Raw genomic sequence first — 144,179 nt, forward strand, 5'->3', positions numbered from 1 at the left:
TCTGAGTGTTAAAATGGCAATTGGGTACAATGAGGACTAATGAAGAGACTTGTTCAGCAACGCCAGTGATGCTGCTGGGGAAGGAGATGAGGGCTTGTATGTAACCCTGATAAGGAACATGTTGGCCACCGGCACCTTCTATCTGGAATAGAGTCTGAATGGGCTGGATGGGGAGGAAAGATAAGTTGTTCAAGTAGAATGTTTCTGAAACAGTTGTTACTTGGGAACCGGTGTCAAGGATTGACTCACATTCAATTCCTCAATGGAGACAGATGCAGTACAGCGTGGGCCTACGAGTCCAAGGGGAAGGGATTGGCTATTTTGGCATCTTTGTTTGTATCTATCTTTCCCTGTCTGGGTTCTATTCATTATACCATTAATGGGTTTGGGACTCATATGTTGGCACTTAGCGTCCCGGAACAGGAGCTGCTACTAGTTTAAAGGCATGGAGGTGACCGTATGCTTATTCCTGTGAGCTTCACGTTTTTGTCTCAGCTCTGTGTTCTTTTGATGGGAACAAGAACGGGGTTGGGGGCACTGACACAGTGGGCAACAATGTGACCATCTTCACCACATTTAAAGCAGAACCATGGCTTAGGATAAACGAGGCGTGTAATTTCGAGGTGTGGAGGCATTTGTGACCAAGCAGCTGGTTTCAATTTGAGTTCTGTTTGGCTGTGGCTCTTTCTTGATGGACAGGGTTGCAATGTGTTTCTTTAATTCAGCTACTTCATCACAGAGTTTTTGTGTGTCATCATTTTTGCTTTCGACTGGGGCTTCAATTCCATAAACAGCATGGGCATGCACTGAAGCTCTTGAGCTCCCTAGATGTTTCTTCATCCTATCTAGTTTAGCTGAATGACGGTCTTCTTCTGTTCTAAGCCGATGAAGCAATTCAGGAAATGAGGGTGGGCTATTTTTCTTGTTCTAATTGGAGACCTAAAATCAACGAGTGGTCCCAGCATCCTCTGCAGAACTGTCTAAAGTGTTTTTCTGAATCTACAAGTGGGGCTCCCCCTCTAGAGATGACTTAAGTGAGGAGGGTCTGAAGTCTGAACAAATAATCAGATGGCTTCTCTCCAGAATTCTGGTTTGCACTCAAGAATGCAGCAAAAAGCTCTTCTCCATCTTCCACGACTCCAAAAGCTGATTCAAGATGGTTTACATACGCAACAGGGTTTGCATTAATACCAAGTGGTTTCACCATGTCAGCAGCTGGACCAACCAAGCTCTCTATTATCTTTCTATTTTTTTGTGAATCAGTGACATGGGTGTCACTTAGAAGCAGTTCAACTTGAGTTCTCCAAGCTTCATAATCTACTTCCCCATTTGGTTTTGGAAGCCTACCTGAGAAGGTTCGAATTTTTTGGGCTACTGTATGGATGTGCTGACTCGTTCTTAATAACGTGTTCCACTACAACTCTCTGAATGCTTGGGGGATTAATGATGTTTTCTTCAAGGCTTATAGAATTACGCACAGATGAGTGTGTGGTTGGAGCACAGTGAATGTCGGACATAGACTGGCGTCTGTTACATTCTTGCTAGTCATGCTAGACGTGTGCTCAACATCAATGCTAGTGTTCTGCATAGGGCTGTATCCTATGTGAGTTCCTGTGTGAGTTTTCTGTGATGCTGTAGATCGAACGCGCCTCAGTTCATTCTCTAGGATCGTGATAGCCTGATGTGGCACTACCACCAATAGCTGAGTTCTTCAAGATATTGCTGGGCTAAGTCTTTGCCTATTTCCTCTTGACATATTTCTCTAATTGTTCTGATGTTCCATAGAGTAGTTGGATCGCTGGGACTAGGTATATTGCCAAGGGTATCTGGGTTGATCATGGTGATTGACTTTTCACACATGAATTATATTAGTACTCTACCATTAGGTTTATTAGGGTCATCAGGAACTCTGATGCATTTTGAAATCTCACCATTTTGTTCAAAAAAACTTTATCATTTCGTTAGAGATTATTTCATTGATGCCTTCAACTAATAAACAGTTTTGTCCGTGGACTTTATACTGATTGCAAAGATCCATATTGACCGTGTTATTTAAAAAAAAAAAAAAAATATATAATTAAAAAATATTTTTATAGAGAGGTGTGGTCAGTGGGATAGTATATGGTCTGATATCTAGGTTCAGTGGAGATTGGTGTAGGTTTTTTCTAGACCAGATTCTAGTACTCACTCACTTTTTGTTCTATTTAATATCTAAGTCTAATTGTATTTTCCTTTTTAAAATACTATTAATATATTAACCTAACCTTATACTATATTACCTAATATCTTGTCTTATATTTATTATCCAATATTATTATATACTATAAATTAAACCAAAATAAAACCCAACCCAAAACGAAATGTGAGTGCACTCAAGAAAATAATAAAAGAAAAGAAAATAAATGAAAAGGGGAAATGGTTCAGTCCAACTTGTGCAAAGTGCAATGTCTAGATCCTACCACAATCACAAGGGTAAGGGGATGTGTAGCCTAACAGGCAGTCCAAAAGGAAGGGGCAAGTTGATGTAGATGGTGACGATGGTGAATCCAAATCCAGGACGATGAGGGAAATCCAGAAGGTATCCAAGAGTTCCAGGGCAAGGCAACGGGGTTTGTTCGGGGTACAACAAAAATCAGTCAGGATTCCAGTACAATACAAAATACAAGGGAAAAGTCTTCTTTCTTCTTTTCTTTTCAAAGGGTGATCATCAAAGCTTCGTGCGGGGGAAAGAGGATCTTTATATTGTTTTCCAATTTTCGTTTTTAAGTATCCAAGTGTCCAAGTGCCCGTAGTTCCAAGTATCTATTATGATTTCGAAGTCGTCCGTATTTTAAATCTTCTCAATCTTTCTCTCAGTCTCTCATCAGACGTAGTGCTACTTCTTCTTCATTTACTGATTGACGGTTTTCTGTTGTTTTTTAACATTTGTCTCGTGTTGTTGTTTTTAACATTTGTCTCATGCACGCATCTAGGGGCTACCAGGGAATTATTGTGCATCATGATGGGAAGTGGCAATTCATTGGGTTACACAAGCATGGGAACACTGATAGCTACGATAGTGTTTAAACTGAAAGTGACTAAGTAGTATCAAAAAAGGAACTGTACACTACATTATACACAAATGGAAACCAATTTCTACAATCTGCAGTTGTGGGCACTTTCCAAATGCCTGGCTAGATAATGATTAGTTACATTACACACAATAGATAGTTGGTCGGCTAAATACAACGACCATAACCATAACCCCTCCGCTCACCCTGTATCCTGACTGAGGTGGGGAGTATGTACAGGGGATCCCCACCACCCCTGGTGTCCTGATCGTAGAGGTGTTGGCGCAGCACACTGGAGACCATCTCCTGGCTCAGGGTGTAGCGCTGCAGCTGGTCAGAGTCCAGAGGCATGTGGAAGGCCAAGCAGAAGTCAACGATCACGCTGCCATTCCTGTAGGGAGGACGGGCCGAGTGAGTCAGCAACACAACATGGCCTTGGGAGATGTGGAGGGGCACAGAAAGGGAACTGTTCCGAAAGATTTAAAGTTTGTCATGTTTGAGTATGTGTGTGTGTGTGTGCGTGTGTGTGTGTGTGTGTGTGTGTGTGTGTGTGTGTGTGTGAGAGTGTGAGAGAATACAGTGTGTGTGAGAGAGTGGATGAGTATGTGTGTGTGAGAGAGAGAGAGTAGTGTGTGTGAGAGAGTGGAGTTTGTGTGTGTGTAAAAAATTGTGTTTGTGTGTGGTGAGTGTATGGTGAGTGTTCAGAGATGTAGAAATAAGTATGTCTGTGTCTGTGTGTGTCTGTAGCTGCTTTCAGACATGTCCTTCGCAATATATGCAGAGCTTTGTCAAACGGAGGTGAGACCCTTCGGGTGATTCAGATATGATGCTAGCATGCTGACATTATGCTGTCATATGTGTGAACGACACCATACGCACATTAACAGAATCTCCGTGTGGTTGAACAGGTTGAACGTGGTTGAACATGCACATGACACAAGCTCATTTACACACTGTCCATCGGAAATACTAGAAGGGGAATAGTGTAATAGCCAGCTAAGTTCGCAATTCCAAATGGCCGGTTATGTTGTTCATATATACGGCCCAACCGCTTGACATCCGCAGAACATGCGGACTTACACATAGGTCTGAAAGCAGCTTGTGTGTCTGTGTGTCTGTGTGAATGTATAAGTCATTCACCTTAATGTTTTGATCCTTGCGTGTCTGAAGTATCGCAAGGGCATCGGAGGAGTGGTAAAAAGCATTTATCTAAAAAAAAGACACAATGAGAAAACAAAGTGACAGAGAGCTGATAAGTAGTTTCAAAAGGAAGACCTTTTACAATAGAAGCCTTGTCTCTGGCGTGTCTTATGGGCTACTAATGGAATTCCCCAGAACAGATCCACATGTGAGAACAAATACACACAGAGACGTGTAACACTCACACACTGAGGTTAAGTGTCAGACTCTTTACTGGAAACTCTTGACTTTGCACAGGCTCATGTGAGAACTGTCCACATCTCAGTCTGACACTTACTTCTCCTTCCCTGTTATTTTAGCTTCTGCCAAGCTTCTGTATGCAATTAATTTTAAGAAATCTTCAGCGATCTTAATTTAGATTAGACAGACATCTGGAGATTTCCATAAATCAGACCTACTGTATATAGCTTATTCATTTCTATCTTTAGTCACTCTGTCTACTGATGGACTAAAAACAGCTAACAGCTTTAGGTTGAACTTTAAACAGCTCACTGCAAGTCATAGTATAAACAATGAACCTGCCTGGCTGACCAACATATAAAGGAGTGCAGGGACCACATTTATTGGACATGTTGTTAGCACGAATTGGCTTCCTTCTGAAACTCCTGGCAAAAAATGTGACCAGACAGCTGATACCTTGTCTTGCAATTGTGTGGCAAGGTCATGCAGGGCAGTGGTGTTCCTGGAGAAGGTCTGGTTGACACTCAAATTTCCGTTGAAGATTCGCGGCACCACAAAAGAGCTGACATCATACTTCTCATCTAGATCCTTGTAAAGCACTGATGAGACACACAGACGACAAAAAAAAAACCTTATACACGGTAAAAGCCAATCACAGTCTCAAGACGCATTCTTCAACAACTATGCATTACACTTTCCCTTTCACAATCAGTTCCATATTAAGTCATGAAGGTCTGAAGTCATTTGGCCTATGATGCTAACCATTTTACCATGAAACCTATTCAACCTTTAGACACATCTATATAAACTCTCCATAACATTAGGCATCTCATTATGGTACTATGACTTATTCATAGATAATCATTCTTCCACCAATAAATATCAGGTTGATCTCAGAATGGTTGCCGAGCAACAGCAAGACACAGCAACTCTAACTTTTGTATCAATTTGTGGCCGCACTATAATATAGAACGAAATGTGGTCAATCTGAAGGGTTGTGTTGGGTTTTACAATGGCACTGAATGCAATTTATCCAATCATAATGAAGGACCGGAACTATCTGTTTTAGAAATTTCATTATAACCCTGAAGCCTGCAAAATAACACAATGCCCATGTATGGCAGTGGCTTCCCCTGATGCCTACACTCAGATTATAATTTATCTAGTCATAATGATTCACTCCCTGACATGCTAAAATGCTGATTATTTTTAATGGATCATTATGAATTTAAAAACCTTATTTCATATCCAGATCAAAGAGGTCCTCCTGTTACATACTGTATATTATATTACAGCCACACAAAACCAGTGAATTGCCATTTTTAAATAAATTTTAAGAACCCCGTACCTATGTTGAGCCCGATGGAGAGGATTATCACAAGGACAATGACAAGCAGGAGTATGATGAGGACTAGCCACAATTTGAGCCCGCACACCGGATTATTCAGCTCCTTCTTTACTCGCTTCACAGCAGACTGAGCCTGGAGAACACAAACAATCACCATGAATGAATCAACCGGTCCTCACAGCCCCTGCAGAGAGCAGTGGAGAAGGAGACCAGGCCCAGGCGCAAATGCACCACAAAAATGCTTAATTTTTTCCTTGAAAGTAATTCAAAGTAATATTCTCATGTACTGTATAGCTGCATGCCTTTGGTATTTAACAGAGTAAAGCAAATAATGTTTTGTTCATTTTACATGGATGTTCCAAAATGGCCCAGACAGATGTGTTGGTATCCCTAAAAAAGCTGATAATGACTATTGCCAATCTATTGGTATCTGCGTTTGTAACAGCCAATAAATATTTTCAAATTAAGTAAAGGGCAACCAACTAGTGATCCTTAGCATCCTAGTGATCCGAGCATTGGTTCAATGGGGGAGGCGAATTTGATAGTTGGTGTATTTGTGAAATATAAACACAGTTATACCGAGTAACTTCACAACTGCATTACAATTTTCTTTCTGACATGTAGCTAAGGTAGTTCTCTGTGGTCGCACATAAGGGGCTTACAGATAGCAGGTGGTGGCATGCACTGCACTCGCTGCTAGGTTGCACTGGGTTGAGTAAATGGGTCAAAGATTTGTGTTGTGCTTGCTGTTGGGCTCATTTCAAAATAGCAACACATTTGTTTAGCTACACAAAACATGGTTGTAGCTAAAAAATGTGGAATGTGCAAGAGTGGCAGAGCAGCTAAATGAAAAGATGAGTAATAGGAGTAATGGGAGCATATAACCACCCCAACTTCGGGGTGTCCTATTTTTGGTCAGCGTTGCCTCATTTCAGAATCTGGTTGGTGGTTACCCTTATTCAATGTATTTTTGCACAGAACCACTTGACAAGCGGAAAAAACTGGCGTCCCTTATATCCTCTAGCTGGGTTGCAGTTGCAGTGTAGTTTGAGCCACATCTGAGGCACGGATATGATGGAGGCAGTGTGGCTGCTTTAACCTGCCGGTTACATGGGCTGAATGAAGATGACGACCCCCCCCGAATAGGAATAGGCTTATGACCAAAAATTGGGTTCTTTCTTTCATTTCAGCCATGACGGTACAGTAGCTCAACCAGATGCATGACTGAGTCTGTAGCCATGCAGATACTTTAACAAAGGCATGAAGAAGAACTATGAAGTCAAACATGCATGCTTCACATGCAGGTAAATCAGAGCTGAGAACTACTACCACAGCACTCCAATAATTACTTGTTGGCAGGCCAGTTGGTTAGTGTGATTGCAAAACATAAAGCATGACCTAACCCTGACCCTGTGTGGTGGGTCATAGGGGGTCATTTACAAGAACGGCCATGAGGCAACACTGTCTGGATGATCGAATGATACAGTTGTGAAACTGCATATGAATTCACTCACCTGACACCCATGAAGAGAATAAATACCACACCCAGTACCACAACAGCATGCAGAGGCCACATGGAAACATTCGACAGGTGAGGTGACACATCCAAGAATTTACGACGTAGCCTGTAAGTGCCCATATACTGTATACTCCTTTGTAGTTATGATGGGAGTTTCAGAGTACAGGCATGATTGGATCATCTGCAATAAATGCTTAATAATAAATAAACTAGTTAATAATTTGCCAATGTTTAAACACAGGGGACCTTCTGTGTATACTACACAGAGGATTGTTTTCATTACACGCTCACTTGAGTTTGAGCTTTGTTTGAATGCTGCGCTTGAGCAGCAGTTATTTGCATGCAAAGTCAGATCTCTGCTAGTGGGCTCTCCACAGGACCACACAGCTCCATGCCTCTTTACTTATTCTATAATACTTTAAATATTCTCTTTCTCTCCCCCTCTCTCTGTCTGTCTCTCTCTCTCTGTCTGTCTGTCTGTCTGTCTCTCTCTCTCTCTATATGTCTCTCTCTCTCTCTCTGTCTCTCTCTCCAAAGCAATCCCCGGCCTGATATGAGTGATCATATACTGTGTGAATCAACCCTTTATGAGCACTTAAAGCGCTATGCTGTTTAGATGGCTGATGCAGATAGCATACAGTATAATGACTGGGTGGCCATGGTGATACTCCTAGGTGAGGCATGGCTGTATTTACCTTTGTAACCTCCGGAACTGCAACACGGACAGAGTTGTCCTCCACTGGACTAGCTCCATCCACATTGTTGCCCTCGTCCTCCTACAGAGAGAGAGAGAGAGAGAGAGAGAGAGAGAGAGAGGAGGGGGTCACTACAGATGTGTTCATAGATCTACAGTTTCAGGCTGAGAGCACCAGCTTCAGTTTCAGGAGGGAGGGACAAGTTAGGAGGGACAATGAGGTGTTTAAGCTGCTCCGAATAGAGTGTCCTATTATGTACAAAACACAAAGCTGTTTTCCAGCACCACGCCGTGGTGGCAACCCCAAAGGGCACTAGCATTCTTCCTAAACCAGACTGAGCCTTCAAGCAGACCGTTTTCATACATTTATCAACATCTGGACACGGAATGGGGACAAAATAGTTCAGAGGATTAAACTCAGCTTTCAGTGCAACAGCAACAAAAACAAAACAAAATTGCAAAACAGAAACTGGTCATGTAAATACCCGGCTGTAGACTGTACAGCATTTTGCATTTCAGTCTTGCCGTTTCTTTTCAGATGGTAAAATCTCTCGAACCAGGGTGGCATAACCTGTTTGGAACAGGATCGAGCAAGATGTTGCACTCCTTTTGATTTCTCAAAACATACACATTAAACCCACTGGCCTGATTCCCATCTACATTCCAGGCTTACTGCTCCAAGAGAAAATATGCTGTTTCCTGAGCCATTTGGTTTCAGCATTCTCTAAGACAGTCTCTGCTAACCGAAGATTATAATGCATCTGTCAAATGTTTCATTTTTTAACTCTGTCTGTAAGGGACTCACTAATATGACAACAGATCCAGCACCATTTGCATGTAAACGTTTGTTACAACCTCCGTGGCAAACACCACTGATAAGGAAACTCTGCTGGGTTTGTAAGTTACAGCCTTAAAACAAGTCCAAGAGTTGACCATTAACCAAATTTTAAGAAACATGTGACTGCACAAAGGTTTTCCTGTCTGGCAGCAACAAGAAGCGGTTACATACAGTATTGCGTGCAGCTAGGAAGTACTTCTTTCTGTTTCTGCAGAGAGAAATACACACGAAAGGCAAAAGCTTGCGACATTGGGGGGGGCAGAGGTCATGACTGCTTACCCTCCTTCATCCAAAGAAAGTCATAGACAGGTTTGACACGCCAATCCAGAAAAACGCAGCCACTGGAAAGCTGGAGTTGGTTGGTGCTTGTTGGAGTTTGCTGGGACAGTGTCAACTGACAGATGACTAAGTTGAGTAATTGAATAGAAATGGAAGAGTCAAGCTGGAAGGCTGTTCCTTGTGTTTATGTCTCTGAGGAAAAGTGGACATCTGTAATGGTTTCCTGTCACTTGGCCCAGTCTAGTAAAATCCAGTACAAGTGAACCGTGCCCAGTGTGAGTATGCCCTAAGACTCTAAAATAAATGGAGGAAGCTGATGTTCATTCAACTCACATTTTTTCTATACTACAGCAAACATATCCACAAGCCTACTGTTATTAGGCTGTTAGACAAATACTGCAACCTATTCAACTAATGTTGTACCCTTCACATCATTACTCTATTCTTCATTGCCATCAGTTTATGGACCCTTTCAAGAGAGTTCCATTATCAGCATCATAGTTGGCCCCACAAGACCTCCTTTTTAACATTCCATATGTTATCTTAATGCAGAGGAAGTAGGTTGGGGCCCAAATAGAACGTTCAAGCATTGTTTTTGTTTTTATTGCTGAAAGGGTCTATACATTTGTTTAAGGAAGCATATAATGATCCACTTAGAATGTCCAGTGCTAGCTATTTGTTTGTGATTAGTAATGTTCCCATCCTTCATGCAGTGCTAAGGAATTTTATGTACAGATGTATGCACCAATTAAAGAATACAATTATAATATAACTATAACATAACCTACTCCCTTCATTGGAACACACACAATGAGTTTCAATTACTGTGGAAAGTCATTTGTTTGTCTGTGCATGTCTGTATGTATTCTTTATGCAATATGTTGTATGAGTTTATATCTGGACTTTGAGTCCGTAAATGAAGTATAATCCACTTGTGGTGCAGACTTACCTCTATATCAAGCAGAGAGCTTGTCTCTGATACTGCAGCAGGTGTGTTTGGAAGGAAGCCTCCATTCCCTGATGCTACCTGGAATGTCCAATGATTTCACTTATATCAATTAATAGCGTATAGTACATGGGGAAAGAAATAGATAACACACGGTAGAAAAATGGTTTCTAACCAAATGGCTGTGCAAAGTCTTCTTGCTCCAGTTTAATTAATTAAAAGCTATTGTAGGCCTACTACACTGTGATCCAGTATGTAATCGCTCGTAGGCTACAATGGACTGCTGATTATTTCAAGATGTCACTGAGTTTCATGCCATTTACAGAACTCTGTATTACTTTTGTATTAGGCTACTTTACCGACCTAGGCTATCTCCATTTCGACATGGACCATTGATAACAAGATACTATGCTTTGGAAACAAACGTTTTCAATGACAATGGCTTCACACATTAGATTACAAGGAGCGAATATAACTGTCCTCAGAATTAAGATATAGGAAATAATAGCAAAGACCTACGGACGTTGCACGCGCAATAAAATAATCTAACTTAAACCGAACGACCCTGGTTAAGAAACGGAAAAAAAGGACAGGGCTTAATCATTTAGTTGTTTTAAAGAACAAATTGAGACTTGAGCCCTACAAACCTGTATCTTGTCAACTGTTTCAGCGGAGATATTATTGTTTTCCAAGGGTCGTAATTCCATTGAGTCGCCCATATTTCCTAATGTAGCCGACATCCAGCCAGGGAACACACCTTTCCCCCACACTCACACACCCGGAACTACAAAAGCGTGAATGCCAAAGTTAACACCTGAGATGCAACGAAACTTTATCCATCGTCCAAGTTTCAGTCAACGCTGTAAAGCGAGTTGCAACATTTATTTTTTGTAGTAGCCTGATGTGTTTTTATTATGGGCATCATCCCTTGATTTTCGACCATCTATGTTAGCTTCACTCGAAGAGCTTAGGCCTACAGGTAAAATGACGTGGGAAGTTCTTCTTGGCCGCGTAGAAGACGCCATCAGGGAAACTGCAATTCCTTCGGACAAGTGCAGTCTATGACGCATCGCTCTGTCGGAGGAAGTGGGCCAGCCTGCACGCTTTTACATTTCTTACACATTGTAGTCTAGCAGCCTAGACCACACTGAAATTAAGCTACTAATAAACACAACTATATTTAAAGGGATAACAACCTTCCTCTCGAGATCATTGGCGAACTGCCCAGGTGACTGATATGTTCCCAGTTAGTAGGCCTATGCAAAACACACTCCCGTCGATAACATAAAGTCTCTGAGGAACTGTGGTGAAAGCTGAAAAGGTCGTTTACCTCATTTTGTAAACTTCAGTTTCACTTCTAACTCCCACAATTCAAACTTTGAACTTAGACTAGTCTACTCTAGTTTGCTAGTTTGTGGATTCTAAATGCCTTGAAATTGATTGAGCAGTCACAATCAGCCTGATATGGACAAACAATTCAACAATGTAAATGTCCTTGACTGCACATTGAGTTTTAACGTTTTATGTCTTTAAATGTGTCATTGATTGTTGTTGAAAAAATCGTGAATTTCACACATCATAAAGAACTAGTGTGCTGTTTATAGACTTCAGTTCTGTCATCTGCAAACTTGACAAACTGGGACTCAGTACCTATCTGCAACTGGCTACTGGACTTCCTCTGGACAAGTAGTAAACAATACCTTTGAGCACAGGGGCCCCCAAGGCTGCGTGCTCAGGCTCTTCACCCTCTGACGCATGACTGCAAACCTACAGCAACAATCAAAATTTGCTTTCGTGGGTCTCATCACCAAGGCGACGACGAGACTCAATACAGGTTGGAGGTGGTGCAGGGACAACAACCTCCTGCTGAACGTCAGCAAGACCAAAGAGATTGTTTGTTGACTTCCGGAGGTCACACCCAACACCTTGACCATCGACGGTGCTGTGGTGGAGAGAGCGAGCAGCACCAAATTTTGCACAACTGGACCCAACACTTTGGCGAAGAGAGGCTCAGCGCCGCCTGTACTTCCTCTTTCCACCAGCCATCATGACCACATTCTACCGAGGCACCATTGAGCATCCTCTCCAGCTGTATTGTTGCACTGAATACAACAGGAAAAATGGTCGCTGGAAGGATCATTGGTGCTTCACTTTGAAGGACACACACCACCACCTCACCCGCAAGGCGACCAAAAGTGCAGTGATGCAAGTCACCCCGCTCACAATCAAACAGCCTGCGCTCCCCACTACCAGACTAGCTTCATACACCAAAAGGATGCCTGAACTCTCCTCCCTCCTCTCCCCCTCTCCACCCTCAGCTACATAACATCCTGGACGTTGGACCCACAAGGCCTCTCCACTTGCACACTTGGAACAGCCTTGATTGTTGTTGTCCTGAAAACACAACACTTCTGCTAACTCTTGCCACTATGCCACTTTCTTTATTACTTAGGTCCAAACAGAACTGCCTCTTTTGGCCTGAAAGTATTTTATTGAATGCACAATTTCAACCAAATTTTGCTGCTCTTATTTTTCATTAAACATTTCTTATTTCCTTTTTTTGTTTACTTGAATGTTATGTTTGTCTGTGGACTTAAATTGGTAAAATATGTCTTGTCTTCACCGTGGGATAGTGAGAAACGTAATTTCGATCTCTTTGTATGTCTGGAACATGTGAAGAAATTGACAATAAACTATGAACTAGTGCAGTGCCCGTTCAAACATGCCATTAGAAACCCGTAGGCAATTAGCCTACATGCCCGCAGGTATACCTGCTTTAAAAATAGAATGATAAGGAAAACATCATTCCAGCTGAGCATTCAGTAATGAATACTGTATATTATATATTAGGCCATAATTAATATGAAGTAGGCCTAAGCAGAATTAAGGCATGCATGTGACATGGGGGCGGTTAGCACTCTGGACTTGTAACCGGAGGGTTGCCGCACTTAACCACTGCTCCCCGAGCGCCGCTGTTGTAGCAGGCAGCTCACTGTGTGTTTACTGTGTGAGTTTCACTAGTTCACGGATTGGGTTAAATGTAGATACCAACTTCCCTCACGGGATCAAAAGAGTATGTTTCTGGGTAATTTAGACCGTCCAACATTGTCAAAACTATCTAATTAATGTAATTTAATATAATTTATATTTAATCTATTGGCAAAAATAAGCATGAGGTGATGACATTTGTTGCCGTGATGACAAATCACTGATCGTAATCTATTGCAATTAATTAAATAATTAAATTAAATAAATGAATAATTTAGAAACCCAAGTTGAACTGACTTTGTGCAAAAAAAAAAAAAAAAATACAATAAAAAGAGTACTTTAAATGTATCTACAAAAATGTCATCACCAACACAGTCATCATTATCACTACATTTCATGTGCTGGTAATGACTGTGTTGGTGATGACATTTATACCGGAAAAACTACCCTGCAGCAAAAATGATCACCATGCAAGTGTAGCTAGCTTTCTACATGTAATGTACACCATTTAAACTATTAAAGTCATTTTAAAATTTCAGGAATATTCAAAAATACAGAAATACAATGCGTATGGTAATGACACATAATAAGTGTACATGCCCAAAATGAGGGATAAAGAGTAGATTTTCTTATGTTTCTGGACATTAAGGCATCAATCTTTCTGCTTGACCCCCATGTATTCCACTGTGATATTAGGTGACCATGGTTACCAAATATTTTTTTGATGAAAAAACAGTAGCAAAGTGCCTCTATGTAGAGTGTGCTGGTAATGACGGCTAAACCATGGGACAGGTAAACATTAAGCAAAATAAAGCAGGAAATGGATATGCATAATGTGTGCATGCAGTTCATTAGTTCAGATAACTTTTAATTCATATGCATGATTTTTGTAATTCATTTTTGATAAATAATGTTTGAGATATGGCACAATATGTGAAAACTCTGGTTGTGGACAACACTAAAACACTGATATTGTACCATAAAACAGCAATAAAATGTGTCTAAATCATGAGTAGGAGCAACCATTAAAAAAGTATAGGCTTGTTTTTCTTTATGCTAATTAGTGATGCTAAACAGTGTTTTTAATAGAATTACACCCTGTGGACAGAAATAGGCCCAAATTCTGGGAGATTCTACAGATCAGAATGACTTACAGGTGTTGCACCGAATTCTGTGACCTGTCGAAGATGCTCTTAAGGGGAGCTGTCCACTTTAATAGTTCTGAAATATTCTCTATTTTGATGGTAATGTCAGGTGACTGCAGGGCTACTGTTTTAACTTGCGATCTAGGCCTAGCCTACACATTAATTCACATCAATACGAACATAGAAAAACGTTGACATCTGCATGTAAGTATTGGCAGTATAGGCTATATACCACACAGCGACATAAATAATAGTAATTATATAAGATTAGATTGTTGCACCGTTTTTATGTTCGTTGGAAGATATGTGAACATATTAAGCTTAGGCTATGCCTACTCGATACATCAGTCATGCCTGTTCTTTGCTACTTGTGAGAGTCCTACTGCGAGTGCTGCCTGTGCAAGTGTTTCGGGGTGTCACTGAAGAAGACGTTTGAAGAGGGGAAGAGGTCGAGGAAGAAAAAAAGTGAAATCGCTTATTACATAGGCATAGGAAATTGCAAATATTTATATTTTTGTGTAATTGTTCAATATTTAGTGTAGTCATTCCAAATCAGAACCCCTGAAGTAGGCTACAAAGCCTATGATGCTTTCGGGGAACAGGGCCCAGGAATGCAGACTGAGTACAGACAGATAAATTATTATCCCTTTGTTTGGCCTATATGTCATTGTTTAATTATTCCACAAATTTGAAATATATTTCATTATCAATTATCAACCTACAATAGGTTACCAAGTGATTAAGTGTACCTCTCATATAGGCTACTAATAATATTAACTAATAGATAAAGACTCACAAAAAGTAGCCTACTATTTCTGTTATCTATTTATCCATTGATTACTGTTAAGTCAATTATTAACTCTATAATTCATGTTTTGCTTTCTTTTGTAGGCTAATTATTTCTTTTTAAGGTCTAGATCTATCTACAGTAGCCTATGTTATATGTCAATGAAGTAATTCAGACCATTTTAAAAAGAGAGGACTATTTATTTTTTTCTGAAAAGTCGTCTCAGCAGAAGCCTGAAGGGGAAGCATCCGGAGCCAGAGGACTCCTCCCGAGGAGCTGGTTGCTCCAGCACCGCCTTTCGAGCGGTCCGATTCGCGCTGGCGAGCCTTCTCCAGTAGTTTCTCCTCTGTGTGGTTTTGGGGCTGTTCTGGGCGATGTTGGCGATGAGCGCCTGGTCGCCGCTGTTCAGGACCAAAGGCAGAGTCTGGGTCCTGCAGGCAGCGTTCTGAACACCGGGTACTGGGATCAGTAGTCCCTGGGTGCGCTCGGCAAGGGCAGTAGCGGTCTCAACGAGCACGTTCTCAATGGGCTCACTGGAGGTCAGGTCCTGTCCTACTGATTTTTCTTTAACTGGAATCTGAAGGTTTGGGTCAAAGTCATCCAGCACCTCCCTCTCCACATCCACCAGGACAATGTCATCCTGGACGACTGCCTGAGATGCCACCACAGGGAGTGGGGTAGGAAGTTCAGCAACAAGGGGTAGTCTGACCTGCTCAGCCTCCTCTGGAGTGACATCCTCAACCATAAGGCTATCGTCCAGAATAACGTTGCCCAGGGGAAAGATGGGGGTCACCTTACCAGGGTTGGGTTTAGAGAGGGGACTGGATGGATAAGACTCCTGGACCTCCACCCAACAAAGTCGTGGGCTGGGTGACTTACACTCAGGAAGTGGCGATGTATCACATCTGCTGCAATCCATGGTTTACTGTGAAGTGTCTCCTGCAAATAGTAGGCTAATAAAAGTGACAAAATGATACCTTGCAGCTCCACATGACGTAATTGACCAAACCCGACGTCACAAATGACCCTTTCAACAATAAAAACCAAAAACAATGCTTGAACGTTCTATTTGGGCCCCAATCTACTTCCTCTGCATTAAGATAACATATGGAATGTTAAAAAGGAAGTCTTGTGGGGCCAACTATGATGCTGATAATGGAACTCTCTTGAAAGGGTCTATAGGCGGAGCGGTCTAGAATCTTTGGTAAAAACTATGGAAATATAAATATGAAAATATGAAAAGTTTCATATTTAAACATAAAAATGGTAATATAACTCATAATATAATAAAACAATTGTAACAGAGAAATATGAACGTCTGTTGAATATTATGGCAGAATTAGTTGGCGAATTAACCCATGCTGTTAAATAATATGGAGGAATTATTTGCCAATTTCACCCATATTTAAGGCTATGTAAAGAGAAATACCATCAAAGGTGCAAACATACAGTATAACCTAAACTTTTGCTTCTGGTTACGTATGAGACTAAGCACACAGCCCAAGTATGATTAACAGGGTAACATATTAATTGACAATAGGCCTATCCAATGCAAGGTCACAGAATTCAGTGCAACACCTGTTAGCCTAACAGCTGTTTTGGGTTAAAGCTATATGTTTATTGTTAAGCTTGTTGAATAACTTCCTGATACTAAAGACAAACCATTCTGTAGAATGATGCATCATAGTTTAAAATGCTGCATGGTAGCCTCTGGTAGCCTAGGATATAGCCAAGGCCTATAAGTGACATCACGCTCTGTCTGCCACTCGTTGTCTGTAGGGGAGCGTACCTTTGTTCCCCGGGTCCTATGTTCCCAGGGATGGATAACTGCACGGGCCTACCGGGCCCAGGCCCAGGGGCCCAAGGGGTCAGGGGGCCCTGAAGCCAGGTCAGACATGATAATCATCCAAATATCTTGCATCTTGACCTGTGCTGTGCCTTGATTCAGTGCTACCAAAAGTCCGCTTATCCTCTCTGCCTCTGTGCTGCTGTGTGATAGGGGGAGTGGCTACGGCAGAGCAGAGTACCGCTACTTCTTGTACCGATATATTTAATGATATCTTTTGCATTACCTCTCCAAACAACGTCAAACTTGGCACTGCACTTACTCATGCCAGTAGCAAGACACCTGCAAAGTTTGAAATCGAACAGACGAACAGTTCAACAGATATGTGATTAACAGACACACAGGCCTACACAGACAGACGTTCCTGCAATTTATAGATTGACAGATGTGAGATTTTTCATCCATCCAGATAGAACACTATTTCAGGCTTGCGCCAGTGTTTCGTTCTTCTTCCAGTTTGATGCCTGTTGCTATTCCAAAGTCTTTCATTCCAGAAGTATCATTGAGTTATGTAAAATATAAATCAAGCTCTTTATTTGATTAGATATTTACAATACAAGGTCATAGAGTAATCTACAGTAGCAGTTGAAAATGCTTTGATGTCCTTAAATCACAGGGAAAGCCCCTTTCCCCTGAAAGTAGCTGCAAACAGTGTAAAGAAAACATCGTCCACAGTGGACAGTATTTTAAGGAATCCTGCCGAGGGACATAGGGATAGGAAGAAATAGGGATTCGTGTGCATGATTTCTTTCATTTGTGTGCACAATTTGTTTTCCACCCTTCATTTTCAACAATCCTCCTAGGCATCCAGTAAAATGCAATCCATGTCCAGTGGCCAGTGGTCTGCCATCCTGTACTGGGCTGGGAAGAAATAACAAATTGTAAAAGAAACATTGTATGAATCCTAATTTGGTGGGCATAGATTAAAGAAACCATGTGCACAAAGTCCTATTTCATGGGCACAGATACTGGGACATGGAGACATGGGTCCTATGATAAGGTCCTATTTCATTCACACAGTATAATGCGTACAATTTTTTGCCCACGTCCCCTACACGGTTCCATAGTACTTTCTTGTAACATATTTTCCGTTCAAGTCACAGACAACCAGAAGCCCATATACACTTTCTGTCAATGATATATTAAGTTTCCATACAAACCCTCTTTGTAACAGGTAGAGACCAAATACCCCCTCATCTTACACCTTACCCCCCAACCCCTTTCAAAAAAAGGCATTTAAAATGTAAATTAAGCCATTTTGCAAAAACAAGACTGGTGGTCCTTATTATTATCAAACAAATTCAATGATAAAGAGATACACGTAGAATGGTTTTGCTCATAATATTAATTTTGACTGAGTTGCCCAGATTTTCTCTCTCAGGCGCCAGACCTGCATGAAGGGAACAATGTTCCCAGTGGCCACAGGTGTGTACACCAGAGGCATCCGCTCACCTCCCTAGCAATATCTAAAGGGCAGTACAAGAACACAAGGTGGCAGTCCAACACAAAGGGGTAAACAGAACAAGAACAAAGAAAACAACCATCAGTTTTCCGGTCTGACCGAGACCAACTCATGTCTTCTTCCATTTGTGTTTGTGGTGACGCATCCCCCCTCAGTTATTGACACAAGATTGTCATGGCATTTTTTTTTCTTTGGTTTTCTTTTGCTTCATACTTGATGCATGGCGAGTTTTTTGGCTTGCATGTGTCTGCCTCAGTCTCCAGTGTTTTTGGTTCTAGTTCTGCAGGGGAAACAAATAACACATAAATCATCCGATCATATACCATAACCTAATAGACCTCGCCTACAAAAAGTACCCAAAGCTGCCATCTTTGCCCATATAAGGAGATCTGGGTGTTAATCGAAGCTTACTACTACCTATGGCATGTTGCGCTTCAAGTTAGCTCTGGGGTAGCAAAAATCAAAGTTCGCCATCTTAACGTACCGAAGATTACAGTACCCGCTCGATGGCACACGACAAAAGAGTGTAGAGCAAAACGTCTGCATTGCAGACTTCATCCCCGCAAGAGTTTAACAGGTGTGGTCATTCAAAACCCCCATGTTATTTTCCCATAGGAAAAAGGATACGGAAATGGGCAAAGCAAAATTGGATTGTGCCTTACGTGACCTGAAATAAACTCTTTGAGGATATGGGGTGGTTATGTTTGGACAACTTACTGTACAGCTCTCACTTAGAAAGTAACTACAAAAACATTTACTGTTTTACTAGGGGGAAATATTCTTTAAAAATAGAATTTAAGAAAAAGACTTTCCCACTCCCTCTCCCAGCAGTGCTGCCCAGTACCTTTCCACTGCCGTCCCCTCCCTCGGGAGACGAGCCCTCCTCTATCGTCCGAGCTGCTCCCTCCTCCACCTGGGGGCTCTCCTCCATCACCACCTCCTCAGGGTCCAGCTCCTGCTGCTGCTGCTGCTCCTCAGCCTGCACCTCCACACCTGTCTCCACAGGGGCCTTCTTGTCAGTGTCCTGCCCACCAGACGCGGCCTTCTCCTGGGCCTCGGCAGAATCCTTTCCTCCTTCGCCATCTTCCTCCGAGGTTTCCTTCACGATGGAGGGTTGTGGGGAGGAGCGGCCCTCGGCGGGCGTGTCGAACACGTCGGCGTCGTCTCCATTGGGCTCGCCGGTGGGGGAGAAGTCCTCGCTGGCCGACTTGCGGTGCTGGCGGGTGGGTGGCCGTCGCTTGAAGGAGAGACGGGCCCGACACTGTAGAGTGGGAAGGAATGGGACAATTTAATTGTGTGTGTGTGTGTGTGTGTGTGTGTGTGTGTGTGTGTGTATAAAGGGTGTGTGGCGTAATCCACTATTTACTACTTTTTTCAATACAACCCTGCACACCACACAGATTACCATTCCATTCTATTTTTGTCAGCGCCACTCAATAATCCACTGTTTATGGAAAGATTGTCAAATTTTGGCTTGGTGTGTGTGGGCAAGTGACAGATAGTGTCTATGCACGCAAGTCAGAGCCAATATATGGTGAGCTTAAGTCTGTGTGTTAAAGTGTATTTGTGTCAGAGTGTCTTTGAAGCATGTGCAATGCTGTAACAAATAAGGAAAAACACATTGTGTTTGTGTGTGTGGGTGTATATGTGGTAGGAGTTGAGTGTGAGAGACAAGGGATATGTAGGCCTTCAGGTGTTCATCTCAGGGATAATGTCTGAATAGTGCTCTATCCTCCAAATTTGTAAAGTAGGTGATGGTACAATCAAGACAATACCTTGCTGTGGTCTTGTCATTCATTTTTTTACTGACAAACACTTTCCCTGTACGTTGTTAATACCACTTTAATGCCTCTTCTGCAGAACTGAACAGAATACTTTAAACAATGCTCAGCGTAACAAATCCGTTACTTACAAAACTGCGCTTGGCTGACCATCCTAAATAGCTTACAGTGATCAGAGCTTGGGTAAATTGAGGTGACAGTGAAGCAAGCTTTTCCACGCTAAAGTGGCTTCAAAAAGGATGAGAGTGCTTGCAAACACCAAACACAAGTTGCCTGCGAGCCTCCATTTCACATAATCAGATCGGCATTAACCCGCCACCCCCCTGATTCTGCTCAAGGCATTAGTTCCTGCGTACGATATGTGGACACAGTGCAACATGCTGTCATCTCTAAAGCATGATGTTGGGGGCAATCTACGGCTACTCCGCCGGCGGCAGCTTCGCTGTTTATTGGGGGGCCGTGGAGCAGGGAGAGCAAACAGATGGAAGTGGACTGTGGGCCGCATCGGAGCCAGATGGGGGCCAGATCCGTAACAGGAGCCGTTTAGTCTCTCTGGGCCTTTGGAGCAGCAGGGTATGAGGTGGAAACAGGTTAAGTGGATTACAGCTCCAATCCCCTGGTTGCTACTGTGCTCAGGCGCACTGCAGGGGGCAGGGGGGGCAGTGGGGTCAGCTTAATGAGGACCCTGTTTAAGTCCCCGGACATAGGACACCCACTGCACAGCACGTGTCTCAGGGTGTGTGGTAACGTGGAACGGGCCAATGGGGTTGGGAATGTGGTGTTGTTTTGACGTCAGTAGTCACTTCAGGAAAGACCCTGACTCTAAGCATTTAAGCTGTAAACTGTTATGGTCTATGCACGGATAATTACATAATGGCTAATACCAAACCTGAATGAATAGAATTCAATTAGTCATTGTCATCTAATGAGCTATGCATCTCCAGGGATGATCATGGATTATGAAGATGCAGGAGTAGATCCCCTGTGTGGATACACAATATATCTAAGCATTTTCACATTGAAATCAATACTAATTAGAGCTGCAAATAAAACTATCAGTATCTGTCCTCCGAATGCAGCATGGATCCCAATTCCGGAGGCCTATGCAAAGATTGGTTATACAAGAAACATGTATCTAACTAAATAACTATAACAAACACTTATAGCACTCATAACACTTACATACAGTAATATCTTTGGTTATATTGAACCAAAGGTAAGTGCTACCTATAACAATCTCCAAAAATGTTTTGCCCTTTTCAATTCTTTTTTTTATGATATAAGCCTACATCATTAAATCGGCAGTATTTGGTGTGCAAGTTCATCCTGGTCTGGCCGCAGTACTTCAAGTTGGAACTACCGCATCCGCCCAGCCTTGGTTTAGGGCGCGACACCCAATTGACATTGTCATTGAGTGCACATTTGTGTTTCTGTGTGTGTGTGTGTGTGTATCTACAGGCATTAACCTTGTTGATGCTGGGCAGGGGCGTGCCCTCGGCTGGCTGCTCGAAGCTGATGGGCACCTCTTCCTCGCTGGCGTGCCGCTGCGGTGGCGGCGGCAGCCGCAGCGTGGGGCTAAGGGGCAGGGGGCTGCACGGCGACGTGGGACCGGCGGGGGTGAATGGTGTGGCCTGGAGCTTCACATCTGGACTCAAGGCAGTGGGGGACAGGGCCAGGTTCGCCTGCACAGGAAGAGGGGAGGGGAGAAAGGACAGAGAAGGTCAGGAGAGAGGCCATCTTGGTTTTCATGGACAACAGGTTACACAGTAGGAGCGTACAGTCTGGACCCAGAGCTACGGGAAACAGAGAAAGAGATGGAGTCTGGACATTTACATCTACTCATTTAGCAGACACTTAATTCAGCAGCCCAGCGCCTTAACACTGCTCGTGGCACCAGATAGGCTACTGGACACCAGATCCTGCTCCCGAAAACATTAAATGCTTTACTACCGAGCGTGTGCTATATCTGGTGTGCAGACTCTATCCTTCTTTATTGACGTTCTCCTGTGTCCAGCACCTAGAGTGTAGCCGTGTTGGATGTGCCTGCTCTTTGTTGACTTTTTCCCTTTTGCCTCCGGAGAGCAACAAAAGAGGACAGAGGTATGAGGCAGGTGTTGGTAGGGGTCAAGGACAGTTCAAGGCAGCAAGAAGGCATGTTTATGTATTGTTTTAACACACGTAGGCAAGTAGAGAGTGCAGAAGTCAGGGCCGTGGAGGAGAGCCAGCTTTGCGCGTGAGAGAGGGAGTGACTGAGAGGAGAATAGGAGGAAAAGGGAGTAAGACAATAGGCAGTAAAAGTCTTCTGACATCTGGATGGGTGAGTATTAGCACGGTTGGGGAGCAACGTGGGAAGTCTTATGTGTTTAGCTTGTTTATATTACAACAATCCATCCGTGGGATGGGATGCAAGATATGCTGGAATTTTCACGGCTTATCACAAGTTGTTCAGCCTCCTTTATAGGCAGCATTTCTTAGCAATAACACAGTGCAAATACTGTATATGGCAATGAATACACACACATTTCACATTTTACAAAAAGGCAAAAGCAAAACTGAAGATGAAGATAAATAGGCAATGCAATAGTCAACAACATGTTTTCTGTTGGATTTTTCACTGGAGTGAACACAGAATACCAATGATGTGTTGGCATTCATGGACAAGTAGGGGAAAGGCACTCTCATTTGGTCACGCTAGCAAAAGAAGCGAAACATTGCTCCAAATCAAGAGACGTGAGGAACAATAATAACAGATGTGAAGAACAATAGTGAGTCATCACCCTGATCTCTCGCGCTATTTAATCCTAATTGACATTGAGCTCACATAGGTATGGCATCTCTCTCCTTTCCCTGCGCACATGCAAAGGCTGCATGCAGGTCGTTGTGTACAAGCTGTGTTCAATCAGATTAGGTAGTGGCCTGCTTTTCTTTCCTTAATATCAGCTGCGCCACCAGCACTGACCCAGGCTCTCCTACGCTCTCACCTGCAGCAGTCACCAGCAGGACACACAAACAATAACAAAGCACAGGACGTGTCTGGCGAGTGGCGAGTGGCACACAAATGCATACATTTGGAGTTATTAGGTTCTTCAGCGCTTCAATCTTAAGTAGTAGAGAAGGCTTGTGCCTTTGTTGAACAATAACACGCAAATGTGTTTTCTGCTTGACACAGTATTATGTTTTGGCTCTATTCTGCACAGATACACATTGAACTCCACCACCCAATCATTAAAATCCCAGATCACACAGAATCTATCTACCCAAGCTAGCAGGCCTATTAGCATGAGGCTCCCACCACAGTGGCTAACATCCAGAGCCAAATCCAGTCCTACATGTCAGGGTGTGTCAGCCCTGCTCAGGCCTGGAGCGAGACGCTGATGGTGTGGAGGAGAGGAAAGGAGAGGAGAGGTGAGGCCCCTACCTGTACAGGTGAGAAGAAGAAGACAGAGAAGCGGCAGCCCTTCTGTCCCATAGCTGAGTAGTGTGTGCCCTGTGTGCCACTACTGCACTGCCCAGAGAGACTCCGAGCTGTTTCCTCACAGCTCGCACTCTCACTCAGGGCTTTGTCCGTTATCCCATTAGCTTGTGAATCTGAGCCCCAGCTTAAGGATATTCAGGGATGGGAAGGGGGAGCAACCCCACCCTTCTCTTTTCCTCTTCCTCTTTCTCTCTTTTCTCTCTCTCTCTCTCTCCCTCTCTCAGTATCTGTCACACATACCTGTATGACACATATCATTGTAGTACAAGCAGAAGTCCACTAGATGGCAGCATATCATCTGAAGGGGAAAAAAAACTAACACCCTACATAAATTCAGCCGCACAGCCTTGGGAGTTGTGGTCAGGGTGTGTTTTTACAGAAGTGAAACATTATGTGCGCCTAGGAAGACTAGAACAAACCATATTTTGTTGTAGAATGTGTGTGACAACCATATAAAAATGTTCCACTCAAACAAATGATATATGTGCCAGTGGTCACACACAGTACCACACATAACAAACCAGACACAGATACTGAGTATACTCTAATAGCACTGACAGTGCCCCTAACCCCTCCACTCCAGTCCTTTCAGTTGGTCTGATCTGTGCAATGGGTGGAGGACACCACCAGACTTCCTGTTTCCACAGCACCACAAGAGACATCTCTGTCAGTCACAGTTACATTTGCTCCATTAGCTGTTTGTGGTCTGAGGTGATCCACCCAAGCATTGCTTGTATGTGATTCAACTCGCATCATACACTGGGTCTTTTTTGATCTCTCCTTGAGTATGACTAGTGTGTGATGGGGTATGTTCAAGGTGGCACTGAAGAGGTCAATACAAAAGGCTTGTAAGATAATGTGCATTTAGCTAGCAGGATGGAAAGTTGTTACCTGGATTTTCTCAAACAGGGGGGAGATCTTCAACTTTCCCTTTGGGGTGGGTGAGAGAATCGCAGGTCTCTAGGGAGCAATAAAACAGAAGCAGTAATATTGTGTTGTGCTTATATTTCATAATAATGATTTCATTTGCATAATAAGAAGTTGCACAGGGGCAGTATGTGAATGACCGACTCTGTCCTAATCATCTCTTGGGCAAATGTCCATTGTGGCTGTCTTAAAGCAACACCAAAGACCTTTCCCTCTGTTGCATGCATGCTATTTGTTTATCCAGCACCGGCTTTGCAAATAACGATGTCCATAGACAAGGTAGAATATGTTGCACGATTTATGAAAGTACGATGTATTGCGACATCAGATGCAAGTCAAATTTGTAGTTTCTTATGTCTCATTCCATCGAACTACAGATCCGCTACCCGATCTGGCAAACTTACATAATGCGGTTATAGCCGATAGAGGGCTGTGAAGCGAATGCAGAAGTGCCGTTCACCCTGTTACAAGTTGATGAACCACTGAAACGATTTTGGAAAAACTCTTTGGTGTTGCTTTAAATGCTGCAGGTTTCACATTCAGCTCAAATCAGGCTGACCACAGAGCATCTATGCATGACAGTAATGAGTTGTTGTTGTGAGAGACACGTCTCACCTCTGGTTCGCCGTCACCATCTTTCTTATGGAAGTTCAAGGAGCACGGGGGCATTTTCCTGATAGGCCGTTTCTGAAACACATCAGAGACAGATGGACATGTCTGAGGACGCTTCCTCAAAGCCTCACACCCGAAATGACCACAATCTGACCACCACAATTATTATTCTTCCTCCGTATACACCCGTACTTTCCAGCATCCCATCTGGTCATGAATAAGGCCACTGGTAGCCTTTTTGTTTTGTTTTATTAGGTATAATATTGTAAATGAAGATTTCAGATGCAAAACCTTCTAAATCCATCTGACCACTTTTCTTTTAAATGAGCATTTTTTATCAGGCATTTTAGAACATCAGCATTTTGATTAACGTATATACTATGTGTGGAGAGCATTCACTCACCATCATTACCTCATTTTTGATGGAGGTGGCGTTTAGATGCTTTTGCATCTAAACTCTTCAAATATGGCACCATACATAAAGCATAAAGCTGATGTGAGCGTTCTGCAGTGACATGTGACACTTCTACAGTGCCAGCACAGATGCTCACCATGTCTGCCGCACATGCTATTCCAAATATGGGCATTTTCTAATCTACAGATCAGCACAGGCCTAAAAAACTCGACTGAGTATGAAGAAAAACTGAAAGAGGAGGGGAGGAGGGAGAGGGCCAGGCATCTGTCCATTGCCATGTCATCTCTCCATGTATCTTATACCTCGTCATTCGCTGTAGGCATTGGCAGAGGGTGACCCTTGAACCGCCCAGCCAGCTCTGCCACCGATGGCTTGACTGTGCATTCCTCCTGCAAATTAAAAAAAAAAAGAAATTGAGTATGGAAGATAGAAATAGAGAAAAAAAGAAAGCATTACAGTTCTCAGACAATGACACAACACATTATGTCAAATGAACAATGACATGAGCACAGTCAATGAGCCTGCAAGCTGCCAATTGGTGATAGCACATCTGAGATGATTGACAGCAAAACAGCACTCTGGCGTAGTGTTTTCAGAATCCTCATCTCAACGTCTTTGCAATCCCATTACACACACTGTAAAGACTTGGGCACACAGCCAAGCTCTAAGCATCTTTGCCCCTGTTTGAATGGGCTTCACAGTTCATGAATAATGAACTATCTCCTTTCAGCCTCTTTTGTTTCAGAGAGAGCTTAACTCCTCGGGCTGTGTGTGTTTCTCTTGGATGAAGCTGGTGCTGAGTCCAACATTACTGTGGCTACTCTAGCGTTGGTCCACAATAGTTGGACTATGCCTGGGGAGTGGCATGCGATCCCTCACAAATCCTGAAATAACCCTGGACCACCCTGGACCACCAACCGTGCGAAAGTATATAAACAGGACTAGGAGTAAGAGAACATAGATTTATACAGAGAAACCTGCCCAACACACACACACACACCTACAATCCCTTCCCTCCCACACAAATGCACTTCTAAATATACACTCTGAGCTATGGCTGCATCATATTTTACCACCATGTTGCATTGAAAGCTGTTATGCAATGAAGCACTTCCTCATGTGGCCAGCATTCGTTTTTAACAGTGTTTCCTAACTTTTCACAACAACAGGAAACAGAGGAGGCTTATAAAGCGTGTGCTTGCGATACCAGGGCCGAGCGATACCAATGGCAATGCACGACCAGATAACTGGAGAACAGCAAGAGACAAGGGCCACACAACCTGATGTGTATGTCTGCTGGTGTCTCAGTCAAGGGGAGTGGGGGGGAGATGGGGGTAGCCACGGGGTTGTGTTGACACACAAGTCTGACTTTGATGTGATGGAGAGATCGTTTGGTTGGAGGTTATTTCAGGGGACATTAGCAGAGTTCATCTGGCCTAAGAATAAAATGAGACTGGACTCCACTCAACTGTTGCCACCCAGCCCATTTCTGGGAAATGATGGAATGCCAATTAATGAAAATATTGAACTGTCCTCAGTAATCTATCTCAGAGTTGTTGTTGCCCTCTTGACACATAGATGGCTGAGGAAGACGTCCATGAGTCTCGTCTGACCAACTGTAGCATGCAAGACGTTCTGGGGCCACAGCTGCTCTGCATCACACACAGATAAGCACACACACACATGCGCACGCGCACACACACACACACACACACACACACACACACACACACACACACACACACACACACACACACACACACACACACACACACACACATGCACACACACACACACACACACACACACACACACACACACACACACACACACACACACACACACACACACACACACACACACACACACACACACACACACACACACACACACACACACACACACACACACACAAACATGAGCATGCCACAGACTCTGACACCATCCCACCAGGGAACTGCTCTTGCAATTTCATCACATTATCTCTGACTCACCCTCCCTTGCGCTCTCGCTCTCTCTCCTCCCTGTTTCTCAACACACGTTTTGTCTCGTCTTTTAGAGTTTCCTGCCTCACGCGTCTTACATCATACAACGTTAACTCTTAATTCGTGTGATGGCCAGAGCTACATGTGAATGTGATGAGCAGAGCTAGTTCCCTTGGTTCTCTACATGTGAATGTGATGAGCAGAGCTAGTTCTCCAGGTTCTCTACATGTGAATGTGATGAGCAGAGCTAGTTCTCTGGGTTCTCTACATGTGAATGTGATAGGCTGGTGAAGTGTGTGCCTGCCCAGTTTAGGTCATGTGAAACTGCATGGGTTCAGGGGCTTTCCCACCAGCAGGGTCTGTTACTACTGTTACTACAGAGGGCAAACGGCAAGCCACACTCACATTCACTCTCAGTTTTAGCTTCTCTCTCTCTCTCTCTCTCTCTCTCTTTTTCTCTCTCTCTTTCTCTCTCTGTCATACTAATGCACGCATTCTCTGACTTTTACACACTTTTTCACTCTCTCACCACAATGCACTGCATGCTATTCCTCTGCATCTTCCTCTCTCCCTCCATCCATTCTCTCTCTCTCTCTCTCTCTGTCAAGCTGAAGCTCCCACACTGCATTCTTGCTCACTCTCGCAGATATACACATTCCACAGTTTAATAACACTCTTTATTTTCTCGGTCGGTTTCCTAACACAGGCTGACCTCCCACCCCCCAACCCCACCACTCTCCCACCACATCACCCCCAACACCCCCACCCTCCATTCTTGTGCTCCCTCCACACTAGTTTATTACACCAAGATGGGTCCCTGAACTACTACGCCCTTCACCCTCTTTGCTGGAGCCTAATCACCCCAACCCCACCCATCCCTCCCCTTCTCTCAGCCTCTTTACCCTTCTGGGATCGCCCACCCTCTAAACTTAAAAAAGAAAAAGAAAAACATCTTCTGTGTGTATCTTGTTGGTGCCTGTAATTGTTCCACTGCTTCCTGTTTCTTCAAAACAAGTCTGTTGTTGCTCTTCAGATTGACAATGTCTGACAGTAGAGATGAGGTCTAAGGTCTTCTGCTATTTTGGGTTTATGAGTAGCAGCCTAACATGATGAGGTTCTGATGACACACAAACAACTAACACATCCTTACAAAGTGAAAGCACTTTGGATGTATTATTATCTGATTATTATATAAAATAATTTGATATTCAGTAACAAAAAAAGAGAGAACAGTTCACTAATGGAACAGAGTGAGTTGAAACCAAGGGAGCCACTGGGACTAGGGAGGAGTGGGAATGCACAGGTCACAGAAAGGGGAGGGAGAGATACTGTGTGTGTGTGTGTGTGTGTGTGTGTGTGTGTGTGTGTGTGTGTGTGTGCATGTGTGTGTTTGTGTCTGTGTGTGTCTGTGTGTGTGTGTGTCTCTGTGTGTGTCTGTGTGTGTCTGTGTGTGTGTTTGTGTCTGTGTGTGTGTGTGTGTCTCTCTCTCTTTCTCTCTCTCTGTGTGTGTGTGTGTGAGAGAGAGAGAGAGAGAGAGAGAGGGGAGATAGAACACATGTGAGCTTTACTGAGAAAGAGCACACTCTATTTTAAGGTCATTTTGGCCTGAGAAAAGTCCTCAGGGCTATTCAAGACGTCTCGGCTGGCTTGCTTGTGACCACACATGTCCATGGAGAAAGAAGTTATTCAATTGTCCTATGTTTTCCTCATATTTTTATGTTTTGGAAGTGGCACTCTACTAACAAAACATGACACTTCTACTCACTTTCACAGGTATCTGAGTACACATTGTTGATGGATAATTGTTGTAAGTTATTTTTTATTTTTTAAAAAAGAACATTTGTTGTATGGAAAAGTAGGGCATCTCAAGAGAGATTCTGTCCTATCATGCTGTGTCCTGGGTCATATAACTCCCATCACCACCACCAGTTGAGTACGCCTCTGTTATCTGTATGTGGAAACTTTCACATGACAGGAAGTGTGTGTGTGTGTGTGTGTGTGTGTGTGTGTGTGTGTGTGTGTGTGTGTGTGTGTGTGTGTGGTACAGATATGACACAACAAGTTGATGGTGCCCAGTGCTGTGTGTGAGAAAGTCAGAAAATTACAGCACTGACGCCAAGGCCCTTGAGAAGTCTGTGGTCCACGTATGCCAGTCCGCTGAGCTACTCTGACTTATCATGCATCTGTTACTGTATGTGTGAAGAGGATGCTTCTAAGGACCAGTTATACAAGTGTTTTTTCTAGTATTAGTTGTCCCTGGGAGTCAAACGTCTGACCTCACTATGATTACGACATGTTAACTTGAACAAGGATGCACAGAGATATACAGGGAGAGCTGCACTCGGAACATTGGATTATATCTGGAAACTGGCTTGATTCTTATCGTTCATGTTTCCCAGAAGTGCGGCTCCAGCTATGGCGCAGATTTGTGTTTGTGTGTGGCGTTCCATGTGGGAGACGTGAAAGGCTTTTCTTCATGTGCTCTTAAAGAGCCCAGACAGGAGAGTGGTCCAGACCCACCCTCACAAAGCCGACCATTGTCTGTCTGTGATTACCATCACTGGCATGAGGGGGACTGGAGGCCAGCACATGATACCATTGAGCGTAATTCTTACCCAAACAACAGCCATCCCGGGGGCGGATCTGGGCCTATTCTGGGCCAAGTCTGACCCAGTTCTGTTCCTGTGCCTGTTTAAATCTGGGTAATAATTTGCATAAAAAGTTGCTTCACACACAAGTTCAGCCCTTAGGAGCCTGTGAGAGTGATGCCTGGAGCTCAAGCCTACAAGAGAACCAGCTCAGGTACTGAGAACAGTCCTAACAGGTTTAAATACACAGAGCAGGAAAATGACAAGCGGCCATTTAAAGGGGAAAGCTGTATAAACGCCTGTGGAAACACAGAGATCCCATCCCTTTTTTTCCCTTGCTTGTTTTGAAATTGCGCGAGCCGGTCTCTTTAAGTCTTCAGGTCGGGTTGTTCTGCCAGCTATGACCCAATCAAAGCAAGAGCAAGCGTTTGCACCTACAGCCAAGTCCGGGCCTTGTTAACAGAGAGGAGACAGCCAGCAGCACGGCTGCACCTTTCCAGGAAAACATGATGTGCCCGAGATTGACATCATCACTGTGCTACTCCCTCAATCCTTTTCCACAGCCTCCAAGAAGCCTTCTCAGAGAGCGGAGAGAGGGAGAGCAAAAATACAGGCAGAGAGGGAGAGAGAGAGGGAGAGAAAGAAGAGAGAGTGGGAGAGAAAGAGAAGGAGGGAGGGAGCGTGGAGAGCTGTTTGTGTGCTTTACCACATGTGCAGCTCAGCTCCTGACACACACACACACACACACACACACACACACACGTACATACACACACAGCACACATGCACACACACACACACACACAAACACACACACACACACACACACACACACACACACACACACACACACACACACACACACACACACACACACACACACACACACACACACACACACACACACACACACACACACACACACACACACACACACACACACACACACACACACACACACACACACACACACACACACACATATGGGACTGCTCCTCCACTCAAGTGGGGAGGAGGAAACTTCCACTCCCATCCTCCACCCTCGCCCAGAACATCTGCACACAGCATAGGCACTGTGAGCACACAGTGGTGGGTCTGACGGGGTGGTGTGTATGTTCACACACACACACACACACACACACACACACACACACACACACACAAACACACACAAGAAATAAAAAATAATAACGTTGGAGTAAACAGCACTACTTGAAAGTGTGAGCATGTGTGCATGTATGGATGCCAGGGGAGAATTACTTTAGGTGGAGGTCCTGAAATACCAATGCAACCCAAGGCTCTAAAAAACAAGCTTGTGCACCACACGTTTTAAGAGGTCTTGCAGTGTCTCTTCCTGTGGCTTAGATTAAAGATTGATGAATGTGGTAACTGCATAGGGCCAAACAGGAAGCTTTGAGACGTCAAGTAAGTGTATGGAGCCGTTTACTCTCTCTCTCCCTCGTTCTCTCTTTCTCGGGTTCTGCATTAAGTATAGATGGTAGAAGGCAAAAAGCAAGTTATGGCCTGTTTCTCTGGAATGTCAGGTGATTTCTTATCATCATACTCGCCCTCATACTTGCTGGCTGCAAGGCTGCCTTTAGATCTTTCCCATTATTAATTCAAAGACACTACTGCCGCTGTGGTTGCATCCAGCACAAAAGAAAGCCATGTCTCTGTGGATGGTGCTAGCCATGCTAGTCATGAAAAAATCTGTGCGGTCTTGAAAAAATCAAATATAAAGCACAATGGACCCAAAGCTTTCTCTCTGTGTTTATACTTTGCATGCCTAAATGCCTCTCATAACACCCCCCTCCACCACCACCAACCCACCCCCAAATTCTCAGCCATCCTGCTCAACAGCCATGCATACTGAGTAAGCCAATGCGCTTGATTAATATGACCTTCTGCCCCAGGTTCTCCTCGCTAGGCTCGCTAAGGGGAGAGGTCCTCATGGGCTGATCCCCTCCGCCCAGCGCCTGGTAATCAAAGGGAAGGGAACCATCTGGAGGCCCCAGGATCACAGGCTGCCGAGCTGAGGCTGCGCAGGAGCGGATCCCCGGTGGACGGATTCATCCAGCAGGATTAGTCGCCCCACTCCGCAGCTCATCTGCACCACCACGAGGCTTCTGGGTGGATGAGAGATGAGAGGCCTGTGAACGTTTGGGGGATCATCCCTCCGGTTCATCTCCATCCTGCTGCGCTACGCCTAGTGTGGCCAGAGCTGTTTCTTGAAAGGCCGGACGTTTTGTGGTTTGTTGATATTATAGGGCTGAGTGTTACGGGAATGTGTGAAGGATCATCCTGTGTGACCTTCTGTATAGAATGTTCTTTTATTGCCCATAAAATGTTCCTTCATGCTCCTTTCATATCCATAAAGTTGTGTTGCTATTTTTGATATAGTTGTTTAAGGATTTAATAAAAGAATTGGGTCCATGATGTCAACTACCGAGTCTGTTTTATGTTATTATGACAACCACTGTTTGGAAGCTCAGACCATGCTAACCCTCTGGGCCTGCTAACTGTGGGCATTTTGCAATGTTGACATTCAACGTGTTGACTAACATCTAAGCAGCCTAAGTTCTCCCTTCGATTGTTTATCCACATCCCCTTGAGTGTTATGTCATCTTGTCATCTAGTCTATCCCCTCGATCCATATTCTGTCTGCTTACACTCGCCACGGCAACCTGAGCTCTTCACAGCTGTCGCCGCGGTGCGCCTCTAGCATCAGGTCCCCGTTAGGTCTGTCGCACATAGCTGGCATTCAGGAGCTAATCAGATTGCATGCCAGTGCTGCCACATGCCAACCCACAGCGTGGACACCACACACACACACACACACACACACACACACACACACACATTTGAAGTGGAGGCATGCTAATTACAAAACTCAGGAGCATGTCGGACACTTTCTGAGCATTACTTCCCAGAACACTGATCTAGGATACAAAAGTGTCATCACTTCCTCCTGTCTCTTACTCCCACCCATCACAGAACAGCTTAAGTAGTTTGCCAGCTGGGAGCACACCACGGCATACATCATTTCCTTTGACATGAAATAATATTGGTACTTCCACCGCTGACATAATTTGCTTCACTGTACAACAACAGTGAGGGCGTGTCTTTTTCCGACATGACTGGGAGGGAACTGAAGAGGTTCCGTTCTGGATGACGGGCTGATCCACTCCGGAGTGACAAAGCCCAGAGTTTACTTAAGACACTATCAGCTCCAACCCCACCCCTGCCCCCAAACCAGCTGAGTGTTAAGACAGAAGCTTGGGTGAACACTAGGTGTGAAGAATTGGAATTATGCCTGGAATGTACATTATTCTCTCTGATTCACGCCTTATGTTCAGCGCACTTACGTGCGCCACTCGCATCTGGAACGCATGAACAGCCAGAGTTCCAGCCCAGTTTGGGGCAGCTGGGTCGTCACCGGCTACATGAGATCTGTTTTGAGGGGTAGTCCCTTGTGTGCCACTCTGTTTGTCCCTCGCGAGTGCATCCCGGCCTCATTAGAGGCCTCATTGGTAAGGACTGCTAGGCAACAACAAACACAACAGATAAGACGCGCATGTTAGGAGACTCCCACTCGGGTTATTCTAAAATCTAAATGCACACTGGTATCTTGTCAGTGGATTTGGCCCATATGTGGTAAACAGGTTTTAAAATAAGGTGTGAGGCCATCTTTTTTTAAATTTAATCAGAACAACAGCCCTTGTAATGAAACAGGTTTCACTCTCAACCACTGCCACTTGTGACCATCAGCACTTAAAACTGGAAGCTGCTGTGTGGTCAAGCTCCTTAAGACAAACGAGTGGCACTTTCGAGTTCTCAGCTCCCTCACCCGTCACTACTATAGCTTTTGCTTCATAAATCAACTCTTACAACTTCTGAGCAAAGTGTCTCATAGAAGTCTCTCGTGCTAGAAATCCCTCAATATGCTTGATTATGAAACCTAAATCAGCTTTTACAAGTAAACCAAACAGGCAAACAGGTATGTATGGAGAATCTGTCAAATCCAAAAGTTTTGGCTCTGTCACAGACCACTTAAGAGGTCATAAGTAACCACAGACACACTTCAACTTGACATAATCCACATGGGATGTGATGATCTAGGGAAAATAATAAGCCACTCAGTTTTCCTCTCAGGTCTAAATGCCAAGTTGGTGACAACATCACTTGAAGCCACACCAACTGGTTTCCTGCCGCTATAAAAAGCTGAGGCGATCGGGGGAATGTGAAGAAGTGCATGTCACTCTAAAAAAATTTTACAAACACATCTCATTATGATCCACATGTGCTCTTAATCAAGTGGCCGCGGTTTGGAGAGCAACAACAATTATTTCTTTCATTACCATCTGTCAGCTGTCGTGCCATCGTCTTCCCTCATAGTGACGGTTTTGATTCTGATCGTAAATAGTAGAGTTGGGGTTTTGCCCACTGTGTTTACTCTGCCCTAAGTCCTCTCATTAACGCTTCCACACAGACATCACAGTAAGCTTCCCTCAGGTGATGTCTCGTTTACAGAGTGGGCGCATCATTACTTGTAGTTGGGTAAGAGACAAGTAACAAACCCTCCCTCACTGGACCAGAGCTGGCCTCAGCGTTTGGCTTTGGGGTTTTCTTTACACTTACTATGGATTACATAATAAATCTGGCCTCCATATGCTTGGCAGGCCGTTCCCATTCTCTCACTGCTCCAGTTACAGGCTGTTCCTCACTGCTGACGAAGCTGACGCTGGCGCTGACGCCGACGCCACTGCTGCTGCACCCCTTTTTTCCATCCTCAAAGAGGCCACCCCCCTCCTGCTCCCCCACTCACTCTCTCTCTTGCTGCCTTCTACACACACACACACACACACACACACTGTGACACTTTTAAAGCTTTCAGCGGAGAATAGTGCGAGACTAGTTTACCTAACCCTTCTTCTACACATTGCCTTCTACACATTCACACACACACACACACACACACACACACACACACACACACACACTCTCTCTCTCTCTCTTACTCTCTCTCTCAATGGGACTTCCAGCCTTTCACAGAGGATGGTCAGTGGGAGGCCAGTGGTTCCACTTGCTCTGGGAGGATGTTGTGATTTTTCCCGCTGCACATTCACACGCCGCCCCTTGCTTTTGACTGCCGGGCTGGAAATAGCCCCACTCATCGCAAGCATTTAGCACTGGGACTCAATGATTCTATAAATAATATCAAGGAGGTCTGTCTCTCCCCCCGTCTCCCTCAAACCACTTACATAGACTATTTTTTCTAAGCATAGCATTATCAACAACAACAACAACAAACAATGGATTTTACTTGTTCAGCCTTGACATTGTTCAATGCAATCTGCTTTTGTTTTTAACTCTGAGGATAACTATGAACAGACAAAGACTTCTAAGCATCCCATTCCTGAAATTACCAACAGTTCAACACAACAAAAACAAATATTTCAGAAGCATTTATGGGCACACGTGTCGTTTCACTGCAGCCTTTAAGAGAAGCGCTTCGAGAGAAACATGGCGTAAAACAGTAACTTCACCAGAAGCGGAAGTAAGACCACAGAGTCTGCTGAACGACATCCTTCATGGTCGTCTCACTGAGGGCAGGCAACTTGAGACAAAAAAAAAACCATCAACACACTCCATTTTTACCCATAAATCTGGTCGTTCAGCGGAATCAACCACATGCACATGGGCTGTGTGGGTCTATTCTATTTCCTGTCTCTCACTGGGGCTTGGCCACATAGTTTAGTCAAATGAAAATATTATTCAGGTTAGAGGTGCAGCATAATACAAACAGGTATGTCCTTTCTGGCCAGCTGCTTCCACTCCCAGACAATGTTGAGGTCATCATCCACACAGTCCACAGCTTGTACAGCAAGTGTGCAAGGTCATCACTAGTATACAAGAGGCTTTTCACCATGACTTTTTAGATACACTCACAGTTTTCCTTGTGGCCTTACCAAAGTGTCTCTTTAGCATTGACCTTCTCCTTGATATTCCATCTAAAATGTTTCTGTTTACCACTATGATCCAAATCTATCAATATTATTAGTAGAGAAGACACACCACAATGTGTAACAGTTTGATCCACTAAAAGGTCGAAATTTAGACAGTATATATATATTTTTTTTTAAAGTTTGCAAATTGAGGGTATGGCAAATTGATACAAGCACTGGTGCCGTCCTTCTTGTGGTGACTCTGTCAATCAATGCTCCATAGTGCATACCAACTACACTATAGCTCCCCTGTGACCTAGTCACTTGACTTTGTTTTTCATTTAAATCTATTAACCAACATCACAAGACACCAAAAAGCAAACTCAATGATTTCCTAAGGCATTAGTATTGTTTAAGATCAATCCAAAGAACTGGAAACAGTGGGTCATAAGTATAGTGCTTTAAGCAAATGTTAGATTATGAATACTTTACATATTAAAAGATAAGTCCAATCCTCGAAGATAAGAAAGACATAACTTATTTATTTAGTAAAACACGTGCTTATGTGCATATCTTTCGTGCGCGCAAAAGATCACGTGACTAGATTCGCTGTGCTACAAATGTGAATTTCTTTTTTCTCATTGGGCTCGGACATGATGTAGGAAACGACATTTATTTGCTAAACAGTTCCGTTCAGTAACTACCCAGTCAACCTTTCATTGACAGTATATCATGTCATTGATAATTTCAAAATGTTTTGTACCTCCATCCTCAAAGTAGCTGTCCGCCCGTCACTCCGTCTTCCCTCTCGCTGTTCCTCTGCTGTGTACTGTTGGCTGTCAAAGTTTTCGAAGTAGCTTAGGCTAGTCTTTGGGCGCTTTCTCACCCCAGTGCAGTTTGCGAGCTCCTGAAAGTTGCCTCCTTGAAGAGCGGCGCGGTCAATGTTTATATTTGGAAATGGGCAATGCGTACCCAGAGAGCCGGAGTCAACAACAGTACCAACCACACCATGAGTATAATTGTGTGCGTGTGCGAGAGAGAGAGAGAGAGGCGAGTGTGTATGTCTGCGTGTGTGCGAAAGACAGAGGCGTACCCGGAGTAAGCTTGAGTGAACTGTGCATCGTTATTACATCGCACATGCCACTTGCGCAACAGCCTGGTGGTTTCTGAAGCTGGCAGAATTGCGGAGTTTTGCTGTGCCTGACATAGCAGCAAGAAGGTGTGTGATCACAATCTTACAGAAAGATGTGTGTGGTCACAAAAATATCTAAGGGCTATGTTGACTTTTAACGTTTCCAGCGTTGATATGATGGTCTTGTGAAGAAATGACTTTTAACTGTAGGCCTACAGTATTGGAATTATACAGTGCATTAGAATAGGTTATGATAGAATGCTGACATGTGATTCTTGAGGTAGGCTATATCAGATAATATGTTTCTTTAACTTTGCACAATCCTTTGTTGATACACTCAATATATTCAATGGAATATTTACACATTCTTACAATCTTGTAACTTGACACAGTGTCAACATTTACAAAAGAAATAATGGAGGCAATCAAAATGGGTTGGTTAAAAACACAAAACTTAAGCTGCGCCTCAGTGGCACAAGATAAGGTCCTCAAAAATGTGTTAGAAGTTTTTCATTTCCTATCTTTTGTTCTTTCTTTAATTCCCTTCCTTTTTTCATTCCACCACATCCACATAAGGCAGGAAATAATGTGAATACTGATGAAGAAGCATTAAAAGCAAATCCTGTGTCTACCATGTGACAACAAAAAAGAGATCTGCATAAGAGATCAAAATGAAAGTCAGAATTTTGTCACCACACAGCTGACTCACTCTGTTTTGACCTCCTCACACAAGAAGACAAATCCACAGGATTTGGAAAGGTGTCTTAGTTTTTGTTCATTACAAAGAAATAAATACAATCCCCTGTGTAACCTTGTCCTCGTCAGCTTTATGAAATACCAGCTTAATTAATTAATGACTATGAGTAATAGGCTACTTATTTTAAAAATGGTCAGCACTCAGACTTCAAGTTCTGTTCACAACTGAAGTAGGCCTAAGACACTGTAGGCCTACACTGAAGAACAATGGCTTCACTTCAGAAGTTACTTCCTTAGCGGATGACTGAAATGGGGTCTTGAACGGATGCAGAGACCCTTCCCTTCTCTTATCTGGGTTTGCATTGAGATTTTTCACATCGTCACGTGATAGCAAATTGTGACCCGATGAAACAAACAAACAAACTCTCTTCCAAGATTTATTTTACTATCGCACATTGGTTCATACAAGGCCAGTCTTTGGGTTTTCTCAAGGGCGGGTAAGGAGAGAAAAAGAGAAAGGCCTGAGGAGATAAAAGGCAGGAATCACTGGGGTGTTGCACTTGAGGAGGTCCCCTCTCAGTTTTGTCCCATTATTTATAAACAAGGCCACAGCTGGGTGAGATCACTCCCCGCAGGCCGGGGAGATTAGCAATATAGAGACCACTGCCCCCCTCTGCCTAAGCCCCAACAGGAAGAACTGATAGCAAGAGTCTGCCTGCCAGGCACTCCTCCGTGATAAACAGAGTTCAGGGAGAGAGAGGGTGAGTTGGGGGGTATGGTTCTGAGTTCTGAGTGTGAGAAGTCATTACAGGACCAGTCAGAGAACTTACCCCCCACACACACACAGATACGTGCAGCTTCGACTGAAGACCCCCTGACACCCACTCCCTTTGTGTGAGCTGCCGTTTTCGACTGCGTTTCCTGTCAGTTACACACAATAGGAAGTCAATTTAGAGCAGTGCCAGGGACAGACATACAGAGAGAGAGAGAGAGAGAGAGAGAGGTGTATAGAACCACAGTCATTCCGATGCCCACAAATGGCAAAAGGCCTTAGAGAGACCTCAGTGTACATACAAGAGAAAAGAGAAGAGAAAATTATGGAAACGAGACGGCAGAGATAACGTGGAGCTAGCCTGAAACAGAACAGTCAGTCACCACAGCGTTAGATTAGCGTGTCAGGGATAGGAGCACATGACGTAGGCCTAGGTCTGACATGCTCTAGCCTGGAAAACACTCGGGGTAGTCAGTGAGGTCATGGCCAGAACTAAACCTTTTTAATGAAATCTAATGTAGCGCTTAGCAATATATTGTAAATGATACACGTTGAAATGTTTTATGTTAGGGTGATGAAAAGACGCCAAGATAATGGCTAATACGACTTCATTTGTCCATGACTTCCCTGAAAAAGCTGGCCTGCAGAGACGGCGAGCGAGGCCAAAAAGCTCTGGGAATCCTCCGGGGCCGCTTGCGTAGGGTGGCCTGCTTTGTGTCGGCTCCACGCTTTAAGATAAGAATTCAAAACAACCCTGCCCTTCGATGAACACTCCAGCGTTATCTCAGGACTGGACAGCAGTGAGGTCACCCCCACAAGACCAGGCTCTGACACCCCACTGTGGAGAAAGTCAGAACTGCACTTTTCATAATCAGAAAGCTGTCGTTCATATTGATGGGTAGGCGATTACAACAATTTATAGAGTAACATATCCCCCAACTGTGTGCTATATCATAAAGTTTTCGTTTATTGTTACATTTTGTAGTACTGTTTCAATGTTTACATTGATAGTATGATATTGTAAATATAGTTTATAACATGATAATGACATTATATACAATATATTACTGAGTGTCATTATTGTCAAAATTATTGACATCAACAACAATATATTTCAGTAGGATTACTTCAGTTTTTAATATATTTAATATCATACTTGATGACATGTAATGAAAACAGCAATGCCATTGTACCACAAGTCCACCATTGAAGTCCAACATCAGTTAAGAAATGTATAAATAGCCTATACGACTATACTGTATGGTAGTCTACACAACAATCCTAAAGTTTTATGAAACCTTGGCCTATGTTACCTCCATCAATGTCATTCCAACAGTCTACTGAAGCCTGATTTGATCTTTGTAAATGCTTCACCAAGTGTGACTTACTCTGATACAACTAAAGTGCTTGGCATGAATTGTGTAAAAGACACTTTTAAAATTAAGTTTACAATGGCACATGTTGGCACATACATATCAGAAATTCAACATCCTTAGCAGTGTCAACCATCTATTTTACTATGCTAAAACATTAAAAACAACAAACAATTGTACTATGTGGAAAACATATTCTCAAAATCCCCCATTTATTCTATTACAACTAGGCTATTACACAGAACACAATACACACAGCAACAGATATGAAACCTGTAGAGGCTATGAAAGCTACTGACATCCTCAAAGTATTATAAACAGTCAGAACAGAAAGGTTTCTTTGCAAAAAAAAATGTTGTTAGGCTGGCAATAATGTGAAACCCAAAGGAGATCTAAGGAGTCAGCACAACAATGTCCCTAGTTGACTCTAGTGACATTGATTAATACGTGTGAGTGGGGTTCACCACATTTCTGGTCTGTTTGTGCATTTCTTTTTATGTGTTTTCAGCAGCAATGCAAGCTGTCTTGTCTTAGGCACAAGTCACAGCAGAGCAGACGTTTGCCACTCAGTCTACGAGAGGTACTTTTAAAGTAAGCACTGAAAGCTGCCCTCGTCTCTTTGAGCTCTCCCGAGTTAAAGATAGAAATGTAATGCCTGTGCCCGGCCTCAGAGGAGCGCATTAAAGAGAGCTAGGTATTCTAGAGTCCAATAAACAGTTTGAAATAGCCATGGAATTAAAAACATGGTTGTTAGACAGGCCACTGGACACTTCAATCGGTCCTGAAAGAGCATGTACCCCAGTAGGCATACCAAAACACAGCAGAGTAAGGTCCCCTCACCAAAACACACTTTAAATAAGATATACCAATACACACGTTAAACAAGACATTAGCCACACAAATGAAGACTGGTGCCGAACACGCCATTGGCACAAAAGAGCTTTGTAGTCAGTTATGAGTAGGGTGTGTGTGTGTGTGTGTGTGTGTGTGTGCAAAGATTAGGGCCACAGCCCTGGCACAGACTGATACCCCACTGGTACCTCCTAACAAATGACACACACTTTTATCTGTCTCTCAAAGACATTAACTGGAGGGAGAAGGGCAGCGTCATTAGTTTGAATATAGTGATGTGGAAGCCAGGCCTGCCACTGTAAATCTGCCCAGGAGGGAGTAATGTGATCGCGATGGTCGATTGCAGCTGTGGAGGGGCACGTAGGCAGCAGGCAGCACTTTGTGTTTTGGCCAAAGGGCGCCAGGCATTTACCCAGGGCTCAGGTGGCCACTGACGCGGGTGTGGGGGGGGGGGGGCGGAGGGGCATCTGCATCAGGCGAATTATTCACTCAGAATGCACCTCGCGTTCAGGTTCACATCCTGAAGGGCCCTGGCTGCTTTTATGCTTCCTCTGTCCATATGAGTGTGAATGCTACAAAGGAAGGATAATGAATATGGGGGTAGAAGCTTTGAAAACCTTCTGGCCATCATGTGTCAAAGACTTTTTTTGTGTACACCGATCAATTGCGGATATGTAAGAAAACAACAAAAAAAGATCTTTTTTCAAGGTACAGTTAGATGTGAGAGGAAAATACAGAACAGAGAGACTAGCTTGCTGTGTGAACAGAATGTGATTTACCAAGCCTTGCTGGCACCACCATTAGCCAGACAGAATGATCTGTCACTACTGTCGGTGTTATTTCACTGGATGGTGTCCTCCAGTTAACTAACAAGGCTCCTCAATTACTCAAACCCCTCTCAGTCTATTTAATTTTTGATCATAATTACCCAGGTCTAACATATTACAGGTCTGTACCCTCTCAGTCATTGCCCCCCCACCCCATCATAATAACAATTGGCTGTAATGTTCTTACAAAGAAATGCTTTGTGTACATAATTCTGTAATGGATTCTACTAGCTGAGCCATGAGAATCAATAACAATAAGGTTTTTTTCATGTTCATATTTTTTTGCAAGTTTGGGTGAATTGATTTCACTGTTATATCACTGAGGGCAACTTAAAAGGACCTTTGGAATATTTGCCCTTTCTCAAGTTCAGCCTCTCTCTACATACCCCCCCTTTTCACATAGCTGCATTACACCTTTATATAAAGATATGGTATATATTTTCCTTTCCCTCTCTTCTCAGTCTCTTTCATCTTAACCTTTTGTGCAGGTGATCCCAGCTTGATGCTCAATTAGGTTTCCACGGAAACCTCACCTCAAGTGACTGTCCATCCATTCCCTGGCTCTCTAAGACACCAATCAGGCTCTCAGTGGCGGCGCCTAATACCATCACAACTCTTTCCCTCTGCTGTCCATTTCTCTCTGTCTCTCTCTCTTTCTTTTTCTCTCTCTCTCTCTCTCTCTCTCTCTCTCTCTGTCTCTCTCTCTCTCTTAAACCCCGGTGAAGGTGTCGGTGCATGTGGCGATGTCCTCCCGGACAGAGAGCGCCCGTGGCTGACCGGGCCGGTGGCCGCACCGGCGCAGCAGGAAGAGGCGGTGAGCAGCGGCGCGGTACTTCTTGGACATGAGGTTGTAGAGGACCGGGTTGATGGAGGCGCTCAGGTAGCACAGCACCATGGAGGCCACGTTGAAGTTCTGACTCAGGCGTGCCTCGTAGTAGTCGTTGGCGTAGGTGAAGAGGTTGCGGCCGATGTGATAGGGCAGCCAGCAGATGGCGAAGGCAAGCACCACCACGGCTGGAAAGGGATGGAGAGAAGATGGAGAGAGAGGAAGGAGAGATGTATGCATGTAAACAAGGTAAAGGGATGGAGAGAAGATGGAGAGAGAGGAAGGAGAGATGTATGCATGTAAACAAGGTAGGAGCTAGGAGGATGGAACACAGGAACTGAAACTTTATTTGAAAGTTTATTTGTAAAACTATTTCAACTGTTGGTTCCTCAAACTGCGTTGTCAGCTGTTTCAACTGCTAGTTCCAAAACCTAAATTACTCTCCATCTATATCTAACTTTCACTCTGAACCTATACCTTTAATTCTGATGTAGACCAAACAAGATTTTCTTTTAAGACACTAAATCGTACCACCAATTCCAGCCTCTCACCCTCATGACAAGTAACAACTTATACCTTCCACCTGTGACTGAGCAAACCCAGGCTTGGTCATTGGGGGTGAGTGGGTTTTGTCGAGTCTGGCAAGTCTGCGTGCTGATTGTATGGAGCTGTTGTCATCTCCAGCAGGAGGTTAGTGATTTAGTGACTCCATCTCCAGATTTCTACCCCTGCACTTGGATTAGGGCTCAGGCATTCCGGAGCATGGAAGCATGGAAATTCCTATTAGGGACTGATTTACGAGACCAACACCATACACCCCCCCACCACAGACACACAGACACACACACACACACACACAGCCCCCACAACCACAATTCAATCTGAGACTTAACAAACGTGGCATGGCGGCCTTGTTCTGCATGTCAGCCTAATGACCAACATTAATGTAATAGAAGATATGGTGAATTAAATATTTACAGACGGCAGAACAATGAGCTTTTGTCTGTTACTGTAAGGAAACCCCAGGGCCACAAATCAGCTGGCTAATCCGGTTGGTGCCAAATAAACCAGATGTTTATAGAGTGACAACTGAAGAGGAGGTTTTAGGGGAATAGGGCAGACATCTTGGTCTGTTTAGCGGCGATGTCTGCAGATCAAAAAAACAATCAAAAATCATCAAAATGCTAAATGGAAAGTAGTGGAAGATAATGCTTAACTATGATCCACTCCGGAACTCTTTCGTATGTTCTTTTAACATGGAAGATAATCCTTAATTATGATCTACTCCGGAACTGTTTCTTATGTTCTTTTAACACGTAAAGAGGTAAAGGTTGGCCTTTGTGTTGACAGCGTGCATGTTGTAGGCGTTGTGGGAGCGCAGTACACGTGCACGAAGAAGAAACAGATGTGCTGCTCTCCTACGCTCTCTACACACCAAGTTACAGATTTAATTAAAGCAATATCCCACTTGTGTCAACGCTTTCACACATTCACTCATTTGCAAAGGAGATCCATGCACACACACACACACACACTCTCTCTCTCTCTCCCACACACACACACAATATTTCTAGGTGCTACAAACATATACCTCTATATGTACAAGGCACCTATATATGTGGTGCACACACCTCTATTTTTGGGTAGCTAAGAATAAGTGACGGGTGTGTGGAGCTACAGTTGCTATTGGATGTTATTATGTCTTTTCAGCCTCAACTCTTAATTTAGTGTGAATATCCATTTCAATTATCACCAGAAAATGTGTTACGATTCATAATAAATTTCACATACTCTGTCTCAATTTCTCCCTCGCTCTTTCTCAAACACACACACTTGCTCACCTCCCAGGGTATTTCATTCATTCATCCATTCACTCACTCATCTATTTCTTTCTATTTTCCTTTCTTTCTATTTGCACATCAATGAACAATAGTGTGCCACCTGTTAATGAGTGTGATGGCATTTTCCTGTAAGCAGTGTTTTTTCAGTACTTCTCACATTATGGCACACAGTGAATCTCTCATTCAGGGCCTGTCTCTCTCACGTATCGTTCATCTACGTCCATCCAGTGTTACCTCTACTCATCCACACACTTTCTCCCTACCTTCTTTAATGTCCTCCATCCATCCCTCCATCCACCTCTCCATCCATTCATCCCTCACTCACCGAGTATTTTGATGGTCTGCCGGTGTGACCTGGCCCTTACCGCTGCGCACGGCCCTCGCAGCTCCTCCATCTTGCTCTTCCACAGCTTGCGCCCGATGGAGCCGTAGAGGAAGAGCAGGCACAGCATGGGCCCGAAGAAGTAGATGGTGGACACCCAGATCATGGTGTTGAGGAGGCCCGAGTCGATGGCGTAGCTGGTGGGCACGCACTGGCGCGTGCTGTCGTCCGCCAGCGTAGCGTTCTTGTACTCCACGCCGACCAGCAGCAGCATTGGCGAGGCCGAGAGCAGCGCGAACGCCCACAGCGCCAGGATGACCAGCTTCACGCGGCGCTTGGTCACCACCACTTTGGTGCGCAGCGGGTAGCAGATGGCCAGGTAGCGCTCCATGCTGAGCGCCGTGATGTGCAGGATGGTGGCGTACGTGCAACCCTCGTTGATGTAGTGGTAGATGCGGCACACCAGCGGGCCAAACACCCACGGCTCGTACTTCCACACGCGGTAGAGGTCAAAGGGCAGGCTGAAGAAGATCAGCAGGTCTGACACGGCCATGCTGGACAGGTAGAGGTTGGTGGTGGTCTTCATGTCCTTGAAGCGCTGGATGATGAGGATGGTCATGGTGTTGCCCACCACACCAACCAGGAAGAGGAGCAGGCACACCACAGTGACCGGGATGAGAGTGGACGCAGGGAAGAGCGAGTCGACATAGTAATGATAGTCCGTGTAAGGGTCATCGATCATCCTGGCGGGGGATTGGTCCCCGGCTCCAATGCTGGGATGCAGGTTCACCGGAATGCCACCGGGAGTGACGCGCACTCCCCCGTCTAGTCGCATACAGAGGACACCAGCAGAGCTGAAGCTGAAGCTTCTCCCTTCTCCTCTCTTGATCTTAAATCCCACTTTTTCAGAGCAGGCAGTCCTCCACACAAACTTTAAATGTGGTGCTCCAAGTCACAGGGAACCTCTAGACGTCCAACATCACCATCTACTGAAGAGACTCACTCAAAGGAATACCACACAATCTTCCTCTCTCCTTCCTCCTTCAGCTGAGATGCTGAATGGGACCTAGAGGAACCGACGGGGACACAGACAGTTCCGTGCAGACCTTCCTCAGTGGCTGGGTTTCAGGAGCTTGAGTAGGGAGCAGGTCACCTTCCAGTCTGAGCTCGGCAGCAGCAGCTGTGGAGTATGTGAGCGGCTCGCAGTGGACTTGCCTGTGCGCCGGGTCCATCAACAAGTCTAATTCTTAATCAAATAGAGCCACTGCTGGAGGAGGAGGAGGGGTAGGGGGGAGGAGGAGGAGAGAGGGGGAACAACCAAGCAGAACAGAATGGGGGTATGAGGGAGAGAGGGAGGAGAGGACAACAGAAGGGGTAAGAGCTTTTCTTCATGTATCCATCAAAACCCTATAGAATTACCCTATAGCATTATTCTTCAGATCTGGATTTCCAATTGAATTGAATTGGAAATAACACAAAATAACATTGCCAATTTAAATAATATGATTCAAGCACAGCTCATACACTGTCACTTGCATGGCCGCAACCAGCTACAAGATAAAAAGCAATCTGCAAAGGGGGCAGCCATACATTTATTCCACATTGTTAAAACCACCATTAAAGCCATTATGAACTACTTAAATAACATATTTGTATTTATATAAGCCAAAGGAGCAGTCCTATTCTCCAGTAGTGGCATTATCAGCAATGCACTATCAGCCTGCCACTGTTTGCCATCCTATATTCCCTGATGATGTGTGTACATGCACAATCTCTTCTGGAGATAAAAAAAAAAAAAAAGAACGCAGGACGCTTGCCAAGTGTCCTCTCCACTCCTCCCGTCACGCCTCGCTGGATGCGGGACAGTGGAGTGGCTCTCTCCCCTCTTCTGTGTCAACAGGTACACCGAAGGAGGACAGTGAGGCATTGACAACAAAAACAGACAAGGGGAGAAGTGTGGTCATATCTCTGGCTATTCTGGGAAGCGACCATTTGAAGGGGCTGTGAGGAGAGAGCTTCTCTGTGTCTTCGAGTATGATCGGGTTCGTCAGGCCAAGTGGCTAGGGTTGCTCTTTACATATGAGAGCTCAAACAAACAGAATGTACGTAAAACCAAAAAAAAAAAACAATGAACTCTGTCTCCATTATTCTGTCTCTTGCATGCAGTTGTCCCTTCCTGACAAACTTGTGTAACCTGGTGGGTCTGGGTCTGTTTGGAGTTTACCTAAAGAACATGTCTATCCAGCTCTTTGTGGCCATGTTGTCTTGTTTGTTTCTCAGGGGTGGGGGTGGGACTTCATCTCTGACAGCACTGGACTGGTCCACCATTCTCAAGCAAACAAAGTCTTTGTAGGTGGGGGGAAAGGAGAAAAGAATCAGAAAGACAAAAAAAAAGCATCACCCCTCAAACAATCCTTCGCTTAGGCTTAGAGAGGCGAAATAGGAGACCAAGGAGTGTAGAGGCCAAAGATGCAGTATTTAGCACCAGAACTCGTCTCTAACAAGTCAGAGGGGGTCATTTGCTACTGACAGCACAGCAGCAGCAACCTGGCTTGCTGGGTGAGGAGCTGGCAAAGGAACATTGAGATTTGTAGCCAGGCAGGGAGAGGACATGGTGGTCACTCATGTGACACAGAGGTCCATTTATTACGCTGATTGCTGCTGGCAGGCTTGACAGGACATACATCCTCAACAAGGATGTTTATATGAAAGTGGCGCGACAAGGATGTTTATATGGAAGTGTCACTGTCCCGTTGGGCTGTTCAAATGAATTCTGCACTGATGAATTGGAAGAGATGACAGGTGCTTTGCAGAGGATAAAGAAAAACACAGTGGTTACGGTCATTATGTTCAATGGTTATAAAAATGGCATGTCTTTTTTTTCCCCTATATATTTTTATGACCGAAACTGAGAAAGAAATATACAGTAAAACATTAGAAAATATTTACTGTATAAACACAGTTAAACCCACAGAACCCAAAATTAAACATTAAACAACTGGGACATTGCTGTTTTCTATCTTGGTATGTAATACCTTGTCTATAACTTGCATACAACTCTACAAAACCCAATAGAGGCTTTGACTGATCAAAACCATGAAACTGATTTAGAGTCAATTATTTATGATGGACTGATGAAGAAATATGTTGACAATGAAGAATTATAAATCTTTTATTGTGCATGGATCTTCTGTAGATATCATGGCTATACAGATACGCTTTAGATACATATTTATGATTATACATTTCTTTTATTTCATAACGAACAGTTTAAAGTGATATGTCTGGTTTTATGTAGAGTATAACAAATCTCTCATTTTGGAATGTACGGTGTATGAGGTAACTGCAAACATTAAAATTACATAAAAATGGTCTCATTTTTTTGTGCATATTTTTTTTCTTTTTGTAGCTTCCTTTCTCCCGCCAGCCAATAGTAGGGGGGTCTACCATGGTGAGGGGAGGTGCTAAAATGGCACATATGTTGCAATTACATTTTTTAAATCACTATCAAAAATAGGAATTTGAGACATTGCAGAATATCTAGAAGACCAAATCATGTAATTCTTTTGTTTTTTTTTAAATCATCCAAGACTTCTTGCAAAGTATCTGTTGTACTTGTTTTTAACTGTTGCAACAGCAATGGCCGTTCCCATAACCAAACACATCACAAAAACCCTACTAGCAGACTGCTACACTGTATGTGTTTTCCGCATTCGCAATCACTCACAAAGACTTAAACACAGAGAAAAGGCAAGTGTTAGATTTCACAGGAATTACATGACGAACGAGCACATGGTTTCACTGCTGTCTTTCTGATTTGCATTTCTGCACAACACATTTTTTTTCTTTTTTTTTAACGATTTTCTTTCTCTGGACAGAATTAACTTAAATTATCTTCCGATATAAAAAAATAAACCTCAAATGCATAGCCCTATCCCTCTCCGAACTCACCCCACCCACACCACCCTATGCCAACCAACAGGGGGACCAAAGGATTTCACAAAATGAATATTAAATTCTATAATTAGATACTCTTGTAATTATCTTGTACAGTACATCAAAATTAATATAGCTAAAAAAAAGTAAAATTAACATAATCAGTTTAAACTAAAGTTAAAAATAATAAATGAAAACTTAACCAAAAATGCTAGTTGATTTGAATTTAATCAGCGAGCTCCTGAAGTCATTTAGATTTGTCTTCTTCTTTTAATTATAACAGTTTCATATACCAGTTTCAAAGACTTTAATATATTCAATAGAACTACAATTTTTAAAACACCCAAGACAGAAATAGGACTTTGCACAATCCATCTGAGAGCAGTTCCAGCTATCGCATCACAAGCTGGTGATGCATTCAGTCAAGTTTCATCTCACATCCCTTCACTAAGGTGCAGATACCAAAGAGGAGTTTCCGGAAAGCGTACTTTTTTTTTTTCATATTCTTTTTTTCTCTTCCTTGAGCTGAGCAAATGTTTTGGAGCAAAGCAGCAGTTGTATAACTGTAAAAACAAGCTACAGTAACTACTTGATATTAAAAAATAACTCTTCTAAAGTTCTCTTTTCTTGTTAGATTGGTTCTCATTTTTGATTTTTTTTATTGTTTTATTGTTTGTTTGTTTGTTTGTTTTGTCTATCCCCACTAAACCCCGTCATAGGTTATTCCCACTTTGGGAGTGACGGCCCTCCGTGTTTCTTCACTGTACAAAAATATACTAAACATTTATCTAGTCATTTTTGCATCCTTACACATTCGGAACATCAAAAAGGTCGGAAAGTGCTAAATGAACGTTCTACAACGCCTCGACGGGCCATGCTGCGCCTCTTACGGGTTCCTTCCTGTTTGTGAACTCCTCTCCCAACATTTGGGGGTCATGACGTGGGGGAGGAAGAAAGGGAAAAGGGAGGTGGGGGGTTCACAAGTCCTTCTGGGGGCCGTCGGGCAACCCCGCGGCTTCTTTTTTTTCCGTCGTATGGGGTGGCTGTCTCGCGCATGTGCCTCGGAGATGAGCGCTCCGAGAGTCTGCCAGCACAGTGCCCACAGTCCCTTCTGTCTCAGTCCCATACGAAAAAAAAATAACCCCACAAACGCTTTCTCGAGAAAGGGGCAGCCAAGGCCAGTGGGCCAGGCCTACAAAACCGGTTGACCAATCAGAATTTCCCATACCGGAGCTAAAAAATACATATATATATAAATAACAAGATGCTTACATCTGCACATATATGGATATATACGTGACTGAAATATACGTAGTTAGGTGAATGAATGAGGAGATGAGATGGAGGAGATGAGATTCTGGAGCAGACAGTCATTCTCTGAACTGCTCTTACCCCCCACACACAACACACAGCCCTACTGAACCAATAGAGCTCCTTCGACAGTGTGAGAGAGAGAAAAGTGACAAGGGAGGGTGAAGGGAGAGATGGAGGGAGGGATAGATAGATGAGAAAGCGAGAGACACAAGAAAAGAGAGAGACCTCCTTTCCATTGTGGATGACTGAATCCCATGATGTAAAATAAGACAAAAAAATAAATAAAAAATAAAAAAGGAAAGTCAATGAATATAACGATAACAGTAAAGCAATAGAGAAATAAAGAGAAATAAAAAAAAAAAAAAAAAAAAAAAAAAACAAAGCCGTACAGACCATGTCGGATTGGGGAGGGGGTTTGCAGGGATTGTTTGTATGTATACATGGGGAGGGGTTTGTATGTATACATGTATATATTTATGTAGGGGTGTATCTGTGGTTTTTGTTTTCCTCTTTAGCACAATCCTTCACTTCTCCGTGGGCCAGTCTTTCACTTGATGACAAAGTACTGGATGACGAAGGCGATGAGGATGCCGCTGACGCCGAAGAGCAGGATGAAGATAAGCGTCAGCTGCTCGTCCGTCAGGCTACGCTTGGGCCGCCGCGACTCCGCTGCCCCCCGGGTGCCCGCCGCCGTGCCCGCCTCCGGGGGCGGCCGCTGGGGCGGCAGGAAGACGGTGGGACTGTAGGGGCCGGCCAGCTCGGGCGCGTCCTGGCACAGACGGTGGGCGCAGGCGCGGAAACGGTACTCGCTGGTGGCCTGAAGCCCCGACAGCATGTACGAGGACGAGCTGCCCTTATACACCTGAGATGGAGAGATCGAAGAGAAGAGCAGTATAAATGTGTGGCACTTCCAATGCATCACTGTTCACATTTGAATAATACAATGATATCTTCACCCACACATGTCCCTATACAATATATTTATGCTAAAGGGCAGGAAAACACTACCTATCGGGGAGGGAAGAAGCATTGATATATATATATATATATCAATGTCCCTCCCTGAAACACACAGAAGACAGATGAGGCATGAGACTGGCCAGTACTTTTCCATGGCACCCAACATCGAGAGAGAGAGAGAGAGAGAGAGAGAAAGTGTGTGTGTGTGTGTGTGTGTGTGCGTGTGCAAGCAATAGCTGATGTCAGGAAGGATTTACTGAGGACACTGTTGTCTTCACAAACACAACACTCTGCTGGCCAATTCTTCAGGTGTGGTGCCACATGCGCACACACACACACACACACACACGTGTACACAAACAAACACAGACACACATGCACCTTTGTCCATGAGCCAAAATTACATACAGGGAAAGGAAAGTGAGGTCTGCAGAGTCTTAAAGCCAAAAAATACAAACATTTTACAGTGGCACACACACACACAGACTTCAGGGATGACTCATACAGATGCAGCCTGTGTGTGTGTGTGTGTGCGCGTGCGTGTGCGTGCGCACATACATAAACGCTTGGCACCACCTGAGAGGAACAAAGTGTGCTGGAACTGAGGGTGGGGGGAGGAGGGCAGGAGAGGGAGATGGTGAGAGGAGGAGAATACAGAGGAGACAGAGGGAGGGAGAGAGAGAGAGAGAGAGAGGGAACAAAAAGGAGAGGGGCGGAGGCCAAAGAGGGAACTCTGCAAGTAAACGAGTAAACGAGTAAACACTACACAGATCCACAGAGGATGCCACCCAAAGCAGACCAGACAAACAGGGGAGGAAAACACAAAACATCTCACTCGAAATCAGCCCAAAAACCCCCAAACACTCCACACCGGAGAGGGTAAACAAAAACAGTCTACTCTAGTTAATCAACAACCAAAACAAACTCTTGGGAGGTTTTGGGTGACTTAGTCTGGCTTAGTTTGGATAAACAAACTTAATCCAGGAGATCTAAAGTTTTGGCTTTTCCACAGAAAGTGATTTAAATTGGTGGTGGGATAATCTCCAGGATGTGAGGGCGGATCACTTAAATAGGTGCCGTAACTGACTCACATATCCATTTCAACTGATCTTTTAGGAGACCCTTTAACCGGACTCTGACCTCTGCACCTTACTAGCACGTCTTTCTAAAGCCACACCCATCCCACTACTGAAGGAAACGTGTGGACGTTTCTGTTAAAAGTCATGCAAACAATCCAGCCCAGTGTTTCCCACAGAATTTAATTCTATTTGTGGTGGTAGGTTTGCAGAATTAACTTGAATGCAACCGTTTTTAACAAATTAGCGCAGCGTGGTTATGATGCTAACCAGATTTAAGCACAATTTAGCACAACCTGGAAAATTATTATGTGGTGGTCAATGTTGATATTGTGGTGGGCCGCCACAAATAAGTCAATGTATGGGAAACACTGCAGCCTTCTATCAGAAAGGTGAGCACCAGGACTGCACTAGCTGAGACTCTAGCTAACGGCTCTTTGAGCTCTTAGAGCTCTTTGCTGGGGCGAGCTATGGGGACATCCAGCCATTTCTACCTGTGGCCGTAGATAGCACACAGCTGTTGGGCGGCAGTTATGGGGGGATCGGAGATGAATGGCGCTGGAGATGGGCACTGACGGTGTCAGGGAGGACCATGCAAAATACGCCCGGATATGATATTCATTATGCCAGCTTTATTTCATTCGCTGGGGCTCCCATCCCAGGAGATTAGCATCACACCGGCATGACAAAGCGCCACCACTAACCGCCATTAGTCCACATTAGCATCCAGCGGGAGCGCCAACACCTGCTGTCCCTCAACCCCCCAACCCAAGCGGTGATGGAGAGTGGCCTTCAGGGAGCGATGGAGACAGCGGTGAGGAGGATGATGGAGGACATAAAGGGTACCATAAAGGGTACCAGAGTTCACAAGACCAAAGATCTGAACAGAGGAAATGCAGCAGAGGGTATTTTGGGTACAGCGGGAGCTGCCTTGTTGTACTACATTTCTTCTTCAAGGGTCACAGAAAGGGTAGCAGTGGACTATGGAACTGAGCTAACCCTTTCTACGCCAAGACCAATGTCAAACTAAACTCTGATGCTACTTGGATTGAACAGGGCGGGCAAGGGAAAGAATGACATCCCACACACATCGAATGGAAAAAAAGGATAGTATAGAGCAGGGGTTCCCAAACTTTTCCACGACAAGGCCCCCCAAATACCACTAGGTTCTGGCCAAGGACCCCCTTGATGTGTTATTAAACCCATCGACAATACTACAGCAAATGTAAAAATACATTAAGCTAATCCTAATAATTATTTTAGCCACAAGCACTTCGCGATGGAGCATACAGTGTGCAAAAATTGCATTTGGGGCTTTCTGCTATATGAGAGCCATCACTCTACTATTATTCCTAGTCATTATCATGGAAAATATAATGTTCAGATATGTGCCACATTATTACAATGGCATTGTTTAACAACCCTCATAGTAATAGGTATATTTTCAATATTTCAAATGTTGCTTTTATTTTTCCTTCCAACTTGCTGAGGCCCCCCTGGCACCCCTCATGGCCCCGGCCCCCACTTTGAAAACCACTAGTATAGAGTGCGTGCAGTAGACACTGCTCTCTTGTACCATCTGTCTCAATTGGTGCACAGGGAACACAGGGAAAACTCTTCAGCGCTCAAAACAGTAGTCTGACCATCATTAGTACTAATACTTGTATAATACCTTGGCTCACAGCATAAATAAATACATCACTGCCTTGGATAAATGCATTTGTGAAATTAAAATCACAACAAGTTATACATTAAAGACTCAAACATTGTCCAGGTTACCTGTTTGAACTCAGAGTTTCCCAGCATGCTCTGCAGGGTGTAGCTGATGGGGTCTCCCTTCATGGGCGACAGCGCCTCCCAGCTGATCTCACAGGATTGGTCGCCCACACGCTCCACTTTAGGAGCTGAAACACAAAAATCGTCACGGTTACTCAAGTAACCTCGATTCTCTGAGGGAGAATGCAAGACGTCAGTACTTCAAGGATGGAACGTGTTATCCCGGAAGCCATTTGACCCGAAAGAAAACACTTTAACAGCATGAACAAAATACACAGAAACAAGTATGTCTACATTCACATAAATATACACATCTAGTCTGAGCACAAATACGGCACATGTGTAACAAGAAAGAAAAAAGGGTTGGATAAGGGCAACGCTGAACGGCCGTTCTGTTTTCAGAATATCCTGTCCCTTGTCAAACCATCAGCATGCCACAGCACACAAAACGCTGACCAGGTGTTTCATCAGCCACCCACATACAGTAATACACAAATGAGTCAGCCAGCTAGCATTATGTTCAACTGATGAATCAGGAATTGGAAACAACATACGGTCACACACACACACACACACACACACACACACACACACACACACACACACACACACAGAGAGCTCTAAAGCTCTAAAATATGAAGTCCTAAGGGAGTGAACCCTTTTAAAGTGCTGCAGCTGGCTGGTCTTTACAGCGACACTGAACATTTCCGAAAGCTGAGAAACATCTGACTCTTAAAAAAAGGCTTTTAAAAATCAGCGAACCAACCACAATGACATGAAAAAATGGTTGTAAAAAGCAGTCGGAACTAGCACAAATGAAATGCTAGTTCAGGGATATGTTTTCTAGCTGAGAATGGCAGCAGTCAGATGTTACATTAAACCATAGATAGAAGATCACTATGCCATGTTGGGGACCAATACAGACAAATTAACAAACAAACAAACCAAAAGCTATCCATAGGTTCCTATCAATGCTGTGTTGCATGATTGCAACATGAAAGTAGCATGAGCAGCTTTGAAATTAACAGCACAAAGGTTTTTGGAATCACTTCTCTTACAAGGGCTGAATCTGGTACACTCACAGATGACAGAAGTCAGTATAGTGAAAAATCCTAAGCATGAACAACAGACACACCTGCGTGTGCGTGAGTGTGAGTGTGTGTGTGTGTGGTGGTAGCTGACTGTACCTGTAGGTGGTGTCTGGCTGCAGGTTCTGAGGATGTATCTGGTGATGGACTGTGTGTGTGTGTGTCTGACTGTACCTGTAGGTGGTGTCTGGCTGCAGGTTCTGGAGGATGTATCTGGTGATGGACTATGTGTGTGTGTGTGTCTGACTGTACCTGTAGGTGGTGTCTGGCTGCAGGTTCTGGAGGATGTATCTGGTGATGGACTGTGTGTGTGTGTGTGTGTGAACTGGTGAATGAGAGTGTGTCTGTGCGTGAGTGTGTGTGTGTGTGTGTGTATCTGACTGTACCTGTAGGTGGTGTCTGGCTGCAGGTTCTGGAGGATGTATCTGGTGATGGACTGTGTGTGTGTGTGTATCTGACTGTACCTGTAGGTGGTGTCTGGCTGCAGGTTCTGGAGGATGTATCTGGTGATGGACTGTGTGTGTGTGTGTATCTGACTGTACCTGTAGGTGGTGTCTGGCTGCAGGTTCTGGAGGATGTATCTGGTGATGGACTATGTGTGTGTGTGTGTATCTGACTGTACCTGTAGGTGGTGTCTGGCTGCAGGTTCTGGAGGATGTATCTGGTGATGGACTGTGTGTGTGTGTGTATCTGACTGTACCTGTAGGTGGTGTCTGGCTGCAGGTTCTGGAGGATGTATCTGGTGATGGACTGTGTGTGTGTGTGTCTGACTGTACCTGTAGGTGGTGTCTGGCTGCAGGTTCTGGAGGATGTATCTGGTGATGGACTGTGTGTGTGTGTGTCTGACTGTACCTGTAGGTGGTGTCTGGCTGCAGGTTCTGGAGGATGTATCTGGTGATGGACTGTGTGTGTGTGTGTGTGTGTGTGTGTGTGTGTGTGTGTGTGTGTGTGTGTGTGTGTATCTGACTGTACCTGTAGGTGGTGTCTGGCTGCAGGTTCTGGAGGATGTATCTGGTGATGGACTGTGTGTGTGTGTGTGTGTGTGTGTGTATCTGACTGTACCTGTAGGTGGTGTCTGGCTGCAGGTTCTGGAGGATGTATCTGGTGATGGACTGTGTGTGTGTGTGTCTGACTGTACCTGTAGGTGGTGTCTGGCTGCAGGTTCTGGAGGATGTATCTGGTGATGGACTGTGTGTGTGTGTGTATCTGACTGTACCTGTAGGTGGTGTCTGGCTGCAGGTTCTGGAGGATGTATCTGGTGATGGACTATGTGTGTGTGTGTGTGTCTGACTGTACCTGTAGGTGGTGTCTGGCTGCAGGTTCTGGAGGATGTATCTGGTGATGGACTATGTGTGTGTGTGTGTCTGACTGTACCTGTAGGTGGTGTCTGGCTGCAGGTTCTGGAGGATGTATCTGGTGATGGACTATGTGTGTGTGTGTGTATCTGACTGTACCTGTAGGTGGTGTTGCCTGGCTGCAGGTTCTGGAGGATGTATCTGGTGATGGACTGTGTGTGTGTGTGTGGCATCTGACTGTACCTGTAGGTGGTGTCTGGCTGCAGGTTCTGGAGGATGTATCTGGTGATGGACTGTGTGTGTGTGTGTGTGTGTGTGTGTATCTGACTGTACCTGTAGGTGGTGTCTGGCTGCAGGTTCTGGAGGATGTATCTGGTGATGGACTGTGTGTGTGTGTGTATCTGACTGTACCTGTAGGTGGTGTTGCCTGGCTGCAGGTTCTGGAGGATGTATCTGGTGATGGACTGTGTGTGTGTGTGTGTGTGTGTGTGTGTGCATCTGACTGTACCTGTAGGTAGGTGGTGTCTGGCTGCAGGTTCTGGAGGATGTATCTGGTGATGGACTGTGTGTGTGTGTGTGTGTGTGTGTATCTGACTGTACCTGTAGGTGGTGTCTGGCTGCAGGTTCTGGAGGATGTATCTGGTGATGGACTGTGTGTGTGTGTGTGTGTGTGTGTGTGTGTGTGTGTGTGTGTGTGTGTATCTGACTGTACCTGTAGGTGGTGTCTGGCTGCAGGTTCTGGAGGATGTATCTGGTGACGGCCCCGGTGAGGACTGGCTGCCTCTCCCCAAGGTCGATCAGGTAGGAGGAGGTGATCTACGGGCTCCGTGAGTGACTGTGGCATACTCCCCACCAAGTTTCCAGGTGGGGAGGGAGGCACGTAGGGGACTCCTCTTCGTCATCCTCGTCTTCATCGTCGTCCTCCTCGTCATCCTCGCTGATACCGGCGCTGCCTGGCTGGCTGCTCCACCACCATCTCGCTCTCCCGCAGGGCGTGGACCACGCTGACTGCCGCCGGCACAGAGCAGGGCGTCTGGCACAACACCACCTCGCTGAAAGGGCCCGCTCCCGCCACATTCAATGCCTACACACAGACACACACACAGACACACACACAGACACACACACACACAGACACACACACACAGACACACAGACACAGACACACAGACACAGACACACAGACACAGACACAGACACACACACCATAACTTCATGAATGAATTCAGTCAAAAAATCCACCATTATACTGATATGAAACAGTAACAGTTTAAACAGTAATTCCCGAGTATTAACCATATTGTGTATAAATCGCACCCATGTGTTTTATGCAAATAATAAAAAAAAAAAAAACAGTATATTGACTGCATCCATGTATTACTTTCTAATGAATCAGAATCAGATAGTGATTTAATAAGATATAAGAATGATGAAAATAACTACATTCCCATGTGTATTAACCTCATAGCTGAAGAAATTTAGCAAAATCAAAACATAAACCTCGGTTAATAATTGAGAAATACATAACTTTAATACATAATACATAATAATTATTAATATTTATTATAAATATATTTATTTAACATACAATTTCATTTTTTTTTGTTCTTTTGTTTCCACTAGCAGAGATCAGGAACCTTCTCTCACCACTAGGTGGAGGTAATGGTTTAGAAATCCAGTGCCATCCCACCCTTATTGAAATGCAGTGCTGATGGTTTTTATACTTCACAGCTGACAGGTAAAATATAGGTGACACAGGGATATGATGATATGTCTTTTTTTCATTGAGAAGGCGGACAGGCCTTGGCAAATGAAATCAGGAGTGTACTCAACCAGCTGACAACCTCTCAGCTGAGAGGGGCACAGAAAACTGTCGGCATGTTGGAGCCGTGTGTGTGTGTGTGTGTATGTGTGTGTCCCACCTGCACTCGGCAGAAGTAGTTGGTGGCAGGTAGGAGGCCCTTCATTTCATGGCTGAGAGCTGGTCCTGAGTAGCACACCTGCATACTTCCCTCAGCTGCACCCCACTCCAGGCGGAACTCTGTTACTGGAGCACCGTTGCTGGGGGGAGCCTAGAGAGGAGCAACAACAAAGGCAGGAAAAATATATATGAACATATAACAAAGAAGTAACCACAAACATTTGGGCCTCCATTGACCTCACAACAAATAGCATAAATAATTAATTTTATTTAATTTATTTATTAATTTAATTAACTAACTAGGATGCACATCTGTATAGCTTGCTTTACTGGTTTGGTATAGTAATCACACTCAATTAAAATTGACCATCACATTCAAGGTATATCATGCATCTTCAACCACCACACACATAAGTACATGAGGGCATATACAGCATTCGTGAAAAAGTTGTATCTTTAACATTAGTGTGTCAATATAATTTGATTTGTCTAAATACATACAAAAGCATTCTTTTATAAAGCCCTTTGCCAGTTCAAATGTGCCTACACCATCTGCACAGTGCTGTGTGTGGAGTGCGAGAGCCAGAACGCAGTGGTGTCTCACCTCCCAGCTGACCACAGCACAGGACGGGGATCTGCAGGTGACGTGGGGCGCTCGGCACTGCTCTGGGGCCCCCGGGCCTGTGGTGGCGTCTGACCGCTCCGAGAAGGGACCGTACTGCCAACAAACACACACACACACACAGATAAGTGAGTGAAGTACTACACAAACTACAGCATAAATCCTGATAATAATGGAAAAAAACACACACACATACACACACAGATAATATACAAACATGCAGTAATAACCTAGTCTCAGAGAAATTAATGAAATCACAATATGAAAATGAATTACAAAGACCCACACAAAATGATTCCTTACCCTGAACATGCTGTACAAATAAAAACAAACCCAATCTATTCTTTATCAATAAATTATCTCGCACGCACACACACACACACACACACGCCCCTGTTGTGGCCCTTACCCCTGCTTTGTTGGCCGCTCGGACCCTGAAGCTGTAGGTGCGCCCGGGCAGCAGGCTGCTAACGGTGCAGTCCAGCTCAGAGCCCTGGTACACCTCCCGGCCCTCCTCCGACTGGGCTGCACACACCTCCACACTGTAGCCACACACCGCACTGCCACCATCCACCTGGGGAGGGCCTGAGGGAAGAGGGGCCTGAGAGGGAGAGAGAGAGAGAGAGAGAGAGAGAGAGAGAGAGAGAGAGAATCAGAGACTTGCGCGCGCACACACAGTACATGTATACACCATCTTGACCAAATACCTTTTTACAGTCAAGTGTTTATGACAATGAGCTCCTATAGAGAGCACCATAGGCTTACATATAAATACATACAGCGCACAAGGCCCCCTTTCAATCACACACATGAAATCTGACAGACAGACAGACAGACAGACAGACAGACAGACAGGCAGATGGCAGGACTCACTCCAGCGCAGCTGCAGCTCTCGTGCTTTGGGTCGACCCGCCACTCTGGGGGGCTGACATGGACCAGGGGGGACGGCTGGAGTCTGTACCTGCAGGGGCTCCGACAGCTGTACACACACACACACACACACACACACACACACAGGATCAATTGAGTTGTCTAACCCAGGCTGTCCCCCTTACTGACTTTCCCAGCATTGTGTGGCTGATTCGCAGACAAAATCCAATCATGCCAACAATGTCTGTGCCAAAACCTGGCATATCCGTCAATTTGCTCGAGTGTGTGACAACGCTCTGAGTCATACAGGTTTGGAAGCAGCTACACAACACCGCCCCCCACCCTCCCCACAACCCCAAATCAGCTCATCTTTTTCAATCCTGTTAGTTAGTGTGCAGATGAGCTTGCTCCCCTTCACTGTCAGTCTCTCCGAAATCAGGCACCACGTGAGCCATCACTCACGTTAGGTCTCAGAAAGAGCGAGAAAGAGGGAGAAAGAGGGAGAGAGAGAGAGAGAGAGAGAGAGGAGAGGGAGGGAGAGGGAGAGGGAGAGGAGGGAGAGGGGGGGGGGAGAGAGAGAGAGAGAGCGTGCTAGAACGAGAGCAAGAGTGAGAGCGAGAGAGAACTCCTCACAAGGCCGTCACCAGCGTGAGTCACGCTGCTATTCCGGCGTGGCCCAGGCGCATAAATGCATGAGACAGCAGCCTGGACAGGCTGCCAAAGCAGCCGCTGCGGCTCCCGATTCCACCCGCCGCATTTATGAACTGGAAAGCAGGAAAGCCTGGGATTGTGTTCGCGGCTGCCTCCCAATTCACCAAATCCGCAGCTCCAGACACCGTGCCAAACTATCGTGTACACACAAACACACACACAGGCAAGAGTAGCGACGGCATATGGGTTGGAAACGGAAAGGGGGGCTGTTTACATTTGGTTGTAGTCTTTTCGCCCGACTGTGACTGTCCCGCGAGACCTTTTTTTACTGTCTATGCTTCAGACTCAAATATCGAGCGGTACTGTAGTTTAGTTAGTTAACAGGTATCTGAAAAAATAGTTCCACAATAGCAAAAAACACGGATTGAAATCATACATTGCGCCGATATATTTGTTTTTAATCATCAACGAACACCACTAACCACTCGGTGAGTTGCACAGTTTTGAAAACGAACCTTAAGGTTTGTTTTAAGGACATGTTTGTGCATACCTGTAGCCAGCCACTCTGAAGCGGTCAAAGGCGATTCTGAACGAGTCAGAAAGTTGAGACGGGACCCATCGTCAACATTTCTGTGTCCACCACTCTAGTTCATCCAAAACAAACCAGAAAAGGGACTCAAAGTGCGAAATACTGGAATTATCCTTTAAGGACTTGACGAAGAGACAAGTCGGTGAGAGCGTGGCTGGGTGGCGGGTTTCTGACTCACGATGGCGCTGCTGGTACATCATTGCACCTGACAGCACCGAGGAGGCGACCGACACACCAGTCACGCACCTCTCATGGGCTCTGGCGGGTGTGGGTGGGGGGATATAGACGTAGGCAGGCGAGCGGAAACAAGAGAGGAAACAAGCTCCCCTGCAGAGCCATCATCTACAACCCCAATCATCTCTACGCACTTTTATTCATCATAATGCTACCCACACCATGCTACACTGTGCTACAAGGACACTCAATATGAATTTCCTTTTTTACAACTCAGTATAACCTCTACGTTTGGGCAGCTACAGTTGCTCTGGTCTGTCACAAGCTAAACAGTGAAAACATTTGTTTATAACACGGCACGTCCATCTGTCATTGGGTTCATTTCACTGACCCACACTGGTTGTTACAATCGGCTATACTTTACGCATCAAAGGTAACGACATCATACAGCGTGTGGGGAGTTTCCACAGGCTCTGGGTATTTATAGCCTCCTCCCAGCTGTAGCTGGGTGGCCTGACCACGGCGCCCAGACGATCTGTTAACATAAGCATTTGGGATTGCTTACATAAGGGTGATATTTAGGCGTTTGGACCCCGAGCAAAGTGGGAAGCAAACAGAGATGAGAAGGTCAGGTCGTTTTTATGAGGTCCTCGTGAAGGTTTTACAGTAGCCACGCGCAGCCGCCAAGTGAGGAGGCAAAAAGACTCGCAGGGCTGCAAAGGCTGCAGGGCTGCAAGGGAGTCGTTTATGAGTCAATAAGGCTGCGCGCACCGTGGTGTAAAAGACTGCTGAGCCCACGGATGACTCGATAAATGGCCATTTTTACTGTGAGTAAGAGGTAGTGGCCAAGTAGGAGAAAGGGGACAGAGACGGAGTATATAACAACGAGACACAAAGAGAGGGGAAAGAGTGATATACCGTTTTATCTTCAGAGGAGAGATAGGGACAGGGAGGATAGAGGAGAGAGGGAGAGAGACAGAGAGTGAGAAAGAGATAGACAGAGGGAGAGAGAGAGCGAGTGACAGAGCAATAGCGAGTCCCAGTCACAGAGTTATTTTTCATGGGGTGCAGAAAGATCAAGATGGAGGGTGAGGATGAATATAAAGGAGAAGACCGTGATGGAGACAGAAAAAGAGAGAAAAGAGAAAAGAGAAAAGAGAAAAGTCAAGAGGAGACAGACAGCAGGAAGCGGTGAGGAGAAAGGGAACAGAGCTGGACTGCCAGAGAGGGAAAGACGGTCAGATTACCGTCTGTTCAATGTGGCGCCGTACAAGTGAGGGGATGTGTGATGGACGGAGGAGTGGATGTGTGATGGACAGAAAGGAGTGGATGTGTGATGGACGGAGGAGTGGATGTGTGATGGACAGAGGAGTGGATGTGTGATGGATAGAAGAGTGGATGTGTGATGGACAGAGAAGGGTATGTGTGATGGACAGAGGAGTGGATGTGTGATGGACGGAGAAGGGTATGTGTGATGGACAGAATGGAGATGTGATGGACAGAAGTGGGAGGTGGATGGACGGAGTGTAGATGGATTGTGTGAGTGGATGTGTGATGGACAGAGAAGGGTATGTGTGAGGACGGAGGAGTGGAGACTCACCGTGCTCTGGCCTCCCTCACTCTCACAGGACACTCTGGCCTGATAGGAGCAGCCTGGCTTTAGACAGTCACACACACACTCCATCGCAGAGCCACTGTACACCTCTTCCCATGTCGAACCTAGACACCCACACACATAAACAATTTGCATTGGCACAGGACAAACACAGAAACACACCACCAATGCATAATACACACACACACACACACACACTACTAGTACTCAGACTAGTACTACATTTCAGATCAAAGTTTGCAGACATCTCATCAGTATCCCCACCCACCTGTCAGACCTTCTGACATCTCCACTGTGTACTTTGTGATGTCTGAACCTCCGTTATCTTTGGGGGCATCTGAGAGAGAAGGAAAACATGGTTAAGATTGCACTCATTACTGCTGCACCTCCTCATCATCCTCCTCCTGCACTGGTAACCTGTTAACACCTCAGACTGCACCCTGTGTGTCTCATGATATCGTATACCACATGCTCTTGTGCACACAAATTAACTTAATTACATAAAGCAACACTTCAGCAGCGAGGCCATGATAATGCGCCTGCATATACAAACACAGACATACACACACACACACACACAAAATGAATACAGACCAACACAGACACACACACAGAGAAACAGATGGACAAACACACAAACATAAATAAAGACAGAAAGAGGTGGACACACAACACACACAGATACACAAACACTGGTCACCACTCACCCCATGTCAGGCGGAAGCTGGTGGGGTTGGCCTTGCCCCTGAGCGAGGGCCGGGGCGGACAGCCCGGTCGGTCTGGGGAGGTGATGACCTCCATCACAGGGCTGGGGTTGCTCTTGCCCTCAGTGTTGTAGGCCGCCACCTGAGGAGGGAGAGGAAGAGGAAGGGGAGGAGGAAGATCAGCAAAGGTACTGTGGTGGCCCACAGCAGGGCAGCACAGCCTTATCACACTGATACCAATCTCATTTGTTATAACAAAGAGAACATGAGTACATGGCAAATATGCCATCTCACATGCCATCTCAAACACACACAGACACACACACTTACAGTATACTTAACATAAACATAAACATGTGCTCTCACAAGCACATGCTCTCTTACCACACACATCGCATAGTACACCACACCGGTACATACACACACACACACACGCAATCACACACGCACACACACACACACCAGTGTGAATAATTGGGTGTATGCCAGAGCAGGCTGCTCGGTGTGTAATGGCTGATGTTATCAGAGGACTGGCCAGCCGAGGGCTTAGATGGGATTAATGAGAGTTTGTTTTCTGGGCCACACTGCTCAATTAATTCCCTTTCCGCTCCCCCCTTTTCCTCTCTCTCCTTCCATTGCAGTTTAAACTCTCAGGTCTGTCTCTCATATCACTCTCTTTCTTTTCTCTCTCTCTCTGACTCTCCATCTCTCCCTCCCTCCCTCCCCTCCCTCCATCTCTCGTCAATGCGCGAGACTCTGATGCTCCTGGCAACCAAACCGATTTGGCTGCAACAGGTGAAGGACGCCGCTTACCTCTGCCTGCAGTCTATTTATGAGTCATAGCATAGCACAGAGAAAAAGAGAGAGGGGGGGAAAGAGAGAGTGAGAGAGGGAGGGAGAGATAAAGAGAGAGGGGGGAAAGAGAGAGTGAGAGAGGGAGGGAGAGAAAAAGAGAGAGAATGAAGATGAAAGAGGACAAAGCAAAATCACCGGAGAGTGTGATCCAAGACAGAAAATAGACAGAAGGAGAAAGAGAGGCAGACAATGTTTTTTTTTGTGTGTGTGTGTGTGTGTGTGTGTGTGTGTGTGAGAGAGAGTGGAGTGTGAGTGTGAGAGAGAGAGAGAATGATAGAGCCAACCTAACCAGACAGAGAGACCTGTAGTCCCACAGACAGCACATTAAAGGGAGAGAAGCAGGGGCGTTTACCTCAATGTCACACAAGCCCAAATGACCACAGACATGCGGCGTGTGTGTGCATGTGTGTGCATGTGTGTGTGTGTGTGTGTGTGTGTGTGTGTGAATATGTAACGATGTTGAAGAGAGCATGTTGTTCTCTCTGTAGCCTGGCAGGATGACAACTACCATTAAAAGCATTAGACACATGACTCACATGCACACAAACACACAGACGCACACACACTTTCTCTCTCACACAGACACACATGCACACACATACGCGCAAAAACACACACACACACACACAGGCTTTTTTAATTAAAGTGCGGCCCTGGTGGGCATCTCTTACGCGGAACTTGTAGGTGGTGCTCCTGTGGAGGTTCCTGACTGTGCAAGAGAGCTCGTCACCGTCGTAACTCGGCTGGAAACCATAGCCCTGAGAGAGAGAGAGAGAGAGAGAGAGAGAGAGAGAAAAAGAGAGAGAAGGGGAGATAAGAGGGGGATAGGGAACATTAAAAGAGAGATAGTGGAGAGAGAATGCTAGGTTGTTATAAAATTACTGATGCCTAGAACAACAGTACCTATAAGAGCAATTAATTTGTTCCTTGTTCCTGCTTGTGTGCATGTGTGTGAACTCATGTATGCTTGTGTGTGTGCGAATATATGTGTGTGTGTGTGTGTGTGTGTGTCAATCTTTGTTTGCTAACCCACTCACCGATCCCTGCTCCTCCATCTCGAGCACGTAGCCGATTTCGTCCTCGCGGGGTGAGCCCTGGGGCCGCTGCCACTGCAGGCACAGCCACGTGACCCCGGCCTGCACAAGCTCAGGGCTGACTGGGGGCGCTGGCACCCCACACGACGTCATCAGCTCCACCGCCTCGCTGAACTCACTACACACGCGTGCACACACACACACACACACACACACACACACACACACACACACACACACACACACACACACACACACACACACACACACACACACACACACACAGGACAGCTCTATGGTCACTATACAAGTTAGTGACCCATCACATTGCCTACTATCGGCATAAAATAATTTAAAAAAATACTGAAAATACGGACTGAACACACAGCGGTCAGTGAGCTTTCATTGCAGTTTCTGTGTTACCTGCAATCATTTTAACAGCAGTTCTGCAACTTTGTGAGCCAGAAGTGTAATTGATCCTGCACAGTAAAGCAGCTAAAACCATGGGACCTCTTTGGCCCTGGGTGTGTGGAGGGGTAAGGAAGTGGCAGGGTACTAAGAATGAGGAGAATGAGGCTGCGGCTGCCTGCGGGCATGGGGGGCTGTGTGTGTGTGTGTGTGTGTGTGGGCGTACTGACCCCCATGTCGTTCTTGGCCGCCAGGCGGAAGGCGTATCGGGACGCTGGCGAGAGCTTGGTGACTCGGTACTGCTTCTGCGGGCCGTAGTAACACTGCTCAAAGATCCCTGTGCCCTTTCCCTGCATGTGCACACACACACACACACACACACACACACACACACACAAACACACACAAACACACACAAACATCAAAACAGAGCAACAAAGATGTGTGAAGCAATCTATTGTGGAGTCAAGATGTGTGAGATTACACGGCTTCACAGAGCCTGATGCAAACAAGACATGGCGGTGAATGGACTCTGCGTTCTTCAGCTGCTTAGCACATCTGAACAGGCTTCCCATTTTTATTCATATTCACATTCACATTCATAGCTGCCACAACTGGCAAGCGTCCCCATTACAGAGTGTGATAATGGGAGGACAGGGTGGTGGAGGAAGAAATTACCCAAGGGGAGGGGAGGGAGTTGAAATGACAAGGGAACAACAATCACAATCAGGCGGGGATTCTACCCTACCTCGTCCCACTGCAGGATGTAGTTCTGGATCTTGGAGCCGTTGTCGCAAGGAGCCTGGCGGGGGGTGGGTTGAGAGAAAAGGTTATCATCATTAGACTCTGTTAGGATCTCTATCAGCATCCTGATGCTGATCGTCTGATTGAGGTAGGGTGAGAAAGAGGTGTGTGGGGGGGTTCTGTTTGTGTGTGAGTGTGTGCATCGTGTGTGTGTGTGCAGCTGGAAGCGGCAGCAATGGATCATCAAGTGCCCAGATCCCAGACGCCTCGCGTATCCCCTGCCTCGTAAAAGTTCATGGGGACAATAGACGGGCCCTGGGTGTGCTATTGCTGGATTAATTGCCTCGGTGCGAGGCGAGGCGGGGTAGGGTTGGGGTGGGGAGCGGAGCGAAGCGAAGCAGAGCGGTGTGCTCGTTGGCCCGCTGAGAGATTAAACCACAGAATGGACTCTCAGTGAAAGAGATGACTCTTTTATGGGCACGCCGGAGCGATCGAGGTGGAGGGGCTGTTATGAGTTTTCCAGGAAATTAGGTGTTTGACTGGTCGAGTGTGTGTGCACATTGTGTGTGTGTGTGTGTGTGTGTGTGTGTGTGTGTGTGTGTGTGTGTGTGTGTGTGTGTGTGTGTAGGTGGGTAGGTTGAGAGGGGAATGGGAACTCGAAAAGGCTTGGGCGATTTTATGTGGAGCGCTTGAGATATGACAGTGTAAGCAAGCCTGGGTATGGTTGGAGGATGGAAAGGTAGTACTGTGCATACATGGATGTGCATATGCATGTGTCCAGATAATGTACTGTATGTTTAAGTGTATGAATATGTGTACGTGTATGCGGTGGGTATGGGTGGGTTTAGACTGAGGTGTACATAAGACTAAGCAAGTTTTTGTTGCCGTTGGTCTTCTGTAGCAGAATGTAGTTGAGTGCATGCATGTATACAAGGGGTGTGTGTGTGTGTGTGTGTGTGTGTGTGTGTGTGTGTGTGTGTGTGTGTGTGTGTGTGTGTAGACTGAGTTCTACACTGCAACCTGTGGGAATTCTCTATGCCCCTGGCCTTTTTTTGGGTGAATGGGTCCATTAATGTTGTTGTGCTGCTGGTGTGTGTGTGTGTGTGTGTGTGTGTGTGTGTGTGTGTGCGTGCAGTAAGACTGAGGTTGTCTACCTTCCACTGCAGGCTGAGGGAGTTCTTGGTGCCATTGGTCTTCTTGGGTGGGCTGGGGGCATCAGGCTCACAGCTGAGAGTGGTGAAACTCACCGCTTCTGAGGGAGAGCCTTGTAAACACTTACACATGGCCTGGACCCTACACACACACACACACACACACACACACATTAGCATAAAAAAAGCACACACCTATACATCAGGAGAAACCAAGTAAGTGGTTGCATATGGACTTTGGAACTGTTCATAGTCACACACACAAGCAGATACTGAGGGACCATGTATTAAAGTCTGAAGATAAACAAACATAGACACATAAACGCACACTCCAAAACACAGTCCCGCATGATGACCTAGACTGGTCACATACACATAGGAGTCACTACCAGCCATACATGTTTATGCACACACAAACTGTCCCAAGAAAAGGCCTCTAGTGCACGCACACGCACACACATTATATAGGTCATAGCATCCAACAAATTGCCAATGCTTTTACAAATCACCCACACGCCCTAAACCAGGGTGCATGGCAGGCATGGCAGGTCTCCTGTTGGGGTGGTAAAACTGTGTTTCCTGTGCTGAGCACGTCCACTGACGCCACTGAAATATTCAGGCGGTTTATGTTCTCCTAAATAATACAACAGCCACCAGGCTCCAGGCACCGAGCAGTCGGGCCCCACGGCCACCCACCTGACGTGGTAGTCTGTTGCTGGTCTAAGGTCTTCGATGGTCGTGCTCAGATCCTTACCACTGGAGAGGAGAGGAGAGGAAGAGAGAGCGAGAGATTACTGTTAAAGAGAAGTAGTAAGGGGAAAAAAACACTAAAATAAAATAAATAATAAAAATCCAAAGTCAGCAGTCTAAAAAGAGAGGGAAGGGTTGGGACTTGGCCAAGGTGCCATGTTCCAGAACACCAGCTGGCTGTGTGCACACCAACTTTGTTTAGAGTTTCCTCATACGCTTGTGTACCCAGAGTTTAACCATTGTGTGATGGGTAATGTCAGGTCACCACATTACCATTTTGTGTGTTTTGCAAAGAAAGAAAGGTAGTAAATCAGCACATAATTCTTAGATGAATTACTCCCTCCACCCAACCGACCTAAGACCTCCGTCCACACAAGAGTGAATTAGGCTAGACCAGCGGACACAAATTTATCTGCATTGAAACAGGTGTTAATGTGATTTTTCCCTCCACATTATCTGTGCCATTTCTGGTTAAGTGGACTAACTTAAGATGTACAGCTGAACACACCAGTAAAAATGACAGCCATGGACACTTTGAAGTATTGTTTCTTTGCTTTGGTTTTACAGGTTACAGTAAGTCTTGAAGAAATACTAGGGCCACGTACATAACAGTCTGCCTGTGCTACCAAATGTACAGCACTGTGTCTTTCATACAATACTCAAAGTGAGACAGAAGATTAGATGAGCAGTGTTCATGTGAATATTACAACCCTAGCACAGGAAAAAGTCCACTTCCTTTAAATGCCCTTAATATGAAAATGTTGCTAAGTATAAGTATATATACTCTTTTGATCCCGTGAGGGAAATTTGGTCTCTGCATTTATCCCAATCCGTGAATTAGTGAAACACACTCAGCACACAGTGAACACACAGTGTGGTGAAGCACACACACTAATCCCGGCGCAGTGAGCTGCCTGCAACAACAGCGGCGCTCGGGGAGCAGTGAGGGGTTAGGTGCCTTGCTCAAGGGCACTTCAGCAATGCCTACTGGTCGGAGTTCAAACCGGCAACCCTCCGGTAACAGGTCCGAAGCGCTAACCAGTAGGCCACGGCTGCCCCGTGTGAAGAAAGCCATATCAGTCAGTCAAGACTCCACTCCTGCTGTAAATGACTCATACGCCCAGTCCTACTTACCTGAATGCACTCTTGTATCTGCCGTCTTTGCCACTGTAGGAGACGGACACCTCATAGGTGAAGGGGGGGTCTGGAGGTGTCTGATCGGCCTCCTCTTCCTCCCGTGCTTCCTCACCCTCGCCCTCTGCCTCCGTCTCTCCCTCTGCCGCCCTGTCCCCTGCGCCCCCGGCCTCCGGCCTCGGCCTCGGCATCGGCATCGGCATCTGGCCTGGGAGGGGCACTCCAACTCAGAGACACGCCACGCGCGTGGATCTCCACCACCTGAGGAAGCAACCAATGGAGAGAGGAAGCAGTCAATGGAGAGAGAAATCAAACACAACACACAACACACAAAACACAAACCAACACAACACAACAATCGTAGGCTGAAGAGAGGACACATCAGGAGTCAGGCGAGGGCAGAGGAGACCAGGATAAAAAATGCTGATCGCTGCAGTCTGTCCGTGAGTCACCACACTCATCGCGCACTATGACATTTCACCTCTCCAGCTTACTGGCTTGCTACTTCTTCCAGAACTTTCTACAGGCCACGGTGGTCACGCTCTCCCTCTCTTAATTAGGCTTTGGGGAAGAACAGCATGCCCACAAGCACTGCTTCCCTGGCTTAAACTCAGTAGAGTGTGTGAGTAAGGGTAGACTGGTGTTGGCTTTCATCATCCCTTCGGATGTGCTACACAAACACAACCTTTTCCCACTCTTTTCCCAAGATATGGGTGTGATCCCTTCCACTCCATTCTGTTCGATCAACAAGCTTTAATTATAGTGGTAATTCAACAACAGACTATTTTCCATTCACAATCTTTTAATTGCATGGCTATTGAACAATACTAGCATTTTAATGAGCACAGATTGCTAATGTAGGGGAGCAATAGAGCGAGTGAGAAGGCTGAATGTAAATAGCTCCTGTTGATACCTCCATTAGTGTTCATGGACACCCCAATTATCACCACTTTTGTTCAGAAATTCTAAAACAACGATGTTTTTTAACACTTCAAAAATAACATTTTACTAAATGAACCTTTACATTTTTCAGTAGCCATAGTTGTGGATTTGAACAAAAAAATGCAGGCTGCCTGAAATATGGCCATTTCCATCCGATCTCAGCGTTTCAATGGCACAGGACCACTCTGAATTTCATTACACAATACAACACTGTTTACAGCTCCCTTCACAGTAAATGTCTACCTAATTTGTCTGGTTGCATTTCTATAGGAGTCCGTCTTGGTTTGTATAGAAATGGATATTTTCGCGGTGGAAATCTGGACCGGGTGGAAATAGGGGAGTTCGATAGCTATTTACCAACAAACATTGTCCAGGCCAAAAGGCCCTTGCGTTCTGTTCCAAGCCTGAGACTGCACAAAAAAATAACGTCAAATAAAAACATTAAAAAAAAAAAAACGAAGGAGGGAAATAAATGATTTATGGTGGCGAGGACAGAAGTCTTTCCTCCTCACATCCGGCTGTTCTGCTTGCGTTTTCATTTCACTAATAACAGCTGGATATTAAGGGTGGGGGCGCAGTGGAGGATAATAAAATCTGAATGGGCCCAAATCTGAGATGAATCACGGCCATTACTGTAAGCGGTTACGAGATCTACAGGGAGCTGGGAATTCTGCGCAAACACAGTTTTTCATATTCCGTAAACTAGTTATCATTAGGAAAGTGTCAACGCAGCAGCCGAGTGCCTTAGCTTCAGCAGGGCCCCTCTTGCACACAGGAGCCAAATGTGTTTTTATGAAGCCAGCAGTGGCAAAGCATCAAAAACACATTTAAAATCTACATTAAAAAGATGTAATGTTTGTATTAGCGTGTGTGTATGTGTGTGTGCGCCTTCAGATGGATCAACAGTATTTGTGCTGTCGAGTCTGTCTGCACACTAAAAACCACGGCTTTCAGAGCCACCCACCCACACACAAACCACACACACACACACACACACACCTCTCTCTCTCCCCCACACACACCCACACTGACTGCCATTAAGATGTGTGTCAGTGCGCTGGGCCCCGCTTTGAAGCCACAGCTGTTCATAAAGGAGATGAATGTTGTGGTGTGTGGTGGAGGGGGACTGGGGGAGGGGGGTACTGTACTCACCACTGGCTTGCTAATGTTGTTTAGCCTCGCTTGCAGTGCCTGTGCCTCTTCATCCAACTCTGTGGAAACATGGCACCAAATGCAATTATGATTAACAGTACTTATTCACCCACATCACTCTATGTGCGCCACACAATATTGAAATACCTGCACAGTAACTTAGTGACAGTACAGTTGCATGTATACATATGGACACATCTCCTGCCCTGTAATACCTGCTATGGCTGTTATGAAAATAGCAGGACTGGGAGAACAATATTCAACTACGATTACTTAGCGGTCACGTCAGTGTGTGTAGACAAGACAACAATGGGCTGTTTAGGGGATGATGGATAACGCACAAGCCCCGAATTGCTTTTTTAGCCTGGCGTAATGAACCTTGAAGAGAATGTGGCTGGACTGGGGCCAAGTCAGGCCTTGTTTAGGTGAAGGGCTAAGAGCTTGACAAATGTCTGTAATCCTAGATGCGGTAATGAAGATGAGTGGACCCATAGGAAAACTAAGATAGTACGCTGATAATAAATGCCTGAAAATAATTACTGAGTAGAGGACCAGCGATGGGGGAAAATTGATTAAGAAAATGATTAACTACTGCAGGGCACAGGTGTACTGCAGCAGAACTCAAGAAGATGCCTGTATATGTATACCTGTATATACATTTGGATACACTTACAGAAGCACGGTGTGCAAGTGTGAAGTGACTGGGCCTCCCCTGTGTGAGGGTGCATGTGTGTGTCATGAACTGTTTCCAGACATGTCCTCTGCACTATATGCGGGTCTTTGTCAAACGGATGTCCGACCCTTTGGGTGATTCAGATATGATCCTTAAATGGACATTATGTGTTCGTATTATGCGAACGACACCGATGCATATGAACAGAATCTCCGCATGGTTGAACAGGTGGAACGTGGTTGAACAGGTGGAACATGGTTGAACAGGTGGAACATGGTTGAACAGGTGGAACATGGTTGAACAGGTGGAACATGGTTGAACACGCACATGAACAGCAGCTCTGCATGTTCTTCACTTCGCTCAGACATGAGGTCATTTACATAATGTCGTCCAAAATACTAGGTGGGGAGTAGTGTAAGAGCCGCCTAAGTTCGGAGTTTGAAATGTTGGGATACACGGCTCAACCGCTTGATACCCATAAGACATGTGGACTTACACCACCTGTGAAAGCAGCTATGGTTTCAGCTGTACAACCAGAGACCATGACACGCACAGACACACACACACGCACGCACAGACACACACGCACACACACACACAAGGTTAGCTGTGATCCTGAGCTAACAGACCTGAGCCTGATAACCAAGGTCTTCAGTCAGCAGTGTCCAGATTTGGCCCCCTTACCTCCGGGCTCCATGATCCTCTCCCGTCCGCTGGCGGCCGAGCGACTGGGTGAACCGGGGGAGCCGCTGGGGCTCAGCTCCTGCTCCGGCCCCTTGCCGCCCAAGCCGTTGTGGACGTCCGAGACCAGCGGAGTCCCGCGGGTCTTCTGCGGAGAGGACGGAGGGCTGTCCTTGTTGGGTCCTCCGCCTCCGCCGCCTCCTCCTCCTCCTCCTCTCTCGCCTCCCTGTCGCTCCTTGAGCTTCTTCTGCAGCCGCTCGTAGGTTTTGTTAGCCCTTTCGTCGCGGTGCACAAACTGTGGGCGGCCGTGGGGAGAGTGGGGGTCTGCAGACAACAGAGGAGGCAGGTGGGGGATAGGTTTAATTGAGCAGAAGGACATAAGTAGTGGCCTGTGGATTAAGTGCTGCCCCTAGAGTGTGACGGGGGTGGGGGATTGGGGGTGAAGAGCCTTCCGGAAGGTGAGTATGTGTGTGCCTGTGTGTGTGTGTGTGTGTGTGTGTGTGTGTGGGGACACAGCTGGAAAAGCTGTGCGTCAGTGGATCTGTGGGTGCATGTGTGTCTGCCTAGCTCTGCTCTGTTGAGTGTGTAAGTATGGTTCAGTCTGTTCTGAACATGCTGTGAACTCTGTGAGAGGGCCATATGTTGCCTCCGCACCCTGTTGTGAGGATACACAAGAGGATTGTGTGTGTGTGTGTGTGTGTGTGTGTGTGTGTGTGTGTGTGTGTGTGTGTGTCTTCCCCACTTACCCTGCTCTGAGTGCATCTGCACAGGGTACATAATGAGGGCTCATGCTTCTAGTAACTTTATGTGCATGTATAGTGTATAGTGTATGTGCACCCCACTTACCCTTGTCAGTGTTTCTGTGCAGGACAGATGCTGAGGGCTCATGCCTTTGGTGGCTGTAGGAGTATGAAGTATATGTGTGTATATGTGCGTGTGCGTGTGTATATGTGCGTGTGGCGTGTGCCTGTGCGCACTTACCCTGTTCGGAGTAGATGTGTGCGGGGTGGTACTGTGAGATATACTCGTGTCTCATGTCGCTGGCGCCGCCTGCCATGCCTGAGTAGAGGTGGGGTGGTGGCGGGCCCATCATGGGCGGGTGTGGCAGGAAGGCGGGCATGTGGGCGTGAGGGGGTGGTGGCGGGGGCGGCGCGTGGTGCAGGGGTGAGTGCCCGCCGTGGTGGAATTCTGGCTGGGGAAGCACAAGCACCCGCCGAACACCATTCTCCTCGATGATCTGAGAGAGAGAGAGGAAGATGATTTGGTCAATTATTACAAGAAAGCATTATTTCTTCTTATTCCCCACATCATCGGTTTGTCGGTTTGTATTATCGTGTTAAAATACAGTAAACTCTCGATGGCTTGAGGTTTTATTAAGAAGCCTAGTCTGCTTTTAAAACCTCTTAAAACCTGAGTTTAAGGCACTGCTTAGAACACACTTCCACAGATGAAAAGCAGGCGGTGTTAGCCAGAGTGTCTAAATGTTTAAACTTCTGTCAATATGGACTGTAGGTAATGTTAAAGAGAAAGTAGGTAATGTTAAAGAGAGGTTTAAATGGTGACTCCCTACCTTTGGTTACCATAAAGATTATAAACGCTGTGATGCATGTGATAGTATTCAAACTGATGATATCTTTGCTGAGCAAAACCTTTGTGTGAAAGACCAGGCCCACTTTTGTGCGCACGATCTAAGCATACAGATGCCTGTCCCAAATATGAGCAAGTTGAATTCGGCAATTTAAGCAAATCTCGGCCTATTAAACGAGAATGTTCGCTCAGACACTACTGTTGTAAGAGTCCAATAGAGCTCATTTGAATCGAAAATTTAATTGAGAGAGAGAAAGAAAGAAAGAGAGAAAGAAAGAAAGAAGAGAGAAAGGTAGCATAAAAGGAAGTGGAGATAGAAAACGCATGATGAAATGGATGTTCAGATGAAGGGGAATGTGAGCAGAAGGAGAACACCATGGCATGTAATAAAAATAAAGGCATGAACGTGGGGGACACAAGAGATATTATAAACAACAGAAAGGTTGAGTCTTTTTTTAAATTAACTTGTTTCAATTAACATGGTTTACTTGCGTAATGCATTATTCTAGCCTGGAAGCCAGCCGAACCTAGCCCCGCCCACAACATTTGAAGTTGGGAAGTTCGGTCTGGAATTGTTCCACTAGAACAGATAGCTAAAAAAACTAAGCTAAGAAAACGGCTTTTGCATGTAATCAGGGGAAAATGGCGTTTTTGCATTGTGACATGTTGTTCCCTCATTTGTTTGAAGCCTCTGATTAGGCACCTGTTTGCCGCAGGGTTTGTGACACCCTTCCCCAGCAGTTTTTAGCATCGGTGTGAACAGATTTTTTTCCCCCACTATCACGCAATAACTTTAAAAAAAAAAGACCAGAAAACTATGTGAAGGCATTTGTGGAGAAGGATGGTTCGGGTGTTCTTCCTACAGCTCACGGTAAGCTATTTCGTTGTTCTGATTGGTAAGGTCTATACATTGAGTGCATCTATTCCCCTGTATCGGTTAAAACACGCCCCATAATCACATCCCAATGGAGCAGTATCAGACTTAAATGTAAATCGTAAATCAGGTTTATAGGCCTAGTATACTTGCCTATACAAAGAATTTGGTCCCTGCATTTATTCCATCCGTGAATTAGTGAACACACAGAGCACACAGTGAACACACAGTGAGGTGAAGCACACACTAACTCGGAGCAGTGAACTGCCTTGCTACAGTGGTGCTCGGGGAGCAGTGAGGGGTTAGGTGCCTTGCTCAAGGGCACTTCAGTCGTGGATGTGGGCACGGGAGAGCAGTGCTCAACCAGTTCCCCCGCCCACATTTTTTCTACTGGTCGGGGATCGAACCGGCAACCCTTCGGTTCCAAGCCCGAAGCCCTAACCAGTAGGCCACAGCTGCCCCATTCTGACTAGAATTGAGTATGACAACGTCAGGCTAGCATTATTTATTAGTGGACTGTGTGTGATGACCGTACCTGTGAAACGTATCCAGGAGGCACATAGATTGGAGGCACTGAACCATTTGGGGACATCATGGGAACCTGAGCAGGACCTGGACACACGCACACACACACAGGGAGAGAGAAAGACAATATTTAATATTCATAATCTCCTCTATCTATCAACACCATTTATTCAAACACAGCTCCAGGAAACTCAAATTCCCACAGTTCATTTCTCAGTGGTCAAACTCTGAACTCCCGTTTCCATTTGTGCTCTCAAACCCCTGCTACTACCCCCCAAACTCCCTTTCATATCATAAGTAAGGCCCACACTCTGGTGCACTCCATGCCCAGGGCTTTCAATCAAAGGCTTGCTGGCTTGCCTTAAGAGCGTGACTTTAAAAATGGTGTAATGCACCGGTTACAGCAGAGTGGCTGACAGTGCGCCGGTGTTGCTTTACACACACACACACAAACACACAGAGGTGTGTGTCTGTGTGTGCTCAGCCACTCAGCGCTGTCAAAGAGCACCTGCACTGCCAGCATGGCACTTTCACTCCCCACACACACACACACACACACACACACACACACACTAACTCTAGGAAATATGGAAAAGCAAATATATACACAGACCTCCAGTTTGCTCTGTCGGCATTGACTTTCCGCTCATAGTGATGGTGTTTAAATCAGTCAAAAAGAATAACAACAATCACCTGTGTGTGCATGCTTCCGTGTATGTGTGCGTGTGTGTGTGTGAAAGAGAAAGTGCGCATGCTTGTGTACATAAGGGTGGGCCCTCATATTCTGTGCCCTCATTGGCCAAATGTACAAAACTCCTCCCCTACAGATAGACCAGACCCAGGTTAAGAGAAAGGACAGCTCAGCATTTCAGACACAGACATATACACACACACACACACACAGCTAACCATAAACTGAGTAGGCCTTCAGACGTCCCACAGGAGACTACTTATTCACATGTTCTCGTCTTTCGCTCACCCGCACACATTTGAGTACAGACACCATCTTCACACAGCCAACAAAACCACCGAGAGGAAACACGGTCTTGACACATCCCCTACCCACGGAAGACCTCTCTGTGTGTGAGATGTAGCTTCCTCTGGCCAGAGACACACACACACACACACACACACACAAATAGGCCTATGTTCACATACTGCAAGTTAATAAGAAGTTACCACAAAGACAAGGGGAAACATTCTCTTACACAATGACACACACGCACGCACGCACGGCTAAGCATGCCAGACAGCCAAGCTGAAAATGCTAACTTGGCCCTAGAGGCTAGCAGCTTGTATCATGAGTTGTTAGCAGGAGCTGCAGCATTAGCTTGCAGTAAAGACTAGTGGTGTAGGCTGACTGAGAGAACACCAGATATAGAACTCCATGGTTAAAAATGGAAGCCAGGCCAATTGTCTTGATCTGCTGCAAATCCCTATTAGGGAAACCACTTCCATGGGCTTGTTAGCAGCACATACAAGTGAGAAAAAGTGTAAGTACTGTAGCTGAGATTAAGTGGACATGTAGGCCTATTTTAAGATGTAGTAAGATGTAGTATTAAGAAGTAGTAAGGATGAGACAGAATTATGGACATGAAAGAATAGTTGTTGAACTTTCAGATTGCCTGTCAGTCTCTCAGATGCTCACCACAACTGACAGGCTGATAGGCAGCCGCAACATGGGGTAGCCCCTTTTTGTGCATGACAATTATAGGATGGCGGTCTGCCTCAGTGAACAGGCTCACAGGCAGCATAAAGCAGTGCCCACTGTCACCAAGGTCACGAGTGACCAAGAAAAGTGTGGACATATGCCCAGATGCGGAGCCAGTGGCATCCAGACTGGGAGTCTGGCAGTAAATTTTTATGCCCCAACACTAGGCTGACGAGCGTCTAAATGAGAGCTCAGACGTGCCTTCGACTTCGGGCAGGGGGGGTTGTTGGCTACTGAGCACAGTGCAGAGATTCCAGGCAACCGCACTAAGCTAGAAGCCTTAGGGAGCATTCGCTTGGCCAGTGGGAATTTATGATTTGTGAGGGACCTATGCCAAAGACAGATGCCAACTGACCTCCCATCCAAAGTGTATCACCATTACTTCCCCTCCCCACCGCCACACACACAGGAACACACCCCAACACACATACGTACACACAGAGATAGTACCCTAGTTGTGTGGCTCACTCTGTAGTACATGACGAAAGCTCGGGTCAGTCTGCAGCTGTCAGCTAAGTCGCTCAATCAGTAGTCGTGCTTGGTTTAGCAGTGTCGTTGGCTCTCAGCACTGCACTGACTCAGACGGCCATGTCTGGGGTCTCTGGTCCTCCACATGCAGAATGGCGGCGCTCCAAAGGCTATTATCCACTCACCCATCTCCCTTTGTGTGTGTGTGTGTGTGTGTGTGTGTGAGTTGTCCTTTAGAAAGGGCTGAACCTGTGAATCTGATGAGTGGGTGAGTCACGCTCTCTCACTAGGGTTTGTGTCTGTGAGTGTGTGTGCAAGTGTGTGTTTGTGCCAGAAGCGTGGGAGAAACACACACACACACACACCTGACCTCTGTGTGCGTATGCCATCATTGATTTCTGAATACAATATCAGTCCAGCGTGGGATGGAGAGAGGAAGACAAAGAGAAAGCGAGCAAGGGAGAGAGAGAGAGAGAGAGAGAGAGAGAGAGAGAGAGAGAGAGAGAGAGAGAGAGAGAGAGAGACGCTCAGGCTGTGAAACAGACACACAAAGACGAATGCAAAGTATCGGCAGGGTGAACGAGGGTGGAGAATGAGAGTGAGAGACAGTGAAACAGACTGAGACTGAGAGATCATAACAAACAGTGAGCATCGAGACAATCACAACAGTAATCACCCCATACCCCCCCCAAACCCCCCCCACCACACTGCACCTGCCTGCACATCATCCACGCATAGGTATCTGTGGCGATGGCATGCGCAACAGGATCATTTTGATGCGGTCATGACGAGGAGAGTTACGAAGACACACATACAAAAAAAAGATCAGACCCAAAAGGCCATGTCCCAATCCACACGGACATACACACGGACACACACACAGACACACACAGACACACACACACACACCTTCCATCCCTCATTAATACAAGGTACACACATAAACATCCCTGCCCCATGACACAACCCCTGCCTCTCTGCAGACACCAAACAGGCTCAGATAAACACAATCACAAGGTACACACACACACACACAAACAAACAAACAAACAAGATAGGCAGACATGCAGAGTACCACAAAAGTACACAAACACAAACAAAACGGCAATTCACATCCTGAATGCCCCCACACACACACACACACACAGCATTGTGGGTTGGATCTAAATGCACACAAACACACGCAAACACTCCAGAATAACTGATGTCCCATGCCTACGCACAACCATCTCAAGGTCAGAAGGTTAGGCCAACAGAGAAGGAAAAAGGACATAAATAGTCGTGAGAACATGTGCAAACACACACGCATGCACGCGCACACACACACATGCCCTTTTCAAGTAGCACATTTGGCTTGTGAATGTACACGACAACACATTTCAAATGAAGCATGAGAACAAACAAAGGCCAGCCAGTTGTGTATGTATGTGTGTGGGTGTGTCCATGTGTGTAACAAAAAGAGAACAGCACTTGCAACTTTACCTGACCAACACAGAGAGAGAGAGAGAGAGAGAGAGAGAGAGAGAGAGAGAGAGAGAGAGAGAGAGAGAGAGAGAGAGAGAGAGAGAGAGAGAGAGAGAGAGAGAGATCAACACCATAAGATCAGATAATAGCCCTGTGGTTATCTGATGCTACAGCACATAACACCCTTGCTGTCTGTGGTGGCCTCAGAAGCATCTACTAGCATCGACACATGCATGGCGTATTTGTGTGTGTGTGTGTAAGACTGGAGTGCGTGAGTGTGTGAGTGAGCAAAACAGTGCATTTGACATACACAAGATATGGGTAAGTGTGATTGTGAGTGGAAAATCTCTCTCTCTCTCTGTCTTTTTGTGTGTGTGTGTGTGTGTGTGTGTGTGTGTGTGTGTGTGTGGGTGGGAGAGAGAACTTGCCAAACACACGGCAGCCCAGAGAGGCAAAGGGAATCGATGATGGCGACAGACAAAGGAAAAGAGCGAGCGAGCGGTGAAGGAGGGAGTATCGGCCAAAGGGATAAAGAGAAAGGGGAAGAGAACAAGATGCTGCTGATGGAGAGAGATGGAGAAAAATAAAAGATGGGTGAGGAAGAGCGAGAGAGAGAGAGAGAGAGTAAAGGATGGAGAGTGATGGAGAGAGATGATAAGAGAGTGAAAAGTGGGGAATGAGGTGAAAAGTGGGGGAGAATGAGGTGAAAGACGGTAAAATGGGTGTCAGCTCCCAGAGGAGACACATCAGCCGTGGCAGTACAGGGATGGGAAAGGAGTGGGTGGCCCTAAGAACTGTACCTGTCTCTCAAACAGGAGGTGTGCAATGCATGCCAGTGTGTGTGTGTGTGTCTGTCACTAGAATCTCTCGCACACACACATAAGCAGTCTTTCTTGCAAGGCCTAATTACAGATCTCCCCCCTTAAACAATTAAATAATGCACAGCCAACCCGAGCCGTCATCTCAGGCTAATTGCTAATTAAAAAGCCAGGCCGACTCACACACTGGAAGGATTCATTCAGCTGATCGTAACACACACACACACACACACACACACACACACACACACACACACACACACACACACACACACCTCATGTCAGTGCACCACCCGGAGAGAGAGGCAAGAGACCTACCATCAGTCCAGGGGGGGTAGTCGTTTGCCAAGGGGGCAACATTTCATTAGCAGATTAGAGAGGCAGTGATGAGCATAGAACAGGGAGCGGGAGAAAGAGAGGGGAAGTGAAGAAAGGGCCAAGTGGCAGAGACAGAGAGAGAGAGAGAGAGAGAGAGAGAGAGAGAGAGAGAGAGAGAGAGAGAGAGAGAGAGAGAGAGAGAGAGATGACATAAAAAAGAAGACAGAAATACATGGTGAGTTGAAAGAAAAAGAAAAAAGAAAGAAAGAAAGAACAGATGAACAAATGGACGAGTTAAAAAACAAAAGAGAGACAGAGAAGGCATAGTGAAAGACAAAAGACCGCCATCTCCCTCTCAATTCAATTCAAAAGTGCTTTATTGGCATGGCAATAAAGTGTGTGTGTGTGTGTGTGTGTGTGTTTCTGTGTGAGGATATGTACAAATGTAGGTTCAATGTAAGTCACTCACTGTCCCTCAGTTGGTGACAGACAAGGATGTACTGGGCAGCTATGATACAGCTGGATTTGTCTTCACCCAAAATAAAAGGTAATTTGCTTTGGATTGGTAGAGTGATAAAATTAGGATATTTTTCTTCAAATTTTGGGAAGTAGATTTCACGGATTGCTTGAAATGTTTTGCATTCTGTTAAGAAATGGAGTTTGATTTCTTTCTAAGAATTGGTTTCTTTAATTTTAGTCAGGTAATTTGCAAGTGTATACTCTATTTAGGGCCAAATAGCATTGCATTTTGCTTTGTGATTTGGTTTTTGAATGCCAATGTTGATAATAATTATCTTTTAAATATGAGGAAATTTGCTTTGGTGGAGTATATTGGGTAATTTGGACCTGGTCTTGCATGCCTGGGGTGTTAGAATGTGTTAGTAGAAAAGGTTGGCTGTGGACCAGGTTGGTAGGAGAGGTCTTGCCTTTGCTCAACTCTTGGTATTGCAAGGCTTTGTAATGGAAAGAGAGGCCCCCCCTCTCTCTCTCTCCCTCTCTCATTACTGAACATGCAAGTCGTCCACCAGCCCAACTGAGGTGGACCTGCATGCTCAATGTCTCATTACATCATTCTGCTCCGCTGCCACGCCAACGACCCCCGTGACCCCTCGCCACGCGCATGACGTCCGTCCACCGCCCACACTGACCCCCTGGCCCCTCCCCAGAGAGGAACAGAGGGATAAAAATGTAAAAGAAGACTGAAAAAGGGAGATGATTAGCTCATTTCGGGGGGTAATTCTCTTCTGGGCGAAACAGAGGGTTACTGATTCGACACACACACACACACACACACACCTTCCTTCACACATGCGCACAGATATGACTACACACACTGAAGAGGCTGCACAGATTCACTTACACACCTGAAGGCACACACACATAGGCGCAGGCACACACACGTAGGTGCAGACACACACACACACACACACACACACACACACACACACACACACACAAACTCTCTACTGCAAGAGTGACTCACCCACTCATCAGTTTAACAGCTTCAGCCATTTCCAAAGGACGATTCAACCCCCTCCTCTGCCACACACACACATTTACGTATATACATTTATTAGGGAAGGACACACTCCACAAGTACACACTCAAGACAAGTGTCTCGGAGGGTGTGAGTATTCTTCAAGCAAATAGGGTCATGAATGAATGCTGCAGAGAAGGGGACAAAAATAAGTCACAACTTTGCCCCTCTTCACACACACACACACACAGCTTAGTGTTCCACCCCCTCACCCACACATTAGCATCACATCAATAAAGGGCATGGATCCTTGTCTTTCTCACCCCCCCTCTATCTCTCTCTGCACAGAAAAGGGGGATGACTCACCCCCTCATTCTTTCAGAAAACCACCAACTGCAGATGCTATGAATGAACTGGCTGAGAGGGAGGAAGGGGGAAAGAGAGTGAGAGAGAGAGAGAGAGAGAGAGAGGAAGAGACAGACAGACAGACAGGGAGACAGGGAGAGAGAGAGAGAACACACACAAGAAGGCACACAAGACTGTAAACATGTGTTACAGCATGCTTGTCTACATACTGTAGGAACATCACTGATTGCCCTGATCTATTCATTAGCCAGTACAAGACATACATGCTGGAGTCCAGAAATATGGACATGACATTTAATCCTCGACTGAACGACAGCGATAAAAACGACATGAGGTATGGCCTGACCATGTCACTCAGTAATAATTAATAACTGCACGTCAAAAAATGAAACATCTCTTCTTAAAAAAACGAGACCCTTTAGGGAACTAAGACTATGATTTATGGTCAAAACCTCCGTGACCTTAATGTGGCTTGTTATCTCTCCAGCAATGCGCCGAGCTGCAGTAGGTTTCTGTCATGGAGCCTACTATCAGCCTGTGTCTGTGTGTCTGTGTGTCTGTGTGTCTGTGTGTCTGTGTGTCTGTGTGTCTGTGTGTCTGTGTGTCTGTGTGTCTGTGTGTCTGTGTGTCTGTGTGTCTGTGTGTCTGTGTGTCTGTGTTTTTTGTACATGCGTGTGTGTCTGTGGCTGCACCAGGCTTCCATCTTTGAGTCAGCGTTGAACAAAGAGCCGAAGCCTTGGTGTGGCAGCTCAGCTCAGCTCGGCTCATTATGTAACCCTGCCGTGCCGGCCGCCATGCATTATGTCCCTGACACCTTTCATAAATAAAGATGAAACGTGTGGAGGAAGTCCACGCTGTCATTACTGTCTGCGATGTCCGCTCTGGGGGAAAACGGACGGCCAGCGCTGGTTAGCAACCTTGGCATTTCACGAATGCAAATGCACACGGATGCTGATAACGGACACAAAAGCTTATCGCTGCATAATAAACCACAGTCTATGATAATAATAACGCACGCTAAGTTCCAGTTGTAAGTTAAGCTTGTAGCAAAGTAAGGCTAAGTGTGTTTTTTTTTTCTGCGTGGGTGAGAGAAAGTAAGCAGGGAAAAAAAGTATGCACGTTTCACTGCACAAACCTGTGGAAACTACTAATCCACTTTATGATTGCATTTTACATGGTTCAGCGATGGCCATGTGGCTATGTGTATGGCTTTGCGTGTGCCTGTGTGTGTGTGTGTGTGTGTGTGTGTGTGTGTGTGTGTGTGTGTGTGTGTGTGAGGATAGGGCTGCCTAAGCAGACAGAAGCAGAGAGAAGACAGGCTGTGCATGAGTGTGAGTGTGTGTGTACAGTATATGAGAGAGAGAGATAGTGTATGTGTTTGAAAAATGGAGGTGGTATGGTGTGTATGTGTGTAAGTAAAGAGAGAAGGAGGCCCAGAGTGTATATTAGAGCTCTGGCAGGTTTCACTCCCTCACAGCACGAGTGCAGCACGAGCAAAGGCCTGATGGACGCACCCACCCACGCCAAACACCACCTGCCTTCGTTCTCACACACACACACACACACACACACACAGGATGTCCACGCGTTCTTGTGTCCAGCGAGTGCGATGCCCTCTGCCAGATCGCCCACATTGCTGAAATTAAAGAATAAATTCTGCCTCCAGAGAAACTCAGGCCATTGGTGCAAAAAATAGGGGTATGCTTGGTAACCTGTTTCACTGACAACTGTGTCCCTCCCTGTCACAGCAGGGGGTGGGGAGTGCTCAAGTGCGTGCGTGCGTGCGCTTAGACCAGCTCTGAGTGGTGGATGAGGATAGACTACAGCAAGGAATCAATCAGGGGAGTGGATTATGAGAATGAGAGAGGGTCAGGGAGAGAGAAGGGAGATAGATGGAAATGAGAAATAGTGGGGGTACATTTGATTCAGCACTTCATGGTGGTGGGGCGTGGGCTGTGGTGTGGTGGGATGCGGTGTTGGCGCTGGTGGGTGCGGTCTAAGGGGACAGTGGGGGCTCTGGACTGGACTGGGCTGGGCTTGGCCCGAGAGCTGAATCACCTAGCAGCGCTTGCTCAGAATCACTGCTGCTGTGAGTCACACAGACAGACAAGAGCCTTCAGTCCTCTGCCAGTGCTGACTCGCACTCTCTCCTTCTCTCCCTCATTCTCTGCCCATCTATCCCTCCATCTCCTGTACCCCTCCTCCATCTCCTGTACTCTCTTTTCTCTTTTTTTTTTTATTCTTGTCCCTCTTCCCAGTTTAGCCCTTCTTTGTTTTTCTCACTCTAGCTCTGGTTCTATTCTCTCTCTCTCTCTCTCTCCAAGACCCCCTCTTGCTCCTTTAGGGTTCCTATCCGTGGCTGTGGACATTAAGCATGGAACAGAGGATGCTCCAACAAGGCATCTCTGTACCCAGCACTGATATCCTGACTTGGCAACCAAACAACTCAGTAAATGAACAGACCACCACCTTCTGGTGTGTTACAGGACTAAACCTGCTGATGCAGCTTATGAAACAATAGTGTTGAGCTTTGCAGAACTCTTTGTTTATTTATTTAGCCTTGGCTTAAAGGCACAGGCCATGTGCAGACACTTACAGTACAGTCTTCCATCTGCTGCACTTGCAGCCAACGGTCAATTACCACACTACCGTCGATTGCCACACTACACCACAATTTCAGCACATCTCACACACAAGGGGAAACCTGTCAGCTTCAAAAATGTATGGGTTAGATTGTAGAGGCCATCAAACTTGAGCTGTTCACTGGCAGAAACACTGGCATTACTTTGCACAAGGATATAATGTGTGCCTCTGCTCTGGTACTGCATTAAAAACTATAATAAACAAACCTATCAGCATAAAGAAATGCACATTAATGATGAACCTTAACAACAGGTGAACTAGCATTCACTTTCATTCATTTTGGATCAAATTCAAATAAACAAATTGGTTAAGAGATTAATCTGCCAATGTCAAGACTTGTTTTCTTAAACCAGAGATATGGTTGTTTACATTCAAGATTATACAATGTGTGTATGTTTACTAACAAATCCTTTGTACTTACTCCATTTAGCCCTGTTATGTCATTGTGCATGTGCATGTGAATTTTCCAAATCAGTTTGGTCTCAAAATGGCTTGGTGTGGTGTTATTTACAGTATCAGACGGCGCCTCGACAAACCTGTCTGTGACCTGTCTACCTGTCCATCAGCAGGGAAGGACAGCAAGTCAGTGGCCCACCACAGGATGTTTAAACTGCAGCTGATGCCCTTCACCTCCACTGGCCCTGTAGCCTAGAACACCCCTAACCCAGAAACTGGCCAGCTGGAAACCTTCCCCTGCGAGAAACCCGATTTGCTTCCTTGCTTCCTTCCTTCCTTCCTTCCTTCCTTCCTCCCTTCAGTGCGCTAGCCTGCCTCCTCACATCAAGCAGCCAGCCAGCCAGTCAGTCATGAAACACGTGGATCCTACGCACTTCCAGCAGCTAAAAATACATGAATGAACACACAAATAGAAGCAGGGCGGAACAAACCACAGAAAATAGGAGGGAACGAGGGGTGGAAAGAGAGAGAGAGAGAGAGAAAGAGAGACAGGGATGAGTGAGCATGTTTCTCCAGTTATAGCTTCGGGCTTTTCTTTTAACTGCCCTACCCCCTTCCTCGTGCTCTCACTCCTTCTCATTCTCTCTCCTCTCCTGCAGCCCATTCTGAGGTTAAGGGTTAAGCGCGAGCACACACACACACACACACACAGTTCCCCCCGCTCCCTCTGTACCCAACTGCCGGTGAGTCATCATTCCATCCACGTCACTGGCAGACGAGCACACCCGGTGACAGGGCCAGTTAACGGCAGCCGCTCTCTGTGCACACATTCCTTCCTCCCCCCCACTTCTCTTCCTCCCTCTTCCTCCCCACGATAGCCTTCTTTTTCTCACCCCCTCGGCGACATGGAGGGGGCAAAGGCTGGAGTCTCACTCTATCTCTCCCTCACACACACACACACACAGACCAAATTTAGCTCCTGTCAGACGAGGGGGTGGAGTGGTAACAGTGTCCTTATGTGACTACCACACGTGTTCCTAGAGGAACTTTGTCAGTGTGTGCAAGTGCCCACTTGCTTAGGTGCCCGTCTGCTCCTTAGTTGCCTCCTCCACTGCAAAACTCCAGATAACCCCTGAGGCAAGACCATCACATGCCTCATTCCTGGACCAATCACGAGGACTTCGAGGAGAACTGCACGAGCCCACACACTTCACTACTGCACTGTGCCAGTGAGACAAACTTAAGACCACTCACATTCCCACACCTCGTCATTGCCAGCAGTACTAGGGAAGCTTTGTGGATAATCGCGCAGTGTAGCAATGCCCAAAAAGCCCTAACCTTTCCCTAGCCAGTATTTCACAAACTCTTAACTCAACATTGGCCCAGCCAAGCAATATAGCCTAGTTCATCAAAAACTGAAACATGTCCATTATTCAATTGGGTCAGACCCCATGTCCGAAAGATACCTTCTGCCAGCCTCTCTTCAAAAGGTGGAAGAGATTATTTCAGTGATTGTGTGTGTGTGGCATGGTAAAGTGGGGAGGCTGAGGAGTCAAATCATGTATCTTTTTCTCCCAATTGTTACCATGTCTGATGGACAGGTAAGGTTGACCAAGGCTCTAAAACACTCATCTGGTCTTTCCTACTGTGCTTACAGTTCGGCTAGAGATACTTGTAAATGGACGTACGTACAACCATAGATATTAGAAACCTAGATAGGTATTGTCCGTCGAGTTCTATTAGGTGGCATACATCAACGTTGCCGCCATATTGGTGGGTGTATATTGGTGTATATGGGCAACACTTGCTGGCAATCAGAGACACCTGTTTCTCCATTGGCCTCCAGTGATTTACCGCTCTCTTGTTGCCCCCACCAAGATGGTGGCGCTATTGACATACATTTTGGAGCACAATGCAGTATCTAGGTTTCTAATATCTATGCATACAACACCATTTAGGTCTAAAGCAAGTGAGCTACCTGTCTAAAAAAAGCCTTTAGAATATTTTGGTGGTACAGTACATGCTTTTTATAGTTGCCATACCTTGTTCAGACTCAAAACTACACCGCACAAATTAGGAAAGAAAGGTTTGGTTCTAGCCTTCACATGACCATATACTATTAAATGAATCAGATGTTACCAAAAAAGTAGGGGTTTCATGACTACTGAGTTTTACTTCTTTACAGTTTTTTCAGTTGTCGACAGTTTTTAAGTTGTCGACTGGTACAATGCTAGTGCTAACATTACAATGCAGCAGGTGTGTCATAATTAGATGGTGATCCATGGCACACATTCTGATTGTACATTAACACAGCTGTGCACAACTTACATGTCACTATGGAACAGGTCTCATTTTCGGTGAAGTTCATCCATACATAAGACTGTCTAGCCCGTTTAGCCTTTAGCCATTTTGTCCATGGCTAGTTGACTGCTGCCTAATGCACTGACTAGTGACTTTTGCAATCAGTAGTAATTATCAACTAGTTGACAAGTCAATGAAACCACAAATCAAATGTATGGTAGTTGTTCATAAAAACAACATAGGCCTCTGTATAAATTGGCTAAATGTTACTTTAAAGGCAAACTAGGCTATTTGTGGAAAAATAACGGCAAGAGAGAAAAATTGTCCTTCAAATGACGAAATGGTGCAATACTTATGATTTTCAGGTTTTCATTAGGATAAGGGCATGACGTGTTAGCAGTTCTGAACAGCCAGGGGACACTTAACAAATCCCTGCTGGTCTTGTTGCCGCAACAACAGCGGCATCTCATAAATGTATGCAAATCTTATTTAGAAATGACCAGCTTTATTTAGGCATGGTAGCCAAACCCTTCAAGCAGTGGCTCTTCTGGGCTCCGCACAATAAGCTGATTTTCATGCTACCGCATCTCACGCTCTCCTGATGGACCCACGGCATGCCTCTCTTCCGACAGCCCTGTCACAAAGCAGCATCTTCAGTGAATTTCTCACAAAAGTGCCACAATTGTATTCCAGTGGCAGAAAGGAGAGGAGGGGAGGGTGTGTGCTTGTAACACATTCCTATTGAGCATGTCCAAACAGATTGCACACGACACAACAGTGCTGAGCTGTTATGACTGCGCCACAGGCGAAGGCGGCAATTAGCAGCCGCTCGGCTTTATGGGTTGATGGGTAGGCTACCTTACTGTGCCAGAAATGCCAACAGAGTCAGGGCATTTTGGCATAGGTTGAGCAGTAAGGCAACCGTAAGGCATGTTTGCCTTTTAGGTGAAAAGGTCTAGAATGGCGTAAGTGGAGATTTAAGATAATCAACGGCAAGCTGTTAAATGAAATTACAAATGTGGGGAGCCCATGTACGCAACAATTGGGAGGTGTTGAAAAAAAGGTGTTGAAATCTTGAGGTTTCAAGTAGCTGATCAAAAAGACCGTTAGTGGTTGACCATTAAGAGATCTACCACTTCATACCCACACCAGAGAGGGTTAAAGCGGAGCTAGTAATTTGCGCACACCATCAAATTACCACAAAAAACATGGGGGTGAAGAAGCCCCCCTTGTACCCCCTGCGGGCCTGGTGGGGCAGCAGGAATGTCACTACTTTGTGACTATTACTGTACTTTGGACATAAGCATTTGCTGAATACCAGTCAGTCTGTTAAATACCAGTCAGCAGTCAGACTGCTAAATACCAGTCAACCCCCCCACCCAACCCCTTAAAAAAACCTTTGATAATCTTTGATAGTGTAGAACTAATTATGGCAACATGATACATAATCACCCATGCAAGTTCCTTTCATCATGGTTCTTATGATCATAATGCATCTCCTCCATCACAAAATCAATATGATTATAGATCTAAGAGAACCCCCAGTGAGAAAGACTACAACATCAGAGAGAGCATCCTTCCTCACCAAACACACACACACACACTCCATGCACTCCACACACACACCTACACAAAAGCCCCAAAACCTTATGGGTAAGGAGGTCTTACCTGTGATACACTGGATCTGACCATCCTCTCTCTGGATTGTAAAGGCTTCACCTGGGTTTACCTGCACCAAGATTACCTGCAAGAGAACAAATGGCATGATGATTTGTTATCAGACAGGCAAATCACTGAAGAGAGGCAGCTAGAAAGAAGGAAAAATAAACACAAAAAGAAAGCATCCATATAGAGTAAAAACCATAGACTGTAAAAATATACAGTCTTGCGCCCCAACAACACACAGATACAGATATATAGATAGACAGATAGATAAATAAATAGCTAAATTTTCCTATTAAGAAAAAAAAAACACTTTTTCACAATACTGACACACATGCACACACACACACACACACGTGTGGCGCGTACCAATATTCTTTGCGGTACCCAATCTCTGGCTGCTCCACGGCCTCAGCAGCCCAGGGGTTGTTTACTCCAGCCCCACACACAAACACATTTCCAGGCCCTCATGCAGCCTGAGGCCTTGCGCACATGGCTGCCGCTACTCACTTCCTGCTGTTAAAAATACATGGCGGCAATGCAGAAAATAGATAAAACTACGAGCCCGGGCCAACACCACTCAGGTCGGGAAAAAAAACAAATGTGTTGCTGTGAAAAATAAATAAATAAATAAATAAATAAATAAATAAATAAATAAATAAGAGAGAGGAAAAAAAGAAAAACTTTTTTTGGACTTGTTTTTCTGGGTCATTACTGGATTGAGTCGGGGATAGTGGTTATGGCATGTTTGTTTTGTTTTTGTGTGTAGCAGGACTGTGACGTAGAAATTGTTCATTCTTGTAGATGTGTTGTCAAGGCCAGTTTCCAATCTAACCAAAAGGGGGCATTACTGAGCAGTTATGAGTAAATATTCTTGCACTGCAAAAAGTAACTAAAGAACTAGATTCAACTACAACATCAATCTTAAACGCCATGTTCTTTAAAAAGAATGATAAGTGGTTCTCTAAATGCATGTGTGTGTGTGTGTGTGTGTGTGTGTGTGTGGTGGGGTGAGTAGGCTACGAAGGAGCCTCAGATAGGCCCTTGAGCCAGCACTCCAGTGAGTAAGAGGATCATCATCACTGTGGCCAAAAAGGGACATTGTCTTCACAAGCGCATTCGAGAAACCTCAGTAGGTGGAAAGAAAGAGAGAGAGAGAGAGAGAGAGAGAGAGAGAGAGAGAGAGAGAGAGAGAGAGAGAGACAGAGAAAGGAAAAGAGATGCCTCGGTCTCTTGACGTCAGTCCTAGTCATTCTGGTTGAGAGAGGGTAGAGGCTGGGTGGGGGGGGAGTGTGTGTGTGTGTGTGAGGGCGGGGGGTGTGTGATGGGTGCTCATCAAAAAAGCCACAGGTTGTGTGTACCAGTACATCCATCTGAGTGTGTGTCCACAGTTGCCCTCTGAAGCAGCACAGGCGTCACAGCAGACAGCGCACTCTCTATCAGTACCACACACAACCACAACAAAGCCCAGATCCCCCCGCCCCCCATCACACACACACACTGAACCAACCCAGAACACGACAGATTATGGCCTCAAATCAAGCTTAACTGCTATGATCCAGATGAATTAAGAGTTGGAGGTGAGGGGAGGACAGAGGGGGAGAGGGATGGAGAGAGGGAGACACAGGAGCATCTATGGGGGGGTATATTTGGCTTCTGGACAGAAGTCAAGCCAAATCCATTTACAAGCCCAGAACCCCGGCGAAAACAACAGCAGCAGTGGCAGAAACAAAATGTCAACCACATGCTCCCCCCCCCACACACACACACACACACCCTGTCTCTTTGCGTATGTTTCTGAAATTCTTAACAGCTGGTCCAACATCCAATAAACCACTTCTACCACCTGCAATGCATTCTGTGGCTTTGGTGGGTTTCCTGGATGAAAATGAGGCTTTCAGTACTAAATTAGCATCTCAGGGGAAATAAGCCCTTCAAAATAGCCACATTTCAAAACGAATGAAACAACCTTCACGTTTACATTTCTAAGAAATGCATTTGCTTTCAGCGTATCAGTAATTATCGCTAAGCAATATGAGACGATAATGATTAGTGAAACGGGAGAGACTAACTCGACACAGCTATAAAAACTGACCCAAGACAGAGACCTATATATCCACAAAGAAGCACTCCCAAACTCTGACTGGTGCCCAACTCTGAGCTACAGTAGAAGAGTAATTGAGCATGACTGAGGGAGAGCTCAACAGTACGCCAGGGGCCAGCAAGGCACTAGATCACCACACCTGCCTGCCATCTCCGGACTAATAAATGCCCCACAGACACCCATCTTATCCTTCATACACAAACATATCTCTCTCTCTCTCTCACTCTCACACACACACACACTAGAAGAGTAATTGAGCATGACTGAGGGAGAGCTCAACAGTACGCCAGGGGCCAGCAAGGCACTAGATCACCACACCTGCCTGCCATCTCCGGACTAATAAATGCCCCACAGACACCCATCTTATCCTTCATACACAAACATATCTCTCTCTCTCTCACTCTCACACACACACACACTGAACCAACCCAGAACACGACAGATTATGGCCTCAAATCAAGCTTAACTGCTATGATCCAGATGAATTAAGAGTTGGAGGTGAGGGTAGAGGCTGGGTGGGGGAGTGTGTGTGTGTGTGTGAGGGCGGGGGGTGTGTGATGGGTGCTCATCAAAAAAGCCACAGGTTGTGTGTACCAGTACATCCATCTGAGTGTGTGTCCACAGTTGCCCTCTGAAGCAGCACAGAAGCGCCACAGCAGACAGCTGACTCTCTATCAGTACCACACACAACCACAACAAAGCCAAGATCCCCCCGGCCCCCATCACACACACACACTGAACCAACCCAGAACACGACAGATTATGGCCTCAAATCAAGCTTAACTGCTATGATCCAGATGAATTAAGAGTTGGAGGTGAGGGGGACAGGGACAGAGGGGATGAGAGAGGGAGACACAGGCATCTATGGACTTTGGACAGAAGTCAAGCCAAATCCATTTACAAGCCCAGAACCCGGGCGAAAACAACAGCAGCAGTGGCAGAAACAAAATGTCAACCCATGCTCCCCCCACACACACACACACACACCCTGTCTCTTTGCGTATGTTTCTGAAATTTTTAACAGCTGGTCAACATCCAATAAACCACTTCTACCACCTGCAATGCATTCTCTGGCTTTGGTGGGTTTCCTGGATGAAATGAGGCTTTCAGTACTAAATTAGCATCTCAGGGGGAAATAAGCCCTTCAAAATAGCCACATTTCAAAACAGATGGAAACAACCTTCACGTTTACATTTCTAGAAATGCATTTGCTTTCAGCGTATCAGTAATTGTCGCTAAGCAATATGAGGCGATAATGATTAGTGAAGCGGGAGAGACTAACTTCGACACAGCTATAAAAACTGACCCAAGACAGAGACCTATATATCCACAAAGAAGCACTCCCAAACTCTGACTGGTGCCCAACTCTGAGCTACAGTAGAAGAGTAATTGAGCATGACTGAGGGAGAGCTCAACAGTACGCCAGGGGCCAGCAAGGCACTAGATCACCACACCTGCCTGCCATCTCCGGACTAATAAATGCCCCACAGACACCCATCTTATCCTTCATACACAAACATATCTCTCTCTCTCTCTCACTCTCACACACACACACACACAAAAACACACACACACACACAAAAACACTCCCAAGCCAGCCTTGCAGAAGATACAACGTAATCAATGCTAACACAATCAGGTAGAACACCAACACGGTCACCGTCAACACAGCAGCTGTTCTTCAGCCCCCTTACAACAATCCGACATAGACAACAGCTGTTCCGATAGCATTTAAACCCCACGTGCCTTTACCTCTGCGTGTGTGTGTGTGTATGCGCAGTTACCTCTGCTTTGCGGTGGAAGAAACCGTCGTGGGAACGCGAGTGCCACGGCATGGGGCTCTGGTGGAGGGTTTCTGCGATCGCGGCCATCGCTCGCTACTTCCCTTCTGTGTGTCTGTGTGACGCTGCTGCTACTCCCATTCATACACTCCCCTCTCCGCTACCAGAGCACACCAGCCAGACGGGAGCGCGCGCAGTCTCTCTCTCTCTCTCCCTCTCTCTCTCTCTCTCACTCACTCACTCACACACACACTCACACACAAACATACACACACGCTTCCTCGTGTTCAGACGCCCACACAGGCAGCCACGGTGGAGATGGCAGGAGATGTGCAAGAGCGTGCGGGGTGGGGGGTGGGGAGTGTGGGAGCGTGCGGGGGTGGGGGGTGAGGGGGTGGGGGTGGAGGACTCGTACTGGAGGGTGGTCTGATTAAATTAGAGTCAAGGCACTGCTGACTGCTACACGTCTTCAGTGTGTGTGTGTGTGTGTGTGTGTGTGTGTGTGTGTGTGTGTGTGTGTGTGTGTGAGTGTGTGCACGCGCATGCACACGCGCATGTCCTGTGTGTGTTTGGTAGCGCTCTCACACACACACAGACAGACAGACACACACAGACACACACACACACACACACACACACACACGCACCTCTCTTTGTTCAGTGAGCAGCTCACCCTCTATTGTTCTCTCCGCTTCCTCAATCCCTTAACACCAGACCACATACACACAGCAAAGCTCCGCACATACATGCATCTTAACACTCGCTTTCCTCTTTCCACAAACAGCAGCTGTGTCTCTGGCTCTCTCTCATATGTCCCTCTCTCTCGTCTGGGTCGTGCTGCTCGCCGAAGCCCCCCGGTGGAGCCGTTACTTACTGTAGTGCGCATGGCTTGGCGTCCACTTGTGCCAGCGGCGACTGTCTGGGATGGGGCTAGTCGGGTCGGGCGAACCCCGTGTACAGAGGTAATGGAAGTAGAGGCAGCGGTGGTGTTGGGGGTCCGAGTGGCCCTCTCCCCCTGCTACACTGGTGCTTATGGGGGCTTTACAAAAGAGGAGGGGGGAGGGGGTGGGGGTCAGAGTGGTGCAGGGGTCAGCACACTGAATATTACCTACTCTATAGGGCTAATCAACAACAACAACCACCACCTCACCCAAAACCCACCCACTCGACGTCTGCCCTCTCAAACCCTAGCCTGCTCCCGTGCACCACAACACCATGGGCTGGCAAAGAAAGAGAGAGAGGGAGGAAGGACAGACGGAAAGAGGGGGGAGGGAGAGAGAGAGAGAGACAGAAGGAGAGAGCGATAGAGAGAGGGAGAGAGATAGAAGGAGAGAGCGATAGAGAGAGGGAGAGAGAGAGACAGAAGGAGAGAGCGATAGAGAGAGGGAGAGAGATAGAAGGAGAGAGCAATAGATAGAGAGAGGGAGGGAGAGAGAAAGAGAGAGAGAGAGAAGGAGAGAGCGATAGAGAGAGGGAGAGAGAGACGGAAGGAGGGAGAGAGAGACAGAAGGACAGAGTGATAGAGAGGAAGAAAGAAAGAAAGAAATGGAGAAAGAAAGAAAGAAAGAGGGAGGGAGAGAGTAAAGTAAAGGATGGAGTAAATAATGGAGAGAAAGAGAGAGAAAGAGGGTGGGGAGAAAGAAAGAGCAAGAGAGAGAGCGAGAGAGAGGAAGAAAGAAAGAAAGAAAGAAAGAAAGAAAGAAAGAAAGAAAGAGAGAGAGAGCGAGAGAAAGAGAGCGATAGGATAAGCACTGGCTCAGAAAGGGAGAAGTGGAGTCATTGGAGGTAGGGAACCAAGCCCATGTTTGCACTCTCTCCTCTCCTTATCTCGGTCTCTTCTCCTCTGCGGCAGACAAACTACCCCTCTCTCTGGCTCGCTCTGCCTTGCCACCACCGCCAGTCTCCACGGCAACCCCTTCAACAAAAAGCCCCGGCGATGTCCGCAGCGCGCTGCCAGCGAGGAGGAACCGCTTACATCGGCACAGCAACGCACAAGCTCTAACTACGAGAGGAGGGAGGGAGAGGGAAAGAGAAACAGACAGAGAGAGGAAAAGAGGGAAATGGAAAAAGGGAGAGGGGGAGAGAGGGAGAGAGTGAAAGCGTAAGAGAGCGGACGAGATGTCCGAGGAGAGACTGCTTTGCTTTTTCTGATCACCCTCTCCCTCTCCCTCTCTCGCTCACACACACACACACACACACACACACACAATGCTGAAATCTCATCTTCTGCATCCTTCTGTCTCCATTCTCTGCCTTTGATCATGACTGAGATCCTGCTGTATGGTTGAGAGTGTGAGTGTGAGTGTGTGTGTGTGTGTGTTTACGGAGGCAGAGCATGTCTGTAATCCCTACTGTAACCCTCGGAGCGTAGAGAATCCATACAGATTTCCTTTCAGATCATCAGAAAAGGCAGTGAGGGGATTTGACACACTTTTCAGCTCTCTTTACTTGGAAAAGTCACGAGAGTGGCAGTGTGAAGGGGGGCAAATGACCCCAGATAATGTACTCTCTCACACACACACACACACCTCATCCCCTCTCTTTATCTCTCCCGTTCTTCCATTCACAGTGACATGTCATACGCCTTCTATTAATACACTGATCGATGGGACGTACAATGAGGTCGTGGGAGTTCAATGGGGGGTGGGGGTTGGGGGTATGGGGACCACCTTTGCCTGTCGTCTTGCATGTGATAGATACATCATGCACACATCCCAACTACAGGGGTGTGTGTGTGTGTGTGTGTGTGTGTGTGTGTGTGTGTATGTATGTATGTATGTATGTATGTATGTATGTATGTGTGTGTGGGAGGAGGTTCTTCACTCCATGACAGCAGAGAAAAATTGTAGGTCATGTATTTCGCTGCTTCTCTGTCCGTCTGACGGGTAGAGAAGAGGAGGTTTACTTTCAGAGCACGGTCAGGGACAAAGACCAGTGTTTCCCACAGAATTGGATTCAATTTGTCAAGACAAGACTTGGACAACGGGGGGGGGGGTGGTATTAAGATAGTCTTGGTAGTGTATAGGTCTAATTGAGTGCCTGTCACTTTAAGACGTTTGAGGGAACCCTTGCAATTGTAACACAGTTGAAAGGCTGCTGATGTGTGGATGCAATTCATAACGTTTTCTACATAGTTAAAATAAAAGGTTCACGTACTTCTCCTTGGGACAAGCACTTTTGAATTTTGGAAAACACTTTTCCATTTACATCGGTATTTTGCAAACATTCAGTGTCAGAGTCAATAAAATGAGCCCTTCAACGAAATTGACAAGCAGCTATAAGTAGGCTAAGCATGCTAAATTCGACATCCAAACAGTATTCTAACGTTAGCTTTGAGATCCTGCTTGATTTCATAAGCAAGTTTAGTCTCTTCAATGTAGCCTACTATGTTGTGATAAGACCTTAGCAGAGTTCACTTCAATGCAGCAGTTTTGAACAAATTTGTTGCAGCATGGTCCGCGATGCTTCGGATTTAATAGCAATTTAGCCAGGCGCCTTCTATGCAATGCTTCTATGTTGCAACAACAATCCTTCAACAATCGTGAATATTTTGTTAAATGCACATGCAGAGTCGTGGCAGCGGGCTATGAGAGAGAGCTGGGCGGGGCAAGGAAAGGCTGCGTGCGTAAAAAGCGCAGCTCAATGGCAATGCAAGGATTTGACCTTATATTTAATTTAAATTAAATTAAATTAAACAATAAACATAGAATATTAATCTGTGGCGGCCGATTTTTATTTCGTGGCGCCCCGCCACAGATTAGTCAATGTATGGGAAACACTGAAGACAGACCACCCACACGCCTACCGCGCTCTCATTTCAAAGCGCACGCACAGGGGACGCTCGATACGACCAGGCAGGTTGGCATAAATAGAGCTTTCAGCCTGTAGCGATTGCGCATATTCCTACGCACGCAACGCAGGAAACACAATCTTTTTTTTCCTTGTACGTAAAGCTGCTTTTGATTTTCAAACTAAAAGGGCTGATGTATAAACTCATGCTGCAACACCCACAAACTGTTTACCCAAAACTCACTAACTCACACACGCCAATCCATCCATTTATATACACACACACACGCACCTGCTTTCAACCCCCTGCTTCGCATCTCTGATCATGAAAGCTTTTTTCATGATCATGAAACTCTCGCTCTCTCTCTCACTCACACACACACTCTCTCTCTCTCTCTCTCTCTCTCTCTCTCTCTGGTTTCTTACAAAGTTGTATGCGCCAGTGTATTTCTGCTGAGTGCCCACCTCTGGACACCATCTGGGCTGGACACGCAGGGCATCTGACCTCAGGCCTGCGTCACCTCTTTCCCACGGTGCTCCCCCTGGTCAGAACAGAGGAGGACTGCTGCACTTTGGTCTCCTGCAGAGGCTAACCCCCCCACACAAACACACACACCACCCCAGGCAGACCCCCAGCTGGTACAGAGCAGGCGAGTGAGTGGACAACAACTGCTCTTCTAGCTGATGCAAAGCCGAGGAGGGCAAGACAGAGAGCAGGTGTGTGTGTGTGCGTGTGCGTGTGTGTGTGTGTGTGTGTGTGCGTGCGTGTGCGTATACGCACGTAGCTTGCTTTAGCTATCTTCGCTCCGGCTATCTCTGAGCCTACACGCCTCCCCCCCACTGTCACAAAAGAGGATGAGCGAAGCGGGTGAGAAGTTCAAGCTAGCCACAGTCACCCGTTCAGATAACAAGATGCCAGCGGTGCGCCACTGGCGTCACCAGGGAGAAGGGGGAGGCCCCAGGGAGCCATCTGAGGCCCTGCCAAGAGGAGAGGGTGCAGGTGTGGTGTCGGTGGTTGAGATGGTGGTTTTTGGAGGGGGAGGTGAAAAGGTAAAGTGGAAATTCAATACTTGACATGGCATCACCGTCATCTGCCATCGTCATAATCATCACCACGGCTACGCTTGTCGAAATAAAACAAACGCGAGCCAGATTCTGGGCAGGGACCCAAGGGGCCAGCGAGAGAGGGATGAGAAGTGAGGAGAGGAGAGGAGAGGGAGAGAGGAGAGGAGAGGGAGAAACTAACTAGGAGGAGAAAGGGGGGGATACAGAACAGCAATATGGAATGGAAAAGAATGGAACAAGGGGCTGGAGTGGTGGTGGTTGGGGGGTGGGGATGAGCAAACATTGGCTGTGTAGTTAGTGCCGGGGCTTTATTGCCCTGGAGACCGGCCGAGTCCATTGGCTGGCTGTCTGGCGGGCAGGCTGGCCGTCTGAGGCGGTTCATGGCTGTTAGTGCTGACGTCTCTGGTCACCGTGCTCCTCCGGTGAGTCAGGGCTCGGGTTTCGCACTATTTGTTCCTCTTTAATTGTTTACCGAGCTTCGCCTCGGCCCGAAGCAGCTGGGGCGACAGGAAACAGAAGACCCGCTGATGTCGGAGGTGTGTGTGTGTGTGTGGAGGGGGCTGATGAAGGAAAGCAAAAGAAAGAAAAGAAAAAAGAAACATGGAAAAAAATATCTGTGAGCACACAGGTTAGTGACCTATACCACAGGTGATGTGGACAAAATTAGGCCTTCTACTTTGGCCCTCTCCTGGTTAACCTGCCTGCCCAGCTTAGAAAACACTAAACCACAAATAGTGACAAACACACAGACACTGCCCTTCTGTTGGTCTTATCCATCACAACAAACCATGAGGTGTAATTCTCCAAAAACACACTTTCCTGAATGTATTATGCTGGAGGTGGCACGGTTCTGTGTGTGTGTGTGTGTCTCACTAAACCACCACACACACAGACAGACACACACACACACACACACACACACACACACACACACACACACACACACACACACACACACACACACACACACACACACACACACACACACACACACACACACACACACACACACACACACACACACACACACACACACACACACACACACGCCATCTGTCATCTGGATAAAACAGCAGCTTCCACCTGTTCTTCACTTTCATGAGTAATCTAAAGAGGAACAGAGCAAAACACGGAAGAAACCTCGAGACTAACGTCATATGCTTTGTCTTGTGCTATGCTTTCTCTATCAAGTCAGCCTCAGGCAGCTTCAGCATGGAGGAAGCACAAGTGGTTCAGAAGCACAACCAGCAGCAATGAACTAATTGAAATGGTGACACACACACACACACACACACAGAGAGTGAGACAGAGACAAAGACAGACAGGCCTGGCGGGTGCGCACTGCCTGGGGTGAGTTGTGGGGGTGGCTGGAGGGGAGCTCTGCTCCATGCTCCACTCGCTCTGGGTGATGGAGAGTCTGGCTGCGTCAGTGTGGCGTTATTGACTTACAGAGCAAAGCGCAGATGAAATCCATCTGACTGCTCTGGGGATGACGGGATCCACCCCCCCAAACACACACACACACACACACACAACGACAAAACACAGATACAGAGACAAACACAGTGTGTTTGTGGTGGTGCCACTGCTGAGGTATGGGTGGGTAGGCGAGTGATGCAGGGCCAATAAAGCCTGATTCAGTTAGCACGACTCCCCTGGCACAGCATGCTCCCCCTCTCCCTCACACCTCTCCCTTGCTCCTCTTCTCCCTCGCTCTCTCCATCACTCCTCTTCTCCCTCGCTCTCTTGCTCTCTCTTCATGTCTCTCGCCCTTTTCTCTGTCGCTCCTTCTCTGCCTCTTCCAGCTCTCCACCAGTGCGAGCCTACCCACACTCTCCCGGCGTCGTCGCAAAAACGCCTCGGCCTTGTGAGTGAGCGGAAAACGACCGAGGTGGTTCCCACCCGCCCCCCTCCTGACGACGGTGACGATGACGACGGTGCTTTCACTTACAACACCGCCGTGGGTTGAGCACTCCGCACAAAGCTGATCATGCAAATGCGCCTACGCCAGCAACAGGCTTTCACAACCAAACATAATTTCGATGCACCCAAACCCAATTTCAGCTTCCACTCAGAGTTAGCTCCGAGAGTGGCTCAGACTGAGGTTCGGAGGGGGGGGGGGGCGGGGGCAGAGGTGAGGTGGTGGGTGATACGAATCAGGGTATATTAGACTAAGAGGAGGACTATTGGGCTGAGATGTTAGGCAACATTACATGCCTCACTTAATACGCATCACGTATTACACAATTTGATTCAGGGTATATTGGACAAAGAGGATGACTATTGGGCTATGGTTAGGCAACATAAGGTGAGGCACGTATTACGGGTCATTGATGGGGACTCCAGGTGACCACCGAAGGCCACTAGGACGAGAGAGAAACGATGGAATGGCGAAAGGCACATATCGAAGAACAGCCTCTTGTGTCCGCGACGCAGAGTGGAAAAGATTCCAGAGTGTCCACCACTAAGCCGATGGGTGGGGGGGGCACTACCCGACCACCATCAGATTAACCTCCACCCCCTCATGGTGGTTTCGGCCAGTTTCCTTTTTTTCCCCCTCCGTTCCACAAGGTGATAAGTTAGACTCCCACAGGAGAGGGGGAGAACCATTGCTATGGTAACATTGCTTAGTTCGACAGAGAGAGAGAGAGAGAGAGAGAGATGAAGGAAGATCATCGAAAAGCACAGGCAGCCCTGGAGGTGGGTAGGTGGGCTAAAACGACAAAGAAAAGGCAGAGAGAGAGGGAAAGAGAGATAGAAAGGAGATTAACAGCAGTGTGTGTGTGTGTGTGTGTGTGTGTGAGAGAGTGTGTGTGTGTGTGTGTGTGTGGGGGGGGGGGGGGGGGGGGGGGCAGTCAAGGTGACAGCCTGTGACGCATGGGGTTAGCATGTTACACCCCATACGACATCCTCACCGTCCCTTGCTGCGTGACTGGCGCCATACCCCAGGGCTGGGCTCACGTCCTCTACCCTCTGCCCTCACTCACCCCTCCTGTCATTCACCCTCCCCAGCCTCTCTGCTGAGAGACAGGCATGTGTGGGGCTGTGGTGCATGTGTGGGGCTGTGGTCAGTGGTCAACGGTCAATGGTCTGCCATGAATGCATTTCGGAGACCAGTGTGGAGTCGTCGTGGGGAGGTCTCCACTGAACGTTACATTCTGACTCACTCAATTGGTTCCACTGTATCAGATTTACTTACAGACTCTCCGCACACAACCACACACATAAATAAATAATAATAATAATAATAATATAAAAAAAGAAAAACTACCCGCAAAAACACACTTTGCTTGGTCTGGCTTGACATTTCTAAACTGCCTTCAGAAGAAAGCATAATAGGCTCTGTGACAGAAAGCAACAGCGAAGGCAAACACACACAAACACACCACAGCACTCTGAACTGCAAACAAGGCCTGAAGCCTGCAGCAACAATTTCAAAGCAAACCATGTCAAAACCCACAGAGACCGCAGAGAGGGGGGGGTGGGAGGGGGGAAGAAAATGAAACACTTGAAAGCATACACAGTATAATGTGAGCAAAATGTGTGTGTGTGTGTGTGTGTGTGTGTGTGTCTCTCATGTTAATGTCCTTGCAGATGTTTACAAGAGAGGTTTAAGGGAGGAAGGGGCAAAGCTGGACCGCTGTTCTATTAACTAAAGTATTGATAAACAACCACATGATTCGTTCACTCTCAGCACCACTTCCTTACAAAAAGGCTTGGACATAAGGGAGAGAGAGAGAGAGAGAGAGAGAGAGAGAGAGAGAGAGAGAGAGAGAGAGAGAGAGAGAGAGAGTGTAAAATAGGAAGACAGGGCTGAGGGGAGAGAGGCAGAAATAGAGGGTGGGAAAGAAGGGGAGAGTGATGAAAATGGATGGAAACTGTGAATCACACATCATGTTCACCACTTCATTTGAGAAGCAGAAAGGGAAAAAAGCCACCGTCCATCGTGCGTGTGTGTGTGTGTGTGTGTGTGTGTGTGTGTGTGTGTGTGTGTGTGTGTGTGTGTGTGTGTGTGTGTGTGTGTGTGTGTGCTTGGATTTGCATCATGTGGACGCCAGTTGGAGGAGATAGAGAGGTGGTTATGTTGAAAAGGAGAACACACACAGAGACACACACGGGATGACGAGTATGAGCTCTTCAAAGGTCAGCAATGGAGGGGTCATCTATCGCCATGGATACTCGTCACTGTCACCCCCACACAGAATCACTCGGCAAGCACCACACACGCCCACCTCTAACCTCACTCTCATGGTGTCTGGCCACTCGATCGAGGACCCCAGCCGTCATTGCATTTACTCTTTCTGTCAAGCACTCAATATGAGAGAGAGAGAGAGAGAGAGAGAGAAAGAAAGAAAGAAAGAAAGAAAGAGAGAGAGAAAGAGAGAGATCCAGCGTGGGGTCCACCCAAAGACTCACCCACATCCTGTGTGAGCTACAGCAGGCATACATGGTCATGAAGAGAAATGCCAAGGTCCATCTCAGTCAGACGCCCACACACAAATAAACACACACACACACACACACACACAGTAATTAATATCAGGGCTGCCCTTTTAACACCCAGTAAAGGGTAATTATGGTTCTAATTTTACTGTACATGCATGACATGGAATGCATCACACAACCGTCGTCATATCAGCCCCCTCAAAGGCTTTGCACTCCTTTCCGGCGGAAAACAGGAGCACAGGAGAGGAGGAAGGGAGGAAGGGGGATTGGAAACAGAGGGAGGGATGGGGGGGGGTCACTTAATGTCTTACTCTTTGCTTTGTTTGTATCCAGTGAGCCAATGAGGGCAAGCCTTACGCCACAATGGTCCACGTCATCGTGGCTCCCGCATCCCAGTAAATCTGCATGTTCAGGAAGAGCCTCTGATCCGTGTCCTTCATCAGACTGAGTGTGTGTGTGTGTGTGTGTGTGTGTGTGTGTACGTGTGTGTGTACATGTACACATACGTCTCTGTGTGTTTGTGTGTGTGTGTGTGTGTATGCCTGTGTGTGTTTGGCTACCACACAGACCACCTTTTTATGAATGATGCTGTAGAGTTGCATTGATGCCTGAGACCTGGTGCCAAGAGGTTTGTAAGGTTAAGTGTGTGTGTGTATGTATGAGAGAGTGAGAGAGAGAGAGAGAGAGAGAGAGAGAGAGAGAGAGAGAGAGAGAGAGAGAGAGGGAAAGAGTTGGTGTGTGTGTATGTGTTGCACTTTTCTGGCTCCTTAAGTACCCAGCGAGCCATGGGGGCACACATTCAGACAGGGGAAGTCAGGTGACTGACGGCCAGGGTTAAGAAGCAAAATGTGTGCCATTAAAACACACACATCCGTGTGTCACGGCCGAGTCACAGTAGGTGGGTAGAGAGGGAGTTCCATTGTGCTTCTACTCTCTGATGGAAATTAAAGGGCTAACTAAACATCAGAAAAGCTCCTCTATACATTATGACTCATACGCTGTAAGATTAGTCCGTTATATGCTTAGGCTTGCTAATTAGCAACAGTATAACTTAAATAGCAGGAAAGACATATTGCATTTGATGCACATTTGTAACTAATCCAACTATTTTTGTAGCCAAAACCTCACTTTAGCCAAAAGGCAAGGCGCCACATAGGAAAAAAAAAAAACTCTCTTTGGCTCCATCACGACAGCAGTCACAGCCACAGAACAAATTAAACTCAAACACACCGCATTTACACTAAATGATCAAAGACATGATCCTATAAAACACAAAGCCCATTTGCACCCATATTTCAACATGTTTATTTCATGTTAAGAAAAAAAGAAACCCTTTTATCAGAGAGAACTGTTTTGCATTACAGAAAAGCAGCCATGGCAACTCAATATGGCACGTAACTTAAACCAAGCAGACTTTCTTCTGTCGGGTGATAGGGGTGGATGCAGAAGTGGGAACATGAGGACATCTGCCCTGCCATAGCCCCTCTCTCACCCTAACAGATAGCTGGCAACAGCGGTGAGCACTGAGGTGCAGTGCGTCAACCCATCATTCTCAACGTCAACACCACCGTCACACCACGCCGTGTACTTCTAGAGGCAGTCAGAGCCCCATGGCAATGCACCAGGGTTGCCATGACCCCGGGTTACAGTGACCCCAGTTACCATGACGCCCCTTAAAAAAAAAAAAAAAAAACACTGCTACTATCTACCATCTCCACTCTACCACCACACCAACGTGCTGCCACCACCTCGATGCAGTGCTGGAATCAAATCTGTGCCCATCAGTGCGAGACCTGGGATGTCGGTTGCTGAGAGGCAGGAGAGGATGTGGTGCTTCTTGAGCAAAATGAGAATGGAAAAACCCATTTGGGTCAGGCAGGCCGCAGTGCCACGTCCATCAGAAGCACAGGGTGTCTGGATGAGGTTTTTTTTTTTATTTGGGGGGGGGGGTCCTGCTTTAAGGGAGAACCACAGACCAACTGACATCAGAGCTGTGACTTTCAACAAAGAGTGAAAAATGAAACAACACGCTTCTGTTAGCCGAAAATGAATGGCTAGAGACTAACAAGAAATATGAATGCCAAAAGTAGCATACAGTACATTACTGTCATTTCACAAACTATGAGACAACGATTTGGCAACAGATCAACAGTGTCCTGTCCAGTGGATCTGCCTCCTCTTTTCCTTCTATGTTGTGAAGCAGTCCATGAACAGTCGGCCCTGCTCCGACTCAGGACATGGGTCATGACCCTTCACCCAAAACCAAGACAGATCATGGAAGTACCTCTTTGCAGTACAGCTCACACAAACTTGCACAAGCTTTTCCTGTGCTCTGTGCAGTGCACAGTTTTAACTTGGGCCTGAAAATGTGAAAATCCAACCTTTAAATGTGTGCACTGCACCAGCACGTGGAGAACAGCAGAAGGGTATCCTCTACACAATTGCTCACAATAATTCCCCCTGTCTGCATCAATTCACACTGAAAATGACCTCTCCATGCTGCTTCTCTCTCTCACACACACACACACACACACACACACACACACACACACACACACACTTCATTCTGGCAAAAGACTTTGTTTACAAACAGCCACACAAGGCAGACATAACAGAGGAGTCACAATAGAGGCCTACACAGGGCTAGCTTCCAGCACGGAAATCTATTTAACAACAGCCAAAAACGAGTACATTCAAAAGAAAAAGATTCCCACATCGTGGAAGAGGAAGTGACATATGATTTACCTGCTGTGGTCCCTCTCCGTTGACCATGGCCGGGGGCGGGGGCGACTGGAGGAGTGGGAGCTCGGGGCTAAGCAGCTGGCCAGACTCCAGTGGGGGGGTGTGGTCTGCCATGGCTCCCTCATTCACACCACGGACCAGGCACTCCCAGCTCCTGCACGCAAACACACACACACACACACAGATCCATCAGTCTCAATCAAATCAGTGCTATGACATCCATGTCTTACTCTCCACAAACAAGACCACGGTCTCACACTCATATATATATATATATATATATAAAATATTACTATATTCAGTGTCATTATAAAAATATTAGAGAGGCACCTAAGTGGAACCTCTGGGCGACTAGATATTATTTTCGTGTGCCAATTTGTGAGAGCATGTGAGGCACAAGTGTCCCCATTGGTTTTGGTTTGCAGGAAACACTGATGGAAAATTCTGAGCACACCTCAGCTCCGCCATTTATCTTCATTTGCTTGTCCTTAAGGCACAAACTTTTTGTGAAAGGATGGTACCGTCAAGAGAAACCAGCCACCCTACAAACTGTACACAACTTTCACTACAAAAGACATGAGCTACATAGTCACATCAACAGTCGTGATAGCTGGTCATGAAGACAGCTGGACTATCGTATTCACACTACAGAAGCGTTGAAGTCATTTGAAAAGCCTCATACAGTTGCATTTAGTTCAAGTTGCAGTCTTTCTGTTTGTTTTGTCGGATGCCTACTTCAGTTAGACTTATTTATCAATTCAACCTAACAAAGAAAGACAAGGACATTGACGTTTTGTTTTATAATGTGTCTTTATCTTTATCATGTGTGTATGTGTTTTTTCTTTGTAATCACATCTGGGTTTTTTGGCCTCATGACATAGTGAAACAGTTACATAAAGCCCTTTTTACAGCAGTAAGGTTATCTAAGGAGAAACATTCTGACTGGACGATAACATGCAACCTCGTCATCAACTTTTTATGGTCTAGAGGACAAACAGTTCCCAGCATTTATTGGCAGAAGGTCAGTTCATGCGGAAAGGAATAGCATACAAATCAAAAGACAAACCCAAACCTGAAAGTCCTCCTGTGAGCCAGCACGTCATGGCAAAACTAGTCCTGATACACTTTCCCTGATGCAATTTTCCATTTTGTCAAATCAAAGGTAAAGTAACCTCGAGCATGATGACATAGCGACTCATACCGTGAATTATAGCACTGGCCTTTCAGCATAGTCCTGGGATATTCCCGACAGCATTGGCAGCCCCCAACACCATGCAGAAACCACAGAGGTATAGAGCGGTATAGAGAGGTAGCTAGAGAAAGTGTGAAGGAGAGAGAAAGATAGAGGGAAAGAGACAGAGAGGTGGCACATGTGTCCTTGAACCTAATTAGAATCTAGTGCATCGCTAAACCCGAGGGTGATCTGGCTTAACTGCTAGCCACACCCCCCTCCTTAAGCTCAAACACTGCCAGGTTACAAGGTGCTGGTCAATGGACACAAGCCCACTAAGACTAGGCTACATCTCCTGCCACAGCGTTATGTGAACTGACACAACAGGTTTGACCAAGAAACCTATTGTTGCTTGCTTTACTATGTTCCCTAGCAATACAGACTTAACATGACATAGACATGGGTGAGGCAGGAATCAAATTTCTGGAAACAGCCGAATATGAGAACTGAAGAGCCAATGTTCTGTCAAGTGTATCTCCAAACAAATGACAGCCTTTACAAAACCTGATGGTTATTGAGAGGCGACAGCAAAACCTAGTGATGTTGAGAGTCACAGTGGTCGAGCCAAATGTTGCACACTTTATCCATCCACTGGAAAGTTTGTGATTGTTTTGCATCTTACAGCCTTAGGAGCTTTAGGCCTGCCTATGAAAAGGATATGACATAAGAAGGCTTGCACTCATCCAGGTTTAAAGTGACATTACCACCCCTAAATCAGGCTAATTAACTGGAACAACTCACAAATAATTAAATCTCTGCTTGACCATACATGGACATCATCTCATCTTCACAAAGTCTTCCAAAAGTTTGTCAACAACTTTAAAAGATGGAGGCCACAAAAAGTAGACTATGTGGTCATGACAACTGTCCTTGGACTGAGAGCTTATGGCAGTGCAACACATACTGGCTTTTTCAACTGAAGCTTATTTAACAGGAATACCAAAACAGACACAATAACCAAAATCAGGTTGGGTCGTAACCACGTCATACTACATATTTGTGAATGCCTGTCTCTAGACACTTCTCCTCCACCTGAATTTACCATGTCTGACTTTGCAATTGTTGATATGGTAACACTCAGGAAAGAAGTGATGCAACTGAAACCCACCACCTGCACACTTTGTACAGACTGTTTGACTGAAAGATGACTGCATTTGACTGCATTTAATCCAGACCTCCCTTATTAGCCAGTTACAGAATTGCATTGTCCTTTCTGGCTCAGAAACATTGCCAAAGCACAGCCATTTCTTTATCAACAGATACAGAGAAAATAGTACCCTTTTTTTAGCTAGACCATTCAGAATGCTGTATGGGTCTGTAAGAGAATGCTCTTAGAAAGTGAGTGCATATCACACTGACGCAAAACGGCGCCATAGAAATAAAGACTGAGTCAATTCAGTACACAATTTTATTCATAGTTTCAACTTCCTGATGCAGGGAAACACATGTTTGACATCCTTCTGTCTTTAATAGTTTATACCTAATGGATCTTGGTTTGCTGTCTCACAAGCAATTAATATGAGTACATGCAATAGATGCTAATGAGAGTTATCATCAAATTCATTACAAAATCAAGCGTGTATTGAAAGTATGAAGAGGCCGGACTACCATGCCTCCTTTGACCGCAGACTGTTGGGCAAGACTTCCTACAGCTAACGATACCATCACTGCTAGATTAACTGCTACATCGAGCAGAATCGGTTCATTTCTAAATAAGGGATGCCGTATGCATGATTCCTGTCACGTGGCAGGCGAAGGCCTGCATCAGGCAGAAAGGGCCCTGAGGAGAGCCGTGAGAGACTCAGGAAGTGGCAGTCACACGTCTGGGGCTCCACGGCCTCTTGGCAAACGAGAGCTCTAGGTCACTATCTCTTCAACAACCTGATCTTGTGCGCTCAGAACATCAGGTCAGGAAGGGTTAAGAGAGTCGCACCACCAATACCGAGGGCAAACTTTGCCCTTTTCTACCAACAGAGATCTGGCTCCATTCACGTTCATTCCTCCTAACCGTCGCCATGAGTAAACAAAATCATGCCTGCCTACCTTAACAGCATTCAGAGCCTCTCCGAATTTGAGTTAATAATAAAGATTGATATGTGAATGTAGCATGCAGAGGATAAAGGTAATTTAATATATTGATGCAAACAACTTTTTTTTTTTCAAATCAGTCTTTATCACAACAATCCTGTGAAATACATAGCTCAGATATGGCTGGATTTTTTCAGGATTTGTCATTTGTTTTTGTCAGGATTTGTAAAAGTGTTTTTAATAAAGAAAAAAACATCTGAGAGCCTAATGAATTACATATCCTTTTGCAGAACAACTCCTAGATTATACAAGTTTCATTCATTGAAACAATCCCAGAAAAGGAAATGTAGGCTATGTTTCTGGTAGAATGTCCCAGAACATTTCTGGACATTTAAGTCTAACTTCAAGGTTGAAGAGATGCACCAAGGTGAGTGTGACCTAATCTCCTGACAGGCCAGTACTTCCTTCGTCTTCTTGCAGTGAATAAAGGGGGGCATTCCACCAGTCATGAGTGGATGAAACTTCTCTCAATCAAACTTCCCCAAGCTCAACATTTTCAATATGCTGGGAAAAATATGAGTGCACAAGAATATGGAACATTCCAACCGAATGTGTAAAATGGAATTTTATTGATATTCTTGATGAAGGAATTTATAAGAGAAATGAGAACACTGAGGACAAGGGGAGACACCTGGAGGTGTTTAAAAAACTATAAGACAAGAAAGTGAGAATTGAAAGAGTGTAAGAGAGAAACCAGCGCAAACATCTGCTTGTCTATTCTTTGTGAAACCGACCATCACTAGATAACATAGCGCATGCAAATAAGCACCTGTAGCCATTTGTTTTACAGCAATGTCAAATTAGACATCAATTCATTAGAGAAATCAATCGACAAAATGTCTCTCTCTGGTAAGGTGAGTAGGTTATGCTAACCAACTTTTCTGTACTCACATACATTGAGACCATGTTGCATGGTGTTACTGCACTTTAAACAATAATTAACTGATTGATTGATTGATTGACTGATTATGGTTACCACCACAGCAAGATGTCAAATGGACAAAAAAAGTGTACCACAACAGAAGGCCACATAAAAGTCTAATTTATGATATGCATAGGCCCATCTCTCAATTGTTCATTTTGACAAGACAATTCACGCCTCTAATGTAAAAGAAAGAAAGGCTTCTTATTTCACATTTTTCATATTCTATCTTCAGTGCGAGGCATTTTCAGGAGGAGTGAATGCACTCTGTATATCCACTGCACTAGCAAACATAAACTTTGTTAAAATTAAGCCAAGAATGACAATCCTGAAAAATAAATGGAAGGGAAATGATGGCCTCTGATCACAACCTAATGCTTTTAAAATTTAGCAGGAGCTTAGTGGTAGGTAGTGGTGGTCATCTTCCACTCATGGAACCACAGCCTGCACCAGGGTCCCAACCCTCTCAGTTCATCCAAGTAGTTTGAGTTGAGTTTGGATGAAATCCTTCATAAAAGTATTATTGATAGCCTACATCATGCAGAGAACTGCAAGATAATACAAGGGAAATTATACAGCAAGGCAGACAGCATACTAGTGGACATTAAAAGTAAGCATTACATTTTGTTATGAATTGCCAAACTTTGTTAACTGTCTTGTGGAAATTTTTAAAATGAGTGGTAACCAGATGGTAGTTTAATAGATGACAATTATTGTCAATGAATTGCAATTGCATGCAACCAAAGAAGGCTTTGCTAATCAAAGTTAAATAACAAGAGAAATGGTCATAACATTTCACTATTAGTGACATTTAATGTGATAGGACTACTGGAGGGCACTGTTAATTGCTGAGGCTGCAGACGTTTACTATAGCTATCTATCCAATGTAACTTAAATTTCTGACCATGACTTTGCGAACCGTTTCCTGGTGTAGACATGCTTATGAGTAGTTTTCTTTCTAAATAGATGACTGGCATTATATGCATCTCTCTCGAAAGTCATAATATTGGCCATTACGCCATTATTTCTGTGTTGACGTGGACAAGTAGCACTATCATCAAATGCTAGCGAGCTACAAAGCGAGAGTTCCTTACCAAGCTGTAACAGTTAACAATGGTTAGCTTATAAATAAGCTTCATAATCAAACGCTTTTGGCTTGGAGAAGTTACGTGAATGTTAAAAAGTTAATCTTTAATCCAGTATATTGGTTTGTGTTTAAACAAATAGCGAGGTAATGTTATACAACGTGGTAAACTAACACCTACAGTGGTAACGTTGGCTAGCAGGCTAAGCTTGTGCACAACTAGCTATAGCATACCAGTTACTAAACAGCTTGCAAACTAAGTACAGAGCCCGTCTACATTCTCTGCTAAGTACATAGCCACCGATAGGCAGCTAACGTCGATGCCATATTGTTCGGTAACCAGTTAGTTGGCTAAAGAACACAACAATGCAAGCTAACAATATAACTGAAACTAGGCAACTCGTTGAATTGCACTGCCAGCAAGCTAGCAAATGTTGCCACAGCTCGTCTTTACACCTACCAGTTACAACAACATTAACAACGTGTCACTTTACTTTGGTTATGTAAGTTAATTGGCTGTAGTTACAGTCTATCCTGAGCCTAAAATAACATAACATTAATTAATGGTACAGACTTTAAAAAATCAACAACAAAAACAAACCTCCATGGGACGTGAAATGCTGGGCTAATTTGGTTAGGTCTAATTTTGCTTGATAACCATTATAACTAACCGTACCTAATGTTAGCGTTTGGAAGATCATTTTGGCAGATCGGACAATGTTTAGTTTAGACATCAACACTGGGTAACAAGCCCGTCAGCCTGCTACAACTAGGCTACTACAGATGCTAACAATAAATCAAGCGTCCGGTTTCAGCTTAGCGAACCAAGGATTGCTGACTTTGTAAGGGAAACAGTCTTTGCTACTCACCACAGCTGTTTCTCGCTCGAGCCTTATTTGCAAGCACAAATTATACCGACTGCTTTGAGTGAATTTAATCTGTCAGTGTATAGAAAACTAGCCTCCTCGCATTCACTTGGATAACTAGCTAGCAAGCTAATGATACGTGGCTCCTTAAGCACTCTTAATACATTTCTCGACTGCCTTCTCAATCCTGGAGTTTATGATGTGACATCATAGAGATGATTCTGGAAAATTATACAATGATGACTGAAAAGGATTTTTCCAATCCCGAAATCAACTGTCTGTGAGTCTCGCTAAATTCTAGCTACAATTGTAAACCTCTCTGCATGTTAGTGCACAGGGCCCTTTAACCATCTGTACAAGCGCCATCGTTTGCCCTACAAGAATGTACACAAAGCCTAGGGCGCATGCGTATCGGGGTAATGTAGCCTTTTTTCAAACGACTTTCAATGGGTAACGTTAAGTTCGTTCTTGTCATTTATTGTTTCACAAAGTCGCATGGAAGTCATACTTATACGACATAAACACGTATGTCTAAATGACATTGAATATGACACGTAGGTGAATAGGACGCCGACTTGGGAAAGTCCATCAGACGATATGTAACGTCACCTGAACTGAACTGACATAAGGCCATATATCTATAGCCTATTATGTCGTGTGTGTAGGCTATATATATATATATATATATATATATATATATATATATACACACATTATATACATATATACGACATAATATGTCGCCAAATGACAGAAGGTAAGCTGTTACATTTGGCTGTCCATACTCAGGACAATTTTCAATACAAAGAAGCTGATTTTATGACAATGAAAGCAATAGGTTAGTTGGAGTGAGTCTACCTCACAAATGTTATGTCGTCATACCTCGTAATTTCCTGCAGATGGCGTAATTTACTCATTAAAACCAGAGTCGTCTATCCACAAGTTTCCACCACCCCGTGATGCATGATCTATAAATAAGCAATGCATCCTGCATATAATACATTATCTCTTACATATGTTACCATTTGATGAATTGAGTTAGCCTCAGAATTTAAATCTACAGTCCCCTGGCAGGGCTCAATTAAAACACACACACACACACAACCACACCTTACATGGCATGAGTTAATTTCTCAGCTGCTAGCTGAGCGTTTTTTGCATGTGTACAGAACAGAACAGGAGGAAAGTTACACCCAGGAGTCTCCATTGACCAGTCATTGTAGCTTTCCACCTACTGAAGCTAGCTAGATGGGATATATTTGTTAAGAAAGATACAATGTTTGGATTTTTGTCATGCAAAAAGAACATAACCATATGAAAAATAGGTTATTCCATTCACATTGGTTAATATATCCTAAAACAGCATTTATTCTCAATGTCAACCATGCCCAGGGATGGTAAAAATACATCAAAATGTATTTTTAAATAAAACATCAAATAAATACCCATTGGAAATGGGCTTCAATGACCTCTAGATGGACCTGCAGAGCAAATCCCAAATTTGCCAAAAGTATTGCAGGCTATTGCTACAGTATAAAGAAAGCAAGTCTTTTGGATTGTGCATAACTTTTGCATGTACTCAAGCAATGAAATAAGCCATATTTGTTTTATAGGACTATTTAGCATGGAACTAGAATTTTGACCCTTAAGGAAATTGACCATGGTTGATGACAAAATAACCATGTTTTTTTTTTGGGGTAACCTTGACCATAGATTTTTGTTTTCATGGGTAACCATGATAACCATGGTTTATCATTATAGCAAGGGCGCTGCTAGAAAATGTGGGCCCTACGACAGACAATAGTTCTGGGCCCTCAGGGAGCCCTCTGTCAGTGCTGGGCCCTTAGAATCGTCCTAAAAACGAAAATGATCATATGAACATAAATGTGATCTCACAGGGGTAAATGGCATGGGGGTAGATTTAGGGTGGGACACTCATGACTAGTCCTAACCAATATTTTAAGATGACAAAATTGTCCCCACCAATATTTTAGCGAACTCATTTGTGCTGCTGACAGCCAGCACGACCATAGACTTTATATACAGTCTATGAGCACGACAGGTCAAGAAACGTCGTCATTTGATTGGCTGAAAAACCGAGGGGGAGGGGGAAGGGTTATCTGACACACTTTGCTTTATTCTTGCACTGGTAGCAAAGATTGTTAAGGCGGAGCAAGATGTTTCATCAGGAGCCACTTCCGGGAACCCGGATCGCACGAGGGGGGGTCAAAATCCCCCTTTATGCAGAGCAGAGGCAGCGACTGCTCCATTGAAGTCTATGGGCATAGCTCAGAATTTCACCACATATGCTAAGGTCTTGGTTCTATAGAGTTAGGAATGTGAATTTCGGGCACGTTTTCATGATCCTCAAACCCTTCTGAACATTTCAGGTACATTTTTAGCATTTTTGAGCATTCCAGTCTGGAGAAAATCAACCTTATATCAGGTGTGCGCCGGTTATTTATGCAGCTGCTGTTGGCCGGTTGCAACGTACGCTCGTCAATACGTCATCGACACGCCTCTTTATGCAGACAGGATTCGATCCCCATTTCGCGCCCATAGACATGAACTACGACGAAGTATCTTGCTCCGCCTTAACAATCTTTGCTGGTAGTCAAGCGAGCGGGTGTGTCAACGACAACGGTAAGTTACCCCCATAGACGTAATATAATATATTATACATGTATAATATACATGTATATTATGTCTATGGTTACCAGGGCTGTCTGTCAATACATAGGCCTACCCCATAAAAGGCCAGAGTGAAACATTTTGATATTCCCTTTTCCCTTCAGCATACATACAAACTTGTGGTTTGTAGATCAGCTATGCCACCCAAGAAGAAGAAAGGTGACATACGAAGCTTTTTCATAAAGCAGAGTGTGTAAGCAAAATAACTAGCCACACAAGCTAGCAGTGGTAGTGACCAGTCTTTCAAATTATGCAGATTCTATTATATGGAAAAATAGTATTAACTGGTGATAGCATATGTTACCCAGGATATTGTTAAAGATAAACCTAGCTTCTGTAATCTTTCAACCAAGGTCAGGAGTATTGATTAGGGGTGTGCAGCACGGACGCATAGAAGTCCCGCTATCACAATATTCCATTAGGCTAATTCGATCTACGTAATAATCAGGTAATAACGTTCGCAGCGGCCATTTTGTATAAAAAAAAATGCATAGGTAGGTCTATTTAATGCAGCTGTCAATTGACAAGCGCGACAGCGCCGGTACTATCGCTGTAGGCTATTTATTTATTTGTACAAAATTTAACGTGATGGCCTGTTGTGCAATAGGCTACAGGCCGTTCTAACAACAGCAAAGAGCCCGAGTCACCCACTGTCAGAAACATGTCAACTTTTGTCCAGCTGTCTTCCTGTTTTAATATTTTCCCGTAAAATATCCCATATTGTATTACTCTCATTAGCCCCATCGGACTTGTCCGTCTCTGTAGGCTACTGTTGTCCTTTTGCGGCCCCTGCCCTTCCAGCGAAAAGATGTTTTTAAAGCATCGTTTTGCTTGCCTGAACTGAAGGCGACCTTAAAGTGATCAGAACAGTGTGGGAGAGAGCATTTGACGCCAAAGTTTTAAGCAAAGTCTCATTAGACCTAGCTTCACACCTTGTTTAGTTAGTGCAGCAGTTTTGTAATACGAATTCTTGCTCTCACCAGAGAGATAGCAACAGAAAGATGTTGAAATGTCCCTGTATTTTGGGTGAGTAAACCGGAAAATCTCCCTTATTTACAATGCTCAATGTTGACAGCTACATTATGGTCAGAAAACGAGAAGAAAATGACTGAGTCAATGCTGGAGAGACTTGTGGCTAGATAGGATAAATAGGCTAAACTTACAGCCAACTCCTCACATCCATCGCCATTATTATATTTGTATTAGGCTAATACTATATTAAGTTAAGACAGTAGGCTATACAGCAGACAGCTGCCCCTATGCAATATGCGGAGACATCAGCAGTAGCCTGATGTAGTCGCCTACCGTAGATTGCATTTGCATAGATAGCATTGCTAGGTAGGCAATGTTACAGTAGCCAAGGCTAATATTTGTATTGATGGTGCGCCTGTCAGCTCGTCGGCTATGCGCGGCAAGTGGCAAATAATAGGAACAAACTCAGCGGAGAAAGATATCAGTAGATAATTCTGATTTGTATAGTGTTTTGTTCACTTAGATTTTGGAAATGTAGAAAAAAATTGTTAGCCTTTTCTGCCTCCAGAACATTGCATCATTGATCCTCCTGTAGCCTAGAAGTATCAGACAAGAACGATCATTGGCTAACCCACTTTAAACAACTTTAGCAAAGTCCTTGGGTGCAGGTTGTAAGCAACAGGCAAACGCAAGATACAATTGCAGTCCAATGAGATGCAGCTTTATTCTCTGTGATCATGGATGGCCATGTTAGACGATGTCGTTGGTGGAACAAATATGTAGTTCGCCGACCTTGACTCAAGCGACTTGAACGTCTTCAGCTGCGTATGTGTGCCGATATATGAGCAAGACAGTTAGGCTATGAATATCGGGGTTAAGTTACAGCTGACAATAATGACGGATCTTTACTTAATGCTATTGAGTCTATTACAGCCTTTCTTAAACTTCTTTGACCCGGCCCGGTCATGGCAGACTTCCCAGATAGCAGACTTTCTGGCAGCACTTTGGCATACATCTGGCGATTTTGGGCTTTGTTTTGGCAGACCAAAACGTTTGGCTTCAATTTGGCATGATTATGGGCAGCCATAACAGATAAGAAGGCGCCAGTAGTGTATGGCTGAATTATGGCATATTTCTGGCCAACCGTAGCGTTAGATTAAGAGCGGGGACAGCATCTGATGACGCATACGGGCTGTTTGGCATGTTTATGGACAGCCAGAAGATGGGCTTAAGAGGGACAGAGTTTTGCATGTTTCTGGCTAACCAAAAGACTCAGCAAAGACCGGCATTTTCAAACTTTCTACTCGGACAAGACCCAGCCTAGCCCCCAGTTCGACCAGCGATCGCAGTTCTGCCCTACAAAGGCAAAAGGCCTTAACTCGCCAGAGTGTGAAACTGAGAAAAATTACTTTAAAGTTTTTTTGTTGTCCAGCCAATTGTATGATAGGTAGGACACTGAAAAATTTGCCGCTAATTGTCATAATGAATACATGTATCTACATGAAAAAATCAGCTCAAACTTGACCTTTGGATTCCTTATTTGGAAGTTACTGTATTCTGCCTTTGCATTATCTGCAAAACAATAATGGGTCATACAAAGGCAAAATACCTTTAACTTCTAATTTATTGACCATTTGGACTTTTATCACTCTATAGAAACATTTATATGATAACAATGATAGCCTTAAGATAACATTTAGTGAGTTTTGTCTAGTAAGGCTTAATATTAGGCCTCCATCAACAGAATATTACAAAATACAAAAATAATGAGAAGGCTACACTGGAACATTTTAAAACTTTATCGTTGTAATTTAATTTAAGTAAAATAACACTTTAAGAGCCAGAAAACCAAAAACAGCCACAACATGATCCAAGCCAATGCCATTGGAAACGATGCAATTACAGGAATTTTGCTACTCATGGACACATAATAATTTACTGTCTGTGTCGTATGGCGCTGGAGGAGTCACACATTGATTGGATTTCTTTGACAAATTAAAGGGACATCGACTTAAGGACATGCTGTAGTTTTGTTCAGATGGGAGTCAAATATTTTGCAACCAACACTGTCTAGCTTTAGCTAATAGCTTACTCATAGCGCATTAATTTAAAATTGAATGACAACATCCGGAACAACGCTGCACTTTGATAGATTTTAGGCTAGCTAGCCTGCACATAATTATATTCTTGAATGGGCTTGCTGAAAACTTGTGATGGATTTAAACAATGGATTTGTCTCTCTCAGTGGATGTTGTTTTCCATGGATTTTTTAAAGGTAAGCTGCGATCTAAGTTCTATCTGCTGGGTTAGTTTGTGTGCTTTACATGTTCTCCTCACCCGGGAGGGACGGGAGGTGTATTCGCGGAGGCCCCCAACCCACCCGCTTTGTTTTTTCTGCCAGTGAGTGGACTTGCAGATTGGCAGGCAGCTAGCCACCCTGTATGGCACGAAAACGCGGTACTAGGCTACTAGTTAATAGTATCCAGGCTTTGAGACATTTATGGTGTCTTACAGTTGCCTGGCACAACATCTATCATGTAGGCTATTTGTGGATCAGGAACAGTTAACTAGCTAACTAGGCTACATCCTAGCTGAATTTCACAAAATCTGGAAGTAGTTAATGCTAGATAGTAAAACAACCACTGCAACATTTTCTTTCACTTTATTGAAGTGTGGCTGAAGTGCTTCAATTAGGCCTACATACAATACATAGGCATAAGACACTCTGACTTTGTTTTACCCACCACCAATGTTATGGTTTGCTGCGCTTGAAATTACGCACTGTAACTTAATTCCAGCGCTCTATAGAGCCGCCAAACAAAGCTAAAGAACCACAACTGATGTTACGGGCTATGCCTTGGCTTACCCTCTGCTTTTTTGAAGTTACGGCAAAAACAGCATCTTATTTTGATAAGAAAACAACAAAATTGACTCAAGATATTTGTCCACATGATAAAATTGATGCCCATTGTTCCAAAATGACAAAACTCATTTTGATAAAAATTGAAGTTACGGCCTTTTGCCTTTGCAACGGCAGAGTTGAGGTATGTATTATGTCTCCATTCATCTTTTAACTTTTAAATTCAGGAAAATGTATTCAATAACCTAGGTCAAGCAACTGTACAGCCTACTTTTTAAACATGTTAAACACATTTACATGTTATTAATTTACTCGTGTAGTAACATTGGATTTGCTGTTATTGTTGTGAGACAGTTAGAAGCTAACGTTAGCGTTCCCATGATACTGTTAACATTAGATGTTCCCCGGCGATATTCCTGCAGCTCTTGTAGCCTGTTATGGTTAATAAGGATTAGATAATTAGAACAAGAAATAGCAAATACCTGCCTATTCACGAAACAAGATTGTGGTTTAGAGAGGTAATTGAGCGATAGCCAGGGTTAGCGGGAGCTCCCAGTTAGCTATATTGCCAGTTTTGTGGGCCTCTTACAGACACAAAATGCAATTGAAATTTCCCCGTGCAACATGAACAACAAGATGCATTTAACGTTGAGCCCCTAGGGATCAATAAAGTATCTATCTATCTATCTATATATCTATCTATCTATTTTTATCTCATACATTCTTGAAGAAATCGTTTAAATTCAAAGTTTGTACTGTCACCGACCCTATGTTCCTATGGTTTCTTCATGCAATGTATTCATTGAGTTAAATGTTTCTTAGCAATGTATTCATGAGTTAAAACGCATCTTGTTGTCACGTAAGGCCCTGTTCATATTTGCACCTCTGTTAAGAGGCACAAAGACACTCCAGATCATGCCCCTAAAACGTCGTTTTTGTACCCCCCTTTCACTGCAGTTAAACTAATCATGGTTTCCGGTTGTTTTCTGTTTTGTTCTTAGTGCAGTCAGCACCCAGCTACCCAGCCATCCAGCACCCAGCTACCCAGCCATCCAGCCGCCCAGCACCCAGTTTCACAGCTACCCAGCCATCCAGCACCCCAGCCGCCCAACTGTCCAGCCACAGGCACCAGCCATCCAGCACCCAGATACCCAGCCAGCCACCCAGCTACCCAGCTGTCCAGCCACAGGCACCCAGCCATCCAGCACCCCAGCTACCCAGCCATCCAGCACCCAGCTACCCAGCCATCCAGCACCCTACCAAAACATATAATAAAGCATAATGAAATGTATTTAATTTTCCTGTGTTTTTTAACAGATACATACGCATATATAATGTACAACATAATTTAAGTATATAGTGAACCTAGACTAACCATTACATTATCAGCAATTAAGTCACAATTACCAGCAATAAAGTCATACAGACAGCTGAATAAATTAAAATAAATAATACAAATAAATAATAATAAAAAAATAATAATAAATACATAATTTCTATGTAAAAGCAAACATGTGGCACAATTATGGTATCATTTAGGGTCAGTTATGGCTACATTTTGGCTGGATTATGGGATTTAGGATTCTTTTTGGGACATTTAAGGCTATAGTTTGGAAATCCAAAATTGGTTTTGGGTGAGCTTTGGCCTACTTTTGGTTGATTTTGGCATGCCAAATTTGGGCCATTTAGGGCCCATACATCCACCCAGAGCTTTACCAAAATGGCAAGCCAGTTTTGGGCCAAATCTGAGCCATAATAATTTTGCTATCTGGGTTGGGGTCATAGCCCCCCTCAAATTATCATGATCAGTAGCGGAGGGAGCGGGGGGCAGGGGGGGCGGTCGCTCCGGGCCCACGACCGCAAAGGGGGCCCACCTTTGGCCAAATCTGTCTTGCTGAATTGTTGTACGATGCTTGGGCTATTTGTACTGACTGCTGTGGAAAATAATAATAAAAATGCTACTAAAGACCGTAGAGTGCACTCACAGTGGGAGCAATGTCATGCCCTAGCCCAGGGGTGGGCAAACTGCGGACCCGGCCCGCCAAGCACTTTCATCCGGCCCGCTGAGCATTTCATTTAGTTATCAGGCTGCTCGCTATTTTTTTCCTGCGATAGAGACGACGTTGGTTAGCTCTACTGCAAACTGCTTTTCACTCTCCTTAGATAACGTTTACAATGTCAATGTCAAAACATCATGTTAAATAGAGATAACATCATGTTAAACTAAGTTAACTCTTAGTTATCTCCTTTGTAGCAGATCTAACGTGAACATTATGCAATCCATTTAATTGGGAACGCGTCTGCACTCACGAGAGGGAGACAGAGCCGCAGGTTCCAGCTGGCTTGTGATTGTTGATAATTGATATCTCCTTCTTATAAGAAAGTTTTAAAAGGAAATCATGAAGGCAACAGTAGTTCCCACTACTGACCATTTAAAAACTGTGAGAGGGCCCAGCCGTATAGGTACAGCACTAGCCATAGCGGAGCAGGCAGAAGATCATTGAGAAATAAACGTGAATTAAAGCGACTGTCTTAAAGCGACAGTGCACAATTTATACATTTGTTCAACAGCATAAAATTAGCAGTATTTTTAAGCAATTAATATTTTAAAACAAATACTTTTCATACTAAATTATAGGCTATAAAAATGTATTTTTTTTTGTGTGTTGTGTATTGGGGGGGGGTTGTTGTGCGGTCCGCCGGCCAATTTTCGAAACCCAATGTGGCCCTTGAGCCAAAAAGTTTGCCCACCCCTGGGCTAGGTCAACAGGACATAGCCTGCCTCTGTCACGAACACTGTTAGTTTCTGCGGAGTTAGCCTACTGCCTCCTCAAGTGTGTTGCCAAATCTTGTAAAAAATAAATAAAAGAAAGTCTAGCATTCCTTCAAGCCAGCTATCGTTTTAGGCAGAGGTGGAAAAAGTACGAAAATATTGTACTCAAGTAAAAGTACCAATACTTTGATGAAATATTACTCAAGTACAAGTTAAAATACCAATCTGAAAATGTACTCAAGTAAAAGTAAAAAGTAGTCCGTTTAAAATGTACTTTAAGTAAAAGTTACTTAGTTACTTTTTTTTTGGGGTACCAGAACAACCAGTTTTACCAGAGACTTTCTAATGAGGAGATACAGCACTCAAAAAATCCTCCATAGTTTAGTATATGTGCTGCCGAAGCGATAGTAATGCATGGGGTTAGTTTGTAACGCCAATATGGCAGTTGTCTACACATATGACAACCCTTTCGCAGCAAAACGTTGACATGTGAATATATTGAGCCAATCATGTGGTGTGTTGAGAATACATTGAGCCAATCATGTGGTGTGCTGTGAAGACATCGTGCCAATCATCTGTTGTGATCTCTCCTTTAAGTTTGAGCAGTAGTTGATTTTCAAAGTTAGTTGCACTCATCCTTGGTCGCTTTGCAGTGAACAGTAATCCAGCACAACTGAAAAGCCCCTCACAGGCACCTGAGGCAGGCAGGCCAATGTTGAGTTGTAGAGAGTTTTTTTATATTTGGAAACGAAAGCAGAAGGTTCAGCAGATTAAAAAGGGAACTGGGGGAAAAGTGGAAGTATAGGGCCCCAATGTAGGAGAGGGCCCTTGAAAAGTGGAATACAGGGGCACAACATTTTCACCAGGCATTAGTAATAACTCAGGTAATCCACACATAAAAATCCAAACAACTCCATAGAGTAGAGTCATGTGTAATGAAGTGGAATAACACAGGGAAAAAAAAGTATTGAACACGCTAAGAAAAGGCACTAAGGCAAGGAAAGGAAAGGAGCGAGCTGGAATCTTAGAGAGTAGTTATCCTCTCTATCTGTGCAAATTAATATAATCTTAATATAATATAAGCTTGGTTAGTAGCCTACATATTGATGGGCTATAAAAGGTTTTTCATGACCAAGGTGTCACACAAGAAACATTTCATGATGGATAAAAGCAAAAAGCTCTCCCAAGACATTTGCAACCTTATTGTTGCAAAACATCAATGAAACTGGTTACAGATGTATTTCAAAACTTCAGAATCTTCCAGTTAGCAGCATGGGAGCCATTATCTGCAAGTGGAAGGAACATCACTGCATCATCAACCGGCCATGCAGGATCTCCCTCGTAATATTTCTGACCAGGGGAGTCAGAAGGATAGTCAATTCAAGAGCCAAAGACCACTCGGAGAAAGCTCAGAAAGACTCGAAGGCAGCCAATTCAATTAAATTCAATTAAACAGTTCTGGCAGTAAGATCAGGATTCACAAGAGGGATCCATGGAATCTGTTTAGAACAATGGGCCAAAAATCACACCTGATCGCGACTAATAAGTTTTGTCATAGGAAATTTCTTGATGCTGTCATTACAAACAAAAGGCTTTTCCACAAAGTATTGAAGACATTTCAGTAGGCGTTCAATACTTTTTTCCTAATCATTCCACTTTATTACACATATTGTTTTTATATGTGTGTTAATATAATGTGTGGTGAAGATTTCGAATAGAATCACTGGAAGTTTAGGCTAATTACTGAAAAAAATCTAAAGCGTTCATTACTTATTTCCACCATATTTTACCTGAATATTTTAACTTCAAAATTAATGTCAAAATGAATGTCATACAAAATGTAAAAAGTTTGACTGACTGGATGTTTATACAAAACATAGTGAAAACTGTCTAAGGTCACTCTCACTCTCCCTTGCTAAAGAGCTAAATGGTTTAGTCCGCCCTGCACGATTCATAAGGTAGTCTATCTTTTGTTTATTTAGTTGAGCATCGCTTGTAGTGGACTAATTGTTGTGTTGTTGGTGCAATGTCTTTATCCAAAAGTCAGGTTACCAAAACAAATGCCAAAACAGGAAAAAGAAAGAAATGAGGGGAAACAACTGCTAATGAACTACTTTCCAAAGGTGAGCACAAGCGTCAAAACCACGAAATCCCATGGTGTTTGCTTGAATATCTCCGCCAATCATAGTGCTAAAGCGAACTGAGACAACCCATTGAAATAGCGGGAAATACACTTTCATAGGTTAGGCTACACATGTAATCTGATGCATCTCTCGTGATCAGCTCCATCTCATTCACTTTCAGAAAGACATCGTCGCCAGCTTGATTCATGTCCTATTGTAGGCTACATGCTGATCATTATCACTAGGCTAGTGGTTTTAGAGTAGCGATTTTTTTCTCTCCCCTTCTGTTTTCGTTAGTCTTAACTTTTCTTTTTACTCAAGTAGCGGATGGGATTTTTTGATGTAGAAATTACAATACTTAACTCAAAATGTAATCAAGTAAAATTGAAAATACCGATTTTATAAACTACTTAAAAAATACAAAATACACAGAAAAACTACTCAATACAGTAACGTGAGTAAATGTATTTCGTTACTTTCCACCTCTGGTTTTAGGCATATCCCTTAAGCGTTTAGTCTGTGAACCCAATGCATGTATTGAGTATGATTAATGGTTGATTTATGTGAATCCATGTTGCAAAAAAGTCCAACGTAACTTCAAGCGGACTTGGCAACTAATTCCAGCATGGGACCCCCCGTCCGTTACACACCCATGCCACACCCCTCCCCCCACTACTGTACCTCTACGTACTGTACGTCAGGTTAGCAGCGGGAAATTTAAAATAAAACTAAAAACTAACTAAACTAATAAAAAAAAATAAAAAGTTAGTGTGTTTGCGTCTTTTGCAACTTTGCCATGTTCAAAAAGCATAAGTCGGGATCTCTTAAGCGTAAGGAGCAAGAGAAGAGAAAGAACTTGGTGGCTTCATGTGTTCCGCTGGGATGATGACGGATGATGATTGACGATGATGACGATAATGATGGCATACCAGACTGTGAACTGATCGTCCAGGCACCCCCTCCCTCCTTCGACTCTCCCGTAGTAGCGCTATCTGCTCAATGTCCGGAACCCTCGGTCTATGATGAGCCAACAGCTGGAAAGCCAACCGCTAGTTTATTCAGGCTTGACACTCAAGAGCAGTACTCTACAGATCCCTTCTTGTTTAAAGAGAAACCCCTCACAAATGAGATGATCAGAGCGTTGATAGAGTATGGTCCGTGCCAGCCAGGGCTAAAAGACAACTACAGCGCGTTCCCGTACGACGAGCACAAGAGGCGCTTCAGTCCCCAGTGGTATAAGCGCAGCATAGGCCAGTCATGCACGGTTGAGCGACAGTGGTTGATTTATTCCCCAAAATCGAATCACTTACTTTGCTTTTGTTGCTGGATGTTCAGAAAAATACGGAGAGAGCGCAGGACGTCAATGGGCAGACCCTAAACTCGGAGTCTCTAAGTTTAAAAAGGGGATAGAGAAAATTGAACAGCACGAAAAGTCCGCAGCGCATAGAGAGGCCGAGAAAACATTTTTTATGACGAGGTTCCGTTTAGGCCAGGACAGCACTGTGGTCAACGAGCTCATGAGAGCTGAAAGAGAGAAGATTCAAAGAAACAGGAGGATTTTACATAGACTGATAGACACCACGCTGTTTTTGGCAAGACAGGGTTTGGCATTTCGTGGGCACCGGGAATATGCAGGGTTGGGTGCATCTTCTTCCAATGAGGGGAACTTCTTGGAGTTGTTAAAGCTACTGGCCCAATACGATTCTCTCCTTGAAGAACATATAAGAAACCCGACAGGGCGTGTGACCTATATGAGCCATCAGTCACAGAACGAGATAATCTCTGCCCTCGCCAGCGAGACACTGAGTTGCATTACAGCAGAAGTAAAAACAGCTAAGTTCTATTCTGTCATTGTCGATTCCACGATTGACATTACTAGAGTAGACCAATTCTCACTGTCCCTCAGATATGTTACAGAAAATGGCCACAGCATCGAACGTTTTATCCAATTCGAAAAGCTCCCGAGCAGTAACGCAGAGACATTTTACAATGTGCTTGTCAATGCTCTTAACGCATTAGGTCTGGATGTAGCACTGATCCGTGGCCAGGCATATGATGGGGCAAGAAACATGTCTGGCCACTTATCTGGCTTGCAGACAAGAGTGAAACAGCAGTGTTCTCAGAAAGCTTTCTACGTTCACTGCTGTGCGCACAACTTAAATCTCATCCTTCTAGATGCAGCATGCTCGTTGTGCAGCGCAAAACTTTTTTTTGGCACACTTTAAACGCTGTACTGCTTTCTGACCTCCAGCCTCCCGCGATTTAAGATTCTAGAGGAGGAACAGGCCAACATGCAACTGGAGGGAGCTGTACTGACCCTAAAAAGTCTGTCAGACACCAGGTGGGCATCCAGGAAGCAGGCCACTGAAGCAGTGGTTCTAAGTCTACCTGCTATTATTGCAGCCTTGGAGAGGGTACGAGTACACAACCTCACGTCTGAAGCAGCGTCTGAAGCGGACGGTCTTCTTCAGAAATTTGACTCGTTCGAATTCATATTAATGCTTTGTTTTTGGAACTCCATACTGCAGAAGACGTATGTGCTGTCAAACTATCTTCAAAAGGAGTCCCTGAATATATGCACCGCTGTCGAATTGATTGACTCCTGTGTAGCGCTGCTGAGGGAAATGCGCACCGATCAGTCTTTCGAGGACTTGGTCAAAACAGGGCAAGATATGGCAAAGAGATGCGGATCTGCCACTGACTTTGCTGGGGGGAGAGTTCGGAAACTAAAGCGCTTCCACGACGAAATGGCAGAGGATGAGTTGATAGACGACCCCAAAGTGCGATTCAGGGTGGAGTTCTACTTCCACATATTGGACATTCTGCTCCATCAATTTCAGAGGCGTTTCGAGGATTTTCGCAAAATGGCAAAACTGTTCTCTGTGCTGAATCCCCAAAACTTCTACACAGATGAGGCATCAGACCATATCCTCAACCTAGCCAACTTTTATGCCGGAGACATGTCCGCACCTGAAACGGTTTTGGATGAATTTATTTCATTTTGCGCTATGTGCAACAACCTGGACTTGCAATTTACCACCCCTGAGGCTGTTCTGCCGTTCATGGTCTGCAACGACATGGAGAGGGCATTCCCGAACATTGGCATTTTGTACCGAATATACAAAACACTCCCTGTCAGCAGCGCAAATGCTGAACGCAGTTTCAGTCGCCTGAAGCTAATAAAAAGTTATCTCCGGGCATGCATGACGGAGGCCAGACTCTCAAGCCTCACCCTACTGTCAATTGAGAGGGATATTGACATAGATAAAGACAAAGTGGCTGACCGGTTTGCGCAAATGAGGGAGAGGAGAATGGACTTTTAAATTCGAGTCTTGAGTGATAATTTGGGCCGAGTTGCCAGTGTTGCTATTGTTGCCATTGCCAGTGTGCTATCTAGTTTACCTAATAAGACAGAATTGCTATTGCTATTGTTGCCATTGCGCTATCTAGTTTACCTAATTCCCACAATTCGTTTGATGTTGTTTATCATCACGTTAATGATGTTTTATGTATATGTTTTTTTGTTTGAAAATTCCACACAACATGAATCATTCATTTACATTTTTATCGTCGTTGGTGTCCTGCTTGTTTTGTTTGCCTTTCTTTCTCTTTATCATCTATATGGTTTGAAGGAATTAAATGGGTAACAATTATGGGTAGGCTATTATTATTATTATTATTATTATTATTATTATATAAAAATAGGGCCTACTTTAGGCCTGGAAGGTTCTGCCAAAATCAGCGCACTGTTTGTCAAACTGGCGCTGTCCATGGGAAGCTACAGCAGACTTCGTGGCATTGCGCGCCGAGGCATATAATGCCGGAGTCATTATCAGAATAATGGGGTTTAGTAGAATTGTGGGGTTTAGTAGGATTTAGACCCACGAGAGAACAAAAACAAACAAATAGCCTAAATAGGTAAAAGCGCAGCAGTGCCCTTTTGGGTGTGTTAATAGAGCTGTAGCATAGTTGCAGCAACTGACCAGGTTGCTTTTTCAAATCAAATGCGTTTGTTAGTATAGGCTAGCCGATTGTCAAAATAGGGAAATTAAACTGTGTGCCTACATATTTTTAACCAGTATAGCCTTGCCACACAACAATCTTAAATTGACATGAAAGAAAACAATGCCTCAGCTTAATAAGCACAATATGTAGTGTACTAAATATAAAAACATGATCGGATAAACACCGACAGTAGCTATGTGGGGGTGGGGGGCCCACTACAGGTCGTCGCACCCCCTATAGTGAGCCATTAGCTCCGCCCCTGATCATGATGATTATCATTATCACAATTATTATTATGCTATATTGTTATACATGCACTTTCACTTCAAAGCAGTCAATGTTTAAAATGCTAACATTGTTCACAAAACGTTTGTGAAAACATGCACATCAGAGGACTGCTAATGTAAGATATAATAATTATAATAGTTAAGTTAATTGCTTTTGCATGGTTGCATGATGCTAGCATGAGAAATACTTCTCAAAACAACAGCAACTACTGTATATGGGTGCTATTGTTTTGGAATGTTTCCCTCATGTAAGCAATGCATCATACACTGGTAGGCAAATAAAGAATATCTGGGTTCATCGAATTCAACATAGAATTTTAGAACCTTCAATGGTAAACGGCGGAGCAGATCTCTGGGGATCTTTAATAGGAAGACTAATAAGGCTATAATATCTTTTGGCCACGTTATATTCAAATTTGACTAGGCCTACTCAGTGCTAGACAGTGTATTATACAGTCTCTGCTCTGTTTATATGGAAATTGCAAGAATTGCAAGAATCCACTATTAAATGCCGGAAATTGCGACTTCCGGCCGAGACACAGAAACGATGGCAGCATAGCAGAACAGCTCCCGAGTAATCTAACATTTCCCATGCCTCTAAACTTCGAATTGTCTATACGAATGTTAAATATTGAGTAGAGGGGCAAGGATGTCAGCTAGGGGTAAAAAAGATGGCAAAGAAATAAAAACTCAAGGCAAGCGGGGGCATAAAAGTGGGAATGCTAACAAGCTAGCCCCTGACGAAGAACCCATGGCTAATCTAAGTCTAATCCTTCAAGAGTTAAGAGATTTTTGACAGGACAATAAATCTCAACTAGAGGAAATCAAAGGAGAAATAACTAAAACCAACACTAGACTGGAGGAGGCCGAAGACCGAATAGAAAAGGCAGAAGAAAGATTACAAAATGTAGAGGGTGTTATGTCCGAAATGCTTAAACTCCACGCACAAATGGAAGCTAAATTAACCGAGCAAGAGAGCCGCTCACGACGAGAAAACATGCGCCTATATGGGATTCCTGAAGGGGCCGAAAAGGACAGTGCATCGGTGGTGGAGTTTGTAGAAAAACTGCTGAGGGATAATCTTGATATAGTAGATACAACAACTCTACAAATTGAGAGAGCCCCCAGCTCACTAGGACCTAAGCCACCGTCACAGGCACAGCCAAGGTCAATCGTTGTGAAATTCCCGCCAGCTTCGAACCAAAGAGACTATGCCGCAATGCATGGCAAAAAGAAGGGCCTGATGTTGGAAGGAAACCGAATTAATGTTGACAACGATTATCCACCATGAATTCTACAAAGCGAAAGGGAGTATGCAGAAGTTAGAAAAGTTCTCAAGGATCGAGACATCAAGTTTCAAGCGTTGTTCCCTGCCCGGCTAAAAGTGAAATACCAGGAAGGAGAAAAGATATATGAGACCGTGGAAGAGGCAACGAAAGACCTGGCCAAGAGGGGATTTAACATTGTGCCTGTCAAGCCACCTGAAACAATGATGGAGCGCCTTCAGAAATTAAGTTGGCAGAGAAGCGGACGAGGCCGACAGGGGAATGGCATTAGTACTGGTGGTACCACGCTCTACAAAGAGCAGCTGCAAGCATTTTGAAGAGATTCTTCACCTCAAAATGACTCTGGTTAGTAGCATAAGATAAACGGGTTTTCTAATCGACCCAACCCCCGGCCTTGGAATGGTGAGTGTTGATTATTTGATTGTTTAGCCTACAATAGAGCAATGTGACTTTATTGACATCCTAGCGACGCTATATTTCCACAAGAATCGGGACAATTATGGTCATGGAACTCTGCTATGCGGACACTCCCGAGGGCCCTCCCACTCATCGAGAGGGAGGCTTTCCCTCGAAGCTACCTATTATTATCTGGTGCAGGGTCACAAGTGAGACCCATACCGTGGAAGACGTCCTTATGTTTTTATTTCTCTATTTTGTTAAGTGTTCACAATTTGTTTGTTTACAGCTGTTCTGTGCTGTAAAGGGGAAGTTTATCATTCAAATGCAGGACATGACAATTTATGTAAGCCTTAATGCAAAGCATAAGATTAGCCACATATAATGTTAACGGTTTAAATAACCCAGTCAAAAGAGGGAAAATTTTGTCAAAACTCAAGAAAGACAAGGTCCATATAGCATACCTCCAAGAAACCCATCTAAATGCCTTTGAACATGCCAAACTAAACAGAATGGGTATTAAATATGTATTTTCATCGTCTGATAAATCTGGATATAAATGAGGAGTAGCCATATTGGTAGCAAGAGGAGTAATTTATGAACACATGTCAGAATTCACTGATACAGAAGGCAGATATGTGATGATAATAGGCAAACTAGAAGGGATCATTGTAAGCTTCCTTAATGTGTACGCGCCTCCTGGTAGTGGATGGGTGTTTTACAGGAAAATATTTGACTGGATGGCAACAAAAGCACAAGGGGTTGTAATCTGTGGTGGGGACTTTAATGTACACTTAAACCCTAAACTAGATGTTTCAACTGGCAAGTCAGAGACAGAACTTATAAGTAGAAAGATGATTGCCTTGATGAAAGAACTGGGCATTGTAGATATTTGGAGAGAACTAAATCCTGTTAGCCGAGATTATACTTACTACTCCCCGCCACATGCGGTATACACTAGAATAGATTACTTTTTTACTTTTTGTAGAGACCTACATAAAATTGAAAGGTGTGATATAGGCACAATCACTCTTTCAGACCATAGCCCTGTATTTATATCTCTGTCAATGAACAAAGAGCAAAGGTCTACACTATGGAGATTGAATTCAAATATATTGAACAATTCAGACACCAAGGAGTATCTAATAGCAGAAATAAACACATTATTTGACCTAAATGATAATGGGGAAGTGACACCAGATATCCTCTGGGATACATTCAAAGCAGTTATGAGGGGTAAAATTATTGCCACTACCTCATTGATGAAAAAACTTAGAAGACAAAAGCTACAAGACCTTGAGACCAAATTAAAGCATTTACAAAGGGTTCACAGAGATACATTAGATGAAGGGGTGAAACAGGAAATAAAAGAAGTAAGAAATGAGATAGAGGAAATGAGCACACAGGAAATACAAAAGAAATATATATTTCTAAAACAACGTTATTATGAGGCCGGAGGAAAGGCAATTAAGCTTCTGGCATATAAACTAAAAAAGCAGCAAGCAGACAATACAATTTTCAAAATCAGAAACCCAGAATCTGGGATAATTGAACACAGACTGGAACAAATCCAACAAAGCTTTGAAAATTTTTACAAAACGCTCTATTCTCAGCAATATATTGACAATTCGCATCACATTGACTCATTTTTGAATTCACTTGACTTACCCTCTATTTCTAAAGAGCAAAATGAACAATTAGCATCAGAAATAACAACCGAGGAATTAAATGCAGCCATCTCTAGGTTGAAAGCGAACAAGTCACCAGGCCCAGACGGGTTCACTGCGAGGAGTGGTACAAATCTCTGCAAAGTGCAGCTACTCCCCAATATTACTGCAGACGTATAACTGGATTCTAAAAGAAAACAAAATTCCACCCTCTTGGAAGGAAGCTATAATTTCATTGATTCCTAAGGAAGGGAAAGACAAACTTGATTGTGGAAGTTTTTCGTCCTATTAGCGTACTAAATATAGACTATAAATTATTTACATCAATACTAGCACATTGAATAGACAAGATTTTACCTAAAATAATTAATACAGACCAGACTGGTTTTATAAGACAAAGGCAAACACAAGATAATTTGAGAAGAACCCTCCACATTATTAATCACATTGTACAACAAGACACAGAGGCGATGCTTGTAAGTTTAGATGCAGAAAAGGCCTTTGACTCTGTCAGGTGGGCTTTTCTTTATAAAGTACTTTCAAAATTTGGCTTTCACAAACTGATCATTGACACATTCCAAGCTCTATATGATAGTCCTTCTGCCAGGATTAAAGTTCATGGTGCCCTTTCAAAGGCATTCATCCTGGAGCGATGGAACAAGACAGGGTTGTCCAGCCTCACCCTTGCTTTTGCATTATTTCTTGAACCACTGAGTCATTGGATACGACAGAATTGTGCTATTAAAGGGATAAATATAAATTTTGAGGAACATAAACTAGCACTATTAGCGGCGGATGATGTCTTAGTCTACCTAACACAGCCGACTCAGACATTCCCTAAGCTAATGACTGCTTTAGAAAAATATGGCGCTCTTTCAGGATATAAACTGAATGTTCAAAAGACGCAAGTGCTTACTTTTAATTATGATCCACCAAGTTCTTTAGTAGAGAAGTACCAACTAAGATGGGAGGCAGACCATATACGATATCTTGGTGTCAATCTACCAAAGGATATTTCAACACTGTCCACCTTGAACTATGGGCCGCCAAACACGAATATTAAGTCTGATATACAGAGATGGAGCCTCATTCCATTCTTAAGTCTTAATTCCAGGGTAGAATCTATAAGAATTAATGTGCTACCAAGATTATTATATCTCTTCCAGAGTCTCCCAGTAGAGATACCCATTAAACAGTTTTTGGAATGGGATAAAACAATATCAAGATTTCTGTGGCAGGGCAAAAAACCTAGGATTAGGTATAAAACCCTTCAATTACACAAAGATCGTGGAGGATTAGGTCTTCCTTGCTTGCGTGACTATTACCATGCAGCCCAATTAAGACCTCTAGTGTGCTGGTGCAACCCATCATATTCCGCAAGATGGAAAGATATAGAGAGCAATATGACCCACCCGATTCCTTTGGCAGCGATAATGGCAGATGTTAGACTGATGAACAACATGATGGATAAAAACAACAACCCCTGGATTAAAACTACATTGAAGACATGGCAGAAGACAATAAAACTCTGCGATTTGGAACATACTCTAAAAATATTAAGATGGTGTGCATTTGACACCGATTTCTCTCCTAATAGTCTGGACTCTAGATTTAAGAGTTGGATCAAAGTGGGCCTTACCAATTACCATACCTTTGTAAATAAAGGAACACTTAAGAGCTTTGATTTGTTACAGCAAGAGCATGGACTACAACGCCAAGATTTCTATAGGTACCTCCAGGTTAGACACTACTTTCAGGAAAATTTAACTAGGGCGTTAGAAGGGCAAGAGACAGGTATTTTGGAAGTATTCAAAGGAGCAACCAATTCATCATTATGCAAGAAGGTTGTATCTAGATTGTACCACGGGTTGCGCAAAATTAGTCCTGATAATACTCTATATATTAAAGAGAAATGGGAAAGGGAAGGTAGTTTCTCAATATCTGTAGAAGAATGGGAAAATGTATGTATACTACAATGGGAAATAACATGTTCAAATACATGGCGAGAATATAGCTGGAAGAATTTGTCTAGATTTTTATAACACCACTACAACAACGAACACAAATACCTAGCACAGCCTGTTGGAGGGCATGTGGAACAAATGAGGCCAATCACTTTCATGTGTTCTGGGATTGTCCAGTACTAACTGCATACTGGCAGGAAATTCATTTCCACCTGGAAGCGACCTTCAAAGTAAATATCCCATGCAGATTTGACACTTTATATTTAGGAAACATCCCATTTGATACATGGGATTACAGGGATAAAAAGTTGTTACTTATACTTCTGGTTGCATGCAAAAAAACAATATCAAGACGGTGGTTGAAACAAGAATCTCCTACAATAGGAGATTGGTTGGATGTGGTTCATTATATATACACTATGGAAAAGTTATCCTACTCCCTCAAAATTCAGACTGACAAATTTTCTAGGATATGGTCTAAATGGACTGGGTATGTTGAACATATAGGCTTAAGATCACATTTTGTCTGGTAATTTTGTTTTTTGTAATTGTCTATGAATATGCATGTCCTTTTTCTCTCTTTCTTTTCTTTTAGAGAAGTGTAGTGAAACTCCCCCTATGTTCTAAATGTTTCTATTGTTAATTTTACACAAATGTACAAAAAAAAAAAAAAAAAAAAAAAAAAAAACTTTGGGCCTGGGAAGAAATCTGATATTGGCATGAGGATCACTAGGGCCTCAGATAGAAAAGCTATGTGGTTTCTTTTCTGTTATATTTTATTTATTTTATTTTTTCCTTTCCCTTACTGATCCTCTGTACCAGGAATCTGTAAACCATATAACAAAACAGAAAGTATGTAAAAAAAAAAAAATGAATTCCTACATTGTTTTGAAACCTGTTGGCTTCAATAAAGATAAAAAAAAAAAATGCCGGAAATTGCAAGAATCCACTATTAAATGCCGTTAAATAAATAAACAGCCTTCCGACAGGTTGAAGCGGAGCTTTGCTACCAACGTTATCGGGTAGTTTCGGTTTCTGTCGCGCGCACACATGCATTGAATGAACGCTCATACCAGTACTTAATTGTACGGCTCTATGTCTAATGACATCGAATTAGCAAGTATTTCCTCTTGAATGCAGAAACGTTTGTTTTCTTTTTCTGTTGGTCCGCGGTTCCTTGATCAATTGCGCAGCAAATTATCACACGAAGCACCGGGCCTAATTTCACGACTCTGCGGACCAGCTGTCTCCACGTTGCGGACCGGTGCCGGTCCGCGGCCCATAGTTTGAGAAACGCTGCTTTCAAGGTGGCGGATGGCTCCACCAACCAGGCTCAGCTACCACGCCAGGTACAGCCCAGAGCAGCAGCAGTGGGGACCAGGCCATGCCACTGGACGAGATTGATGGACCAGACAACTCTGCCCAGACTACTCAGCAGCAGTGGGGGCTGGGCCATGTCATTGGACGAGACTGGACGACACTCAGGATCCACAGGTCCAACGGAACCTGTGGCAGAACCAACTGCCATGACTCTGGAAGCAGCAAAACTGGACTGACTGAAAGCAACGAAAGGGGGTGCCGAAAGCAGCCTCGCACTCCTGCATCATCAAAGACACTCATGGCACATTGTTCACTGCCCGCAATACATGTGGACATATTTGGACTGACACAAGGGTGCACGCCGCACGCGGCCTGCCATGCACACCCTTTGCACTCGCATACACTTACACTGAAACAATGCAGACACATTCAAGTTTCATAAGAGGACCCTTCTTCAACGGAAGAGAAATACAAGAATAGGTGTATGCTGAACGCTGCATTTTTTTCTTGTCACGCTATCCCTGCTCACGCACACACTTACATTGATTATGGACTGAGTATGGACTTTATAAAAAAAAATGTAAAATTGTTCAAGAATGCTCATGTTTATGGAATCTTATGTTAAAATTCAAGTCATTCAGACTTGAAAAGGGGGAATTGATAGCAATAATTTTACGGTTAAAATTAATAATAATTTAATTTCTAGACTATTTTCATTTGGCCATGTGGCCCTTCTTGGTTTAAAACAAAGACACCCTCCCCTCCCCCAATGAAATGCTAATGTACTGGTTGTAGGGGCTATCAGGTACACAGGACAAAGGATGTTACCTTGATATAATTTATCCATGTGTCATGAAATGTAAATGTATTCATGTTTGGTATCATTGTGATAGTCTCAGTACAAGGATTGTAATGATTTGCCCCACATCAAACAAATTAAAACATTTCTAAGGAAGGACCCCCAAACCCCCCTTCCACATGCGACAATTAGTGGGGGGCCCTTAATACATCTGGGCCCAGGGGCCCGAAAGTTCATAATCCGTCCATGCTCACCGCTAGGTGGAGGCCCAAGCAAAAGGATCCGAGGAGAGCCCTTACAGAGAATTAGCTTACAGAGGCCTTCAGTAGAAGCCGCGGGAGGAGACCAGCCGTCGCCTGGGCCTGGCTACGGGAGGAATGCTAAGCCTGAAGAGGATCTCCATGCAGTGGACACGGCGGAGAAGGGCTTCACGCGACCGGGAGAGTGGCCTTGGAAGATGAGGTGGTGACGCCGACCTGGGCGCTGACTTCACCGTGAGAAGACCTTGAGCCCCTGGCCCCACCAGGCAGCTTTAGGTCGGAGTTGGCGGTGGCCCTGTCTGCGGAGCAGAGCAGAGGTGGAGAGGCAAGGAGGTGGTGCCTTGAGGATGGACGGTTAGCGGAGCCGTTTGAGGCCGCGATGGTTGGGCAGCTCGGCGGAAGGGCCCTCTGAAAAACGGAACTCTAAGCCTTTGGGTGCGTGTGGGAGGCACCATGCTGTGCGGGTACCTGTTCTTGTTGGCCTGTTCGGCGGCGCTCTTTAGAAAAATAAGGGGGAAAAAAGTTTGTTGTGTGAAATCCGATGGCACGAGCCAGAGAGAAGGTCTAGGCCTTGGCACGACCATGGCGGAGTGGAGCGGCCGGGAGCAGCGGAGGACCGCTCTGCGACGAGGCAGCAGAGGAGGGACGCCAACGCCGGTAGCTGTAGCCCGATTGCGCAGCGTGGTCCGGCTACGATGGAGCTGGAGTCTGCTGCCTCGACTGGCTGAGCGGCCGAACACAAGCGTTGGAGGTGCGGTGCCAGTTATGGTGTTCAGTGGTGGGGAGCCTGTGCCAGTGGAGGCTAGTGTCCAGGTGTTGGAGGAACGTTGTGGTGGTGCACACTGCGAAAGTGCGACCTGAGGGCGACAATATTTCCAGACTTCAACCAGACAGCTGAATGTGGTAGAGTTGTAATAGAAATAGTAGGCCTAAGCTATAGGCTAATCTGCATAAAGTGTGCAGTCATAAATATCAGACATTCAGTATTCTCTCTTTTAATATCAGGATATAAAATAATACAGATATATTATATTGTAATCCTCTGGTGTTCTAAGGTAGGCTATAGAAATGTCTAGCCCGACCCCTCCAAAAAAATCGAGGTTCGTATCAAACCGTGGGTCAAAAATTGTGATACGAATCGAATTGTTAGGTTGGTGTATCGTTACAGCCTTACTGTATATCGCTACAGCCCTATCCTCCAAAAATCTGTCTAAATTGGACCAAAAAACTCAGCAAAATCAGCTTAATGAGAGTAAAAACGTGACCAAACCAAGTTAAAATAGTGATTTTGAATCTTGAAAATGTCAGATATGGACTCAGCATCTCCAGTAACCCCTAAAAACATACTAACATTGTCCATTTTGCCCAAGCAGCTCCTATAATATGATCAATATAGGTGATTATGCTAATTTATGCTAATTAGCTCAATTACACAAATTGCCCAACATATGCAAATTAGCATCTGACAGTTTCTGCATGCTGGGAACCCATACTATATATTTCCATCATAAAACTTTGGTGTACTCAACATTTCCGGGTCCACAATGGGGCTCTATGGGCTGTCCACCGGACTATTACCAAGTCACTGAATGTTAATTAGCCTACCTTAAGTTAGAATCTTGGAAGTCACAATAAACATTGGATCTGGACATTTTTCGTTTCTATTCTGTTTATGTTATGTATTTCTGAGTGTAGCCTACACAATGCAGAGAAATAAAAGGGAGACCCAAATTCGTTTGAAGGACTGTCATTGCATTGTTATGATACATGCTGTAAAAACATGTTGGCAATGTGAATAAGTTAACACAGTTGGTTATTCAAATATAATGAATCATTATTTGATGAATAATATCCAAATAACACTATCATATACAATATGGTAGGAGGGTTAAACCCGCTAGCCAAAGGATAGGCTACAAAATTAATGAACCACTTTGTATGCAGTAGGGCTGGGACAACGCGTCAACGTAATCGATGACGTCGACGCAATCGATGACGTCGACGCAAAATATGCGCGTCGATTCGTCAAGCATAACGTGTGCTGCTTAATATTTTTTATCAAAACCGGCCAGCACACATTGATGTTGTACTATTTAAATTAAAGATAAGATAAAATAATTTCATTGAGCTGCACTTTTTACTCACACAGGCTTTCCTCGCCCCGCCCGCTCTCTCTCGTAACGAGCCCGGTGCTCCTCCTCTGCATGTGCATTTAACAAGATATTCACGATTGTTAAAGGATTGTTGTTGCCACATAGAAACACTGCATAGAACACAGTGGGCTAAATTGCTATTAAATCCGCTTAGCATCGTGACCATGCAGCGCAAATTTGTTCAAAACTGCTGCATTAAAATTAAAGTAAACTCTGCTAAGGTCTTATCACAACATAGTACATTGAGGAGACTAAACTAAGTTAAGTTACAGTATGCAATCAAGCAGTATCAAAGCTAATGTTAGAATACTGTTTGGATGTCAAGTTTAGCATGCTTACTTACAGCTGCTTGTATTTCGTTACTCATGCAGGGCTCATTTTATTGACTCTGAATGTTTGCAAAATCCCGATGTAAATGGAAAGGTGTTTTCCAACACTCAAAAGTGCTTGGCCCAAGGAAGTACGAACCGTTATTTGAACTAACTAGGTTATGAATTGCATAAACACATCAGCAGCCTTTTAACTGTTAATGCTAATTGCAAGACGTCTTAAAGTGACAGGCACTCAATTAGACCTATACACTACTGAACTTTATTGAATGCTACCTCTGACTAAGAATGCATTACTTTGCACTTGTATAGTCTTTTATTTTGGAATCTTAAGAGCAATAAACATATATTGCAATGTTAAAGAATTCATGTTTAATTCATTCAGATATGTAAATAAACATGTATAAGTTGCTATTAGCCAATTAATGAGGAGATAATCGAATCGAAATCGAATCGGACTGAAAAAATGAATCGTTAGATTAATCGATGCATCGAAAAAATAATCGCTAGATTAATCGTTTAAAAAATAATCGTTTATCCCAGCCCTAGTATGCAGGAAAGACAGCATCAAACCACTACAGATGGATGGCAGGTTGAGGAAACAGCATCAGGGCTTCAGGTGAGGTTCTAATTATTAGCCTATGTCAAATTGTCAATTCAGTTGGAGTCAGCAGCATTGCTGTACAATATAATGAGATGGAGTAGATTCACTTCTGTATTGTGATATTCGGTATTGCCAACAGTCTGAAATAACAAAGGAAATCGCCATTAAGGCACTGGTATCTTACAGCAAAAGAATTCCAATTACAGTTAAGCATTAATAAAGAAATACAAATATAATTTAGAGTCGCATAAATTCATAGACATATTCAATCCTAAACTATGGTGCATTTCCATACTCAGTAACATAAATATACTATATAACTCTCTCTCTCTCTCTCTCTCTCTATATATATATATATATATATATATATATATATATATATATATATATATGTACAGTATACTGTATGTATATATAGAGAGAAGTATGAATACATACAAAGAAGCTAGACGTCATTATGCTGCGTTCCTTTGTCTAAATACCACGCCAGTGAATTCATACAGAAATGAAGACGGCATTTAGTTTAATAAACAAAAACATGTTATCTCTGGAAGCTCTATTGAAGCTAACTGTTGACTAGCAGGTAAGTTTGACTGTAATCCTTGAAGTAGCCACTTCATGAGTTTCAAGAGTAATGCCGTAAGTGCCGTAATAGCCTGCAGAATAAAATCTCAGTGTAAAAAGGCCTTGTGATTCATATACATAAGAATAGATTGTCTATTAGCCATTTGTGTAATGATGGGCCTACATGTATATCAATAGGCCAGAAGTCCAAATAGTTGCATGGAAGTTAATTGGTGAGATTGTGGAGCATTTTTGACAGTTATTTGTAAAGCTGCAACAAACAACAACTCAATAATAATATATGAAACAATATATTTTTTTGCTAATCAAGTAAGTGTAATACAAAGCATACAATTATTTGCTAGTGAAAAAAGTATTGGAACTTCTATGAGACATAAAATGTGCCTCTTGGAACAAATCCCAGATACACTCAGAGATAACGACTTAAGCCCTAACAGGTAGGCTATACCAGGCACATAACTGAAGCATTACATTCGCATAGCGTCTGCTGCACTGCAACAATTAGCCTAAACTAGAATCAGTGGAATTATCGTGTCCCTGCCGAAGTGTACTGCTACTGCCTTGGTCAGGGCCATGCTGTAAAGACTCGTATAGACAGTTGTAATAACATATCTTCAATTTTTAAACCGAGGGAAATGGTTTGGATGGAAATGGAAAATATCAGTTTCTGCTGCACCAACTGTCAGACCTGCCTCAATCTGAGAGGCATTCAACCAAGCAGATTTTCTAAATGCCTTGGGAGGGCATTTCATGTCTTGATATCTTTGTTTCAACAAACTTCATCTTCGAGTGCTTAACATTTGTATATCTGTTTTTGCATTTGCAACATTAGCAGTATTCCTCTGTGCGCTGTTCATTTTAATTTGTTTTCGACTTTTTTTTCGCCAGAATTTCCGAAAATTCTCTCCAACAAAAATGTACAGGAGTGGATCCAGACAGCTGTTTGCCGAGGCCAGACAGTGTGTGATGACTGCAGCTTTACGTGCTGCTACTATGTATCCACACGAGCCCCTGGTTCCATTTGTGCACAGATCCCATTCTGCCTGCAAAAAGATGGACCGTGCCACATGGTAGGGCAGAAAACAGGCCAGGAAGATGACAAGCACAATGACGGCGAGGTAACATGACTTTTTGTATAGTTGCCTTTGAGTTTTCACAATGTTTTGCTTCAAGAGGCGTTGCACCACAAATGTGTAACATACAAGGATGACCAAAAAGGGAATGAGGAAACCAAGCAACAATGCCCCATAGTTCATGATGATAATGGTGTTCAATAAGTCTACCGCTGGTTCCACAAGCTCCAGGCATGTCACCTTCCCCTCACCTTGATTTGTGCCACTAAAGAGGTTCGGAATGGATGCCAAGGACACCAACAGCCATATGGAGAGACACACTAGCCAGGTACAGCGATAATGCTGCTGGCGTACGTAGGTAAAGGGTTTGGTGATGGCAACATAGCGAATCACACTGAGAACCATGAGGAAGTAGATGCTTCCATACATGTTGACATAGAGGACATAGGACATGATGCGACAGGTGACATCACCAAAGACCCAGTTTGAGTCGTTGATGTAGTATGAGGCTCGAAAGGGCAGCGAGCAGATCAACATGAGGTCAGACACAGTGAGGTTCACCATGAACAGGTTGATCGATGAGAGAGTTTTCTCTGCTCTCCACATCTTAAGGAAGACACACAGTGATATTAAGTTAGCTATGAGTCCGATGATGAAGATGAGCAGGTATGCTGTTGGGTAAACATTGCGCTTGAAGTCGCTGATGGAACAGTTCTGTCCATCTCCAATGCAGGACTGGTTCATGGTTAACCTATTCAGAACAATGAGAAAAAAACATTACAACAAGGAAAACATACAGTAGAGGAAAGCATACTAAAGATCAAAATGAATCTGAATGCAGAGGGCTTGTGCATGGGTAAATTTGAGTCAGACGTCATATATTGTGAGATGTTTTGGAAATCATTTGAACTGCCAGTAATGCTGAGTAATGTCATGATATGATGCATCATTTATGACCGGTGTGTTGTTGTTGTAGTGTATAATTTGTCTTTGAAGAGATTTACAGAGGCTGATCCTTAGTACAGAACAGGAAACTGACTTTAAAAAATAGGTCAAGCACCTAACAGAAAAGACTGATCTTTTATTCTGAATATAACTAACATTTCCTCATACAGAGTGTTAGAGAGTTCAAAGATACAGCATGCACATCCAAAAACGAAAAAAAAAAAAAAAAAGCTGGGTGCTGGACAGATAAATAGATGCAAAGATAAAAAATGCTAAGGAGCAGATTCTGGTGTGCGGACTCATCGTTCTTATCTCATAAAGGGTGTTGAAAATCCCTTCACTCTGATCAGTAGGTTCACAGCAATCCAGAAATAATAGTTTCTTGCATTTCTTATCTTATCTCACCAGTTTGACAATGCACAACAATTTTCAGTTCTATTCTTCTCAGTCTAAATGTTAGCCTACTTAAAAGAGTCGCAGAAATGTGTCTCAGCCCAAACAAGGTACGATTGAAAGTGAAATTCAGTAATCACAGGCTGTCACTGAGAAATCAACTCGACAACAGCATACAAAGCTATGAGCTATGCCAGGCATTTCAATGGAAATAGCTTTTGTTAAGTTAAGTCAAGTTTATCTGTATATGCATAAACAAAAGCAAACAGTAATAGCAAATAAAAGCATAGAAGGGCAACAGTCAAAAAGGTCAAAATACATGATCCACCTCACATTCAACATACAGCCAAGTCCCTATTTGACAATATCGAGGAAAGTGTACTCACCTTTAAAGAAGAGAAAACTGTGTAAATGTTATTGTCCAGTTCTTTTCAAAGGAAATCTCTTTTCAGAGTGTGAGAATGGGAACAAGAGTAAGAGTGTGTTCACCAGCGACAGACCAAATAGGAGGATGGTAGAATCATTGCTGTCTCGTGTGCTGAGGGGCGGACTTGATTGTTTTTATGGTGCTGTGTCCGTCCCACAGCCTGGCGGTTCCTCTTGTTACACAGCCTCATTCCTCTCATGTTAAATACGCATAAGCAACAACTAGACTTAAAACAGGTCAACACATGCCTTGATTTCATTGCGATGTCTTCCTAAACATTTAGAAGTGAAGGCTATAGCCAAATTGGCAGTTATCCCAGAAATTTCTAAATAAAGTCATGCTGCAACACATAAACAGCAAAAACAGACATAAACCACAACATAAACAGTCTGGCATGGTTAAGACCTCTAAGCCTCTCCTAACTGGTATAAGGGTTCATTTGAGCATGTTGTACACAGCATCTGCTTAATATCTAGTGCTCAAATAAGCCATGCATATACAAACTAGGTTTGATTCTTAAGCATGCCAGACAGACCTAATGTAGGTAGGACGTGTACAGACACGTCTACTTCACTGGAATGAAACACAGAAGTGGGTTTGCCTACAGCAATGTAAGCGTAGCTTACCTTAAATGGACATTGTGATGTGTGTGGAAAAACTCATGATAAGAGGGTCTAGATTTTCAGGTAGGACATGTACAACCCAAATTCTGGAAAAATTGGGACACTTTGTAAAATGTGAAAAAAAAGAATGCTATGATTTACAAATCATGTCAACCCTATATTTAAATGAGAATAGTTCAACACAACATATTACAAATTGGGACATGTGCATTTTTGCATCTGTTGCTTCACCTCTACATTATGACCGCTGCACAGGTTTAGTCAGAGTTTTTTTTTGTTCTGGATTTTTTTTCAGTACTTTTGTGTCAACGATTCCCGGGACACTGAAAGACCGGGATGCACGAAACTTGGTGGGCATGTAGCCCCACAAGGATGACACGTTGTTCCGTCGCCCCGAAAAGAGGGTAAGGCGGACACAGTTTTCTGTGAATATCTCATGAACCGTAGGACCTAGGAGGACCACATGAACCGTAGGACTTAGGAGGGGCAGCCGTGGCCTACTGGTTAGCACTCTGGACTTGTAACCGGACGGTTGCCGGTTCGAGCCCCGATCAGTGGGCCACGGCTGAAATGCCCTTGAGCAAGGCACCTAACCCCTCACTGCTCCCCGAGCGCCGCTGTTGTTGCAGGCAGCTCACTGCGCCGGGATTAGTGTGTGCTTCACCTCACTGTGTGTTCACTGTGTGCTGTGTGTGTTTCACTAATTCACGGATTGGGTTAAATGCAGAGACCAAATTTCCCTCACGGGATCAAAAGAGTATATATACTTATACTTACACATTTGTTTTGTATGTTAGTCTCAAGGGGCCATGTCAACCCATCCCATAACCACTCATTTGATGTATAGCGCCACCTAGTTAAAAATGAAAAAGCAGAAATGACGTGTTGTACTCACAGGTATCTCTGGCTGCACGGTGGCGGTCAAAACTACACAGAATTGGAGGTGTAGGATCATTATGACACCCTCTGAATGCATGCCAAGTTTTGTGGAATTCAGTTCATGCAGGGCCACACAATAAATTCATTTATGTGTACATTTAGTTACACCAACTGGCCTGTAGATGGCCGGACACAGTTTTCTGTGAATATCTCGAGAACCGTAGGGCCTAGGATCATTTTTGTATGTTGGCCTGCAGTGGCCATGTCAACCCATCCCATATCCACTCATTTGATGTATAGCGCCACCTAGTTAAAAATTAAAAAGCTAAATCAAGGCATTGTAATCACAGGTATCTTTGGCTGACAAGTTCAAAACTGCACAGAATTTGAAGTGTAGGATCATTATGACAACCTCTGACTGCATGCCAAGTTTCATGGAATTCCATTCATGGGGGACCATAGAATTACAGTTTTTCTCCATTGGTTTGGCTCATTTCTTGAAACAGAAATTACATTCTCAAAATAACATGGACAAACCTCCAAACTACTTGTTCACAACAGAATTGAATTTCTCATTCATTTCATCAAATTGCAAATGTCTTGGTACATGTCTCAATGCCTCAGTATATCTTTGCAAATGATTAAGTACAGGTAGCCTCCATATAGCACAATTTCCAAATGAATAGATCTTGTTGGTCTAAACTGATTGTTGATTCTCAGTCTAATGGTTGTTCTCTCCAAAACATGTCAGCATCATTTCATTGTCATCACATGCACAGTCTGTTCAATTGTCAAAATTAGTCAAGAACATAATACCATGAATACCATATATACCGGTATATATTTCTTTTTTTACAGCACTGTAGGCTACATGTAATTTTCCTTGTTTTTTGTTTATGTGTTAATATTGCACTATATTGCACTACATTTTCTTTTTACAGTTTTTCTCAGTCGCTTTGGTACATTTCTCAGATCAGAATTGAAATTCTCAAAACTACCTGTTCAATCTTGACATCATAGTGTCACTTGTGCACATCAAAAAAGCAGTTTCTCATTTCCCTACTCTTACCATAAAATCCTATTTTTTTCTTTTTCCGTTTTATACACAATTATATTCTGTTAGCTAGACAAAAAACAAGTACAGTAACAATTGTCATTGAAGGACTGGGCTAAGACTGAGAGGTGGACATGAGGGATATTTCAATGGTCCTCTGCCATAGTGACAAAACATCGAAACATTTTGACTTGCAGTGCTTACACAATGCCAAAGG

The 144,179-nt window shown here is 44.5% G+C and overlaps 5 protein-coding genes across 5 annotated transcripts; all 5 read right to left on the reverse strand.

Moving 5' to 3' along the window:
• Positions 1–3,333: 3,333 nt before the first annotated feature.
• LOC125308193 lies at positions 3,334–11,205 on the reverse strand. The gene is made up of 7 exons (XM_048264527.1): positions 10,702–11,205; positions 10,058–10,135; positions 7,993–8,073; positions 5,779–5,911; positions 4,887–5,029; positions 4,191–4,259; positions 3,334–3,441 (listed from the first exon to the last, which is right to left on the reverse strand). Exons 1-7 carry the CDS (start codon positions 10,792–10,794, stop codon positions 3,421–3,423), a joined length of 618 nt encoding a protein of 205 aa, XP_048120484.1. The 5' UTR covers positions 10,795–11,205; the 3' UTR covers positions 3,334–3,420.
• Positions 11,206–17,332: 6,127 nt separating this feature from the next.
• On the reverse strand, positions 17,333–37,179 carry zgc:153184 (uncharacterized protein LOC751652 homolog). The gene is made up of 7 exons (XM_048265313.1): positions 36,774–37,179; positions 25,795–25,881; positions 25,081–25,152; positions 24,430–24,498; positions 21,530–21,745; positions 19,127–19,543; positions 17,333–18,562 (listed from the first exon to the last, which is right to left on the reverse strand). Exons 1-7 carry the CDS (start codon positions 36,777–36,779, stop codon positions 18,557–18,559), a joined length of 873 nt encoding a protein of 290 aa, XP_048121270.1. The 5' UTR covers positions 36,780–37,179; the 3' UTR covers positions 17,333–18,556.
• Positions 37,180–42,371: 5,192 nt separating this feature from the next.
• mlnr (motilin receptor) lies at positions 42,372–45,883 on the reverse strand. Its single transcript, XM_048265210.1, has 3 exons — positions 45,805–45,883; positions 44,655–45,476; positions 42,372–42,676 (listed from the first exon to the last, which is right to left on the reverse strand). Exons 1-3 carry the CDS (start codon positions 45,881–45,883, stop codon positions 42,372–42,374), a joined length of 1,206 nt encoding a protein of 401 aa, XP_048121167.1.
• Positions 45,884–47,807: 1,924 nt separating this feature from the next.
• On the reverse strand, positions 47,808–106,695 carry fndc3a (fibronectin type III domain containing 3A). The gene is given in 26 exon segments (XM_048265211.1): positions 47,808–50,763; positions 53,717–53,841; positions 56,804–57,017; positions 57,019–57,180; positions 58,019–58,168; positions 58,622–58,735; positions 59,049–59,224; positions 59,513–59,618; positions 62,524–62,642; positions 62,807–62,875; positions 63,246–63,384; positions 64,769–64,855; positions 65,135–65,311; positions 65,767–65,889; positions 66,288–66,341; positions 67,438–67,576; positions 68,131–68,190; positions 69,319–69,485; positions 69,487–69,579; positions 71,413–71,471; positions 72,770–73,090; positions 73,748–74,003; positions 75,763–75,839; positions 89,383–89,458; positions 105,307–105,457; positions 106,505–106,695. Coding segments are annotated over 26 exon segments (3,558 nt in total). The 5' UTR covers positions 106,534–106,695; the 3' UTR covers positions 47,808–50,448.
• Positions 106,696–135,587: 28,892 nt separating this feature from the next.
• cysltr2b (cysteinyl leukotriene receptor 2b) lies at positions 135,588–141,467 on the reverse strand. The gene is made up of 3 exons (XM_048265212.1): positions 141,366–141,467; positions 139,893–140,392; positions 135,588–135,754 (listed from the first exon to the last, which is right to left on the reverse strand). The coding sequence occupies exons 2-3, from the start codon at positions 140,383–140,385 to the stop codon at positions 135,588–135,590; spliced, it is 660 nt and encodes a 219-aa protein (XP_048121169.1). The 5' UTR covers positions 140,386–140,392; positions 141,366–141,467.
• Positions 141,468–144,179: the final 2,712 nt, after the last annotated feature.

The sequence above is a fragment of the Alosa alosa genome, chromosome 15 (assembly GCF_017589495.1).
Source record: "Alosa alosa isolate M-15738 ecotype Scorff River chromosome 15, AALO_Geno_1.1, whole genome shotgun sequence".
Classification (NCBI taxonomy): Eukaryota; Metazoa; Chordata; class Actinopteri; order Clupeiformes; family Clupeidae; genus Alosa; species Alosa alosa.

Coding starts and splice junctions, on each gene's coding strand:
- LOC125308193 (XM_048264527.1), bottom strand. CDS start 10,794: ATGTCGGCTACATTAGGAAATATGGGCGACTCAATGGAATTACGACCC. Junction 5,912..7,992: donor CAGTTCCGGAGGTTACAAAG/GTAAATACAGCC, acceptor TGTGTTCTCCAG/GCTCAGTCTGCTGTGAAGCG. Junction 5,030..5,778: donor CTCCATCGGGCTCAACATAG/GTACGGGGTTCT, acceptor GTGTCTCATCAG/TGCTTTACAAGGATCTAGAT.
- zgc:153184 (XM_048265313.1), bottom strand. Junction 25,153..25,794: donor TGCCTACAGCGAATGACGAG/GTATAAGATACA, acceptor GATGTGTTTCAG/AAACGGCCTATCAGGAAAAT. Junction 19,544..21,529: donor CCCTGCCCAGCATCAACAAG/GTTAATGCCTGT, acceptor CCCACTCTACAG/TGTCGGGCCCGTCTCTCCTT.
- mlnr (XM_048265210.1), bottom strand. CDS start 45,883: ATGGACCCGGCGCACAGGCAAGTCCACTGCGAGCCGCTCACATACTCC. Junction 45,477..45,804: donor TGCCGAGCTCAGACTGGAAG/GTGACCTGCTCC, acceptor GTATGCGACTAG/ACGGGGGAGTGCGCGTCACT. Junction 42,677..44,654: donor GCAGACCATCAAAATACTCG/GTGAGTGAGGGA, acceptor ATCCCTTTCCAG/CCGTGGTGGTGCTTGCCTTC.
- cysltr2b (XM_048265212.1), bottom strand. CDS start 140,385: ATGAACCAGTCCTGCATTGGAGATGGACAGAACTGTTCCATCAGCGAC. Junction 135,755..139,892: donor CTTTAGTGGCACAAATCAAG/GTGAGGGGAAGG, acceptor TGTCGCCCTCAG/GTCGCACTTTCGCAGTGTGC.